General features: G+C 39.0%; 1 protein-coding gene and 1 pseudogene across 6 annotated transcripts; one reads left to right on the top strand and one right to left on the bottom strand.

The window, feature by feature from the left end:
• Positions 1-2,029: 2,029 nt before the first annotated feature.
• EGF (epidermal growth factor) lies at positions 2,030-89,064 on the bottom strand. Of its 6 annotated transcripts, none has more exons than XM_007191031.2 (24): positions 88,454-89,064; positions 67,394-67,593; positions 65,165-65,346; positions 64,536-64,763; positions 63,071-63,273; positions 49,576-49,701; positions 48,367-48,489; positions 45,934-46,056; positions 44,926-45,051; positions 43,690-43,826; positions 40,545-40,693; positions 36,038-36,142; positions 34,568-34,791; positions 31,131-31,298; positions 30,275-30,424; positions 27,387-27,509; positions 23,099-23,215; positions 21,911-22,036; positions 18,044-18,166; positions 16,265-16,409; positions 10,923-11,090; positions 7,744-7,861; positions 4,885-4,990; positions 2,030-2,991 (listed from the first exon to the last, which is right to left on the bottom strand). In XM_007191031.2, exons 1-24 carry the CDS (start codon positions 88,578-88,580, stop codon positions 2,741-2,743), a joined length of 3,648 nt encoding a protein of 1,215 aa, XP_007191093.2. In that variant the 5' UTR covers positions 88,581-89,064; the 3' UTR covers positions 2,030-2,740. The 6 variants fall into 6 exon arrangements, with proteins under 6 accessions (XP_007191093.2, XP_007191095.2, XP_007191098.2 ...); XM_007191033.2 differs by having other exon boundaries at positions 27,387-27,506; XM_007191036.2 differs by lacking the exon at positions 10,923-11,090.
• Positions 46,604-47,492, top strand: LOC103004090 (60S ribosomal protein L30-like; annotated as a pseudogene).
• Positions 89,065-103,746: the final 14,682 nt, after the last annotated feature.

Raw genomic sequence — 103,746 nt, 5'->3', positions numbered from 1 at the left:
TCCCTTTCTCCCAGCCTTTTTGTTGGTTTGTTTGTATGTTTTTAAATAACTTATTTAGTGTTTTTAACACATTTTCAATAATCACACGATAATCATTTATTCACATGCAGAGGATATCAGTTGGAAATCAAGGTTAATAGGTGGAACTGGAACCATACGGTTTCAAAAGAATAGAGTATGCTAAGCCTTCTATTAGGTGCTAGAAAAGAGGGCAGAATGCTCATGTTATGTAGCAGGTGACATTTAGTCAAATAGGATCACAATCAGGCATTGTGCACAATGAGACCATGAGATTTAGGAAATAAAAATATTTGAGGGACTTCCCTGGTGGCGCAGTGGTTAAGAATACGCCTGCCAAGGCAGGGGACACGGGTTCGAGCCCTGGTCCAGGAAGATCCCACATGCCTCGGAGCAACTAAGCCCATGTGCCACAACTACTGAAGCCCGTGTGCCTAGAGCCCGTGCTCTGCAACAAGAGAAGCCACGGCAATGAGAAACCTGCGCACCGCAACAAAGAGTAGGCCCAGCTCGCCACAAATAGAGAAAGCCCGCGTGCAGCAACAAAGACCCAACGCAGCCAAAAAATAAATAAATAAGTAAATAAATAAATTTATTAAAAAAAAATTTTTGATTTGCATTTTTTCCAGACTGAATATCTTAGATGAAAATGCTCTTTTAAAAAAATAGATTCTTAAAGGAGGATATTTCTGGTAGAGACATGGGAGCCTCAGCAAAGGAAAACTCTCTCAGGGTGACTTGCTAAGGACACAAAGTGTGTTTTCTCTCTACTTTGACCAGGGAGACAGTGATAGATCCTGATCAAGGACACAGGGTCCCAGTTTATGAGGTATCAGATTCACTGCACAGCTTGAAGATAATGGTTCAAAGATAATGCTATGTTATGGGCTATTGTGGTCTCATGTCATCGCTTTGGTTATTGCTGGAATCCTAAAAGAGGTGCTAAAATACAAAAATGTAATCTAAACACTTAAAGTTTCAAAAATGCTCACTTTTGGAAGAAGAAAAAATATTCACACTTACAAATATAATTTTCCCATCATTGGGAGAATTATGACTACATTTTTTTTGAGGTCAGTTCACTCATTAGAAATAAAAGACAGGGGATCCCCTGGTGGCGCAGTGGTTGAGAATCTGCCTGCCAATGCAGGGGACATGGGTTCGAGCCCTGGTCTGGGAAGATCCCACATGCCGTGGAGCAACTGGGCCCGTGAGCCACAACTACTGAGCCTGCGCTTCTGGAGCCTGTGCTCCGCAACAAGAGAGGCCGCGATAGTGAGAGGCCTGCACACCACGATGAAGAGTGGCCCCCGCTCGCCGCAACTGGAGAAAGCCCTCGCACAGAAACGAAGCCCCAACACAGCCAAGAATAAATAAATTAATTAATTAATTAAAAAAAAAAGAAATAAAAGACAGATCTTCTGATCCTCCAGGTTATCAACTATCAATTAAAGCAAAACTGAATACAGAAAAATCTGAATTAACTCCACCACGAAATCTTTACCAAAACTTCTAAGAAGTATCTACTTGAGATGTGCTTCAACTCCTTTTCATGCTGACTTCTGGTGTAACCAAAGTCCAAGGAGTTCAAGAGAAAGGAAAGAAAAGATAAGCAAAGGGACTAGTTAATGCGTAAACTGAATAATCCAAAGCCCCAAACAACCCACAGTTACAGTATTAGGTTGTGTAACTTGTAGTAACAGTGTCTTGGCTGCAAGAATGATATTTAATTGGAACACTATGTGAAATTTTACTTTTTAACGTTAGAGAGAAAGATTTCAAATATGATTTTTTTTGTAAAGTAACAATAGCAAGCTTAGAATATCACTTTGCTTCAACTCTAACATCTCCTTAAACTATAACCAGGTGTACAATAAAATGTTTATGTTTAATGCTGATTTTATTTAAATAATTAGAAGAAATTGATTGCTGTCCAAAATTAAAATAAATCAGGCAATTTGCTTACAATCTCATATTTTGAAAATAAGTAAAAATTCTGTGCAAACATACAAAGGGATAATTTACCATTTTCATTAGAGAAAAAATTATGTGGGGGAAAGAATAGTAATGTCAGAAACACAGAAGTCTCTTGGGTAATGTTTTAAAAATTACATGTTTTCATTCAAAGATTTTTAAAGAAAAAATAAGCCATCCAATTTGGAAGAAATCAGGTTCTAAGTTAGTACATTCTTCATTAATTTATCAAAATTCATTCTGCAAAATTACCAGCATGGACCACACCAATGATAAGTTAAATGCCTACTGATGTATTATATCAATAACAATAATTTTAATATTCTAACCATTTCATAAGATTGAGCTAAATGTTCTGTCCAGTTAAGAGAAATTACTTTATAACTGACCCAACCTGTATGATTGATTGTTTTAACCCCAAATTTCTTCTGGGGCTGCAGGAAAAAAAAAAATCTGTCTGTATTGAATATTGAAGACAACACAGTTTACAAAGCACTACTTTCCCCATTTTGGTTTCTAATGAGTTACCCAGTGATTCTCCAGGTTGCTTTTACTTGAAAATCTGCAGTGAGACTGCTTGAAGGAAGAAGCAAAAGCACAATACGTATTTGTCTCCGACGCTGAGTAGGTGATTAGTTGTAGAGATTGTAGAATGAAAATCTGTATTTTTTCCTCTACTTTTTGAAATGAAGTATGACTATCCATCAATACAGTTTGTTCCTCTTGATCTTACTTTTAATTCCAGCTTTCACTGAGTCAGCTCCATTTGGTGTGGTGGATCCGGAGCTCTTTGTTGCCATAATGGGTAAGCTGACGGGAGAGAATGGGACTTCTCAACTCCCCCAGCAATGGGCCATGGCCCATAGGAGGGGAGATGAAAGCTACACTTCATTCTCTGGTGACTAGAGCCTTTATCACTGGATGATGAAACACAGCATCCTTGTTCTGTGGCCATATACATCTGGGGCTCCTTTCTCCATGATGTTGGTTGCAATGACCCTATACAAGAGAAAAAAGACATTTCAGTATTCACATCACTCACAATGTCCAGCAAGACAGACCTTAATAGTAGTGGCTGGAGAGTAGGCCTGAAATATGAGACACAAATGAACCCATTTTCAAACCATTCTGGACCCAATTTTTAAAAAATTAAAATAGTTTTGGTTAGTAAGATGATTCAAAGGACTGTGCTACCTGACGTTGCTACTTAGCTTTCTCTGTGTACCTCCTCTGTCCCCATTTGGCCCATAAATGACTTGAGAACAGAGCTCAGGTTTTAAATGCACTTGCATTCCTATCCCCTAGCATGATACTCTGCACTTAACTTGCACCAGTTGATGTTGGCTGAGGTCAATGAATATGGTTCTGTGGAGGCACCACTAGCGTAGCCGGTGGCTTAATGGGTTTTCCAGGGTAGAGAAAGAATTGGCTCAGAGCCAATCTTGATCTTTTATCTTATTTCCCACTCTACCTCCCCACCTCCAATCTCCACATGCACTTTCACAACAGGCATTTATGAGATGGCTGGACATGACTGGGGATATGATCACTCATATTGGGAGACAGGTATTATGAGTGGCTCATGGAGAATGGGTCAAAGTGTTTGCAATAGAATGAGTAAAAAGAGAGAGATTCTAATTTATTCCTGAGTATTCAGCTGAGTCCTTAGTTCTTGTCTGAGTTTAACCATACTCTTTTAATTGTGCTACTGAATATCTTACAAAATTACATTATATATACCTCTAAAGGAGATTATCTTCATAACAAAGAATTATTTGCTTTTAGCTCCTCAAGAAAAAGTACTATGTAAAACAAGATATTCCATTACATTCAAAAATGCTACTAATAACAACAAAAACCCAAGCAACTTTTGAAAATGCTAAATGTTTTCATTATCCCGATTAACAACACTTGTAATGATATATATACATATATATAATATATATTGTATATATATATACATATATATAATAGTTATTGTAGTTTTAATATTCAATTCTGAAGTATACCTTAATATCCAGAGCCTTCCTCAAATTAGGAAAGAAAGTTATACTGAATTTGGGTTATGTGGCAACACATGTATGAGAGGGGGATTTGGAGTGAGTGTTTTCAAAACAAGAAGCCTATGTTCTTCTTGCAGAGGAAGTGGTTTTGTTGGCTCAAAGTTTCTCTGAACCTTTCTGAAGGTTTATGATACAAAAAGCATATTCAACGTTGTCCTCTGAGTTAGGAAATACAACTATGATATCTGAGACCCAAGCCCAAGAAATTTATCTTAATACAACTCTTGACAAAAGTATTATGTCGAATCATACGTAACTCCATTTCTACTGGAAGCAGATTGAGCTCCAGAACAGCCTGAAAATGTGGGTTGATTTTACAGCCCCTCTCACAGGGGTCTGGCTGGATTTCACAGATGGCCAGGCATCTGGTTGAGGGCTAGCTCCTGATAAGACTTAAATACTCCCAAATCCCTAGGAGAACCCCCAGATCAACTTAAATTCACAAGAATCCTTCCTTCTAAAACATGGAACACATTTTCTTGGAGCCACTTGCAATTTCACTGGAACCATACCTACAGCTGCCAATATCGATCCCGAACCCCAAGAATGACCTCAAAACCCAATCTAAATCAAAATAAGGAGTGACTTGTTGTGTGCTTGCTTAAGGGGACCTAGCAGACTGCTATGTGACCAGAGTTTTGGGTGAACATGGTAACCTCAGGTAAACAGGAATCTAGTCTAAACATATTTCTCTAAAGTTCTATGGCATTCCAATACAGCCAGCTGCTTACACAGCTTATACAATTTCACTATTCACTGTTTCTGTGTGTAAATGAGACTTTTCACATTCAGGGAAACATTCAAGATCCAGGTAAAGATAATCATTCACCAGGCTCCAGGGAAGAAAACTGGCCAACATCTGCCACCAGACCGTCCTTGAGGGCTACAGGTTGACTCCCATTGCTGAAGTTTTGATGTTCCTTTATAACCACAAACTGCAGCAAACAAAAGGGAGAGAGAGGACATTGTTAAAATCCATAAATTATCTCAACATACGTTAAATAAAATCTATGGCTTCATGCCCACCTTATAGAAGGTAAAAGCCAAAAGAAAGGCCCTGTCAAATTTGTCTCTCTGGCTAATGAAAGATTCAGTTTTCAGTTAGAAAGCTTCTGTTACTCTCTATTAAAGCAACTAGCAATACCCATACATGAATCCACAAGTGTTCTAAGCATTGCCCACAGGCCAGACAAATAATATCTCGCACATGTATGTGCTCCAACTTTTCAAATATGTGTGTGTGCTTAATTAGGAAAATTCACTTAAACATGCTATCAAGTTCTGAATAATTTGGGCTTATTAGTGAGTAATAAGAACTAATAATGCAGCTACTATTTTGCCGGGATCCATGAAATGTCTTTTCATGCTTGAACAGCTTGGGAACCAGAATTCTAAAAGGCAGGCTCAGAAAACAACATTATTTCTCTTTGGTCAACAAAATGATTATTTTTGTCATTGTTTGTACTGTCCACATTTGATTGGGCACTTGCAATGCAGGCTAACCAGAGTTCACTGGCTCACATTCACACTAGATAGATTAGAGATTAAAGCAGATCAAAGATAAAAGGAGAGAAAAGAAGTGACCCCATGCCCCAGGATGAAGGATGCAGTTTGGTGACGTCCTTCCTTGCCAATCAGTAACCCAGCAGAGAGACTGCCCCAAGGTTCTGAACCAATGCTCTACTGGTTCAGAAATGTACCCTCCACATAATGAGCCCATAGCTCAGAAATACAATGAGGAAGAGAGAATAGAAAAAAATCTCCTTGGTCATATTTCTCCTTGAGAAAAGTATAGGAATCAAGATGAGTAGAGTCGATTAGGGAGAGAAATGTTGGTGACAGAACGGTGGATCCTCTGAACACGTTTTCATTTTCTTATTTTCCACAACACTAATCACCCTTCGCCACCTCCTCCTCATCGATGGTCTCCCGCAGTAACTCATTGCAAAACTAATACATGACCCACTGTTTAAGGGCACATGTCCATTTTTCTGGCTCAAGTTAAAATCCAGCCCACTGCACTGACAGTTTTCCAACCACATGCCTCTCTGCCAGAAGAACATAGGTTCCGGGATTCTGGCCTGGGTTGGGGAAGGCAGCTGATGGAACCAAACTGTTTCTGCTGCTTCTCCTCCTAGTTTGGGTGTTCAGCTCTCACCCACTCCCACTGATATCTGCAGCAGCCGCTGGTGTCAACGACAGTTCTGACGGCTGGGAGACTGAGCCTCTCACCACAGCCCTGAGACAGAATGCTGCTCATGACAGCAGCAAGTGTTTCTGATTTTTTAAGAAATAAGATACAGATTGTATTTCTCCTTCTCTCCCATGATTTAAATAAGATGAACTAAACTTGCTACCCAAAACCTGAAGGAAGTACCATACAGACTGACAATGAGATCTGGAAAATTAAAGAGTCCACGAGCATGAAGCTTCAAAGAACTGAGGACATTCTATAACTAAGTCCACCCAGAACCACACACTTGGGGAATCTCCAGAGACAGGAGGGATCTTAGAGCTCATGTAATCCAAACGCCTTGGAGTCCTGATGAAGAAACCGGGGTTCAGTGACTTGTTGAAAATTAGCCAACTGGTTGGAAGAGTAAAGCCAGAATTCACATTTCTTATTGTATTTCTGTACTCAGGTTCCACCAAAAACTAAGTATACACTGAATGCCTACAACAGGCAGAGACAGATGGTCACTTGTTAGTCAAAAGCATAGCCACAGGAAAGCTGTTCTCTGAAATGCACATGAAGTAGAGGCTGGGGAGTGGGAGAAGTGATGTGGGAAGGACCCCAAATGATGCTTTTGCCCCTTGACAACCTCTCCCTAATAACCTTTTCCCTATGTGCCCACAGGTTTCAATTCCCCACGGACCTGCCATATAGTCCAGCCTATTCCACGACATATACCACAAATGATACCAACAACACACACTGAACCAGTCAAGCTATCTCTGACGGGATTCTGAAAAATGGAAATTCCAGCAATTTCAAGAGAGCCTGTCCCAAGTCTGCCCTCTAGTGTTCTAAGATCAATTACTGAAGTGGATGATCTATGAAGCATTTTGAACTTCGCAATTACTATGCTTTTTGGAAAATATACAGGGTTGCCAGATAAAATACAGGATGCCCAGTAAAATTTGAATTTAAAATTGAACTTTCAGTATTAGTATGAATTTAACTAGGTGTCCTGTATTTTTATTTGCTAAATCTGGCAACTGTTTTGCTGCTGAAATTTAAGGACTTAAAATGTGTGTGAGAAAAGAAATTTTAACAAAATTAGGAGCATAATCTTGGGTTTTTAAGACATCCATCTGAAAGGGATCGCCTAAAAATGGGGAAAGAGTTTTCACAAACACATAAAAAGCTAAGTTATAGCAAGAAAGTACATGCTAGAAAAAAGATCCCATAAATGTCTCGTGCATTCCATTATGGCACTAGTTTAGCTTATCTGATTACTTTAATTTAGGACACAGTTCCCCCACCCTCACTGCCCACCCAGGACCTCCCACTTGTTGTGGTGTTAGGTAACATTAACACCAGCTGGAAACTATAATAGATTCCAGTCTCTCCGAACTCAGTGAAGAATGAGAAAAAAATGAACTGGGATTAACGTAAAGCTTTATTGCTTTACATTTCTTGCTTCATGTATTTAATTTCTTGCTTCATGTACTGTGGTCACATTACCCAAGGTTGGGGGCAAGAGGACATCCCAGCCTCGTCATCTGCAGGCCTGACACTGCTCACATCTCTGCTCGACTCGTCATAAGGATTCTTTGGATTTTTCGATAGCAGCTTCTGAGTCCTGCCATAGAGCCAAAATATCAGACAATCTCAAAACAAAATAAAACAGTAGCCTACTCAGTGATGGTCAAGGACAACTACTTTTGCTACTGAAATGTAGGTACTTAAAATGCATGGGAGAGAAGAAGTATTAAGGAAACTAGGAGCCTAACTTTGGGTTTTAAGGCATCCTTCCCTGCATTATTTTCCAGATGATGCTTCACTCTTTCCAAGGTACCGTGACAAGGGGTAGGAGGGCATGGGGTGGGCGGGAAGCCATGCATTCATTCATTCATTTATTCATGGATGTATCGATTGACTACTAACTATATCCTAGGCCCTGTCCTAGTACTGGAGACATAACAATGGAAAAACAACACAACAAAATCTCTACCTAAATCGACTTAGAATTTGTGGGGAGGGGGTGCCTATGGAAATAGTACCACAGCAATTGTGCGACACACACTATATTAGCTTCATTTTACAAGTGAAGCCAGGGGGACTGGAAGATAGTAGTGATGAACCCAAGGCACACAGCTACCAAGGGCAGCCCAGGAGCCGGGTCACAATGCTGTGCCAACTACATATTGGCACCTGCCATCTACCTCTACAAGGATTATATCACGAGCTGCAGCAGCTGCTGACCTTCAACACCCCCTGAAAGGAGTTGAGTGCGGAGATCAGGAATGAGGCACTCTGTGCTCTGCGAAAAACTGGCAGAACAGGTCCTTAGATAATTAGATATTCTCAGGAAAAGATTTTATGAGCCCAATTCTTGCATCTCCTTGTATCTAGCAAAGTACTAAAATCCTTCATGGTGACGTCTCCTCCTCATGAGTAGCAGTAACCTTCACGAGACTAGCAGCAACCTTCTGCAAAAAATATGTGCTTGATTGCCTGTACTCCCCCTTCACCAAAGTCACATATATACTGACCTTGCCCCCTACCTCTTTGGAGCAGTTTCTCAGAGCCATCTGAAATGCTGTCTCCCGGGCTATAGTCCTCATTTTGCCCCCAATAAAACTTAACTCATAACTCTCACGTTGTGCTTTTTTTTTTTTTTTTTCAGTCGACAGATGCAAAGCCTAGGCTCCTTCCAGGTCTATGCAAGGCATGGTGTCATGCCCTGGGGGAGGGGGTGAAAGGGAGGGAGACCTAACATGAAAGTGGGACCCCTGTCCTCAAAGCATAGCCTTGAGAGGGAGAGAGACAGGTACATCACATACTGAGCAGCCATTTAAGGGAAGCCAATGAAGGAAAGGTGGTGGGGAAGACCACCAGCCAGCCTCAAGATTCCAAAATAGTGCTGCTATCTCGGGGCAGATGGCATCTTAATTCCCTCTAGAAGTGTAACCCTCAGTCAAACAGGCCTGTCTGACCATCGGAGGAAGGGCAATAAGGAAGGTAAGGGCTGCTGTGGAAGCCCCATCCCGGGAGCTGTGAATTCCATGAAACAGATGGAACCCCGTCAGGAAATAGTGTGGGTTAGTATTTTTAATCAGAAGCGTCAAGGAAAAAAATTGAAGTGGTTAATGTAAACAGTTCCAAATTTGCAAGTTACAGTTTGTGACATAATACTTCCTGTTGACTTTTTTACAAAGCGGTCCTTCCAAGAAATCATTTTATTTTTTTATTTTTATTTTTTAAAGTCTTTTTTACTGAATTTGTTACAATATTGCTTCTGTTTTATGTTTTGGTTTTTTGGCCGCAAGGCATGTGGGATCTTAGCTCCCTGACCAGGGATCAAACCCGCATCCCCTGCATTGGAAGGCAAAGTCTTAACCACTGGACCGCCAGGGAAGTCCCCAACAAGTTTTATGAAGTAATAATATTACAATACTTTTAAAATTATTTAGTTCCACAAACAATCTTTTCAGAGATACACAAGACAAATAGTTGCGGACAGTCAATCTAGACGAAACAGGTCAGACTGACACAAAGGGAGGAATAACTGATTTTAACTCTTTAAAGAAAATTGCTAAACACACCTAACTTACAAACCCAATGCTAGATCTGTATTTATTGGTGTACATTAGTGACGTGGCAATATTTAAACTGGCAGTTTTAATTTGAACTTAGCAGCATATTACTTACTATGTCATAGTCCATAGAATAAGAAAAAATACCTAATAATTACAGTACACTTGGACTTGTTTCTTCCTTCCATTTTTTTCTACATTATTTGCCAATCATCTACTTTCCTTTTGGCATTCTGTCCAATGGAATGAAACGCTGATTATTCAATATTCTTCCTACAAATATCCAAGATATTGATTGAACACCAGGCTAAAAAGTACAATGGTTACTGATGAACCACTGAATTAAAATTTCAAGTTTTTGCCTGAGAATCCTGTGTCTCAAGATAGAAAAGGATTTGGAACGTGTGACTCCTTGGGGAAGATTACAGTTCATGGAAAATCACAACAATAACAAAAAGCATTTATTAAGTCATATATGCCAGACAAACTACAACAGTGCATAAAATGCTTTTCAATATTGAGGATAGCGGAGGATGCTGTCTTACTTTTTAAGAAAGTGGAAAATGAGCAAACAATGTGATGCCCATTTCTTCACCCTAATGTAGTGGGGGTTTTTTGTTTTTTTTTTAAAATAAATGTGTAAATATTATCGTTCCACAGTTTTAAACTTTTAACTTGAAATGATTAAAAACATAAACTCCAAGGACCGGAAACTTCCTTCCAAGTTAGGGAAGATAACTGAGTTTCTTGAACAGAAGTTAATACTTTGTGGGAAATCAACTCAATGGATGGCACCCATGAAAAATTATAGTCATACAGGCTGGGGATGGCGTGAGAGGAAGCACATGATGCTAAAAGAAAAAAAGTGGAATATAAAAACGTGTGAGGTTAAATAACAACCCAGGAAACTACATAGGTTTATGAACAAAGACTGGAATGGAACAGTAAAAGCACTGATGCTTTAGAGCAATGAAATCCTGGACCATTTTTTGTTTCCTTTTACTGTTATTCCAGTTTTTAAATAAGTGTGTAGAAGCAGCTCATCTCAAGAAGCCCCAGGAGGGGCTAGAAGGAGGTTGAAGGTTCCAATGGAAGCAAAGTCACCTGTATCTCTGAGCCCCGCACAGCCCCAAGAGCAGTAGCAGGACCAGCACCACCACGCAGACGACCACCGCGGTGACGCTCCGCTGCCGCCCGCGGCCGGCATGACGCAGCTCCCACCACTTCAGGTCTCGGTGCTGACACCGCTCCCCGACGTAGCCAACGACACAGCTGTGACAACATACAGACAGAGGTCAGCAGTGAGCCAAGGCCGAAAACGCTTATATTTTTGCACTCAATATCCAGCCGTCTCTCAACCTCTGCATTTCAGCTTCAGCTCTTTGGACATACGGAAAATCCATCAGAGGTCAGTTGAAAGCACTCTAATTTACAAGTTAATGCAACACAGACTTCCGCCATTGGTCTGTTGGCCCTGGGATTAATGGGGGATTATTTGCATACCGCCTCTATAAGGCACTGCAGAACATTGATCAAAGATCAATTTCTGTTAGGCTAAAATCCTGTGAAGCTTCCTCTAAGACCAACATAAAGCAACCCTGCCCTAAGAGCCAAGGGAGTTTTCGAACAAATGTTCAGCCAGACTGCAATGAGTATAGGTCAAAGGAAGGAAGAATTCAAAGCAGAGTCTTTCACTTGAGACCAGGTTGTAAAAGAATGTTGAGTAGTCTCTGAACTGGAAGCATAGACTAGTCTGCAGAGGAAACCATTTTTCCTCCTTTTTTAAAATCACAGACTCAGAAGGACTCGGTGGTGACACACAAGCATTTGCCTACTTCTTCAAGGGAGAAAAACTAAGTGGAGGAAAAAGAGGCATTCACCAACATCCTGCTGTTTCATTAGTGAAATTGTTACTGGAATTACCAGCGGGCAACACAGGCTGCGAACCTTTAGATGACAGTAAATGAAACAATGCTGCCATCTACTGGGAACACATGCTTCCAGAAACTCTCAGGATCTTGAGTAGAACTATATTCTATTATTCTTTGCAAGATCATAAACTTTAAAAATATTCTATTAGAAATTTTGTATTGCTCACTTGTTAGGAATTTCTTCACCTTGGCCCTGGATCCACTCTCTGTATATCCACGTCCCCACTTTGTTCCAAAGGGAGGTAAAGGAATGAATACACAGAGAACTGATACCAGTCCCCATGGGGGGAAGAGGCAGCAAGGCAAAAGCATTAGACGAAGCATGCATCATGGATGAAGTCATGGATGAAGTCCCAGAAGGTCTCAAGTCTAGTCCTAGTTCTACCTGAGTTGGTTATAGGAGCTTTGGCGAGTCACTTTCAAAGACAGGAGGGAAAGTAACTAGTGTTTGTTATGCACCTTATGTTTCTGATATTGTACTAGGTACTTTTATTCATTTTATTTTTGATGGCATATTCCCATTTTATAGACGAGGAAAGTGAGACTCAAAGGAGTTAAGTAATTTTTCCCACAGCTAGTGAATGGCAGGTTTGATTCAAATGGTTCTCTGATTTCAAAGTCTGTGTTCTTTCTACTACATTGGGCCACTTCCAAAACGAGTTTTAAGTTCCATGCACCTCTGAAAAACTATTCTTCTAGAAGTGATCCTACCAGAGAATGCAGGATCTGAGTGTAGGAAGCATAAAGGACCATCAGGTTATTCCCGGCTTTCCTGTATGCTGTTTTAATTCTAGCTGTCCTTGGTTATAGACGTTTACTATCAACGCCTAGCAGCCACTTTTAAACTGTTGGATATTAATAGGCCACACCTCCAATCCTCTCATAGATCTTAGGGTCTCAAGGAATATGACAAGAGAACTGGGAGCCAAGGAGGCTGCAATATCAAAGCCTCGCAGCCTTATAAGGCCCAGAGCAATCAGCCAGCATTTCACAAGGGCAGGCCATGCTCCACTAGTTCTTTAGGTTTTTTTTTTTTTTTAAACATCTTTATTGGAGTATAATTGCTTTACAATGGTCTGTTAGTTTCTGCTTTATAACAAAGTGAATCAGTTATACATATACATATGTCCCCATATCTCTTCCCTCTTGCATCTCCCTCCCTCGCACCCTCCCTATCCCACCCCTCTAGGTGGTCACAAAGCACCGAGCTGATCTCCCTGTGCTATGCAGCTCCTTCCCACTAGCTATCTATTTTACATTTTGTAGTGTATATATGTCCATGCCACTCTCTCACTTCGTCCCAGCTTACCCTTCCCCCTCCCCGTGTCCTCAAGTCTATTCTCTACATCTGCGTCTTTATTCCTGTCCTGCCCCTAGGTTCTTCAAAACCTTTTTTTTTTTTTAGATTCCACACATATATGTTAGCATACGGTATTTGTTTTTCTCTTTCTGACTTACTTCACTCTGTTATGACAGACTCGAGGTCCATCCACTTCACTACAAATAACTCAATTGTTTCTTTTTATGGCTAATATTCCATTGTATGTATGTGCCACATGTTCTTTATCCATTCATCTGTCAATGGACACCTAGGTTGCTTCCATGTCCTGGCTATTGTAAATTGTGCTGCAATAAACATTGTGGTACGTGACTCTTTTTGAATTATGGTTTTCTCAGGGTATATGCCCAGTAGTGGGATTGCTGGGTCGTATGGTAGTTCTATTTTTAATTTTTTAAGGAACCTCCATACTCTTCTCCATAGTGGCTGTATCAATTTACATTCCCACCAACAGTGCAAGAGGGTTCCCTTTTCTCCACACCCTCTCTAGCATTTATTGTTTATAGATTTTTTGATGATGGCCATTCTGATCAGTGTGATGTGATACCTCATTGTAGTTTTGATTTGCATTTCTCTAATGATTAGTGATGTTGAGCATCCTTTCATGTGTTTGTTGGCAATCTGTATGTCTTCTTTGGAGAAATGTCTGTTTAGGTCTTCTGCCCATTCACAACCCTTTTTTCATGAAACATTTCACAGCACCGTTATTGGGAGAACTTGGGCTGAAGAAGACCTGCCCCATAGGGTGTGGGTTGGTTCAAAGCCAAACCAGAAAGAACGAGGACCTCTTCTGTGCTCAGGAGGTTTGGGGTCCTCTGAGAATCCCTAGAGCGGGGGATCTGTGAGGAGGACCTTGGGTGTGGAGACTTCCAGTTCTCACATTCTCTGCATCCCCGGGGCGGCCAGGGGGTCCTGCATCTGAGGGGAGCTTTCGTTGCCTCCAAACAAGGAAGGAAGCACATTCCTTTATTAACGTGCTCACAACGTTAAGAACACTCTGTGTGGAATGATGCCTGTGAAGTGTTTCTAATAAAAGCTGGACTGGGAAGCACTCCTTAGGGATGTGTTATTATGGAATTAAAAAACTACAAGGTGAGGTCATTGGGGGTGGGGAAGGAGGGAAGGGTTGGACATCTGATTAAACCACACTTTTATTAAATATAGAATTCAAAAACAAAGTTATGACCCTGATTAATGGGAACTCTGGTGATATTTTAAATGTTGCTTTTGATTAAAGGTTCTTAAATTTAAGTGTTAGATCCAGCTTAATTGTCATTTTGTAGCAATTCGTGTTTGAAACATTATTAGGGGAGTATGATATATTCATCAGGATTTAATGACAGAAAGGAAAGCAGTGTGCTAAAGAGTTCACAAATCGTTTAATGAATTGCTGCTATCAGGTCCAAATGAAATTAACGTGCTGACTGCAATAGGCAACCCTGCAGTACCCTTCTTCTTATTATAATGTCCTTTTTTTTTTAACATCTTTATTGGAGTATAATTGCTTTACAATGGTGTGTTAGTTTCTGCTTTATAACAAAGTGAATCAGCTATATATATACATATATCCCTATAACCCCTCCCTCTTGCGTCTCCCTCCCACCCTCCCTATCCCACCCCTCTAGGTGGTCACAAAGCACCGAGCTGATCTCCCTGTGCTATGCGGCTGCTTCCCACTAGCTATCTATTTTACATTTGGTAGTGTATATATGTCCATGCCACTCTCTCACTTCGTCCCAGCTTACCCTTCCCCTTCCCCAAGTCCTCAAGTCCATTCTCTACATCTGCGTGTTTATTCCTGTCCTGCCCCTAGGTTCTTCAGAACCATTTTTTTTTTTTAGATTCCATATATATTTGTTAGCATACGGTATTTGTTTTTCTCTTTCTGACTTACTTCACTTTGTATGACAGACTCTAGGTCTATAATGTCTTTAATAACCCAAAGTTAAAGTATCAGAGAGAAACACAGACCATTGCTAGGACACTTGTTTTCATAATTTCATTATCTGTAACAACAAGAAGCCATGAACAGGTAAAAACAATTTGATTCTTATTATCAAAATCAAGGATGATTAAGTACTAAATTTATCTTAGGTTAGAAAATCACAGCATGAAATATGAATATGAAAGCAGATTTCTATTAGAACTGAGTCATTTTTGCTAATATTCATGAGCATTTTTCACTGTTTGTGTCAGGCTGACGTGATTTATAATGCAAGGCCATATACTTTGTCACAGAATATAACTTATTCTTCTTATAATTTAGACTATGTTTCTGCTGATTATTAGTGATAAAATAATCAAAGTCTCTAAGCTTATAGCATCTATTTGTGAGGATCGAAGTATTTCATCATTCCTTCACTAGGCACAGAGAAAATTATCAATGAGTCAGGAGTCCAGCCATAGGAGACCTATTCACTTTTCAGTATCTATCAATTCTCTCAGATTGCCTTCAAATTATGAAAGTAATTAAAAGTAAGATTTGATACAAAACTAGATCTTCTGCATGTGGTTTTTACTAAAAACTGAGGGGCATGGTTTCTGAGTAAGTGCGGTAGGAACACTTCATAGTTCCAGGGCTTCCTTGAACCCTCTCTTCAGGTTGACACTTAGGCCACCGAAACCATCACGGGGACAAAAGCAGAGCAAAGGCAGCCGTGGCTGCATCCAGCAGTTGTTACCAAACAACAAAAATGTAAATGCCAACCATTAGGAAGTCAAGAGGGAAAAAATATGTTAGTTTTGAGCATTGAAGGCAAGAAGTCCAGTGTGAATATATATAACACTTTAAAATTCAGAAACATAGCATTGGTGCACTCCATCTATTTGGCAGAAAATAAATCAAAGTTTTAAGAAATTCTCTCAGTTTAATCCCCAGCCTGTACCAGTAGTAACGTCAAGTTATTTAAGTAAGAGGGAAAATAACCAGTTCCTTACATTTAATATTTATCACTAGCACCGGGTTAGGGGCGGGGGGTGGTGAAATATGCAGGAAAGGTGTAATACACACACACAATTTATATATGTAAATATAGGGTTACATATATAAATTATATATTTTTCGCTATGGAAAAGCCTAATTATAGAACAATCTCAATATAAGTTTTCTGAATCTGCTAAAAGTTATGGGCTGCAATATCATATCTCTGTGCCATCAGAAAAATAGCTTGACTTACTTGCAGGCATAGCTGTCGACTGCTTCAAGATACATACACACACCGCCGTGGAGGCAGTACCCATCATGGGACGGGGGACATTCGGGGTAAATATTTCTCACAGAAGAGCGGCCATCCTCCCTGGGATGAGATGGTGGAGTCGAGTCTAGAAGAAGCAAAGGCATTTCTTTTACTTTCTGAAGTGATTGGGGTCTTTCAGATATCAGGAAGTAGTTTCTGTGAACAATTTGTGAGATAGAACAATAGGTGTGATATAGAACAACAGTTTCACTTTCTTAAACAGACCTCGTGTCCTTCACCATGGAACCAGCCATTCTTTCCTTAGGTTCAGCATTATTTGACATAAAGCATGTTGGAAGCTGTAAGAGAATGGTCAATCCCAAGACCATATGAATTCCGAGTGCAGATCTCATTATAAAAGCACACCCATCATCCAAAAGCACACGTTGTGTGAAACAGCAGTTAGCTTAAGAGCGTCTCACTGAACAACTGTATCTCTTCATGCCTTATAAACCACCTACCACTACACAGTCCACTACCCCTAGTTTCCTGGGAGTCTCAAAAATTTCTCCCACACGCGACTTTCTTCTAAAAACTATTTAAATTGCAGGGGAGCCCTCAAAGACAAGACTAGCAACTTTGACAGAAAGGAAATGTTACCATAACAGAGGGGACGCCAAAGCGGGGAAGCCCGTTTTATTGAATGGTTTGCTGCTCTTTAAAAGGAAAACATTAGCGTGTGTAGCTGACTATGTAAATATTAGGAGTCTTTCAGTACCTTTAAGAAGAGCAAATTATTTGAGAAAATAACATGCTAAAAAAACAGAGACCCGAGCAAGTGCAGAACCTTCCTTTCTCAGGATGTTTTCTGCTTGCAGAGCTGAGACAGGTAAATAGCTGGCAGTGACTTAGCTGACCCTGGCTTCTAGGGTCTGTGAAGCCAGCTCCCCTTCTGGGTGCTGACGGTGAGAAGATACTGCTGTTATGGGGGAGGGTTCAGGAAGCAGGAAGCGACCATTATTAACATTTTTTAAAGTTCTAATTCAGATCAAGAAATACTGACTTTTTTATAAAATTAAATGCAATTTTATTAAGAATTTCAAATTACATATGTCAAATCTCTCGAATGGAATAGAAGCATTTTGAAACTGGAGAGATGGCATAGATGAACACTGATATCCCTTGAAACTCCAACTTTATTTAAAAAAACAATTCCTCTGCAAACCACATTCCCCCTTATATAACAAGACGAAATAGTATCTACCTCTTCACTTTGGCAACAGCTATTTCCTAAAGGAATGAAAAAAAAAAAAGTAGTGATTTTGCTACTTCTTTAAGTTCATTAAAAATGGGATTCTATCTTTAGATTAAAAATTTTAAGTTCAGAAAAAGCTTATTTTAAAATCCTTGAAAGTGATTCAAAATGCTAAGAGTCCGGACATCCTCCTCAACCTGTCTAGCCCTGCAGAGCTTTTCCAGCAGCCCCCAAAATCAACACTACAAATCAGGACATTAGCTGCATAGTTAAAGAGAACCACCTGTGTTCCCACCTTTATTGAATTGTGAATAATAAAAAAGGATTTATTCCAGATGCTATTAAATTAAGAAAACTTGGGCCATTTCACATTCTCAACCCCAGCATCAATCTAATCAGGAAAGTAAACTCACCAGCCTGATTGAACTGAATGATTTCTAGAAGCTCTAATGGAAATACACTTGGGTACTGATTTTTTCAGAATCAAGTCCCTCCCCTTGGATCTGGACCACCCACCAACCTACCAGGGCAAATCCGTCCAGGTTCAGACAAGTTGCCAGCACATGTGCAGGTGTAGTTTCCCTCTGTATTTGTACAGGCAGCATTTTCCCCACAGGTGTGCATGCCCAGTTGGCACTCATCAATATCTGTCAGGAAAAGGGAGTAGGAAAGAGAAAAGTAGGGTGCAGAGGAGAACAGAGGGTCGTATAATTGGAAAACCCAATATTCTGGAAAGGGAGCATCTTCAACTTCTGTCATGCCATATGTTCTCAGAGCTCTATACATTTTTAGATTCAAAAATTCTATTATAAATGTTGGAGAGAGAGATGGACTGGGCCCCTTGGCCGCATGCCCACGCAGGTAAACTCCTGACATGAGGCTGGAAGTTTTCCTACTGCTTGGAAGGAAAGGAAATTTCCCAGCACATGTAGCTCAGTGGGAAAGTTGGAGATGGTAAACTATATCTAGGTAAACATTTAGTAGTTCAGGTCATATCAAATTCAACATTTTTGCCTTTTTTACATAAATATGAACGAAGTCATCACTTTTTTTCCCAACTACCCATCTCTTCTTTTCTCAGTTACCACCACCCTAACCTTTAGGTCCTTCTTCTCTTCAAGTTTCCATTGCTGTAAGAGGAGCAGCCTTACAACATTCCCTGCATTCCATCTCTCTTCCATTTCTCTCCTAATCACCAGTGCCATGTTAATCTTCCCGAACCACATCTCCCGTCACTGCACCACTTGACTCAGATGCTGCCAGTAGCTGTCTGTTTCCTAGAGCTGTGCTGCCTAATATGGTAGCCATCGCCATATGTGGGTATTGAGCACCTGAACTGCAGCTAGTCTACACTGAAATGTACTGTAGGTGTAAAACACACGCCAGATTTTGTGACGTAGTACCAACTATGAAAGAACATAAAATATATCAATAATTTTTATATTATAGATAACTAATGAGAACCAACTGTATAGCACAGGGAACTCTACACAGTGCTCTATGGTGACCTAAATGGGAAGGAAATCCAAAAAAGAGGGGATATACGTATACGTATAGCTGATTCACTTGCTGTACAGCAGAAACTAACACAGCATTGTAAAGCAACTATACTCCAATTAAAAAACAATGATGAGGGACTTCCCTGGTGGTCCAGTGGTTAAGACTTCACCTTCCAATGCAGGGGGTGTGGGTTTGATCCCTGGTCCAGGAGCTAAGATCCCACATGCCTCGTGGCCACAAAACCAGACCATAAAACAGAAGCAATATTGTAACAAATTCAATAAAGACTTTAAAAATGGTCCACATCAAAAATAATAATAATAATAATAATAATGATGATACTAATAATTTTTATATTGATTACACATTAAGCTGTTAATATTTGGGATATATATTGAATTAAATAAAATATTATTAAAATTAATTTCACCTGTTTCTTTTTGCTTTTTGTAATGTAGCTACAAAAAATTTAAAATTACATATGTGACTGACATTATATTTCTACTGGATGGTGCTGGTCTAGAGAAGTAAAACCCCAATGCCTGACTTTCAGATTCTAGTTTTCCACAAATATAACTCAACTTACCTGTTATGGACTGAATTGCATCTCCCCAAAATTCTTATGTTGAAGCCCTAACCCCCAGAGTGACTATACTTGGAGACAGGACCTATGAGGAAGCAATCAAGCTTATATGAAGTCATAAGAGTGAGGCCCTCATCCAACAGGATTGATGTCCTTCTAAGAAGAGGAAGAGATACCAGAGGTATCTCTCTCTCCCTCTCTCACTCTCTCCACAAGCCACAGAGGAAAGGGCATGTGAGTGTGGAGCAAGAAGGGGGCCGTCTGCAAGCCAGGAAGAGTCCTCACCAGGAACCAAATCTGCCAGCACCTTAATCTGGGACTTATGGCCTTCAGAACTCTAAGAAAATAAATGTCTGTTGTTTAGGCCACCCAGTCTACACAGTACTTTTTATGGTAGCCAGAGCAGATGGAGACACCACCTCGCCAGACTCAGTTTTTGTTCTCCTTCACACAATATAGACACACAGTCTATACTTAAGGCTCTAGGCTTTTCTCTACCCCCCTTCTCCCAAATAAGACCTGTGATATGTTCATGCCTGAGATGCTCCCCACTCCTTCACATTTCTGCATAATAAAAATGTACTTATGCCCCCAGTTCCATCCAAAATGATACTTCCTCCATGAAGTCTTTCCCAATACCTCAAACAGATAGGTCTACCAGTTCTGAACTTCCACTTAGTTTTTACTTCTCTTATGATGCACACCTTTCTTCACCACTTATCACAGCTGCATTTCTTTTAGATCATATTCTCCATGTAAGCAAGGACTGCCAACTGCCTTCCTCATCTTGGTATTCCTCACAGATCCTAGCACTGTGTCTTTGCACTAATAGGGGTCAATTAAATATTTGCCACATTGAATCACTAACCTGAATAGCCCAAAGGGAGTCTTTTTTTTTTTTAAACTGACATCCTACTGTAATCTCTACGAACTATCACCTTGAGAATGAGAGAGAAGGAAAAACAATGATGTACTGTTGGCCAAGAAACACAACTACTCTTAAGAATAACAACAACAGTTTTATATAGCACTTATTGTGTGCCAGGCATGGTTCAAAGCACTATATCTACTACCTCTCTATATCTACTGTATATACATGGGGCTGGGGGGCAGTGCGGAGAACAAGAACAAGCTCAGTGCTTCCATGTGGCCCGAGACGCCATGCCAACCAGGCAGGCTGGGCCATGACACTCTGCTCCATGGAAGGAGATGGGTGAGTAACAGGGTGAGAATCCAGAGTATAACGAGTTTAAACATCCAAGAAAGTATACCTTCCTTTTTCTTCAAAGTAAATTAAATATAAAGCCTGTTTGTCTAGATTATCTATGAGCCTGCTTAGTTAGAGCAGTGACATTTTCCCAATTGACAGCCAAATATGTGCTTAAAAGAGCCTTTACAGATGTCTGTGGACTCCACAAAACTAATCTGATAAAGGTCTGATTTAAACCAACCAGATCCAGAAAATTGGTAGTTATGACTGATATTTCATCTTTAACTTCAACATGTGGGAGAAAGCAATGCCATTTTAGTTTGTTATCAAGGTATCTGCCCCTCACAGTGAAAAGATTTTTATGTTTTCAGAAGGAAAGGAAAACACTGAAAGAGACATGTTAAAGCCCCATAAAACTTGAGATAACTATTTTACTGGGCCAAGATGGCTTCAGGCAGGTCTTCACTTGTACGGTGACGTTGTGTTACACCTGGAATGGTACATGACATCCACTAAGTGAACTCCCAACCCAGCAAGCCACACCCAGACCTTGGCAGAGGACGGTGATTATGAAAGAGGTCTTAATCATTCCTTGCTTGATTCTAAATGTCAACGGCTTGAACTTATCAAGAGCCAGCCGGTGAGCCCTTTCACAGAACCACGCTTCCTTCCCATTACACACAGCCGTGACCTCCAACAAATCCACATCAGCTCTGCAGTTCACCACGGTTCAATTGCCAAATTCAGTGTCAAAGAAAATGCTGTCCTGTTCCCCCCATGATGGCTCGAGGTGTGGAGTTATCAACGAGGCACTGATGTCACTCAACCCCCGGAGAAAGAATTAGAAAGGCAGAGGGGAAAACAGCCTCTGCAGAGTGTAGAAGCTGACTAGTGTGGTCACGGCCAAAGGGCACACAATTGACTATTTACCAAAAACTGAAATATGTCAGTTTGAACAGATCACACAACTCCTCTTTTAGTCTTAACATGTGTGTCACCGCAATTCTCTCCTGTCTTTTCTCAGCCCGCCACACCCACTGTTTGGTGACTCTCCAAGGCCTGCCTTCACCGTTGGCCCTCCGCACACAGCTCTCTTACCAAGGCAGTGGATCCCATCTCCCTGGTAGCCTTCTGAGCATCGGCAGACGTGGCCACCTTCAGTATTGATGCACTTGGAGGAGGTGGGAGGGCAAACTGAGATACCCAGCTGACATTCATCTATATCTGTGGGCAAAATGATGAGCTAGTGAAATACACAGGCAACCCTGGTATAAAGGAAAAGAGTAGGAAAGGATAGTATAATCGTACATACAATCATCCAGCCATTGACAGGTACTGCTTGCAAATGTGATGCAAACCCTGCATCTTGGACTTAAAGCTCATTTCGAATCAATTTTTACAGATTTCTCAGTGTTTGACTAGCTAAGTATGTGTAAGTAAATCACTTTGTGCCAGAGTTTCAGACCATAAGAACATTTACAATAACGGCTGTCAATGTAAAATAGTAACCCATCCAGCAAAACCTATTTAATAAACTAAAACTTATGACCTAAGCCTTTGGGGGGGAAAAGCTGTGTTTTTATTGGAATCGGGGAGTTTATAAATTTGACTTGAACTCAGATTCATGCTTTTAAAGCTAATTATAAATTCTTCTCCTTGGGGCTTCCTTGGTGGCGCAGTGGTTAAGAATCCGCCTGCCAATGCAGGGGACACAGGTTTGAGCCCTGATCCGGGAAGATCCCACATGCCGTGGAGCAACTAAGCCCATGTGCCACAACTACTGAGCCTGTGCTCTATAGCCCATGAGTCACAGCTACTGGGCCCGCATACCACAACTACTGAAGCCCGCATGCCTAGAGCCCATGCTCTGCAACAAGAGAAGCCACTGTGATGAGAAGCCCATGCACTGCAACTAAGAGTAGCCCCCGTTCGCAATGACTAGAGAAAGCCTGTGTGCAGCAACGAAGACCCAACACAGCCAAAAATAAAGTAAATGAAATAAATAAATTTTTTAAAAAAATCAATTATATTAAAAAAAATTCTTCTCCTTAATGTCAATTGTCTATATTATGGAATTTTAATATAACTCAATGTAATATAACAATATGTTATATGTTTCTTATTTTCTATTCATACACCCATCATCTTTTTAGCTAATATCAAATAATGTATTCAATCCTGAGGGTAACATAAATCCTTCTGGAGATTTTGAATCAGTATGATCTGAGAGAATGTTTCTGATTCACTATTTTCCAGATATTATGTGTATTTGGATTTTGCTCTTACCAGAACACAGTTTTCCATCTCCGGCAAATCCTTTCAAACACCGACACGTGACATTCTCTCCCTCTGAAACACACCAAGCCTGTGTACTGCATCCCAAGGCACCACACTCATCATCATCTGCAAACAGCGAGAACCCCACAGGATTATTTCCAGACCTCAGAGGAGAAAATGGACTTCAATGTTTTGCATTCTACCGAAAATTCCAGTACTTCCTTTCTCAAGTTCTGGGGCAGGTTAACCTCCAAATAGAAACACTGTGCTGATCTGTAAGCTATATCTATATTAAAGGATCCACAAACCATATGTTTCTGTTTACATGCTCTCAACAAATCTTTAGTCTTAAAGAATTATGTGGTGTTCAAAGACCCCCATGTGAACTTATTTATAATTTTTTAAAGCATTTGCAAATTTGAACTATACAATTTCTAGGACTAAATGGACTCAAACTTCAAAAATTGTATTGCTTTATTTGAGAATTCCCAACCGTTGTGACATACAAAAGGGGTCAATATATTCTTATCTCTCAAAGATACGCAACTAATATGTAGCAAGTAGATCTGTGTACCAACATGGCAAAGAGATTTAATCATAAAAAGATTTATTGTCAATTTACTAAAATTATGTTTGATATATAATAGAATATGTATGTCAAAATGTATGTTTATTATCAAGATTTATGCTGTGACTTGCAAACCTCAAGGCACTTTTTTTTTTTTTTCAAATTTATTATTTTTGGCTGTGTTGGGTCTTTGTTACTGTGCGTGGGCTTTCTCTAGTTGCGGTGAGCGGGGGCTACTCTTCGTTGTGGAGTGCAGGCTTCTCATTGCGGTGGCTTCTCTTGCTGCGGAGCACAGGCTCTAGGCGTGCAGGCTTCAGTAGTTGTGGCTCGTGGCTTCTAGAGCACAGGCTCAGTAGTTGTGGCGCACAGGCTTAGCTGCTCTGCGGCATGTGAGATCTTCCCAGACCAGGGCTCGAACCCGTGTCCCCTGCATTGGCAGGTGGATTCTTAACCACTGCGCCACCAGGGAAGCCCCACCTCAAGGGACTTTTACAGAGTCATGAACCATACAAACTAAATGCTGTAAATGGATCATTTCATTTCATACTCCAATGAAATGCAAATGCCCCAGAAGACAGAGTTGCCTTTTGAGCCATAAACATGAGCAAGTTTTTTTTTCCTTTAGCTACTTATGTATATAATCATTCTCCAGATGCCTCCTCTCTGTTGGAGTTGGGGGTACCTGACATACCACAGTAGGATATAAACTATCTTCTGTCTTTTCACCGGTAAATTTGCTCATCTGAGTATAGAGGAGGTCAAGAAACCCTCCAAAGTTGCCCATAAATTAAAGAAAGTTAAATGATCTAAATAGGAGTCAGATGCCATGCGAATGCAGACATCGGGTAATTGCGTTTGATTTGCTTAGCTATTTGAGTGAGAAGATTTTTCTTGTGGGAACACGGGCCTTTCATGCTTGCTTGGTCACCTCCTGTCACTCATGACTCTTCGAGATGGATAAATTCAGACTAACTCAATTAACCATTGTATTCAGCATTTATTTGGAAGACTAGCTCCCAAATCACAAGGCTGTTCAGAGTGTATGGTGGACAGTATCAAATTACCCAAGACATTTTAAATCACTTGCGGAATTATCTTAAATTAACATATGATTCAGGATTTATTTGGTGACTTGCAAACCCCAAGGCAGCTTTGCATAATGAAAAGCAATGCATGTGCAGTTGCAGGAGGGATGAGCCATAGCCAAAGCTCCTCCTGCCACAAACTAGCTCCACAAGGAAGGCATGTTTATGCTTCACGTGCCTCTTCTCTAAAATGCAGGTGGCAGTTTCCGTCCAGTCTACTTCACGTGGTTGTTGTAAGAACTTGAAGAAAAAGTGATTTTTTAAAAGAATCTTTTGAGAACTATAAAATATTATATTTACATATCTAGATAAGAATGATAAAGAAGAAGAGTATTGTGACAGCCTGAATCAGAATTAGCCTTATCACACTAGAAAAGACTCTGGGGTCTGTTTGTAAAATTAACAAAATTAATTCATTTTGAAGTACCTACTATGTGCCAGATCCTAATGAGGGCCAAAAATACAGTGGTGGAGAATATAGACAAGGGCTCTGTTTTCTTACATGATTATTTATTGAAGTATAGGTGTAATAAGCACAATCAAGAAAAAATACTGGGTTCCAAGAGAGCTGAAACAGCTCTCGCCTCACTTGGTCAGGAGACTAGGAAAGGCTTTCTGAGAAAGAGCATATTAAGCTGAGATCTGAAGGATACACAGGACTTGGGGAAGTGGGGTTAGAAAGAGCCCTGTAGGCTGAGAAAACAACACCTGCATGTTACAGGCAAGGCCCATGTAATGGAAGCAGGCCATAGAAAGCTGGGGATAGAAGGGCACCAACTGAGGCTGGTGAGGTGGGTATAGGCTAGTTTCTCCAGGGCTCAACAGGCTAAGTTAAGAATTTTACATTTTATTCATGAATTTAGAAGAATTCGTTTTTTTAGTGAATTTGACAATGAAACTTCTTATGATTGAATCTCTTTGCCATGTTGTACACAGATCTACTTGCTCCATATCACTCTGTGTCTTTGGAGAATAAAAAGATATGGACCTAAAATCTAACATAAAGTTTTCAAATTTTTTTTAGTATAGATACTTGTTTGAAATGAAATTTCACAACAAAATATAAATAAGACCCCTTAGCCTAACACAGGTAGAACTAAAACTTTACAGGCTAAGACAAAATAGAACACAATCCAGGGAGGGAAAGATGAGGTAATCTTCATCAAGACAATCAATTTCATTTATTCCGCACGAGGCAGAGTGCAGTCTCCAGGCATGAAGCCAAACACAGCCTGTTATATATGTATTCCAAATCTTTAGCCATTTTGTCACTCCCCCATGCCACCCACGTGGCCTAATTTACTGTCTGTCATTCACCTTGGTCTTTGAGTCCCTCAAACATTAGCCTTTCAAAATATCCTCTATGAACCTCTAGGGATCCCTAGTGACTTTGAAAAGGTTCTCTATACTGCTAATATATATTATGTATATTGTTTTATTCTACCACATTGTCTCCACATCTGACTATGACCTTGGAGGCTGGGGCTATATTTAGCTAAGTATGGTATCACCAGCATTTAGCACGGTGTATGGTAAATAAGTAGTCACCAAATGAATAATATTCCTAACATGACAATGTTCCAGTAATTCTTTTCTTGATATGAATTAATTACTTGGTCATAATTTTCAAAATCTTTGGTCGAGTCACTAACTTCACATATCTTAGTTTTCAAATCTGTAAAATGATAGATTGTGATAAGGGTTAAATTAGAGGATATACTTAAAGGACCTGGTAAACTCTAAAGCTCTGTAAATATTATTATTACTAAAAATATTCACCTCTTTGTATTTTATCAAAAATCACACTGATAAAATCCTATAAGGAGGGGTAAGAGGTCCCAGGGCCTCGAAAATTGTAGTTTGCCGACCACAAAAGTTGTGCTTAAGTGTATATAATGTCCCAATGTGGAGTTCTCAAATTTATTTTTAGCCACATACAGTAATAAAATTAAGTCTCACTCAGAAATATAAATAAATAAAATGCTTCAAAGCAGAGCTGCACTGATTGAAAGGCAGAGACTTAGCATGAAGAAGAGGTGGGGTTTGCAGAAGCTTTAGGGCTGAGCTAAGCCCAGTTTGAAAACCACTAGCTTCATGAGTGAACACAGAGTATAAAAGAATTAGGTTCCCTAAAGTCGTTACACACTGACTAAATTATTTAGCATTTTGGTGATAAATGGGCAATATATTATAGAAGAAAAAAAAATCTAACATTTGCTGTTTGTGGACTTTCTGGAGCAGCTGAAGCAACCAGCCTATATGTGCTTATCAACTACCATCTGCTTTTCACACTGACGGAAGTAAAGCTAAATGGGCCAAACACCAAAAATACTAGGCATGGATGGGGATACACCCAAATCTGTCCTGGCCTATTTTTCACTTTTCTATCCAAGTGAGATTTCTTCAAAAAAGATTCAGTCCAACGACTCTCAATGCGTAAAGTTCATGTCCACTCTAACATGGAGCCATCTTCCTCAGATAAACCATTCAGAAGAGAAGGACCAAAGTTTGAGTCCAAAGTTTGTCTTCACTAGCTTTGTGTAGATTTAATCAACATGAAGTTAGAGAGTTCGTTCAGAATTTCTAATTAGTCGGATGGAAATTGTTGGAACCAAAGCTGTATTGGAGAACTCATTATTCATACCTGACACCATGATTTCAGCCACTAGCGTGTGTTGAGATTCTGTAATATTATCTTCAAGCTCTCTACTGCTGGGTAAGATGTCCAACGGTATTACTCCATTACTCAGATCTGCTCCACTACCTACTGAAGGCCAACAGATACAATTAATTTACCTTTTGTGATTCAAGAAATGTTTGAGTTAATTTGTATTTATGGCTGTTTGCTGGTTGTGAGTTCAGACTCTTTCTTACAGTCGGAGGATTCAGAAAAACTGCCAGGGTCTTGGTGGCTTAGAAAGCTTTCTCTGCTACACCACACCGTCTCAGCTTCACTCCATGAAATTATAATTGAGGGTGGGGAGAGCCAGTAGGGAGGAAAGACAGGACCCTTCTCGGTACTGGCAAAAACAATAAAAGTAGAATACCAAAATCCTTACGAACATAATCAGCTCATAATCACTACTCGCCATTACTGAGGACAAATTAGTGAGATGATCTCCCCAACCTGCTTTTCATATATACCCCTTCTCCTTTAGGCTGCTTATGACATTTATTTTAGCCTGATTTTGCCAGTATTTAGAAATGTGGAAGGGCACAAACAAGCTATAATTTAACATAGTCATGGAACCTATGCAACTCCCCAGAACATGGAAGAAATGGAACCCCTAAAACACTGTGTATTCTCTAAGTGTGGCCTATGGATCCCTGGGGTCTCACTGCATGGCATCTAGAAGGTCAAAACTATTTTCATAAAAGGCAAATAACTGTATTGTTATTTTCACTGTCAACATTGATACTGATGGGGCAAAAGCAGACATGGGTGAAAGTGTGGTGCTTTAGCGTGAATCAAGTCATGATACTAGTAGCATGTTCTCTACTGTGGTCATGTTCTTCACTGCCACATACACACACACACATGCGCACACACACACACTCCAGTTTCACCCTTAAAAGCCCATGATGGAGCAGTAAAATTACTAATTTTTGAAAATCTTGACCATGGACTACCTGGCTCTTTAATCTTCTGCGTAATGAAATGGGAAGCAACACATAAAACACTGTGCACACACTGAAGTTATGATGGCTGTCTGCAGGAAAGGCACCTGTGAACTCTCAGAGATATGAGCTAAAACTAGGCTCTTTTTTTTTTTTTTATTGAACATGATTTTTACCTGAAAGAATGTTTGATAAACTATGTCATTAACATTTGGGGATTTGATATTTTCTCAAAAATGAATGAAGTGATGCCGTCACTTCAAGGAAAATTAGCTCACAGTGCTTGTCGCCAGTAATAAAATTTAAGCTTTCAAGTGGAAAGTAGAATTCTGGAAAATTTTCCACAAAAAAATTTTAACAAAATCCAGACACTCAAAGACTTTTCTGATTATCAAACACTGAGTTTGATAATAATAATTAGTTAATGTTATTGTAGGTATATTAATGTGATATTTGGCAGACTTGCATAACTCAGTCAATCAATATTTTTAAATGACCAAAACATGATGCAACAAAATCATGCATGGTAAAAGATCCACTCAAAGTGCAAAACAGAACACTGGGTTTTAACATAGCAGAGGACAAGAAGTTCATTGATATGGCTTCAGATTCAACATTGCAACTAACTCTAAGAAACTACCACCTGTCTAGTTCTGATATATATAATATCAAAAGAAGATATACAAAAATGTCCTCTGAAAAGGCTATTAAGCAATCTTCTCTTTTCCAGCTCCATGTGTGTCTGATGCTAGATTTTCTTCATAGGCTTCAAACAAAACAACACAGCAACAGCTTTAACAGAGGGGCAGATGGGAGAATCTGGCTGCCCTCTATTAAGTCAGATATTAAAGATGTAAATGTAAAACAATGCCATTCTTCTTACTACATATTTTTGTTTTGAAAAATAGAGTTATTTCATTTATTTTCATAAAACATGTTCATATATAATGGAATACTACTGTAACTTTAATAGAGATATTAAAATTTTTAGTCTTAATTTCTAATATCATAAATCTTGATAAATATAACCCACACAAACAAAGACTCGAGTTTTTCAATCATTTTTAAGAGTGTAAAAAGGTTCTGAAACCAAAAAGATTGAGAACTGTTATCCTAAGGCAACAATTGATAGAAAGTTCAGAAAATCCAAAATATCCAATTCTGGTCCATGGATAAATTAATCCATTTATTTGCTGTCAATGTCACCTAACATATCATGCCTATTGGATAAATATGAATTTTTAAAAAACATCTAAAATAAAATTTAAGTTCTCTTTGGTATAAGATATCAAGAGATGAATCCAAATACACCTTACCTGTTTGGATGCACATTCAAGGGAAGTAAATCAGTACTACTGTTTACATGTCATATTAGATCTCTTCTTCCTCAAAGTCACGTTTAGTTTTTAAAAATGTGGATCACAAGCCTTGTCGGGCTGGATTCCCCACACCTGTCTGGTATCCTAAACTTATTTATTACAAAGGACTTTGCTTTTCATATAAAGACAGTCATGTGGCAGGGGGTTTATATATGACTACCTCTAAAATCGAGGCCATAAAACTTCTAAACAAAATGTCTTTGAACATTCCCTGAATTGGTAAAATACTGGCATTTATTTCCAAGGATGGGCTACTCCACCAAAAATGGGGGGCTGGAGCACTGGAACTTAAGACTTTGAATATTATCTTTTGTTCATTAATTTTACAGCTAGAGGAAGTCAATTGAATTTAGTTTGTAATGAGGAGGCCAAACTCATCAGAGGAAAAAAAAAAAAAGACAGCTTGGCATCACTAAAAGCAAGGGAGCTTTTAATAATACAAAATATTAAAAATTAGCACAAGCATAAAAATCAATGTAGAACAATATTCCTGAGCTAAAGTAAGATAATTTGGCCACATAGTTTATCATATTACCTGCCAATATCTGATGGCCATTCAGAGCCAGACACGTTTTTCCATCTGGAGCTTTCACAAAACCTTCACGACACAAACACTGAGCAGTTCCAAACCTCTCTTCGCAAATATGTTCACAGCCTCCGTTTTGAAGTAAGCAGGGATCTGCTCCTAGCAGAGAGGAGGTACATTCACAGATGGGCTTGGAGATGAAAAGGTGTAAAATCAGTGTACAGCTTTGGGGGAAAGAAACTATCTAAATGGAGCTGTTTATATCAAGAGCTATTTCAGAAGAGTACCTATAAAGAGCCACTGGTTCTAAGATAAGCTCAGAATGTTATTACCTTAGGAGTATTTATTGAGTTTAGCCAGTACCTTTGTTCAAGAAGCTATTTGGGAAGATAGGACTCCTATTTCCTGACTCATAATCTAGTCAAACTGACAAATGGTGATTCAGAAAGAAGAGTTACTATGGGAAACTAAGTGGCTTTTCCATTTGCTTACCTACTCCTGGCTGAAGCTCACTCACTTGCATTCTCAGGAGGTGGGGAAAAGCCCAGTGTAGGCAGAAGCTTCCACTGCGGGTTTCTAAATTGCTCCCCACAACCATCCCCGCCCTTGCCCTTAGTGCCTTTAACCCAAAAGTCTTTGAAAAGGAGCAAATAAGTAAAAGCTACTCAGGAGAAGAAAAGCTGAGGTTGGAGGGATAAAGCCCAAACTTATTACCAGACTATCTTAGTTTAAACGAAATCCAAATCTCAGGAGATCTTAACATCTACCCAAATTAGTGAGAAGTACAACACACACCCCCTTCCCTGCCGTGAAACGATTAAAAGAGTTGCAGATGCCAGTCAAAGAAAGACTGCGTCCAGTGTACCTGGTTTTGCCAATGGATGAACTACAACCAGTGATGAGGGCTTCAGCATGCTGCCTCGGAGACGTACCCTATTTTTGCCAGTCCTCTTGTTCACCCTTATTACCGATGGCATAGTCCAATCAGAGAACCACACATGATCCTCAAACACAGCCACAGCAAATGGGTGACCTGGAAGCAGTTCAGATCCATTATAAACATCTTGTCTTTGCCATGAATATTTTTAAAAGGACAAGGCCTGAAACATATACCCAATTCCTACACTAAATCAATTCTTTAATACAGCCGCTAAGCAATGTATGAGCCACTTCCTTGAGCCACCTACATCAAGGAGAAGCCACATGATGAGGGAACCTCTTCTTAGAATGGGAGTCTGGTGGTATGAAGTCCTAGCAAAGCCCATGGTCATCCAGCATTCAGAGAGTGGGAGAATGTGGGTGACTGACATAATACCACCAATAAGAAGGAGACCAGGGCAGGAATGTTTCCGTGTTAGTGATTCTGTCACTCTTTATAGACTAAACAACTTGACTGGGTAAGTTGGGTAAGTTATCTTACCCCTCTTTGTCTTAGGTTCCTTGTCTTTTGAATAGCAGTAATAAGTAGTAGGCTAAATTTACAGGTTGCTGTAAATTGAGATTTTTACATTTAAAAAAATCTAAGGTAATTGAATAATAGCCTCCTCAAATTCCCATCTCCACCAATACATTTCCTTTCCTATCTCTCCTCTTAACTAAAATTAGTCCATTGACTGTGCTCCTGCCTTCTCTAGCACCTTGTTCTGTCAATTACTCCTTTCATTTACATTAATTCTCTTCTATTCTCTTCATCTTACCAGCTTCTTTCCCTTAGCTGATTAATATGTTCAGGTCTCTCCTATCTTAATTCCCTCATCCCCTTGACCCCTCTAACTTCTTTTTGTCTCTTTCCTTCCCTTCTGAGACAAGGTTTTTGGAAGTTATTTATTATCTGCTGCTTCCATTTTCATGGCTCCAATCGACCCCTAAGTGGCCTCTTCTGATCCTACCTCAACTAAACCCACCTCTCCATGCCACTGAAACAGCTCTGATAAGATATTCCAGTATTTAGTAAGCTGGGAAATGTTTTAATATACTATCTCAAGTGGTTAGAGGCTAAAGCTAAGGACCCCTAGGTTTGGAAGCTTTTATCACCTCCAGTCACATTCCCCAGGCCAGTCTTTTTGCTAATGAGCAATGGATTTGGTGGATTAGGGTGAATGCCTCCCTCTACTGGCAGCAAACTCAAACGATTTTTCCAGGTGAAATGAATCTCCACCCATCATTATTGACCAGGGCCATTAAGATTCATTTTGGTCTCTAGCCTTTGTCCCAAATTAAAGCCATAAATGCAGGAAGGGAATTTTCTATATAGTTATTGTTTCGTTTTGTTTGCTGTGATAAAAAACGCATAATACAAAATTTACCATCTAAGCCTAAGACTTAACCCACAGTTTCAGTAATGTTAAATACATTCATATTGTTGTGCAACCAATTTCCAGAAATTTTTTCATCTTGCAAAACTGAAAATCTATACCCATTAAATAACTTCCTGTTTTTCCCTACCCCTAGTCCCTGGCAAATACTATACTACTTTCTGTTTCTATAAGTGTGCCTATTCTAGATACCCTAAGTAAGTAGAATCATACAATATTGGTCTTCTGTGACTGGCTTATTTCATTTAGCAAAATGTCCTCTGGGTTCATCTATGTTGTAGTATGTGTCAGAATTAGCTACTGTTTTTCAACACAAACCCCACACTAGATATAATCTTCCTTATTTTTTGTTTACAGGGGAGCTACAGTTGAACTACCAGTAGATGGCACTGTAATGGTGGGAACGGTTATTTAGATGTTTACATACCAGATTATTTGTATTTGTATTTAATAGGAAGTTGCATTAGTCACAGATTATAGCAATACAAATTATTTACAAAATATCTCCTATGCTTTTTTGGTTTAGAAAATGTTGTTTTTACATTCTAGTTAGGAATTTCCAAATCCCTTTATACCTCCATATAGCAAAGCTATAACTTTACATTTATTTGGGAGATGTATTTTTTAACAATGTACGTCTCCCCTACTAGACTCCATGACTTCACAGGAACCATAATTGTTTTACTCTCCACTGTATCTCCACTTCCTATAATGGCACATGGATGATTAAAGTCTACAATTATACACAAGCTTATAATTTATTATGAAGTATGTCAATTTTTAAAGAAGCTTGGAAGTATGTAAAATTTTTAATTACATTTATCTTGATCTATTTAATGTAAAATACAAATCTAGAAATTCATTACCAAAGAGAAAGGGCAAAATAAATACCTTACATGGATTATTAGTTTGTTACCTTCTTCCTAAAAGAGAAAGACCATGTTTTTTCATCTTCCCAACCAACCAGTTTCCAAATTCCCAAAGCATCTTTAACATCATCTTGGCTTTCTTTTGACATCCAATCTGTTACCAAATCCTCTCAGTTTTTCATTCACAGTGATTTTTGTAATATTCTAATCCTCCATTCTACTTTTTAAATGGCAATCTTCTAGCTCAGGCCTTTATTAACTGTTGACTGAACAATTATCATAACCTCCTAACTCATTTCCTTCTCTCCAAATTCCAATCCAACACTTATACTGTTACCTAAGTGGTTATCCTGATATACCAATATTATCAGATACATTTCCTGCTTAAGAATATGCAATGGCTCCCCAGTATGTTCAGAATTAATTTCAGTTAACATATTCTGGCAGTACTAACACAAAAAGACCAATTTTTGCAGCCTTATCTCAAATGATAATGTTTTATCACCATCTATTTACCACATGGTCCAGTTCAAATACTGTCTTTGCAGATTCCCTGAGTCAAAATGAATCTCCTACTGCTATATAATGTCATAACAGTTTGTACTTCTCTTTTAACAGTTAGCATAGGCTACAGTGTTTCAAAACTATTTATGAAAATACATGACACCCCATGCAAAATCTGAAAATATAACAGGAGGGAAAACTGTATTAACCTTTGCACATGAATGGCTAAAGGTGATACTATCACTTGTGAAAATGACATTTGAGAAAACATAAGAAATGCTAGTAGCTGAACAAGTTCTTATTCTTAAAGAAGCTTTAAAATGCTTAATATTTTCATTCTGATTTTAAGAAATCTTGGCAAAGAGAAATGATTATGCATCACTATTTTTTATCCAATATTCCAATGTTAAAGTAATCTTTGTAGCTCATAAATCTCTGGAGAAATCTGTTAGTCTGTTTGTCTGTATTCCTTTCTCACCATATGTTTAAGGGTGTGTGTGTTGGGGGGGTGGTGAGTGAGTGTGTGTGTGTGTGTGTGTGTATAAACACATTTTGTATTTAACACTCATCAACACTCAATCAAGTTGAAGAAATCACCCATTCCAAAGCCTCACCTACATCGTTCTGGACAAGTCTTTGGCGTTTTGAACCATCCAGATTGGACATTTCAATCACAGACTGCTTGGCATCGCACCAATACAACTTGTCAGTTAAGTAATCAATTGTTATTCCACTGGGCCAGACCAGATCCGAGCTAGCTATAACCAGTCGGCCAATGCCTTGAAGGGAAGAACTTTCAATTCGTGGATTAATCCCCATCTCAGTCCAGAATAATCTCCTTTAATCAAGAAAGCACACAACAAATAAAACTTGCAAGGAAAAAAAATTCTTTTATTCTTTCATTATTAAAAACATCAATGAAAATCACTTTAGGATAAACTAAAGTGGTACACCAAGGAATACAGAAAGAGAAAGTATAGCACTGAATATTGGACACAATTTTCAAAAGCAAAAGATTACCTTCTCTATGTACAACAACTTGGACAGAAAATGCTGAATTAAGGCTCAGATAATTGGATAAAAAAGGAGCTGTTAGTTTAAAAACTTGTAGTATATTACTATCCAAAAGTGTTTGAGTGCATATTCTTAAATTAGCGTTTCATGCTACAAAAGGCAATGGAATCTTGCTAGCCTGTCTCTCTGCTATGCATATGTAAACCTTGCTGTATATGTAAAATTACAACGTAAAGGGAAGAGCATATTTATCTATTATCCTGTTTTATACTATATACTCAGTTAACCTGGTCAATTTTAAGTTCTGTAAATCAGGTGCTGAGGCACAGTTTTTGAATTCAATATGGTTCAGTATCTTTTCACTAGCTTGTTTAGAGATGGTTACATTCTCATTGTTTGAATCATGTGGCTGGCTCCAAATTAATTATCTATTTCTACCAGTTTATTATTTCCCACAGACCATCGTAAAATTTCCATTATAAGTAAAATAGGATGAGCTTTTATCCTTGATTTTTAACTAGGAAGGAGTTAGTTATTCTCCTTAACTTAATTCTCTAAACTTAAACCAACATTTGTCACTAATTCACAATTAACAACATAGAGCCTCCTAATATTTCACGATTTCTCTTTCCTCTTCCCCAAATCTAGGAATGACCTATCACTGGAACTCATGATTTTTCTAAATAGAATTCATAAGCCATGCAATCCAAATACCATCCTCTCTCAAGAAACAATATAGTTTTTAAAGAAAGTACATAGTGTAAGGGGCTTATGCCTCATTGATTAATGAATTACAACCCACTTCTTTTCAAAAAGAAATTGAATTTGCTTAAAATGAAAGGGTATCAAAACAATGAAGTTTTCTATAGGAAAAACAAAAGACATTAAAAGGATGAGGAAGTTATGCTAGCCATACCATTTCTGAACATTTGAACAAATCTCATGGATTTTCTTGGTTTCTGATTCTACTGACCACCTGAGGTCTTAAGACAAATTTTGGACACTAGCACACCAAACATAAACTGTCCTATGACCTCCACAGAAAGGGCCTTATTTTCACAAATACTTACTTGGCCATTGGATGAACAGCAAGTCCTCGTGGCTGAGAGATGCCCTCCTTAATGATTATTTCACGATACTTCCCATTTAAATCACTCCCTTCAATGAGAGATTTCCTAAAATGCATGTAATATAAAGGGGCTTATTATATCAACTTTACTTTTTAGACAAAAATACTTGTTTTCCCTGTTGCTTACTGAAAAGCAAAATAGGCATTCTAAACTCCCCTATCACAGGTGTGCACATGAACACACACATGTCAGGAGTAACACATATGCAAAGTCTATTGTTTTTTTTAACACAGTGTTTAAATTAGTTTCCCAATATTTATCCCAAGCAATTAAAATACACCGTGAAAGGATAAGGTAAGAGGGTTCTGTGTCAGTGGCCTGGCAGGGATAAAGCCAGGAAGTGCAAATGCCACCATCACTTTCTCTTCACAACCTCCCAGCTCCTGGCGGAACCAATAAAAGCCTCAGCCTGGTGTTCACAGATCACAGGGAGGAAGGAGAGTAGACCTCGAAGGGCCACAGAGACAACCAACACAAGGACAGTAGGAGCAGACTTACACTAACTTTAATTTTCTTCCATCTGATTCTAAGACAAATGGGAGTACTGAAATACTCTTTGCTACTCTTAACATTAAAAAATAATAATAACTCCTTGGAATCTAGCAGGGGAGAAAATTCTTGCTTTCTAATTTTTCCATTTATTTGTCAAACAAACCTTTATTATCAAATAGACACTTCCTCAGCACCTAGTGTGTGTCAGGGATTGACCTAAGCACTGGAGATACAATAGTAAACAAAACCCGGCTCTGTCCTTAAAGAGTTAGAGATCAGCTGGAGAGCAAAGGGGAGGGAGACCGAAGCGGGGGGGGGGGGGGGGGGGGGGGATGGGGAGGGAGGAGGATGGGCAGGAGAGGAGGGAAGAGAGGGAGAGAGAACCGTAATACAGAGCCTGTACCGAACGCGACTGGCAGAGTCGGTGCGGGTGGCTGGCTGGAGTGCACGGTGAGCCCCAGCAGGTTCCCTGAGCAGGCAGGACCACAACAGAGGAGATGAAAAAGAACCTCCCTTCCCCACCCCGTGCCACTTGCTCACCCCATCTCCCTACTGCAAACTAGAAAGTACAACTATCTTTAATCCATTCGATAAACATTTGGAAAGGTCTACTCCTCGTTCTTGCAGGCAATGTGTGCAACAGGCCTGCCCAGAAACGCAGGGCAAGCCCAGTCCCTCCTCCCTGTGCTACAAAACACTCAGGAGACCTTCTGCAGGTGGCTTGTTCAAGTGCCCTTTCTAGACGGGGGACGGGGCTTGATCTATTCTTCCTCATGGGCCATATGCAGGAGGGAGATAAAGGTAAAATTGGCTCAGGGCCTGGGCTGGGTCAAATCCACTTTGCAAACTACCAACTCAGGGCAGTGGATAATTTGAACTCATTTATACTCCAGCGCCACTTTTAAAAGATAATTTTATTCCCAGATGAAGTGGAAGGTATTTTTGAACTCAATGTGTCAAATTCACTCCGTCACAAGTGTCACTGTGCCTGTTCCCTTGAGGGAAGGAATTCTGAAGCCACTTGCTTGTGACCAGGGGAAATAAAACTGTCAGTTCTGATTTCATTGTTACATCATCTCTAAATTCTTACTGTTCTGAGCAGGAGGAAGGTGACGAGAATCGAGACCGACATGAGCTCCTGACTCTGGAGCTGTCTCGGGCAGGATTGCTGGAATTTACTCTCAAAGCTCGCCAAGGGGGTCACCCAATAACACACTTCTATTTGGTTCGGCCACAAAGCATCTTGAACTCCAGTGTTGGTCATGAGACAGCAAAGACAAGGGCGGACATTTGGGTTCACGTGAGTTCAAGCATAACCCTTAATCTAGTGGAGTATCTTTCTCTTCATATTTGTTATCTGATGGGTCTCAGTGCCACCACTGGGATCCTCTAAACCCACCCTATTTCCAGGGCAAGAGTTGTCCATCCAGAACCCTAGAAGAGTGATTTTTTACCTCATGGTAGTTTTTGTTACCTCAAAAGGAAGAGCAAACAGATATATTGTTTCCCTCTTGATTCTTTTTACTAGGCATTTGACTTTGGGAATCAGGATTCCTTAATACTAAATAATAGCACTGCCAGTGGAATTATCAATCTGCTTCCTTCCTACATTTAGATGTTAATTTGAATCTGTCTTTTCCTAAGCCAATGTAAACTGTAAGCATCCATTCTGGTTCTTTTACTTGGTTAAGAGTTACTATATAATCTAATATCACAAGCTTGGAATCCCAGTAATTTAAATCCAATTTCTAGCTAATATTAAGGTTTTCAAACTATAAACCTCTCATTTCCAGACAAATTAAAGGTTTTCTCTTAGCAGCTGCCGAGGACATGAGAAGGGCTTGTTATTACTCAAGTCAATGAACTAGAGAATCTGAGGTCTGGTCCTCCAGGATACCGTGGTGCCTGTCTATCTCCTGAAGGCATTGCCTCAGCAGTAGGTACTATGGTGCTATTAATCAAACACGTAAAATTAGAGGTGCCGTGCAAATGTGGGAAGTATGAGGAGACCCAGCATCCTTAGAGGGGCCAAAAGTGGCAGACATCTGCTGTCCTAATCAACGTTTCCTAGAACAGCCGTGTACAAGCTCTGTTATTATGCGCAGCTAATATTTTAAATGTCCTTTTAGGTAGGTTCAAAACAGAGAAGGCCATTATTAAGATTTTTAGCATTGTTATAACTGAAGTTGACTTTCATTTGTTATGTGACTCTGGATCAAGGACATTTAACTGACCCTGGTTGTAGAGGGCAGTATGTACTATGATTATTAAAAATATAAGCTTTGGAAATGGTCATTGTTGAGTTCAAATTCCAGATCCAGTACTTGCTGGCTGCTTGACCTTAGGAAAGTTATTTTACCTCTTTGATTCTCAATTTTTTAATCTTTAAATTGGGGATAAGAAGACTTACCTTTTGGGGAGTCAATATGGATATAAAGCCCTTAGTGCAGTATCTGGTGCATTTCAGTTATTCAATAAATGAATAAATAACCAAAGGATAAAGGAATGGAATGAAGGTATGGTTAAATGAATGAACAAATGAATGAATGAATTATTTAAAATATACTCACTCTGGTTATAGAAATGCCATATTATTGGTAACTGGGCACCACATCATGCATCTGGCTCATTTTTAAAATCCTGTTTGTTTCCCATGGGTTATCCAGACCAAAAGAGATTTTCTGGGACATAGAAAGCCTACCCTCAAGCATATAAACCCCCTCCCTGGGACTTCTTCCTCTATGTTGGGACCACTGATTTCAGAGGTGAAACCCTAATTAATTCTCTCTTCTTTTACTTTAACAAGGTTGCAGAGGTGCCAGAGGTTTGGGTTGGCCACCAGGTCACTCCATAGCTTTAAGTTACTCTGAGAAAGTATCCCAGAGCATGGAATCTCTAACCTTCTTCTGGGAGGTACTCCGTGGCTGGCTCCTTCTTGCTCAGAAGCAGGAAGTGGGCTCTCATTAGCACACACAAGGGATGCAGCCGCTTCCTTCTTCCCCCTTCTCCTACCCCATTCCGGGGGCTCACAAGGCCACACACACACACACGAACACACACACACACACACATACATACCAAGTGCAGCAGTGCTTCCTGCAGCCCCAAGAGCAGTGTGCCCAGAGGACAGACACACCACAACTTCTCTCTGGTCCTGTTGTTGCCCATCAGAGGGAAACAGACCATCTCTCCCACCTCATGAGGACTTTGCTCACAACTTCAGTGTGAAGCTCTTCATGCTCACTTAACTGAGAGCCAACATGTGGGTTCTAGCAAGACTTGTCACTTAAATGTTGTGCAACCTTGAATGAATCACTTAGCCTTTCTGAGCCTTCGTTTCCCCACCTGTAAAATGAAGGGGAAGTTGATCCCTGAAGCCCCTTCCAGAGCCCCCTCTGGGAGCATCCATCCTTCATTTGGCAATTATTTATGCATGACCTTAGGATATTTCTTGTACTGAGATTTAGGCCAAGCATTGGTATTAGTTTTCCCTGTGTACTCGTGTCTTATCTCCCTGGCTAAACTGTAAGGTGACTGGAAACATGGAGTGCTCCTCATGCTCCTGTGTGTCTCACATGCTACCTGGGAGAGAGCCTGATCCATAGCAGACGCTCCGAGAATGCTTGTTGATTATATCCAGACAGGTTTTGTGTTTCCCTGATTACAACCAATAGCCTGAAATGCAAAAACACATGCTGCTTTCTTGGTCCTCAAAACTTGCCCATGGATACAGACCTTGATGAAAGATACAGTCTCGATTAAAAGGAGGAATGTCCTGTTTGGTGGTGGGGAGGGGGTGGAGGGACTGTGGACAGCACTGGGGGCATCTTTCCTCTGATCCCAGTCAGGTGCCCAGCAAAATTTTCCTGCGTTCAAAGTGGAGGGTGAGGCCAGCTGTATTACCTATCCAATCACTCCCCTCCCATGTGGCTTAAAACTGAAAGAGGAAACCTACCCTCTGTCTGTCCAATAGAACTTACGGCCAATCCAGTCGACAGCAAGACCTTCTGGCACTCCTACTTCTTCCTCAATAAGCCTCTCTCGCTGGGAACCATCCATATTTGCTCTCTCTATCCACTTTAGGGCTGTATGGGCAAAGTATATCTACAAAAGAGAACACAGGCATTTCAGTTTGATTTGTTTAAAAACTTAATGCGGAATATATACAAATGAGGTTAGTAAATCTTTATATTATACAGTACAATAGTTAAGAGCTGGGCTTTGGAGATAGACACACCTGGAACTGAACTCCACCTCAGTTGCTTCCCAGATATGTGTAAACTTAAGCAAGTTTATCAGTGTCTCAGAGGCTCAGTTTCCTCATTGGTAAAATGGGGATAATACTATGAAGCGCACTAGTTTTATATATATAAGTTCTTAGCCTTGTGCCTGGCACATATTTCTATTGCTATGGGTAATGTGCTTATCTTTGATCATTGGTCAATAACAAAGCCATCATACTTGAATTCTAATGGCTTCTACGGCCTGAAAGGGAACAAAGATGAGCAGTTTAATGGGGGCTGCAAGCTGAGCTTTAACTTCTACTGCTTGATCCACAGGATTCCACTTCGCTGAAAGTCAGGAGACACAGCTTCTTCTCCCAGATTTGACACTTATTTGTTTGACTGCCTTGGTTAAATCATTTTATTTATTTATTTATTTTAAAATTGAAGTGTAGTTGATGTACAATATTATATAAGTTATAGGTATATAATATACTGATTCACAATTTTTAAAGTTTATGTTCCATTTATAGTTATTATAAAATACTGGCTATATTCCCTGTGTTGTACAATATATCCTTGTAGCTTATTTTTTACATAATAGTTTGTACCTCTTAATCCCCTCTCCCTATATTGCCCCTCCCCACTTCCTTCTCCCTACTGGTAACTACTAGTTTGTTCTCTATATCTGTGAGTCTGCTTCTTTCTTTTTATATTCACTAATTTGTTGTATTTTTTGGATTACACATATAAGTGATAACATACAGTATTTGTCTTCCTCTGTCTGGCTTATTTCACTGAGTATAATACCCTCCAAGTCCATCCATGTTGCTTCAAATGGCAAAATTTCACTCTTTTTTATGGCTGAGTAGTATTCCAGTGTGTGTGTGTGTGTGTGTGTGTTTAGGTACCACATCTTCTTTATCCATTCATCTGTTGATGGATACTTAGGTTGCTTCCATATCTTGGAAATTGTAGATAATTCTGCTATGAACATTGGGGTGCATGTATCTTTTTGAATTAGTGTTTTTGTTTTTTTCTGATATATACCCAGGAGTGGAACTGCTGGGTTATATTGCTGGGTTTATTTTGAGTTTATTGAGAACCCTCCATACTGTTTTCCACAGTGGCTGTACCAATTTACATTCCCAATAACAGTGTACATGGTTAAGTCATTTAATCTCAATTTTCTCAGCTATAAAAATGACAAAGTCAGACTAGGTATTTGCTAAAGTTCCTTTCATCTCTAACTGTAGATAATTTCATTTTAATTAATAGATTTTGTCCAACAGAACATACCTTGAAGATGCAAAGTTCTTTTTCAGTCTAGTATGCAGACTATCAAACAGGTACAAGAATAAAAAATTGCTATGGGTTAGCTGACAATTTAATGATAGTATATGTGGAATATTAACTGTGAGTACATATATGTATATAAACCTATCATCAGTAATGAGAATATTCATAAAATGGTAATTAAATAAAAGTTTATCATCTTTCTGGATAAAATAGAAAAGGTTCTATTCCATAATACAAAAATGGGCACTTCTTATATTAAAAAATACTCTGCTAGTGCTCTGCCTCTCAAACTCAAATGTGTACATGAACCACCTGGGAATCTTGTTAAAATGCAGATTCTGATTCACTGGTCGCGGTGGAGCCTGAGAATCTGCAGTTCTAACAAGCTCCAGGTGATGTTGATGTCACTGGTCTAAGGACCACAGTTTGAGAAGCAAGAAAATGAGAACATTGACCAGAGAAATGAAAAACCATGAATAAGCCACATGACTTAAAGTTCATTTTAGGTTTCCTTATTCACCTAGTTGTAAAAACTACTGACTGTGTGGGAAAAAACTAATTTGGTAATAAATGAATCTTGAACTGATTCTATTAATTTTTTCCTGTTAATATAATTCTTCTAGGGAGTCAAATAGATTCAGTTCATAGGAAAAAAAAGAATTGTTTGCTAGTATTTAATTACAAAACTTCTATTTGCAAAAGTAGTTATATTTGGTTATCAATCCATACCAATTAAACACAGAATCAATTTGCTTCACTCTGCCTCTTTTGGCCATTTACCAGAATGCTTCAAATCAGGAAGAAACAAAAGCACAAGGTTTAAAATTCTAGGAATTAATGCACCATCTAGTAATAACTAAATCATTATGGAGGGAGATTAATAACTATGTAACTTCATAATTATTGGCTGATTAACCTCCAGAAGACACTGTAACATATCATTTCAAGCACATTCTAACCTAGCATAAAGATAACAAGAAATTAAAGACCAAACGGTCAGCTGATTGGGTTGATAATTTAGAAATTCTAATGTTTATACAAAAAAACTTCATGTAAAATTATTATATAAATAATGTTGTGTTAGACTGTCATTCACACATGAGCTGTAAAACTTATGTTTCTTGGTTTTCATGGTTAGGAGGTCACTGAATTTCCTCCCTTAAGGACATGTATTGAATGCAAATTAGTAATCCATACTTCCTATGCTGCACCTCAACCTCCTATTTCTCCCAAAACACAAATAAATAAAAACCTATTTATGGTGCTCTTCCTGTGTGTATGGCACTGTGCTAGCTTCCTATTCTCATTTCCAAAGAGGAAACTAAACTTCAGATTCTGTTCAAATTATCCCCAATAAAATGGCTGAATCACAGCAAGGAACAGGGTAGGGTTATGATAACAGAAACATCCTTAAAACTTTCTCAAGTGATGTTTTAATATCTACATTTAAATTTTTCTTTGCCTAATTGTTCTGAGCTTGGCAGAGGATTTTCAAGTAACCCAGGTCATCTGTTAGGATAAAATCCTCTACTCTGTCCTTAAAGCACAGCCACATCTGTTCAAGCAGCAAAACCATACCTTATTTTCCACAGGGTCATGATCTAGGGCAAAAACCATTCCTATTTGCTGGCTGAGCAGGGTTCCATAATCTGTTCCATCAAAACGCACGTGTCGAATATCCTGAGAATTGGCAAACAGCAAAAACGGTGGTGGTCCTAATAATCAAATTTAAATATGGTTGCATTTAAAATATGCCTTGGAACCCAAAAGCTACTTCTGACTCTTCCCGTTCATTGTACCCTATTCCTTAATTTCTGCAGTACTTGTTTCTTAATTTCCCACCAGTACGGTGTAGGTTAAGAGAGGCAAGAAGACTTCCTTTCCCATGAGGTGACATATGGCCAGAATTTCATCACTGGTTTCCTCCCTGTCTAGGTGCCTGCTTTTAAAATACAAATTACTTATAGAAAGAGAGAGTATTAAGTAACAAACATCTTAACTAAATGATGTAAGTCTTATGCTCTGTAATCTCCTTGATTCACACATATTGAAACATTAATATTAGCAGATTGTATTAATTCATGTCCAAAAAATACCCTTCCCTGGTCTGGACACTTTTAAAATGGAGGTATGATTATGTGAGTTAATAACTAGACCCCTGATAATTTTCAGAGCTCAGATTATGCTATATTAACTAAGGCCCTGAGAAGTTAAGAGTACTGGGGTCTAAGGCAAACTCTGTAGGCTCATCATTATGTTATCCCAGGTTACAGGCATAATGAACCCAAGGAGAGATTAAATCAATTTGGCATAAATCTAGGATTTCCAAGGCTGTTGAAGGACATGAGAAGTAATATTAGAAGATGAAAAAATAGTTGAAGCACACAACCTTATATTAAATTTTTCATGAAAAGGACAGAACTTGTCAAAGTATTATGATTATTACATTCACCAGAGAGATAAAAATCAAATCAATCAACAAATATTTATTAAATGCCCCTTAACTATAAATTGTTTTAAGACTATTCTGGTTATGACTTTCACATATACTGGAATGCCATACCTGATGTTATAGTAAATCTTTGCTTAACGCTAATTAACTTCAAAATGTTCCTCAAACACAGAATTATTATTTATATAATATTAATTTATGTTATTTATATTTATAATGTGATTTGTTTTCCATTTCCAAAAATGAAAAAATCAGACTTTCTATGCAGAAGCCAAAAGCAATTGAACACTTTCTAAATAAAATGTTGTTTTTCACATAATCTTTTTTGCAGAGACCCACTTTCAAATGTTCACAGCACTAACCTGAGGCTGTACAGCTCTTTTTGTCCAGTTGTAGGTCATACCCCGGAATGCAGCCACATTCCCAGGACACTGGGCTGAGAGGAATGCAGAGCTGGCTACATCCACCATTATCGGGAGATGAACAACCTACAAGAAACAATTCCTTGGTAATGATGCTATGTTATTAAAAAATATATCAATTTTTCATCAAAATATTAAGGTGAACCAAATATACATTGCTTTTTAAAACCATTTCCACAATCATTCATACTTTCACAATCAAGCTTATTTTTCAGAGATTAGGAGGAAAATGTCATCATACTCTACTTCCCTATAACCTGACATCTTTAGTGTTAATCCTTCACATCCCAATGACCCTTGTCTTCTTGTTCTGTCACTGAATTTGTGAACAAGCACACTGGCAGCTGGCTGGAATAAAAAATGCATTTTGATGAGTTTGGCAGCTGGTCTAATTCTTCCTAGTGATTAATATATTTTTTTCACTCTCATATTTTTGGTCCCTTGACTTCTTTTACTCTTTTTATTTAAAAAAATGTCACACATAACTCTTTGCTAATTTTGAGTTATAGCCTTCACTCTATATGCTTAAGTCTCTATGAAGATAAAAGTAGGGAGGTATTCATAGGTGCAAGGAACAGGCTAAGCACTCCACATCCACCATCTTGTTTAATGCTGGTCACAAATCCAGGAGGCAGGTATCATTAACCTCTACAGATGAGGAAACTGAGACCAAAAGAGGGCAAGTAACTAGTCCAAAACAACGCTGCTAGTAACTGGTAATGCTATCTCAGGGCTGTCTAGCTTCAAAGCTCTTGCTCATAACCACTACACTATGCTATCTAAAAACAAAAACCAAAAATCTTATTTATATCCATATGTTAATCCATTATGTAAATATCTTTCAATGTGTAATGTTGGAAAATCTATTCTCCTTTGTCAGTAGATGGATTTTTAGGTGTCAGTTAGAAAATGAATGTTTTCAAACAAACAATAGGTAAATAAACTTACCACTACAGGTTTTCCCATCTGTCTCAAGCACTGAGCCTTCAGGACAGAAACATATGGGACCGTCTGATGTCAGAACACAATCATGACTGCATTCAGACACATTACTTGGGCAGGAAATTAATTCTAATTAATGAAAAATAAGGTCAAGATTAGTGTTAAATCAGATTTATGGAAATTTGGTAAATTCAGTTGCTAACAAAAAAAAATGATATCCTGAAAAGAATAAGTTAAATAAAGATTGAACATTTATGAATTGCTGTGGTAATGGAGATATAAAAATAAAGAAAAAGTTTCAAATCTAAAACAAATTAAAGAAGGACTTCTAACTTTGGAAAATGACTCTAGTTTCCTCAAAGTTATCCTAAATATAAGTAAACAAAGAGAAAAAAATTCATCATTTATACTGCCTTAACTGTAAGAATTGTATCTTGAAGTCACCAAATAGTTAATGAGAGAACATTCTTTTTATAAAGGTATTACAATTAATGATTAAAAAGAAATATTAGAACTAGATATCATCATTCAAATCCCCTGATGAAATAATGAATCTAGGAAATGAGTGTTAATGGCCACTACAACCATTCCCTGAAAGAAGACTGGGCTCTTTCTTGCTCCCAACAGTCTTGGCAGCTGCTCTTGGTTGGGGGCAGTCCCACCCTAAGGCAGAAAAATGGTGGCCGAAAAGAAGACGAAAAAGTTGCTGGGCCTGATCAAATCTACGCTCCAACTCATTATAGAAAGTGGAAAGTAAGTGCTGCAGATACAAGCAGATTCTGGAAATGTTCAGACAAGGCAAAGAGAAACTGGTCATCCTCACCAACAAATGCCCAGCCTTGTGGAAATCTGAAATAGAGTACTACACCATGTTGGCCCAAACTGGTGGCCACCACTACAGTGGCAATAATATTGAATTGGGCACAGCATGTGGAAAATACTAGAGTATCTATGTCACTGGCAAAGCCAACTGGGGTCCTCGGGAAAAATAAGATGGAATCTAGGTGATAAGGTCTAACCTCTTCTTTGGGCTTAGTCTCGTTTCAGTTGCACGTAGGGGGCCGTGTGCAGAGGCCTTGCGCCTAACACATGGGATCAGAGTTCCCAGCGCAGAACTGCTGCACCTGATACTGCAGCTCGATGGGCCGTATGCAGAAGCACTGTGCTCGACACCTCGATTCAACATGGCAGCGACAGCCATGTGCAGAGACCCTGCGCCCAGCACTGCGACCTGGAGCCTGAACAGCACGCTTGTGTGTGCCCAGTGGGAACTCCGCCCCCTCCCAGCTGTGGAGAACCCTATAAAGCAGCCCTGCCCACGGCCTGTCAGGGGAGCGGGTACTATGGAGGGGAGCTCGCATCTCTCCAATCTCTGGTCCAGCAATAAAGCTTTCCTTTGCTTCTGAACCAAACTCGGTCTCGTCCTATTGGCACTAGCGATGCCGGGCAGGAGGACCCTTGTGAGGACTGACTGGAACGGGTCAGTAACATGCACACTGGCTATTATTGACCCAGGTGATTCTGACAGCATTAGAAGAATGCCAGAATGGACTGGTGAAAAGTAAATCATGCATATTTTTTCTTCAGTAAAACTGTCCAGAGTTTGTTTTTTAAAAAAAGAAGAAGAAAGACCATTGGGGAACTTTAGAACGGATGACAGAGGGAGAAACAACCAGATGTTATGTGTCTCCTGATGGAAGTATAAGCATACCAATGAAGTATTATTGTCAAAATTTCAAAGCCTAATCTGATCAAGCCTGCAGATCTAACTACAAGTTTGAGAAGGACAGGGACATCTTAGAAGTGTGTTCAGTAAAATCCAGAGTGTGAGAAACTCTGCAGGAAAAAAACAGTTTCTTCAGCAAATACTTGCAAGGGGAAAAAAAGAGGAGAGGGAATCTGTAGGATAAGAGAGAGAGGTATCAGCTAATATCAGTATAACACACAGAGCTTGTTTTGATACCTAGTCAAACAAATCAACTGTTGAAAACTTTTTAAGATAATTTGAAAACTGACTAGATACTTGATGTTATTAGGGAATTATTGTTAATTTTTTTAGTTGTGATAATGGTATTGTGGTTATACCTGAAAACTGACTGGGTATTAGATATTAGGGAATTCAAGCTAGTTTTTTAGATGTAATAGTGTATCATGATTATGTTTTTTACATGCTTACCTTTCAGAGATATATAATGAAATATAATAAAATATGGATAAATAAACAGTAAAATATATAAATACATGCTTGTTGGAGGTTTTGATTTAACAGGTCTGGGATAGAGTCTGGTCATTCACATTTTAAAAAACAAACCAAAATAAAACTCCAAGGTACTCCTGATGCACACTATTGATCGAGGACCACCAACCCAGATCATAGCCACCTTAGAAACATCAGTGAAAATGGAGGAAATAATGCAATAAATACTTGTTGTGACTTACGGTGACACCGTTTCCCATCAGGAAGCAGAACAAATCCTACAGGGCATGTGCAATAATAGGATCCAGGGATGTTTTCACACCCAAGAGTACAGCCATGATTCCAAAAGGCACACTCGTTGACATCTACACCATAACAACAGTAAAACAGTCAGATGGTTATTTTTGAAAATAAATTGTAGTTATCACTAATAAGTCAGCAAAAAGTAGGGTATCTCACACCTCTATCTGCTGTAACTGACCATGGCAAGACTGTTTTTGCTACTCTAACAAAGAGTGAAAGAAATTAGTTCAATTATCATGAAAGCCATGGTTTAAACTGTCACAGTTTATATTTTCAAATACAGATTTTCATATTAAAATTACTCATGGGATAAAGTAGTACTATTTCCCCAGAAAAGATATAGCCATTTAAGGCAAGGACCCTAGAAAGTTCTTGACAAGGGCAGGATATCCCCTGCTTTGCTCTTCAGCTTTCTCGATGCTGACAGGAACCCTTCACCTGAATGTGGGAACATCCCCTAGCAGCTTTACTCTGGCTGAAACCCAGCCTTCCACATCACTGTTCTATGCTATGGCTCTCGCCCACTAGTCCCACGTAAGCAGGGGACTGCAGTTAACAGGCAGATGCCAGGTTGACCTGAAGTCTCACCCCAACTAATTCCACTGAATGTACGTTGCAGCCATTGGATTCTTTTCATTGGTAACTCACTGGACGTCCCAGGAGAAAGGACATGGCATTTCTTCTTGGGTTAATTACATCGGGCCTGGAGTCTCACAATAGGACAAGCCCCAGATAACCAGCCAAGGTGCCGTTTCTCAGGATTCCTACCAAACAGTTATGTGATGAGATGTGGGAGTCACATACCCTTTGAGGATCTCATGAGAGCTACGGAACTACTCCCCTAAAAAACTTGACAATACTGACATTTTGCACACCGTCAAACCCACAGAGCTCCATAGAGTCCACTCAGAGAATCCCTGCCTTATATCAATCCCTGAGTAGCCTCTGAAAGTATCTGATCTGGGAACACAAGATATAAAGGAGACCTGAAAGTGTTACAAGGGCTTTAAAATTGGGGAAAAAATAAAATTGCTTTTCTGGGGGAAAAAAGGAGGAAACTTGAAATTGGTTTCACATGGAGGTTCTGGATTGCCCACTGAAGACCAGCCACTGGCCCAGGTGGGCTGTGCTTGCTCACCACACATTACCTTCACAGTTCTTTCCATCTTGGCTTAAAGCATATCCCTCTGCACACATGCACACATGGGACTTAGGCTCTTGCCCACACATGCTGCTTCTGCAGTTACCTTTCCTCAGTTTGCAGAGTTTCTGATCTAGAAGAGAAGGCAGTTAATTTGGAGTGGAGGTGTGTTTTGACAGGGGCAATGCATGATCCCCTCATGGCTCCTAAGAATGCTAATCTTCCTGTGACATCAGCAGGGGTGTTGTCTCACGGAGGCGGCACTGCTCTAGGGTCGAACATTAGCCCAGATTACTCAGCATTCCGAAGCCCATTTATTTCTCTAGTTGTATCTCTCCTACAGTAGCTCTCGGGACAGGACATACTAATTACATGGAGATGTCATTCCTTGGGTTACGAACACTAAGCACAACTTAATAGCTTTTTCTTTTGACCTGCTTTTATCAAAAGTATTTATTTATTTAAAAAATAAATAAGTCAATAAACAGAAATGCTGAAAATGAAATATCTGTTTAAGAAGCAAACATGGCTGCAAAACGAAGAACATCTCTTTTTAAGTATAATATTTATAGGTCAGATCTATATATTTATCTGTTTTTAGGATCATTATGTAAAGAACGACTTCCTTCAGACAGTATATACCACTGCCATATGTCTTATCCCCAAGTTTCCGAGTTTATTGCTGCCAGCATTCCATGTTTGACAAAATAGCCCAGGGCGAGTAGTAAAATCTGCTCAGTAAGGTAGGTGCTTGGATTAAATTAGCCAAATACATTGAACAACAAATGGCCAACTTGGTACCTTTGGTTTTCAAAGCCAGAGTCAAGGGCTAAACTAGTAACACATATATCCCTGTTCAAATTTTGTTCCTTCTCATTTTTTTGCCAATTTTAATAATGACTTTGTGAAATGCTCTGGGAAATACAGAGGTAAGCTTGAATTTGAGGGCAGCTCTCAAGGTGCATGTAGTTATGGAGGCCAGAGCTCTGGCAATAGGTGACGGCAGGGGAAGAGGACTGGGGTCAGGCACCAGGAGACCTGGCATAGCTGAGATCAGTGAGAGCCTGCGAGTAAGGGGAGGAGCCCACTAAAAACACGGCCTTGCTGTGAAAGACACAAGAAACAAGCCAGCGAGAGCCTGAGCACAGTACTGCAAGAGGCTGAGACGGTCCTCCATGTAGGTTTGTTTCTCTGGTCTCTGTCTACTTAGAAAGGCGGCTCCTCACGCTGACTCTACCCCTTTCCTTCTACTTCAAGTTACTAAACACTTTTCTTGACCAACAAAGCATCACACATTAGAAACATATTCTTGCCCCCTTGAAAATGTTTCTAATGTACCTTGAGACCACCTGGAGGGCATGTCACCCTCTAGAGATTCTGATTTGATACATCAAGGGAAAGGCTCACTTTTACCGGAATCTGGAATGATTCTGACGCTGGAGTCTTTACACCACACTTTGAGAAACACTGGCCTAAAGTACTAATGGAATATCCCACTTTCACCTCAATTATGTACGCTTCCTTTTAGCTAATCTATGTTATTTCTTTAGTTATTTTAAACTTGTTTATTCAGATCTCTTGATAGAATTACATGCACAATTATTTAATACTGTTGCAATATTGTCAACTAAGTCAGTTAAGATTTACACTGGATAGTTTTTTTAAAATTAAAAAACTGTTTTTTTAAATTTATTTATTTTTGGCTGCGTTGGGTCTTCGTTGCAGCGCTTGGGCTTTCTCTAGTTGCGGTGAGCGGGGGTTACTCTTCCTTGCGGTGCGCAGGCCCCTCACTGTGGCGGCCTCTCCCGTTGCGGAGCACGGGTTCTAGGGGCACAGGCTTCAGTAGTTGTGGCTCGTGGGCTCTAGAGCGCAGGCTCAGTAGTTGTGGCGCACTGGCCTAGCTGCTCTGTGGCATGTGGGATCTTCCCGGACCAGGGAACGAACCCGTATCCCCTGCATTGGCAGGAAGATTCCTATCCACCCTGCCACCAGGGAAGCCCTACACTGAATAGTTTTTGGATATTGATTCCAGAAATTTTGTTTCTTGTCCACGGTTTTTATGCCAATTACACATGTTTAGTAGCATTGTTTTTCATGTTCCTACACGCTTCACATATCAAAATTTTAATTAAGAAAATTAAAACCAAAATGACCCCAATTTTTAAAGTAAATGACTAAAGTCAGAAACTCACAAATTTCCTGGAGACAAAATGTACCTAATTCAAATTTCTAAAAAAGAGCATGTGATTGTTTTAACTGTATTTTTTATAATGTTTACAAACGAACAACAACAAAAATCCAGAAAGGCCTGATTAATAGCACCTTTTAATAGCCTTTTAATAGCACCAAAGTGCTACTACTTTCTTGAGGGAACCAAAAATTGAGAGATTATGCTTCCTGTAAATATCCCCTATAAAAATCTTTCCAAACCCAGTATGATAGACGACCACTGCATTAAGAATTGGGAAAACTGAGTTCTGTCTTCGTCCTGCCTTTTACATAAAATCACTTTATCCCTTTGACTTCAGTTTCCATGAAATAAAAGTGTCGAAGTAGATATTCTCTGAGATCCCTCACTTAAAAAAAAATTAGGGTTCTATACAGAATCAAATGTTTGTTGTAAATTCCTCTAAATTTATACCTCTAAAGATTCTCAAACCTTAATACCTGCTTATGATATGTTAATGGAGATTCAGATTGACTTATGGAGAAAACAATTAGTGTCTAGGGTACAGGAAATTGCTCTGTTCTTCATCTAGATCCAATGTTATTTATCTTTTTTTTTTTGTACTTTCTACTACCTCTTCCTGTTCTTCTGTGTGTTATTATAATCACCAATATCATCACAATTATATATATATATGTATATATCTTTTTCATTAATCAGTAAGCTTCTGAGGATAAAACATGTATCCCATTCACATTTATAGTCCCAATAGCACCTAACCTGGTGCCCTTCACAACACAGGGGTGCAACAAACATCTGGAACACATGCACAAAAACCTGTGATCATGAAACCTGCAACTTAACTCCTTTATTTGGTTTCTCCTTGAATTTCCAGTCAACCTCAGACTTAGAACTCAAATAGATGGTCAGTATTCTTTCCACTATACCATACTGATGATGGTTTTAATGATACTTATTAACAATATACATTACTATTCAATGATGAACATAGGCAGGAAAGCAATCACTATTCGTCTCTGAATGGCTGTGCTGATGATGTGACCCGAATTCAGACACTAAACACTTAAAAGGTCATTTCAGGAAGAGGCAAAACATAGAGGATTGAGGGCTGTATTTTGTTTAATCTCCTTAATCTTCTGCTGTTCTTTAGCTTCAAATTAGGCTGAAGCTAGCACTCAGAATGCTGCTGCTGACCTCAGGTAACACCCCTCCCAGAGCCCAGCAGTGGAGCCTAATTACCTTTGAGATCAAATTAAAGCTCCTTAATCATGGAGTTTAATGTCCACCACCAACTGCGCCTGCAATAACTGCCCGATTCACAAGCTCTCATGAGCTTTGCTACAGCCAAGCAAACTATAGATTTTACCTGGCGCAGTTCTGAAACAACACACGTGGGATTCCCGAGCCTGCTTCTTTCCACTGATCACACCTTTCTCTCTACCTCAAATTCAGTGTCAGACTCACCTCATCAACAAAGCCTTTCCAGTCTCTTCCATTTGAACCCATTCACTTGAATCATTCTTTCAAGTAAATATTTAGCACCTCCAATAGTTAAAAATTTGAATAACATTTTATAAAGCATTTACATTATCACATGTAATTTTTATAACAAGCCCTTGAGCTATGCAGAGCAATTATTGTCTTCCATTTTACAGATTAGGAAATAGTATCTTAAGGATCACATATAAGTAATAAGGGGTAGGAGTGGGACTCGAGCTCAAGTCTTCAATGACAGACCTCATCTCTTCAATGTATATAATATGTGTGTATGTGTATATGTATATACATATACTTACGTGTATATATATATATATATAATTATGGGTTTTTATAGAAATATATATATTAATATTATTAATATTATATATTAATATATACCATTATATACTGATACCTAATAAAGTTAATATATTAACATATTAATATGTTATGCTATATATTTTATGTATAATAAAATATATAAATTATATATTTTTTTCTATAAATGTCTATGATTTTTGTTTTATTTATTTATTGTCTTTTTCATTAGTGAGTTCCCTGAATAAATGACTCCCTCACCTTCCCCAAAAAACTTCCCAAACTGTATAATATAGAAGTTTATTCTTCTTTGTTAATAGAAAATAAGAAGGAAGAAACAAGAATGGTTATTCTGCGCTATTGGAATTCCTAATTATAGTAAAAAAAAAAAAAAAAATCACTTAGCCAGAACTTAGCTACTTGGTATCCTTATCCATCTAAACCTAAGAATCAGAAAGTAAAGAAATCGGGACTTCCCTGGTGGTCCAGTGGTTAAGACTTCTCCTTCCAATGCAGGGGGTGTGGGTTTGATCCTGGTCAGGGGGCTAAGATCCCACATGCATCAGTGGGCAAAAAACCAACACATAAAACAGAAGCAATATTGTAACAAATTCAATAAAGATTTTTAACAATGGACCACTTAAAAAAAATCTTAAAAACAAAAAGAAAGTAAAAAAATCGACAGCCTCTGAGCAGTTAAAAAATAAATGCCTTTTACTCTCAGACGCACCCCTCAGGCCCGCTCAGTCTTTCCTTATTTCAGACCTATTTCTGAGGAGCTTGGCCAGTCCACAGCATGAAGATGCAAACACAAGGTGTGGAGGCCTCCGCTCCCATTGCTACCACCCCCATCCGCGGTGCATTCCCCACTAGCAGGAGTGGCTACATGATTCCGATGTGTTTTCTTGCTGAGCCCAGACACAGCCTCAGCCCGGCATTCTAGACCACCAAGGGTTAGTTACTGGTCATCTTTCCCACAACTAGAAGCCTCATCTCAGGGCTCCTCCTGGAGAAAGACGGCATAATCTGAGTGTGAAAATGATAATAACTGCAATGAATAAAAACATTTCAAATATTTTTTACATCCTTGAATTTATAAAGATGCTTTTTTTGAAAAGAAGGTCACCTCTGGAGGATACACTAACCCTTTATTCTGAAAACAGATAAATTAAGGGAAAGATTAAATCAAGCATTTAATTTACCTTTCCTATAAAAGATGCTCCTCAGGGAAATCACAGAGGTGATGTGGAAAAGTGATTCAACTAATAAGCAGTGATAGGATTAGAATGTCATTACTTCAAAACTCTAATGAAAAAATGCCTCTAAGCAATGACAATTAATAGCTTGTAAAGCCATTACACAAAAGGCTGATAGGAAACGCTATAATGGACAGACCAGGCTGGCAACACCTGAACCACTGATGAATCTTGAACATCACAAAAAGAATGGAAACCCAGCCACTACATGCCCTCTGGCGTGGTCACTAGGAAGCATGAGGTACTACCTGCAGTACCACCTATAAAGTACTCTTGCACAAAATCTGAATCTGATAAGGCGTCTAGGCTAAAACTACCAGTGTATAGGAAAAACAGAAGCATGTTAAATGACACCACGGGGATAGGATCTGAAAAATCCAGAATGTGGGAAATTCTAAGGGACAAATGATCTGGGTTCCTCAACAAATGAATGGCAGGAAAAAAGTCTCAGAAAATAAAGAGGCCACAGCCAGGCATATGGAAACCAGCAAGAAGCAAGAGACAACAGCAAGAAAGATAGAAAATTGATAAAGAGCCATTCCAAGTATGTAAAAGGTACTTCACATGGCAGCCATTTGGTGTCAGGGCAAACCTGCATTAAAAACCCAGCTTTGCCTCAAATCAGTCCTATTCTTGCCCCAATGACATGTATCTTCGTAAATGTGACCCTCATCATTAAGAAAATGTCAATATCTATAAATATGTTAGGAAGTACAGAAATCCATAATTTGCTAAGATTTCTGTAATAAATAACAGAGCTTTGGGTGTTTGAACTGATAATTTAAACTATATGAAAACAGAATATAAGTGTAGATGAGGATATGGAGAAATTGGAACCCTTGTGCACTGTTGGTGTAAATGTAAAATAGTACAGCCGTTGTGGAAAACAGTATAATGGGCCTTCAAAAAATTAAAAGTAAAATTACCGTATGATCCAACAATTCACTTCTGAGTATACGTTCAAAAGAATTAAAAGCAGCATCTCAAAAAGATATTTGCAGACCCATGTTTGTAGCAGGACTATTCCCAATAGCTAAAACATGGAAGCAACCCAAGTGTTTATCAAAGGATAAACAGATAAGCAAAATGTGATATATACATGCAGTGGGATATTATTCAGCCTTAAAAAGAAAAGAAATTCTGACACATGCTACAAAGCAGATGTATCTTGAGGACATTTTGCTGAGTGAAATAAACCAGTCACAAAAAGAGGAATATTGTATGATTACACTTATATGAGGTCCTTAGAGTAGTAGTCAAAATCACAGAGACACAAAGGAGAACGGTGGTTGCCAGGGGCTGAGGAGAGGCAGAAATGGGGAGTTCTCATTTAATGGGTGTAGAGTTTCAGTTTTACAAGATGATAAGATTTATGGAGATTAATGGTGGTGATGGTTGCACAAAAACTGTGAATGTACTTAATGCCACCTAACTGTACACTTAAAAATGGCTAAGATGATATATTTTATGTTATGTGTACTTTACCACAATATTTACATTTTAAGAAAAAATTATGTGAAAAAAAGATTCATATATCTAGGATGATTCTTTTCTAGGGTTTTACAGTAGAAACCCCAGCAATGACATAATCAAAATGAATTAGAGTCCCACCTGGGCAGTTTTAGCTACACTAGTCACTTCCATAAGCAGGTACATTTCTAGGTGGAGACAGTTCTCCTTCAGGAACTCTCAGAATTAAAGAAATTCAGCAACATTTTTCTGCATGAAATGAATGCAAAGTATTTGAAACAGTGTTGATGACAGATGTGCTTCATTTTCCAAAGAAGACGCTTTTGAAATTCTCTTATGAGCTTAAAACTGGAATCTACATTTTAAAGAAGCACAGAAGAAAGCAAAATTGTTTGCACCTTTTACAAAAGAACATCTGTGAGCAGTAAAACTATAGTTGCAAATTCTCCAAATGTTGAGCTTGAAATAACGCCATTAACACTGTATACAAAGAAGTTCCCACACTGGTTCTGAGATTCATATACAGTCTGCCCTTTGTATCCATGAGTTCCACATCTGCATATTCAACCAACCGTGGATCAAAAATATTCTTTAAAAAAATTCCAGAAAGTTTCAAAAAACAAAATTTGAATTTGCCTTGTGCCAGAGACTGTTTACATAGTATTTACACCTATTTACATAGTATTTATATTGTGTTAGGTATGATAAGTAATCTAGAGATGATTTAAAGTATAAGGAAGGACGTTAGGTAATATGCAAATACTACACTATTTTATAAGGGACTAGTGCATCCTCGGATTTTGGTATTGGCCAGAGTCCGAACAAATCCCCGTGGATACTGAGGGACAACTCTAACAGTATAGGTTAGAGAACACTGCTGCCTAATAAGTTTAATCATGACAACAGAAATGTGAGATCAAGTCTGTGTCTCTTTTCAGAGCGCCAGAGGAAGAGTGTGTGTGTGTGTGTGTGTGTGTGTGTGTGTGTGCTTGTGTGTGTGTGTGAGTGAGACAGAGAGAGACAGAGAGAGAGACAGACTGATTTTCTGAGTTCCTGAAGTGGAAAAAAATTTTAAAAGAGAAAAAAAATAAGGTTTGGGCCCCATAATCTGTGCAAACTGAAGCTTTTAACCAGCAGCAGGCCATGGATAGAAAAGAATATGCCAAATGACAGGTTATCCCAAAACAATTAAGGCAAACCTAAGATAGGAAACTATAGACAATAGTGAGAGGATAGCTGGGGAGGCAGCATGGTGTCAGTCTGCCTGGGTTCAAATCTCAGGTCCACCTCAGTGTGACCTTGAACAAGCAATTGTGACATCTCTGAACCTCAGCTTTGTAATCTATAAAATGGTCCTAATAATCACACTTAATTTGTAGGGTTGTTGTGGAGATTAAATGAGAGAATGTAGGAGAAGCCCAGAGCAGATCATTCTGCACCCAGTCAACGGTCATGACTATTATTTCTAAGAGCAATACGACCTGTGCCATTTTTCTATTTCCTACACAGCAGCCCATGTGACTCCCAAATCTATTATTTCTAGCCCAGACCTTTTTCCTGAAACCTAGACCACTTAATGAAAAGAAAGAAGAAAAAGACTGAAGCATAAAAGAGTCTAAAAGACTCTGAAAAAGACTCTCACTAGAGTTAAGCTGCAAAGATCTGCTGCAGAAAAAACTGATTTAAAACACTGGGATTTATTCATAACTATACAAAAGGGAGCAGGCTTGCTGAAGACTGTCTGACCAAGGGCAAGGGGCTTACAACATGGAAGAAAGGCAACACGTATTCAGATATTAAATATCTTTAGAACTTGTTCCTCGTGGTATTATTTAGCAGGGAGAGGGTACCAAAGGGTGTTTTTCTCAGTCTTTTTTCTTTCCAACTGTGGTTTATTAAATGTCCTATAGGCACTGGGAGTACAATGGAGAGTTGTGTTCTGTGTCCTCATAGGACAAAGGAAGTTGAGGAAGACAGACGATTACGGCAAAACATGATAAGTGCCCTGTGACAGGGGAAATCTGCTATTTTCTGCAAATAGCTACTGAGGCTCTGAGTGAGGAGGTCAGGGAACATGTTCCTGAAATAAGTGATATTGGAGCTGTTTCTCAGAGGATGAAGAATAAGCCACTGCCGAGAATTAGAAAGAGTGCTCCCAGGGAGTTCCCTGGTGGCCTTGTGGTTAGGATTCAGGGCTTTCACTGTCATGGCCCAGGTTCAATCTCTGGTCGGGGAACTGAGAGCCACAAGCCGTGCGGCCAAAAAAAAAAACAAAAGAGTGTTCCAGAACATGCCGAAAGGCTGGAGGAGAGAGCAAGCGTGCCTCCCTGGAGGAAATCAAATCTTTGAGGATGGCTGCAGCCCAGACTTTAATGCAGAAAATGGTGAGAGTGGAAGCGGAGAAATGAAAGGGGTACCCCGTGAACCGGTTAGATAAAAAGACTGGGTTTTATTATTGGCAACTGAGAGTTGACAACTGATTTTAACCCAGGAACGACATGATTGGGTTCTTCGTTTTGAAGGGTTATACTCCCTGCAGCATGGAAAAGGGAGGTGGGGGACATGAATTAAGTGGAGGCCTGGGATGGAGGGCTCTGAGAGGGGCCCAAGTGGTTAGATGGTAGGTAGTGGAATTGTCAGGAGCTGGAGATTGATTTCATGGCGTTGGAGTGAGAAAGAGGGAGGAAAGGGCAACTCCTAGATTTCTGCCTGTCGAGGTGGAGGTAAAATGCTACTCACCAAAGTAGGGACACTGGAGGGAGAGGAGCTGGGGAGAAGGGAGGGGAAAGTGAGTGGGTCAGTTATTTCCTTTGTTCCTAAAGCACTTGCAAGAAATCCAAGTAGAAATGCTCAGAAGGCAGATAAACACGTGGGCCTTGAGAAGGAAACTTGTGCCGAGCCTGAATGTGCACATCCAATGTGGCCCCAGCAGGACCCTGATCCTGGAGGAAGCAGACAGCAAGAGGAGGCACCAGAGTGACTACTCTCAGGAAATAGGTCAGAATCATCAGAAAACCAGCCTGATGCTGAAACTGTGGCTCTACTACCTCGACTTGGGCGCATCAATCTGCTGCATCGAACTCCTCTATAACCAGCCAATCCTAATGGACAAGCCGTGGACCAACAAGGATTTGTTTAAACTGATACATTAGTCTTCCTTGTGGAGCTCTGTGGCTTTGCCTTTGTAAGCCCCACCCTTGCCCTTGGTCTTCATCAGGGCTGCTCCCTTTTGTATATTATGAATAAATCCCCAATGTTTGAAATCACTTTTTTCTGCAGCTTAGCTCTCACTATGCCTCAGGCTCCGCCCCACCCCTTCATTTGTCTATATCTCAAGAAAGAGGTCTAGACTAAAAATAATATATTCAGGAGTCAAACAGCCTACTGCACAGGAAATAAAATAGAAAAATGCCACAGGTTATACGGCCCTTAGAGATTAACAGTGCACATAACCGTCTGAGTGGTTCTGAGAAATCACTTGAGAAAAAAACAACCTGCTTAACTTTATTTAACACAGTCTGTCTAAATCATCTGACCCTAAAATGTTTCTTCCTTCCAAATAACCCTTACAGAACTAGTGTTTGGAGAACATTTTGATAAATGATAGTTTAGGCATTTTTCATGAGGTAGGTTTGTTGGTCCTCTTATTTGTATAAATACATATATTTTATAACAAAAATAATATCAACCAAGTTACATGATTTTTCTCAGCTATCTCCTCACTGAAGTAGTCTCACTACTAAATGCCTTGCAAACCAAGGTACTACTACTATTCACTCTGCCAGAAGAGCTACAATTGTAAGCCTATTCTTCAGCAGGAATTAACCAGCCTCCAGAGAAGTACATCTTTAAATGTGAAGGCTATCAGGTACTTTGAGAACCTGATGGAAGTTAGGTACCATCTCCCTGGAGGGACAATTGCATATCTTCCTCTAACATATACAATCAAGGACTTCACAACCCTAAATCTCAGGTGAAGAATTTCTGCTGTACATGGCACTAAAACAATTTAAACCTATTTGATGATAGCCAAAGTAACAGTACTCGTGAAATCAAAAGTCCTTTGCACTTGGACCTCATATGAAGCCCATCCTTTGATCAATAACTAAAGCCAGTATCTCCAGTGCCAACTCCTTCTAGATTCCAGGCTCGCCTGTAGCTCTGCAGCTGGCACCGTCTTTCCAATCAAATTCTCATATTTGCCACATTGTTCTATAGTGCATTATAGATTTTCTCCTGAAATTCATGCTTTCAATATCCTATTTGAACTCCCCATCAAAGAGGTCAAGTAATAGTGAAGGACTCTGAAGAGCTTACCTGTTTATGGTAGAAAGAACACTAAAGTGACAGACAGGAATTTTTTCCAGAATCCATCATTTACAAGGTGTGTAATCCTGGAAAAGTCACTCTATTTCTCTAGGCTTCATATTTTTCAATTATGAAATGAGTACAATAATTGAGGACCTTTCTGTCTCACAATGTTGCTGTGACAAACCAATATGATAATGCCCAAGAAAATACTTTGGAAATTATGAGGTTACATATAAATGTAAGAGATAGTGATGATGATGATATCTCTAACTACTATGAATGAGACCAATAATTATTTATTCATAGTATTACAGTTGTTGGTTCTAATTTTATTGTGAGTCATCACCACTTGGACAATAAGTTGTATCTGAGCTTGAGTCGAAATTTCCCATGTAAGGTAACTGGCAGTATATCAGATTCACTGCCTTTATGTGTGGAATATGGTCACCATCTATTTTATAGTCTTGCTACTTGGTTGTTGTTCTTTAATGTTGTGCTCAAGCCACAGGTGAATTGTTTACCACAACTCTTGCTTTTTAAATTCAAATAAGTGAATTAAAAAAAATAACTTGCCTGAACAAATGCTTCATCTCTAGGAATTTGTCCTTGCAGTTTCTCATTTCTTGCATTGAAAGTATAGTCATTACACAAGTTAAATTATAGTTTCTATCTAAGTTTTTTAAAGAAATAGATTAAAAGCATTTGGACTATTAGTTACCTGCCTGAGGATATAAGAAACAACAATGTCGATTCCCCCTAGATTCTAACCTCCCTTTGACAGTCTCACGCCTGTTCTCTGTTCAGTCCCTCCAGCTCTCTTCAGGAGCTATGTCGAGGGCAGGTACAGACCCATTTATACACTAATTGTGGGAGGGAATCTTAGTCCCTACCATGTCCCACATTATTACCAAATCCTAGTGGCATCCAACAGGTAGAAAGAAGAGAAAACAAACAATTCCATCTTTATTTTGAAAACTCACAAGGCTAGTTGCAGATGAAATTAAATATATTTTAAAGCCCTCTTGAAATAAAATTTTTACATAAAGGCAGATGTTAGTGTAACATAATTTATGTGGTATATAAGCCATATCAAGACAGCCTACCTAAAAAAAAGATTATATGTGAAGGAATTTGTATGACTGTTAGCATAACTGACGTCATCTTGGGCCCTTACAGTTTCTCCTGTCCTTCTGCTGACCCTACCCAGGACAGTGCTGTGCAGTGAATCACTTCTCTGTCATCAAGGGCGTTGTAGGTAATAATCATAAGAACCAGGTAGCCTCTATACTCTTTTAGTCCCCAAACAATGATGAAAACCTTCCCTGACATATTCCTGGCACCCATGAGTCTAGTGACCCATTCATAAACGCTGTTTCCAAGCACGTACCCCCATACCCCAGGTTCACTATAAAATTGTCTCAGTGGCCCCTCGGCAGTGCAGAGTACAGCTGTGAATGCTTCCAGATCATTGTCTGCCCCATTCCAATCCCACCCTGTACGTTACTCTATAATAAATCAATCCACTGATTATACGGAGCTGCCTGCCTCATTTTTCGGTCTTAAGATGCTTCCTCAGTTCAGTGGGCACTTTTCGTTCCCTTCATCCTTCAACAGAATTCAGAGAAGTCTGCATTTGAAAGTAGAAATTTGGGACTACGACTAGATTCAGTTAATCCATTCATTTTACTAATTCTTTATAAATAAACAAATAACCACTGAATATAGGGTGGTTTACGCCAATCTGTCCATCCATCATCTGTCAGATATGGTCCCTGCATGCATGGCATTTATAGTCAAGTGGGAGAGAAAATCAAAAAGAAAGCCAAGTGGTATGTAATTCCACATTTGATGAGTTCAGTGAATATCTATCGAGAGAAAGATAGGAGGTGAAGGGGCCTACTTTGCTCAGAGGACCAGAGAAGGCCTACCTGAGGACATGACAGTTAAGCTCAGAACTGAAGAGAAGTCTAGGCAGAGAGAAGAGTGACTGCAAAAACCCGAAGGTATGAAGGAGCTTGGCATGTCTGAAGAACTACAGGAAGACTTGTGTTAGAGTCCAGTGAGGGGAGGAGGAAAAGATGCTGGATCAGGTTGGTCAAATATTGATAGGCCTGGTTAAATGTTAAATTTCGATCTAAATGCAAAGGAAAGCTTTTGAAAGATTTTAAGCAGGGGGGGTTAACAGATCAGATTTACTATTTAAAGGCAAGAGGAGAAAACAGAAAGATTAATTAAGTAGCTGCTACAATAGGCCAGACAAGATATGCTGGCTGTTTGGACTATGGTGGTGGCAGCTGGGGGGGGCGGGGAGTGGACATTTGAGATGTATTTAGGAGGTAGAATGGAAAGGATTTGGCGGTACATTGGAAATTGAGGGTGAGGCAGTGGGAGAAATCAAGGATGACTCCTAAGTATCTGTCTTGAGAAAGTAGGCAGGTGGGGGCTATGCCAGACCCTGTTTGAGGTCAAAGATGACTCACCAGGTACCCAAGGATCACCCTCTGCCTTGGGCTGTACGAGTGGATGCACTACTTTAATTCCACCAGGTGGTACAAGTGATGGACTGAGGTTAATTTTAACCATATTCTTCCCAGTGTGCTTGTTAGCTATCCAAATTGTCTTCTTTTTCCATGTTGAATAGAAAATACGATCACCAAAAAGGGACATCGCAAAAAAATTGTGCCTAAAAACAACAGGAAAAACACATAAAAAATGGCAGAACATTTCTTCTGGGCTTATTAAAGTTTCACTTCATTTCAATTTATTGTCTGAATTTTAATCACCTAGGTTTTCAATTGTTTCTCATTTAGGGTTAGAAACAGATATTAAGTTTAAATTTTTCTTTATGTAGCCATAATCTGAATTAATAGGATACTACTTTTAGCTCCAGATCCATTCTCATTCTTTTGCCTCTCAGCACATAAGTGTGGTGAAAATAAAATAGGGAAGAAAACAGGAACAGGATAAGAGTGGACTTCAGGTTGTGTCAATTTTGCACACCTAATTGCTGCCTCTTGCCACAAGCTAGAGTCAGTTGCTGGCAAGATAGCAAATCAAATGAAAGACAGATGCTTCACAAAACATATGACATAGTAATTCCAAAAAGAATAACTATAACCAGCATGTGAAAATTTATTATAAGCCAAATACTGTTAATTATTTTTATTTGTGTTTCTTTACTTAATCTTCACAATAATCCCAAGAAATAGGTCCTATTATTATCCCCACTGTATGGCTCTCAGCATAACTGATGCCATCTTGGGCCCTTACAATTCCTCCTATCCTTCCGCTGACCCTACCCAGGACTGTACTGTGCAGTAAATAACTTCTCTGTTGTCAAGGGCTTTGTAAATAATAGATATTGTTTAATAATCATTAGGATCGGGTGGCCTCTATGCTCTCTTAGTCCCCATAAAATGATGAAGACCTTCACTGCCGTATTTCCAGCACCCACAAGACTTAGGAATAAATCTTGACTGAGGAATGCACTTTCTGTTTCCAAGCACATATCCCCATACCCTAGGTTAACTGTAAAACTGTCTCAGTGGCCCCTTGGGAGTGTGGAGTGCAGCTGCAAATGCTCTGGATCGCTGCCCACCCAATCCCACCCTCTGAGAAAGTTACCCTATAATATACTGATCCATTGCTTATATGGAGCTGCCTGCCTTGTTCTTCAGTCTCAAAATACCATTTCAGTTCAGTGGGCACTTTTTCTTCCCTCCCTACTCCAACACCCACATTAAAGGAAACAGGATGAGAGAAGTCGTGTAAACCTGCCCAAGTCACTCACCTAATAAATAGTAAATCTGGGACTTGAGCTCAAGTTTTTGGACTCCAAAATCTGTACTAAACCACTACACCAGTTTAGCTGACAAAAGTAAAATTCATTTATCACACAAACTTCAAATGGCAATTGTGTTATTTTATACCAAAAGCAAAACTTACTGTGTGCTATGTTTGCTAAAATGGGCGGAACCTCCATCGTAATCACAGGAACAAATACGAGAATTGCTTCTTTCTCTATGGTACTGAATCCAAAAGAGCCGTTTATCAAGCACATCCAATGACACAGCTGTTATTTTCTCTGAGGTCTCTAACAGAAGCTTCACTTCCACACCACCGAGATCTGCTCTGTGAAGGCTGCCCGCCACCTCTGAAGACCAAAACATAAACCTGAGGGCAGACACATAATTGAATGTAAGGTCACTGAAATGGCTGACTTCTCTCAGTTTTTCAGTAATCCCCGGATGTCTGCACAGGACGAGTTTGACTATTTTGAATGAAAATTCAATTCAACAAATGTTTATTGCCCTGTTATGGCAATTTCGTGTGATTTCAAGATAGAAGGAGAATTACGCTTCTCTAGCAGGAAACCATGGTAGTCAACAGTGCTACTGGTAGAGCGAGCCTGGCTTAGTTCAAACCCAGGCAAACGCCCTATTGAAAATGGTGTTTGTGCATTGTAAAAGAGAGTCTTGGTCTCAATCAGGAGGTCTCTTTAAGTCAAAATGTTATGATTCCATGAATTTCAGATTTTGAAATATATTTCAATGTCCAAAACCAGCAGAATTTACCTTTCTACTGGATCAACTGCTATATTTGCAGGATATTTTAAGGCGCTTAAGAGAACACGGGAATTGTTTCCTTTCATATCTGTTACTGTAATGATTCCTTCCTGTTGATTTGACCAAATAAGTTCTTCATTGATCCAATTTATTGCCATTCCTGAAACATTTTTCTCTATCTCGCATATTTTCTGTAAAATCAAATTTTAAAATTGTTATTAATATTTCCCCATTCACAACAAAATTGTTTTTATTGTTATGTATCAAAGTTTATTCTTTTAAGTTCTTGTCATTTTTGTGCATTCCCAAAATTTAAATGATAAACTAGTCATAGATACCATGCCATTATTCAGATGCAGCAATATTCATCCTCCCATGTGAATATTTCTGGGCATAGTATTTATATCACAGCTTTGAGATGAAAATTTATTCTATATTTATTGAAATTAGGCAATCAGCCATAAAGTATTAATAATTTCAACTATAGTAACAGTGGAATTTCCATGCTACTTTAAGGTTAGTTTATTCAATTCCATTTGCTAACGGAATTTTCCAGGTTCTCACCTGAACCCAATTCCAAGCTTTGCTAAATTCTGGCAAGATTCCCTTGGAGTTTGTGCATAGGGGCATTAAGCAGATTAATTTCTTCTGGCCCCTCTTCCTCCCTTTATAAAGGGACCTTCCAGGTCCCTCCCTTTCTAAAAGTCCTCAGTGCCTTCAGGCTCTGTCCCCAGGATCTGAATAGCAGGGCTTTTCTTTATGCTCTCTCGTGATAAAAACAACTTAACCAAACCTCAGTTATCTCCTAGTTCCAGCATGTGCAGGTAAACCGGTCCTCTAGGTGCGTGGAGGGTGAGAGATTGGAGGAAGCCCTGATTTGTACCATGGCAGATTTCTGTGGTGGAAATATTCCCACTATCACTGATTTTCAGCTACCAATGTGAAATCAGCAAACACAGAGTTGGGCAGAAATCAGTCTCAGAGTCTGTGCTATTCCTACATCCCATACAAAATAATCTAGCCAATCCATTTAACTAATTGCTAAGATATTAGTTCACCCTGGTAAATTGTTTGCCTTTTAATGGTTGTCCTTTATAAACAATGTTTTAACCCAAAGCAGGGACTAATACTAGTGGATTTTAGGCTTCAGGCCAATCCTTTCTTAATGACTTGCCACAAATTCCACAACTATTTAATGCTTTTTCCTGTTCTCTGACAGGAAACCCTCCAAATTCTTAAACTCAAGATTTTGAAACTAGTCCACAGATGGCTGGAGAGTAATGAGTAGCCATCTTTGTTAAAAGTGAGATTAGTAAGTATTAGAGATGTGATAAAACAGATTACTGCCTAATTGAAGGCTTTAAGAATAATTGGAGGGAGAAAGTTGTGTTTAAAAAAAAAAAAAAAACCCAAAAACAAACAGCAGGCACTTTGTGTTGGGAATAAATGCTTAAGGTTTCTCTGGCCACCTGCTCTCGGTAATCCATCTCCCAGGAGAGACCATTCCTGCTGGGACTCATTTAAGGGTTCTACTAATTAAGAAGAAAGATAAAAGATCTTTTGTATGTGATTGAAGCAAAATATTTTATATCTATCACCTGCTTTATTATTTTTTTTCCAGAGTGCGAACACCTTGAGGATAAAAAGAAAAAAGATTTTCTTCCTAAATATTAGGTGCACAAACCCATGACAGAGATTTTACACAGATGAGACAGGGTTTCTCAACCTCAGTGCGATTGACATGCGGGGCCTGGTATTCTTTGTTGTGGGGGACTGTCCTACATATTGTAGGATGACTAGCAGCATCCCTGGCCTCTAGCACATCTTCTCTTCTCCCCAGTTCAGTTGTGACAATCAAAAATATTTCTTGACATTGCCAAATGTCCCCTGAGGGGCAAAATTGCCACCAGCTGAGAACCACTGGAGTAGAAAATAATCATGTAAATAATCTGTTTTAACCATAAAATGGTGATCTGGCTTAATAAACTTACATCTTTTTAAAATTACATTGAAATCCTCACTTTCTCCTGTTGGGGACTTCTGAATATCAATGCCACATGCATGGGCTTGTTCAGTAACATGATACCACAGATGCAGATTAAATAAATACCTACATATGCCAGACGTGTATTTGCAATGTAATGTAATTTTCATTTATCTATATGTTATGAATTTGCTATATCATATTTGACAGCCTGTTCAAAAATCCCTCGAATGCCATGGGAAATGGTACTTTACCTCTTGGCTTGTCCCATTCAGAAAAACTCTTTGCAAAAGTTGTCTTTCTAGATCGACCCAATAGATTCTTTCTTCACTGTAATGAAAATCCATGATCATGGATATGCCAGCATCTGCCACCAATTGCTCATGATTAGTTCCTTCTAAGTCAATCCTAAAGATCCTGTTTCCATGGGAGAAAATTAAGAAGGGTGCAGGACCTGCATAGGAAGAAAGAAACCAAACAGTATGTTTTCAATGATATTTTATCTGATTAAGACAAAATACTTCCCCATGACAAATAGCACAAGCAGAATTAATTTTTTAATTTTTTTGGTTGCGCCACATGGTATGGCATGTAGGATCTTATTTCCCCAACCAGGTATCGAACCCGCGCCCGCTGTTTTGGAAGTTTGGAGTCTTAACCACTGGACTGCCAGAGAAGTCCTCACAATTAATTTTTTAAGTCCTGCTTTTATATTTTAAAAAAATACCATTGTTTAGATAATAAAGACTTCCTGTAGATGTTCACAATTAACTTTGTAAATCATTTTCTCCACAAATTGATTGTAAGAAATGAACATTGCCAAATTATGAAAAAAGAAATATTTGAAGAGAAAGACACTTTCTAGCTTAATAATGTTATTTTTATGTTCAAAAAGAAACTACCTACTGTATATTGTAAAGAGGGTCTGTATGAATGTCAAATTTCATTATGTAAATTGGAAATAAAATTTCAGATATTACCATTTTGGAAATGGATCTCCCTCCTCTAGTCTTACCTTATGAACAGAGCATCCAGGTTACTGACAAAGAAGAACATAGTGAAACCTAGAGGTCTTGAGCGGAATCAGGAAAAATTGAAATGCTATCCATGACAGCTCTGAAATATTTTGTCCCTGTTAACATTGCCACATAAAATTTACGACTCCCAGTTAAATTTGAATTGCATGTACATTGCATGGGACATCCTTTACCCTAAAAAATTATTCACTGTTTACCTGAAATTCAAAATTCAAGTAACTGAGTGCCCTAAACTTTTATTTGCCAAATCTGAGTGGTGGACCTCAGTGGATCTCTCGATTCCTACAAGGCCTTGCCCTGTATCCTAACCCTATGCCTGGGGTTCTGTCCTGTTCCAGGTGATGACATCTACCCACTCAGACTCCCAAGTACTCAACACCTGCTTGGGAACCTGATACCTCTCTTTGGAAATCTCAGCAAAAATTATTGGCCGACTCCACATAGAGCTTGCCTCCAATGCTCCAAGACGATGTCAGGGGACCGTGTCATACTCTGCAGCCACGGTTAGCAAGGGTTAGTTTCCTTGGTCTTTCCTGACTGAGGATGAGGAGGCTTCTGCCATTCTGCCTTTAGATAACTATACCAGTTAACCACTGGGATGAGTGGGGGATTGGAGAAGAATTCTAGCATATTCTCATTGCCCTGCTGGGCTGACTCCATTCTGTTTTAATATTAAACCTTAATAACTTAATGTGACATAATAAATGTGTTTACTGTTCTAAGGATTTCAAATGATGATGAATTAACATCCTCTTACTTGGGGATTATGTTCTAGAGTCAGAAACATTAGCTCCACTTTAGAGAATATATTGGAATAGAGATACAAGAGAAGGGAGAAGTGTAAGATCATGAGAGTTTTGAAATAGGTGCCTTTATAAATGTCTAAAAGAATTGGCTCAAATCACTCTTCCCATATCTTTTCCACAGCACAAGACCCCTGGCAGAGATGTGTAGGACAGCCCATTCTCCATTGCCATTGTAGCTGTAGAATCAAAGGTATCACAGGAGAAATGGAAAGGGCATTAAACTGAAAGCCAGGAGGCCTGGTTTCCAGCCCCGGCTCACTAGTTTCTCTGGACATCTCACAGGACCTCCCCAGTCCATATCAGAGGACTACCGGGGAAAGAAAATGAAATTATAGATATGAAACTATTTCATTATTTGTGAAGCACTACACAAATATGATTTGCCATTACTTATTCCCACAACCAAGGTCTCACTACGTAGGGTTGTACCACTGTTCATGTTTGAACCCGTGGACTAGAATGTCATTATAACTCATTTCTCTTATAGCAATGTATCACGGAGAAAAGGAAGGCATAAGAAAAGACACCCTAAATAGACAGCTACTAATCTGTGGGCCACAGATTGCTGCAGGCCTGTGGATTTGTTGCCAGGAGTCCTCCCTTTGAAATGTGTACCATGCATCCTGTGTAAACTGAATAGATGTGTCAATACATGTTATTAATTTTCTAATGCATTGATACATTGATGAGATTGATAAAACATTTGATTCATTCCAAAGTACTACTAAATAGGTTTCCAGGTAAAAAAAAGGAGAAAGGAAAAGCACTCTAAACATTTTAGACAGAACATAGCATAATGCTTTGTACATAGTAAGTACTCAAAATTTTTTCCTAAATCAATAAATTAATGAAGAAATAATTGTATTTTTTAATTTGTCTGGGCTTTTTACCAATATGAATGAAGACATAGACACTAGCAGATCTATCAAATTAATAAAAGCAGAATCTATCCTATGGTAGTTATTTTACTAACAACAACAATAATAATAATAACAAACTTTCACATCCTGGTCTCATTTATCCTTAATATAACACCACGGGCTAGATAGGCCAGACATTACAGTCAATGAATCAAAGAGAAAAAATAAATCTGAAAAACACTTAGATCCATAAAACACAGACCATAGCATTAACTTCGATAGCTTTTCAAAAAACAAATATTTATGAAAATACTAAGTATGAATAATGAATAAATTTTATCTTCAGATTTTTCTCATTCACAGGTGAATCCTAGTATCCAGTGTTTTACCATAGCTCTCAGAACTAGAAGACCCTAGACATTACCTAGTTCAGTGTTTCCCAAAACTGTTTGTTCAAAACAATCACACAGGGTGCTCTGTGCGTGCGCGCGCGCGCGCGTGTGTGTGTGTGTGTGTATCTTTTGCAGATCCCTTCCCTGGAAATTCCATTTCAGTAAGGCCGGGCTGAGGACTAGGAATCTGTTTTTTGAACAGACAATCCAGGTGATTCTTATATCTTGGTGAATTTGGAAATCGTAGATCTAGTTCAGATGAGGAAATTCAGCGACGCTTCCCAGAGTCCCACCTACAGTTGATGGTGGAGCTGGAATTACAACCCATGTACTATCCTCCCAATGCAGTACTCTTTCCTGCATTGCTCTGGGTTATGTGTCAAGACATTACAATCTTCATTTTACTTCTGTAACAGATTTTTATTCCACCTCCCTCAAAACACCATTCCTACATTGTCAGCATCATTTTGTGTAAACCAGGGCCTGGGATGAATATTTGTGAAAATGAATTGTAATATGATTTAAAAGAAAGTTAAAGACTTTGAGAATTAGGCCTGGTGAAATAGTCATTAGACTGTAGGACACTGGAAATGATAAATAAGTTAGTGTTTTTTCAAACCTGTCAAAGACTCTATAAACACTGGTGTGTGGTACAATCTGTGGATATGTCAGCAGGGTGTGTATGTTTGAACAGCTAAACTTTCCCATGTCAAAACCCGCAGCATTTACTTTGGGTGCAGTTCAGTGAGAAGGAAGTGCATAGAAAATCAAACATCATGTCTAAGGAATACAAACCCAAAGACAGCAAACAGGTCACAGCAAATCAGCTGGAACCTCTGACTTCTCAACCTGGGGATTAGTAGGGGATCTTCAGGAATTAGAAAGGAGTCCAGAATGTTTGGAGCACATTGAAGATCTGGGGCCTCCAGAGCACAGAGATCAATTATAAAAAGCAGTTTTTGATTGAAAGGGGTGGGGATGTGGGTGGCAGAAACAGAATATTTCACAACCATCACCCCTTCATCTGCTCTGAGTCTGGAGGAGCAGCCCCACCCAGGTAAATGAGAAGAGAAATTGACTGTCTTCTTTGGGCCTTGGGGGCAAAAGCTCGTGGGACCTGGTTAACACATCAAGGATACTGGCAAGCATGTTAGCAAGACATGCCAACACTTAGTCTTCTCAGGCCAACACTGCCACCTGCCCTCACCGCCACAGGTCTCCTGCTCTAAATCTGGAGGCAGACTGAAGAAGGCTCACAGGACAAAAGAGAAAATGGAACTCTGGACTTTCAGGATTCAATGACACTATGAGAAAAGAATGTAGATTTAAACTGACAGGCCTGATGTAAGAAAGCCTGACACCTCCTCACCTGCTCCTACCTAAGCCCCTGATAGGAGTCATTTATTCCTACCTCCCAAGGGGCTGACTTGAATAATATCTGGGTTTTATGAAGTGCAGGAAGTTTTATTTCACTCTAAAAGACTATCCTCATCTTCTTTTTTTCAGTTCCTTTTCCTTTTCCTAAAAGGGCACACATTTACTTTTTGAGCAATCACGGCTTTCTTCTCAGCTTACTCATTAGGGTCAAAATTCAGGACAGGTGAGATAGAAGCCAGGTGACTCAGAAATAATACATTGAATACAAACAGCTTATACAACTCAATAACAATAAAACAACCCAATCAAAAAATGGGCAGAAGATCTAAATAGACATTTCTCCAAGAAAGACATATAGATGACCAAAAAGCACATGAAAAATGCTCAACATCACTAATTATTAGAGAAATGCAAATAAAAACTGCAATGAGGTATCACCTCACACCGGTCAGAATGGCCATCGTCAAAAAATCTACAAACAATAAATGCTGGAGAAGGTGTGGAGGAAAGGGAACCTTCTTGCACTGTTGGTGGGAATGTAAATTGATACAGCCACTATGGAGAACAGTATGGAGGTTCCTTAAAAAACTAAAAACAGAACTACCATACGACCCAGCCATCCCACTACTGGGCATATACCCTGAGAAAACCATAATTCAAAGAGTCATGTACAACAATGTTCATTGCAGCACTATTTACAATAGCCAGGACATGGACGCAACCTAAGTGTCCACCAACAGATGAATGGATAAAGAAGATGTGGCACATATATATAATGGAATATTAGCCATAAAAAAAATGAAATCATGCCATTTGCAGCAACATGGATGAACCCAGAGATTATCATACTAAGCAAAGTAAGTCAGAAAGAGAAAGACAAATACCATATGATATCACTTATATGTGGAATCTAAAATATGACGCAAATGAACGTATCTATGAAACAGAAACAGACTCACAGAGATAGAGAACAGGCTTGTGGTTGCCAAGGGGCAGGGGGCCAGGGAGAACGGAACAATTGGGAGTTTGGGATTAACAGATGCAAACTATTATATATAGGATGGATAAACAACAGGGTCCTACTGTACAGCACAGGGAACTATATTCAATATCCTGTGGTAAACCATAATGGAAAAGAATATGAAAATATATATGTATAAGTGAATCACTTTGCTGTACAGCAGAAATTAACACAACATTGTAAATCGACTCTACGTCAATAAAATTTTTTTTTAAATAAGAAATCATACATCTAGAAAGGTGAGCCAGGAGACGTGAACTTAAATTGCTACCAAACCAAAATTGGGTCCTCTTGCCTGTGCACAGTAAAGCCAATCTACAGACACCAGGTTGTGGTTTGAAGGAAAGTGCAGCGTTTATTGTAGGGAGTCATACAAGGAGTCCAGGACAGCTAGTGCTCAGAACCCTTGCACTCCCCCATGGGTTACAGCAAAGCATTTTTAAAGGAAGGTGAGGGAATGGCATCCCAGGCTGTGTGATCAGCTCGCGCACAATTCTCTGATTGGTTGATGGCGAGGTAACAGGGCGGCGTCACAGGGGTTAACTATATTCATCCTTAGGCTCCAACCGGTGTGTGTTGGGGGGCAGTGCTGTGAGCTCACGGTCATCAAGTAGTTAATTTCTTCCATTTGGTGGGGGTTTTAGCATCTGTAAAACAACTCAGGAAACGTGCATCCAATACTGTTATCTAGGTCCTACAAAGAGGAGCTGAAGCAGAGGGGAGGGGGAAGGGGTCTGTCGTGGGATGGCCCCATAGCGTCCTGCTCGGTTACAGAATCTTAATTCTGTAAGGAAAGCTCTGAAAAATGTGAAGATTGCCACCCTAGTCCCTGAGTGGTGGTAGAAATGAGTCATCTGGAGCAAAAAATAGTCCCTTCCTCACCCACATTCTCATTATCAAGCTAAAGAGAATCCATTACCAGGTCCTCAGGATAGTAACTGAGGCTAGCAAATTCTAGAAAATTAAACTTGTTCTTTTCAACAGAGCTGCTCAGAGTCTTTAATGTGCTATTATACACTTTGATTCTCCAAGAAGGTCGGTGGTAAATACCATCAGAATAGTAACAGCCAACATCTTGAGTGTTATCTCTGGGGTAGCACATTAAATGCATCATTTGATTTAATTGGGTAACGTTAGGAGGTAGATGCTCCCGGCATCTTCATTTTACAGAAGAAGAAACTGAAGTTTAGAGCCGCTAACTTGCTACAAGTCACATGTCCAATAAATAACCAACTGGGGATTTAAAGCCATGTCTTTCTGATCACAGATTTAGCTTTTAAACATCATGCTTATCCCAGACTGAATTCATCAGGAACTCATTGTTTAGCGTCTTGTAGTTCAGCTCCGTCAAGGAACCCACTTCAGGAAGCTGACCAAAAGGCTGGATTCTCCGCATCCATCCATGTTCCAGGAACTAATTAGAAAGTGGGTCTCTTTCAGTGGATTCCTATAATTACATCACCTGGATACTTTTATATCTAATTCTATATGTTGCATCCCATATATAATGTATTTCCCTGGGTTCCTTGACTCATGGCCCCTTTCTCCATCTTCAAAGACAGCAGTGTATCATCTTCAAACGTCTCTCTGTTTCCATCGTCTTCTTTCTCCTTTCACATTCTGGCCTCCCTCTCTTAAGGATGCTGGTGAGTACATGTAGGATCCACCTAGATAATCCAGGATAATCACCCCATTTCAAGATCACATTTGTGAAGTCCCTTTTGCCATGTAAGGTCACATTCACAAGTTCCAGGAATTAAGACACAGATATATTTGGGGGCCATATTCAGCCTAAAACAGTTAACAATGGTGAACATCTTTTCATGGATTTATTTACTATCCTTATATCCTTTTGTTGAATATATCTGTTTAAATCCTTTGCCCATTTTAAACTAGGTTATTTATTTTCTTATTATTGCATTTGAAAGGTTTTTAAAAAATATATGTTGGATACAAGTCCTTTGTCAGATGCCTGCTTTGCAAATGTTTTCTTCCGGCACACAGCTTGTGTTTTCATCCTCTTGACGTTGTCTATGGCAGAGCAAAAGTTTCAATTTTGATGAGGTACAATTTATAATTTTTGTCCTTTGTATATCATGCTTTTGGAGTCATTTCTAAGAACTCAACTCCAGGACATAAAGATTTCTATGTTTTCTCCTAAAAGCTTTAAACTTTTACATCTTAAATTTAGATCTATAATCTATTTTGAGTTAATCTTTGTATAAGGTGTGTGGTTTAGGTTGAGATTATTTTGCTCGTGGATGTCTAATTGATCCAACATCATACGTTGAAAAGACTATCCTTTATTGAATTGCTTTTGCACCTTTGTCAAAGATCAAATGACCATATTTATGTAAGTCTATTTCTGGACTTTTTCTAGTCTGTTCCATTAATTTATGTGTCTATCACTCAGTTTATACCACAGCTCACTATCACTTTTTTTTTTTTTTTGGCCGTGCTGTACATGGGATCTTAGTTCCCCAACCAGGCATTGAACCCGTGCCCTCTGCAGTGAAAGTGCAGAGTCCACTGGACTGCCAGGGAATTCCTCACTATAACTTTTTAAAAACTCATAATAATGCAGTTTTGCAGAACAGTGAATGCTGTCAGAAGGTTCCTGTGCTGTAGGTAATCCTTCATCTTAAGTAAGCATGTTTATCCCTCAGTTTGTCAGCATAAATTATGCTCAATTTTATTTAAAGATTAATGTTACCATACTAAAATGCATTCCCCAACATTAAAATTTTTTTCCAGATGTTTCTTACAAACACACACACACACACACACACACACACGGAAATCACTATCTTGACCTGCCCTCTGAGTTTTGCCTCTGTATTTTCTACTTTCTGCTGGACTTTTCCAGTTGCAGATGTCACACAGCCCCAAAAGTCCCTCTGCATGTAAAAATTGAGTTTATGCAACATTCATTTGCATCTATTGAAAAGATTGAATCTAATATAGGAGTTCAAAAATTTGGTTTAGAGTTCAATATGTTTTGATATTTAGTCTTTGATAACTGTCATAGACAAAATAGATATTTCACAATTATATCTATATCAAATATAAGATGCTTCATTGGCTATATTTACAAAATCACAAAATATGCCTTTTAATTACATCTATCAATTATTCACAAATTTTATTGAATTAGACTAGCAAATTTCTGCCTTCCTGTACTTGAATCAGTAAATGCAAACTAACCAGGTGTTGCATTTTATATTCTTAGCAAGTGGAATTGAAAGGACAAAAATTCTTAATTTAGAAGTTTTTAAAAACAGTTTGGAAAACTCTGTTTACAGGAATTTTTTTTAAGAATGCAGACATGAGAGTTTTTTTGTTTTGTTTTTTTGTTTTTTCAGAGTAAATCAGTAAATTGCACTGTGTACCAGAGGTCAGATAGGTGTCACAGAAGAAAAAAAGAAAAAGAGGGGTGGGCAGTAACAGGATGGGTGGAGCAGGTTAGAACTGTGGTCAGAGAAGGCCTCATGGGGGAAGTGAAATTGAGAAAAGACAGAAGAGCAGGGTGGGCCAAGTAGATATGTGGGGTGAGAGCCTTCCAACCAGAAAGAAGAGCCAGTGCAAAGGCCCTGAGGTAGATAAGAGAGAGTTTTTAATAAGTGACATATTGACATTGATTCAACAACCAAATCACATGACAATAGAAACATTTCCAACATCATCAGTTTTCAAACCACTCTCTTCATCATAAATTTCCTACAATCAGCAAGTCACTTTCTCACTCGTTGTTAGAATGTCACCTTTAACTGGAAGGGATAAAGTTCTGTTGTTTTAGTTATTTTTTGAGTAGCATACCACTGACACCAATTTATCATCACAGAAAAGGTAATAAAATGTGAACTACTTGTCCCTTTTTAAAAAGAAAAATATGTAACATTTGATTATTGTCATAAGTGCTTTGCTTCCAGAGACTCTGCAGGAAGCATGTGGGACAAATATTTTCATGGTTACTCCCCATTCAATACAAAGTATTATAAAGAATCTAGTTTAGTCTTGTTTTTGTAGAAATAATGACATCAGAGATGCCCCGCTGCACTTTGTGCAATTCCAGTTTCAGTGATTTTGCTGCCCTGATTCCCTGTGAAACTGTGGAGACTGTTCTGTAGGGTCTGCTGTCATCTCACCCAAGAAGGCTTTTTGTTGATGTGGATCCATTGCCACTGAGTACATGCGTACTATTTTTTTTCACAATATATTTGTTAATATATAAAGAAGTCATTGACTACTGAGAAAATTTCTTCTCTGATGCATCTTTCTTTTATTGGCTTATAAAAAAGTATCTCAGTTCTCTGTGCATTTCATTGTTGAAACAGAGAGGCAAATACAAGAGTGGCTAAGATCACTGGCACTGGAGACAGAATACCCATGTTGACTCTTTACTGGCTCCACTATTACTTATAATAGCTGTGTGACTTTCAGCTCATTACTTAACCTCTCTGTGCATAGGTTCCTTCATCTTGGAAACGGAAATGATAATAGTACTTCATAGGATTATTATGAAGACTAAATAAATTCATGCCAAGACCTTAGCATTTTCCCTTACATATAGTGAGTTCTCAGTAAATGTTCACTCTTAGTCTCTAGAAAATACCATAAGCTGAGATATAGCAGAAACACCTTTACTTTCACTCAAACTGTATAATTTTTCTAATACTTACTTCTTCAAAGTTTCAGTAATGCCTTCTGTGAAGTTTTCAGTAGTATTTGCTGACAAAAGAACACATTTAATCTGTTGCCATGTGGTTTCCCATGTATTACTTTAGGCATGTTTTACCACAGCAGGGAGCAGGAAGACAAGTATTTCACTAATAGTGTGAGGCTTTACCTTTTTTTTTTTTTTTTTTTTTTTTGGCAGTTCAGACTTGTAAGGGGAGTTTATTTTTACATTGATGATTATAACTCCTGTTTCCAGAGACCACATTAGCCCTAATGACTGAAAAAGTTAGGCAACAGTCACAAAAATTTTGTTATTGCATATTTCAACTTATAGAGGCTTTACCATTTTTGCTGTAATGTCAGAAACCTCAAGGGAGCCTTCTAACTTTTTATCAGTAAGCTTACGGTATGTAGTCTTGCATATCATAACTTTGAACACAACTGTGAAAATCATAAAGAGTTCATCTTCACATTCTGGATACTTATTCTTAAACATCTTGCTTGTCCTGATGGCTTCATTAGCTAACATTTTGAGGCAAATTTTCACTTGTCTCGAGATTTATCACTAATAACGGTAGTAAGCATAAATCCATTTTTCAGGCTTCCTTCTTGTTAATTTCTCCTTTTTGTCAAATCTAAATGTTTTTATCCCTTATGCAGCCAACAAAGAGCTCATTCTGAGAATAAGGGGTCAGTGCTGTTCTTTCCTCATTATCTCCTTGGGCTTGCATTATTAGCATTGTCTGCCATCTTTACTTCCTTCGCAGGAGGGTTTTTAAGTCACTTGTTAGATTTTGTAAGAGTGAGCTTTGATAAAACCAACTAATATGGTCCACAAGGCATCAGGTAAACTGCAGCCCACCCACACCTCACCCCCTAAGCTGAGACTCTCACTGTCCCTCAGGATACCCTGGGCATCTGGATCAGTGATGTAATCACTGTCAGTCCAAACACATAACTGATGTTCAATAAATATTTGTTGAACTGATTTGAATTAATTCATTGGTATAATCGGTGTATTTATAAAAGGAAATCTCAGTCCTACTTTCAAAGCGCTTTCAACATAGAGAGCTAGTAAGGGACTTTCCCTACACTAACTTAACATTATTAATACTTTTCAATAGAAAGAAGTAATAAAATCATTACATGGGTGGGTTTTCAACATCAGTTGTGGGAGGTAACATGTGCTTGGTATATGTTGTAAAATGAGTTGAGGGTCCTGAATTCCAGTTCTCTTAGGAACCTGGTGAGTTACTTCATCCCTCTGGATTTCAGCCTCTCATCTGTAACATGAGGCAGTTGGGCTAGATGATTTTGAAGGTCCTTTCTAATCTAACAGTTATCAATTCCTAACCTGCCTGTCTTACAGAATTCAATAGTTTCCTTGTTTGCCGTATTTTTGAAAGAATCCTGAGCTTGTGGTAAATTCATAAATAGATGTTATTCATCTTAACCCCTATTTTCTGTGAAATGTTTCCATCTCTCTGCTTCTCTAAACTTCAAATACCAAATCAATAATGTGTCATTATGAGTTCTAATAAAGGAAATAAAACAATAACCTAAAGCAAACAACCTGCCCCAAGTGACACCAAAAGCTCAACTCTCTGAAAGAAGTCTACAAAATTAATCAATTGATTAAATCTGTAAAAATTTTATTAAATGTACAAAATTTGGTGTTGGTCTCATTTATAACTAACACAATTATCTTCTCCTTTTCCTACCTTTACAATCATGTTCCTCATATTGCAAGGCTAAACAAATATTTGCCTATAGATACTGAATTCTGAATGTTTCTAGATGAACAGACAGAAAGAAAAGAAAATGAAGAAGTGCTGGAACTTAGATGTTTCCTGAGTCCATTTCCATTGTTCTTATTATACCACCCTGACCAGTGCTAATTTCTGGGCCCTAGCTGTAGGCATTGCTATATAAATACAGAGAAAAATACTTCATATAAGTTTCTTGGAATGTTGAAGGCAAATGTGACAAACCCTAAGAATAATTACTTAGAAAAATTAATTAATTGGGGATTTTGTACCATACTTTATCATCAAGGAGAGTAACAAATCACAGAGAATACCCTAGATGATTGTTAGGACTTGGCTCATGCCAAGAAACCACCTTCAGATTTCTCTAAGAACTGTTGAACATCTGAAGAAACAGGCATTAGAAAAATTACACAAAGCAAAGGTGTTTCTAATATGTCTTAGCTATGGTATTTAGTAGAGTAATAGCTAATATTTACTGAGAACTCACTGTGTGTCGGGCAAGATCCTAAGCACCCTACACGAATTAATTTATTTAGTCTTCATCACAATCCTGTGAGGTAAGTATTAGCAGCTCATGTCAGCTACATAATTGGACCTTGTCCATTTCAACAGCTAAGGCCTATCAGAACCTGCCAGGCATAGTGCACTCACTAGGCGTGAGAGACTCCTTCATGCAAAGCAAGGCAACAAGCAAGTGCGACACTAGAACCACCACCTGTCCAAAACAGCTCTAGTTTTTCCTGGGACAAGATCAATCCACTCGTGTAAAGCACCAACCACAATTCACTCTGTCTAAAAATATATCCTCTGTTTGAAAAATGGCATTTTATTCTGTCTACTGGAAGGAATAAAACCTGGTCATTTTATACGCATCAACATAGTCTGCTTTAAAGAGGGATATCCATGCAGATGGTGCTTCTATTTAGCTTTCTATTCCAGAAGATACACATCAATGTTGAAAGACAGTCTCCAATCATCCTCTCATGAGCATTATTGGGTACTTTTCAAATGCATTAAGATTCGCGATGGAAAGTTTTCTTCACATACCTTATTTTTTTCCTCTTACATGAAATTTTTGCCATGATTCATTAGAATAGCCAAGAAATATAAAACTTTCAGAAACTTTTTCAAATGTTTCCCAAAACATAATAAGACTTTTGAACCACTTAGAGCTTTTAAAATTCTCAACAATATTGCCTGAATCTAAAAGATATACATTTCCACACACCAGGTAAATTGACATTAATGATAGTAACCTTTGCAATTTCCTTGCAAACCAAGGAAAGATTAAATTCCTGTAGTAAACAGAACAATTGCATGCTTCAGGGGGAAGGAAAAAAACACCAGAAGATCCCTGGTAGCTTCTGCCTCTAGGCATGTTTTGAAACCTCATAAGGGAAGGACCCAAAATGCAGAGGCTTCGTGTCAACAGCCATATATTACGACAGTGTTGAGTTTGACGGGGTCTTCCATCTTTGACCTGTTTATACAAGGATAGTTTATGGAAGAAGAAAGATCCTTCTTCAAGCTTCTGAAATTTTAACCAGAAAAGCATTGAAGTGAACAAAATAAAATACTATTTCTCAACTGACATACCATGTGCTAAAGAACAAGACAGCTGCCATGAAGTTGTTAGGACTGTCTGTGTATCCTAGCAACCAACTACCCACAAAAAGAACCACCCCATTAATGAAATCCACTTACTACACACAAAGTTAGTCCGTAGCACCCTGATAGGTGTCTCGGAATGGAGGAAGAAGGTAGTGCCTTTCTCTGAAAGGCTTCGTCTATCCTACACTGGAGGGCACTTTGCAAATAAATCAGTGCCCACCATGAATCACTGTCATTCTCACACAAACTCCAGTGTACTAAGTATCCTGGGAAATACTTGGGAAATCCAGGCACTGAGTGACATTAGCATGGCCAGGCTTGGGAGAATACGAAAATCAAGGTCATAAGTGAAAAGAGATGCACACACCAATTCAAACTTCAGACTTAGAAAGGTCAAGAGGTGATGAGAGCAGAAGTTCCTGCCTTGCATTTGGCTAAAATGACTGAAGTTTCTATACATTAACTAATTTCCAGCATCAAAGGAAAGTTTTGAATGATGACGTTAAGGAAAAGATCTCCTAAAGAAAGACATACATGTATTTACATGTATTATTCCACAACTGCCCTCAGAGGTTAGTTACATTGGCCATATAAAATACAATGTGTTTTCAGATATGGCTAGATCTTTCAAGAAGTATAAAGGTCTCCTCTGTTTAATGTAATTTTTTCTTCTTCTACACCTGACAAAAACATTACACATCCTTTCAGGCCTGGATCTCAGTCATCTTCTTGTTGTGGGTCCCAGCAAATGGGACAGCTGGGGACATGACTGGAGTGATGGTATGCAAAGCTAATATTTGTATTAACATTATTGTTAATAAAGAATCCCTACAAAATAAATCTGCATTCCTGGTTCACCTAATATCCAGGTAATACTCCCTTCATGATGAGTAGTATTAGCGTTCTGGATGAAAGTATTCACCTGTAGGCAAGAAGTAAATAGACAGTGGGGACAACTATATTTCAATGCTCAAGGTTTTCTTTGTTGCTGTTGTTGTTTTTGTTCCTGGTTCTTTCTTAAAGTTAATTCTAATTCTAACATTAGAAACTATAACACAGTGAAACTAACATTTTGTTCCCTAGCTCTAGGATTGCTCAAATTTGGAGTTATTACTAAAACTTAACTAAACACTAAACTGCTTTGTGGAATTTGAGAATTCCTTGAAAGAAAGTACATTGTTTAAAACTGACTTGGACATTCTGAAAAAGTTCTCCAGCTATTGCGGCTAGCTACTGAGTCTTTAATTTTTTTCCTCAGAACAGATTTGCAAAACTATTTCATTAAAGTAATTGCTGAAATATCTTAGATCAGGCAATTTACACATATTGGAAAGTTACAAGTTTCTTTTCCGATTTTTCTCCACTATAATCAAAGTGACTAAAAGGTTAAGAATGTTGAACAGATTTTAGAAGACGAGTTTCCCAGGTAAGGAATTTTTGTTTCCTTTCATCTGAGGTCCAATGTTTGATTTTTTAACCGTCTGGATTAAGAGACAATATATAAATTAATCTAAATAAATTAGTACAATAGAATCTATGGGTCAATGATAAAAATAAGAGAGGAGACATCGTAATTGCTTCATAATCCAAACAATTTGATTCTCCTAATAGCAGACCACTGACTGGGGAACATTCTGCCTCTCTCATCTTCACCCACTGGTGGCTCTTGTCCGTCCTCCTCCCATTCCGGCCACATCACTGTGGAGTCACAGTGTTTGTGGGAGACAGTCCCTCCTACCTACCATTCTACCATTTCACCTGAAACGTGGGACTGGCCTTTTGCTCATTTTCCTCAGCGCAAGTGAGATCAATCTTTAACTTTTAATCAGATCTTCTTTAATGACTAGTGATTAATAGAAAGGAAGAACAACCCACCTTACAATGGCTGGCCAAGACCATACTTATGAAGGTCTCTTTTCAAGGCAGCGCCCTACCTCACTTCTGAACTGTGTCCACCGGACCAGAGAAAGGGCTCCCCTACCCCTGGAACTCCGTAGCCCCTTCCTAGCCTGAGAGTTCAGGAAAAGTCTCCGCTTCACGTGGCATTCCCACCACCTGGTCTTCTCTTCTGTCTCAAACTTAACATTCCCCCATTGTGGAAAGACAAGCGAAAAGATTGGTTTAACCTGTGGCCAGAATTTCTCTTCTGAGAAACAACTGTTTTGTTTTTACTAAAACAGTCCAGTGTACTATTTAGAAATTGTTTAAGGTATTTAAATTATTATTTATAAAGAGAGGCCTAGGTTATGATCAAGCAAACAGAATTGGAGGAGGAATAAATCTACAATGGTTGCCTGAAACAGACGAAGGAGGCCGAGAAAAAGAGGAGTAGGTGTAGATCAAGGTCACTGAGGGAGAAACAGGGGTGGCTAAATGTGGAGAGAAGCTGGCGCTCAAGAGAGGATGGTGGGTAAGGCTTTTCCACACAAAACAATTATTTAAATTTTAAGTACAAGAATGAAAAACATTTTGTTCTAGTTGTTTGATGTGCTGGATCAGGATGTGACCATGACTTATTTTTGCCCCAAGCCTTCAGTTAAAGTTTGTACCCTCACAGCCCAAGGCACTGGCTCTTTTGAGAAGTGAAACAGGGTGGTGTGGGTGTGAGGTAATGGAGTGTGGGAAAGGGACAGCGCATGAGGGAAGCAAGGCACAATAAATTCAGTCAATAATTCAGTGGAAGGGGCTTCCCTGGTGGCGCAGTGGTTGAGAATCTGCCTGCCAATGCAGGGGACATGGGTTCGAGCCCTGGTCTGGGAAGATCGCACATGCCGCGGAGCAACTGGGCCCGTAAGCCACAACTACTGAGCCTGCGCGTCTGGAGCCTGTGCTCCGCAACAAGAGAGGCCGTGACAGTGAGAGGCCCGCGCACCGCGATGAAGAGTGGCCCCCGCTTGCCACAACTGGAGAAAGCCTTCGCACAGAAACGAAGACCCAACACAGCCAATAAATAAATAAATAAATAAGTCAGGAGCTCTAAATAATAATAATAATAATAATAATAATTCAGTGGAAGGACCAAGTGGACACAGAGTCTTTCCTTCCACATCACCGTCCCCGCCCAGCAATCCTCCAGGATAGAGGACGGGGACAATGAGTTTCTCCAGAACATGAGATAGAGACACAGACCATTTTTATTTAAAAATCCTAAGATACTATGACCTCAGCAGGCCATAGAGGAATTTATGAAACTCCAACCCATTCTTAGGGATGTGGTCTGTTCTTCTGGCCCTTATGGTAGAATTTCAGCGCAACCCTACTTCAGGAGGGATCCTGGGGCGCTAAGTTAACCAACTGTGGAGATCAATTTTTATTTCTACAATTACATATTCTGAAAAAAGTCATTCACTATGAATAATTCCCCTTTACTTTAAAAAAAAAACTTAGCAACCTTTTTGCTTTTCTCTTCATGCTTAAGTGAAAGGAGCTGCGCTAATAAGGAAGAAGGATGAAGCATTTATTCCATCATTTTACTAGTTCTCTGAAACAGTCTCTCCCAAGTAGGATGTGTACCACTTAGAGATTGTAAGATGGTTCATTATTGTGTGGAAGGAAAATGTTAGAAACATTATGTGTTGTATAATGTTCATAATATTAGTATATATATTATGTAAGTAACTGATAAATAAACAAATGTGTATTGGGAGCGTATGTCCACATTTTAACTTTTTTTTTTTTACAGATGGAAGGGAGTTTGGAGACTACTGATGTTTAAAAAAAAAAGCCCAACCATTTATTCTATACAAGGAATTATTTCAAATGGATTTTTTATGAAGGCAAATTTGTAGATGATAAAGTAAGATTCTGAATTTACTTAAGCAAAATTACTAGTCCATTTACTTTTGATGGGAAACAATTATTTGCTCTACTCTGAAATAAGCAAATAAGTCTCACCTTCCAACTTCTAAATTGAATGTCAAATAAAATGGACAACCCCCAACTAGCCCAAAAATGTAAATTCATTTGAAGAGATAATTTATCATTCCTTTATATGCCCTCAACAACTTTACAAATCTTAGGGAAATTGGTTCCAGACTTAAGGAAAAATACATAAGAAATTTAAATACTTTCAAGTGGCTTGTTTTTTGCTGTTGTTAAAATCACTACTGGTAAGAAATCTAACAAGCAGACTTACTTTGCACTCAGTGGAATTTTTTATCAGTTGATGTCACAGAAAGACAAATATTGGAGCTGCAGTTCCACAAGGGCACTCACTCAAACCAGTTTGATACAGTTCTGGGTTTTTAATAAACATTTCTTTTGAGCACAGAAATACAAGTTACGTATGTTGAAATTATTTTGACTACAAATTGTAATGTTATAAAACTGTCATTGGGTTTTTTCAATGTGGCATTTTTCCATGTGTAAAAGAAATTCAATTATTATAGAAGAAACTAAGCCATATTTAGAAGATACTACTACTATTCCCACCAATAAAATAATGTTAACAACAATAAAATTATTAATAGCAGCTAAGACTTACTGAGTGCTTATTACATGCAAGGCTCTGTTTTGTGCACTTTACATGTATTAACTGAGTGGCCCTAAACCCAGGCTGCCCATTGTGCCTGTTGAAATCACCAAGGGAGAGTAACAGAAAAAGATGCCCAGGTTCCACCTCCAGAAGGGACTCTCACTCACTCACACTGACCGGATGTTAACCCCATTGGTGGTTCTAATGTGCAGCCAGCATTGAAAACAAATACTTTAACACAACCCTGACAACAATCCTTGGAGGAGGGGGTAGTTATCTTTATTTGATACTGAGGAAAATGACACACAGTTCACAAGCAGCAGAACTGAGATTTGAACCCAGGCAGGCAGTTTCCAAAATTTAAGCTCTTTACCACTAAGCTCTACTCCCCCTCAAAGACCACAAACCACTGAGTATTTAGGTGATGCTTTTATTCACATGGTACGCATAAAAGATCATTCCTGTAATTTCTTTGCAGTTAGATTTTTTTGAAAAAGCTTTTGCGTAACCCTGGCTGAAAAAACAAACAAGGTTTTGATCATGGAGTTCCTCTGGTTTGCACTTGACTGGGAAGCTGACCAAGCCTTAACCGGTGCTGAAATCAGTGATTTCACTGTTTACTGCTAAAAGTGATCTCCCCAGTTGGCTAACTAGTGCCCCAGGATCCAGCCTGCAGCCAGCTCTCTGACGTTTGACCTGTACTTCTTCTTCACCCTATTTACCAGGAAAGTTCATATACATAATGCAGGTACAGACATAAAACAGGAACAGTTCCTTTTCAACTGCTATTTCTCCTCCAGGGCAAATAGGCTTGAAAGTTCAGAAGCCACTGGCCAGCAGTTTTCCTTACTGCACTCCTTATGTACTGTAGTTCAAACAGAAGCTAACAGAATACACAGTTGATTTAAAAAAAAAAAAAAAAAAAAAAAGTAGGAGGTGTAGGGGAGGGAAGAAACGAAGAAAACCCAGTTCTGTGTTGTTATCACTTGTTTTCTCTGGCTCACAGTCACATGCAAGACAACATTGCATAAAGTCACCTGAATCAAACCACAAAGCATTCTTCCCGCTGGGTCAGGCTGGCTGCAGGTGGTCTGTCTCAATGCCAAGGGCAAGGAATAAGGCAAGTCGAACTTAATTAGAGAAAAAAATAGATGATGGCACCATATCTATTTAGGGAGGAGAAATACTATCCTCTGAAATGCATGGGGCATAGGGTGTGACCCAGGCAGTCATCAGCTAACAGGAGACGTGGAGTATAAAGCAGGGGTTTTAAACCCGTGACTCGCGAGGAACAAGGGAGCAAAGAGACAGAGTCACAAAGTGGCATCCAGACGTTCCACCCTCCGTGGGGTCTGTGCCATGTCACTGCAGTGTTCAAGTAAGGCATTTTGTGATAGGATTTGATCCAAGAGATTCAGCCAAGATATGGAGCCCAGAGGACGTTTATTGAGCACAATCCGCTAGCCTCCGTGGCAGGTGTGCTTCCCGTGTTATCTCATGGAATCCACACAACAATTCTGAAAGGGGGGGCATTACTATTTTTCAGCAATATTCCACTGTAGCTCAAGTATTAAGTAGGTAGCATGGATTTGAAATCAGGTATGTTTGCTTCTAAAACCTCTGTTCCTTCCATTCCGTGACACAGTCCCCCTAACTCATTGTCTCTATCCTGGGCTTCAAGTTTATTTCTTCAACCAGCCTCAGTGAAGGCACTTCTGAGCCACTGGCGGGGGGGCGGCAAGAAGCATGAGGTGCAGACTCACTTGCTAGCAGGGATCGGGTTGTTCCCTGAGACTCTAAAGCCATGAGTAAAAGTTCATTTTCGTATTATTTTTGCTCTCTCAGGTTCTGCTTCTTGAATGGCTCCCAATATCTCCCCTCATCCCATGCAGATGGCAGTGCCTGACTCTGGTCACTTGCCAACTACTTCCACCCCAAAGCGGTCCAGTCCACTCGACATGACTATGTTCAAAGCTATGTCTCCAACAGCTGTGTAACAGACTCATGAGGTCATTTTTGTCTTTTGTCATTCCCTTTTCATTGCTATTCTTCAGGGCTTTGATTAGCAGACCAGGGAAACACACTCTATTCATTCAGCAAGAATTTATTGAGCATATACTACGAGAGCAGAAATGTTCTAGGTGCTGGGGACATGGAGATAACTAGAACGCAGTCCTTCCTTCCAGTACCCTAGGGCTCTGCTCACCTGTTCCAGTAATTGCTGCCTGGTGACAGGGCCCTGACTTCCTCACTGGTAACTTCCTTTACGGGACGGCCAGGACAGGAGCCCAACGACAGCTGTTTGCCTCAGAAGTGTTCCCTTTATTTCCACTGTTTCGTGCTATATTCCAGAGGCTTCTCTTCTGGAAAATTTACTGTATTTCCTTCAATCTACCTCTTTTTGGGAGCTAGCCCTCTTCCCAGAAGGGCAAAATGCCAAGAAAGGAATATCAGGGCAGTTCATGGTCTGTAATGGATGGAAATGTCTAACTTGTTGGAGCAGCAGGTTGGAGACCCACCCAAGGATTAAATTAAATGAATCGAGGAGAGGGCAGAGGGAAGAGACATTTTTTCAGGCAAAGTCCTTACTCAGGATTGCTATTTTACATTCAGTAGAATTCCCACTCACTCTTGATTAAAAACCCATTTAATATGGGAGGGGTTGTGGCATATTAGCGTTTCTTAGCAGTTCCCAAAATTACAATGCACCTGTTACTAAAAACTGGAGCTGCGTCAGAGCTTCAGAAACAGCAGTGAGGGAGAATGGGAGGAGGTTTAACTTGAAACTTAGCTTAACTTTCACAATGATAGAATCACATTTGTTCCCAATTCCCTTCCCATTTTTCACTGGTTGTTAGCAGCCTCTGAGTTCTTAAACAAATTTATCCAAAGGAGGATATTTTTTTCTTCAGGGCTTAGAGACAGTCTCAAAAAAAAAAAAAAAAAAAAGCCATCTGTTTCCCCAGTTTCCCGTATAAAGCTAATCAACTAAGTATTTAATCACTCCTCATGTCAGAATCAAGACGGAGGTTTATGTGAAACGTTCAGCTAGTTAAAAATGAGACCTATTCACTCACACACACAAGAACGATTTGAGAGCCGTGAATTTTTATAGTTAGTAGCAGATTAGCTCTAACAGCCAGCCTTAGAAAACAAAAAGGAAACAAATATACACACCCAAAGACAAACCAAAAAAAAAAAAAAAATGCCCACGTATACAAGACGGAATGAACAGGTATCAGAGGGCAGTTCCCGGGAAGACGCGAACTCCTTTTGATGGGGTTACTTACCCACACAAGTAGAATTCCCGTTTCCCGAGGGAGCAGCTTCAGGACAGCTCCAGCGCTGCAGTGCTGAGAGGCTAACAAAACTAAATTTAAAAACTACCGGCAACAGAATGATAAGGAACAGCAGCATAATCTTGACGGGCTTGAACTCTCAATAGAAAATAAGTTGACTTTGCTTGAGCATAGCCCGAGCAAGGTGGGTATGTCTGATCCCCAGTGTGTCCACCCGGGTTGGCCTGCAGCCCTGGGGCATCTTTTCCTCTGCTGCCCTGTTGCCCTCGAGCTCCTTCTCCTTCAACTCAAGACAGCGTCAAAATGCAGCCTGAAGGGGACACTCCAGGGAAAGATTTCTTTATCTAAGTTTTTGGGAAGCCGGTAAGAAATACCTGACACCCTTATGACAAATTTCGCGGAGTTTAACTGCCATGCACTGGAGGCCTGCCGCGGACTTCACTGTGACAGGCAAAGCGGCAGGGCCAAGGCTAGAGAGAGGAAAAAAAAAAGGAAAGAATTGGTGGAAAGTTCCAACCACGACCCTTGATGAGGCTGAAAGAAGAAATACGGACATACGATTCCTCCCCAAACGCGGTTTCTCTTTTTGAAAAGTAGAGTGACTCCCCTTTCCTTTTTAAAGCTTTTTGGCTCCACCCCTCTCCTTTAGCAACACTTGAGTGAGCCTCTGTTTGCAAATGCGAATGTGGGCAATTCCAGCTACAGGAAAGCATGGACGGTTGCCAAGGAGGAGATAGCTGGCTATTCACCATAAACATTCCGGGCAGAACCAGGGGGAGAGCAAGGAGGGGGCTGGGGAGCTGCTCGTGATGTCTTGGAGGTACCTGCTGAATACTGGCTACGTTTGAATATCTGGAAGGATGGAGACGAAGCTAAACCATGTTGTATAAATCAGTGGTGAACAGCATTGCTGATAATGCAGACTTTAGAGCAATTGATCACTCACCTGAGCAATATTAAAGAAAAATGACCTTCAGCTCATTATTTGAACGAATGTCAACACCGGTGCACATTCCTGGAGCTTAATCTTTCTCCCTCCTGTATATTTTATAGCGGAATTTGAAAGATTATTCTTTCCAAATCAAAGGGAAATCCCTGACGCCAGATGAAGAGCTACAGTATGCACAGACACCTTTTCTTTCAGCAGGACCATAATAAAACATCGTGAGGGGCCAGGAGTGCAGGGAAAGGAGGGGATTGTTATCATAGAGCCGTGTTGGAAAAAATAAGCTAATAGCACAAAATCTGGGAAGCATTGGAAATCCAGCATAGCTGAATGCTGTTCCTTCTCAGATAGTTTAGGCTATCTTTTCACATCTCAGTGATAGAAAATAAAAGCTGCAAGTGTGGAATAGCTGTCTGCTCGACCACTTTCTACTTGGAACAGCAGCAGTTGTTTCTTCAGGAGTGCACCCAGGACCCAGAAATATCCAGCTCAGGCAAACCATTTACACCAGATTTGATGAACAATGGAAATTTCTGCCAATTTATTTCATCCTGGAAAACAAGCTTTCATTTAAGTTGCCCAGAGGTAGTGTTCCCAGTGTTAGTCAAAATGTAGATAAAGCGATAGTCACAAAAATAACAGTCACGCTGGTGAACACCCCTTATGGAGAACGGGAATGACTCCAAGCCTTTTACTCATGTTTAATTATGTTCTCGTCATTTTCAAACACTGGGTCACTTTTCTGAAACAGCTAAAGTCAGGATTCCTCTGATTTCAGCCAGCCTCTGCCAGGCAGCTCTGACCCCTTACAGGAGAAACAGACCCTAGGGGGCAGCAGAAGTCATGTGGGGGGATACATGGAATATTCCATTGCTTTCTGGACTCAGACTCAAGACTCAGAACGAATGTCCTACAAATACCCTGCACTGAGTTACTAACCTTGTTAATGAGCTTCCCCTCCAGCAAATGCGTTGCCGGTGTCACAGGTGACAGCAGTAGAAGGAGCTTGCTTAGAGGACAGTCTATGTTAGTGGAGAAGAGAGAGGAGAATAACATGAACACAAATATGAAATAACCCACAAATATATTCTATTTGGATTTTGAATCTCTCATATTATTTTTGTTGTAAAAAATCTTGCTTTCCGAATTACATGTCACTTGGGCTAATGTGGTCATTAATGTTGAGCATAAGCCCCTTAGGAAATGATGGAGTCAACATGGGTATGGTAGGTGCTGAGACTGGTGACTCATGTTAAAGGTCAACCCCAGCTCATCCAGAGACAACCTAAGGTTGCCCAGATGGCAAATACATAGGACAGGGGCTACCACCTAGAAAGGACATCCAGAGATATTTAATAAGTCCATATTCTTATTTCTAAATAAAACTGGACCTCTCCTGGACAAATGAACATCCTCCTTATTTTAAGGTTGCCTAGAAATCTATTGTAGCTTTATGGGTTTGAGCTGCCTAATACCTTTTAGTTTCTGGGATTGAGTCAAATTAACTAATTCATTGATTAATTAAAGAGCTCTAAGTGATAGGACACTGTAGGGAATACAAGAAATAGAAGTCATGGTCCCTAAGTTCAAGACCTTGCTGAGGTTGATTAACCACCACAACAAAGAAGAGTCTATGAGTATGAACTAATGAATGACCAGTCACCAAGTATTCTGAGGGTGTCAGGAAAGAAGGGGAACTGCACAAACTATGTGGACCAGAGCATGCAGCAAAGCTTTCTGGATTAATTAGGAAGCCTCAGACGGGCATGGAGAAGGAGGAAGGCCATGCTGACAACAGGATTTGTGACAGGACAAAGAAAAAATTGCTTATTTATTAGATCTGTAGATCCTGAGGTGATGCAGTTGGATGGGAGGACCTGCTGGTAGGTCCATGAGAGAGTTAGATGTTAATGGCAAGGGGACAGCTCTGAATGCTTTTAAACATGAGTGGACATCAGTAGGAGAAGGGAGGCTATTGGGAGATATGTTTATGTGTGCTGGTCATCATTCTAACTCTTCAGATAAAATTTCCCTGTTGAAGCACAAAGCACTTAATTCTCCTGGCTGTACACACAGCTGTTATTAATCATCACCACCACCACCCCATCAACAGATTGCTTCCAATATGTCAGGCATATAGGAAATACAGATGCTCTATTCACATTGCTTCCATTCCTCAACACCATCTTTCAAGGTGGGTATTATTGCCCCATTTCACAAGAGAGGACGTTGAAGATCAGAAAGGCTGAGAATTTTTTCCAATATTACACACACTTATGGAGAATATGAATTCTGAAGTCATGATTCTCTCCTCATTAGATGGTGTTTTAGATCAGAATAAACAGGCTGGGATATCATCAAAAGAAAGATGTATATGATCACAGGAACCAGAAGTGACAAGGCAGTGTGTTTTGGTAGGAGTGACTATTAAATATCCATCCACAGAAAGAGTACACAGAATATTTCACGGTCCACTTCTATCAATAAGTGTCAATTGTATCGGGACAGTTCCTACAAGATTTGAAAACATTTTCTTGTTCTTCAAAAACAAAGTTGTTGACATCTGTCTGGCATTCTTAGCGATTCATACATGGCAGAAATTGAAATAGTATTAAGGACAAGAAATTAGGATCCCAGGCACAGGAGTTAGATATCAAGGGCAAATTACAATTTATCAAGATATGAATACCAGATATAAAAATTGTATTGAAGAAGAAGGGCAACTGTGCTCCTTGGTTTTTACCAAAATGAGCTGAAAACTTATATCCACAAAAAACCCTACACATGAATATTTACTGCAGCCTTATTCATAATTTCCAAATTTTGGAAGATGTCCTTCAATAGGTGAATGGATAAACAAAATGTGGTACATCCATACAATGGAATATCATTCAGGAGTAAAACAAAATGAACCATCAAGCCACTAAAGACATGAGGGAATCATAAACGCATATCGCTAAGCGAAAGAAGTCAATTTGAGAGGCTACATACTGTAGGAATTCAACTATATGACATTCTGGAAAAGGCAAAACTATGGAGGCAATAAAAATATCAGTGATTGCCAGGGTTTGGGATGGAGGAGAGATGACTGGGGGAGCACAAAGGATTTTTAGGGCAGTGAAACTATTCTGTATGATCTGATAATGGTGGATACAGGCCATTATACATTTATCACAACCCACAGAATGTACAACAACAGGAGTGAACCCTAATGTAAACTGCGGACTTTCGTTGATAATAATGCATCAATATTGGCTCATCAATTGTAGCAAATGGACCACATTAATGCAAGGTATTAACAGTAAGGGAAACTGGAGGGAGTGGGAGGGAAGGCAATATATGGGAATTCTCTGTTCTCTGCACAATTTTTTTGTAAACCTAAACCTGCTTTTAAGAAAAACAGTTTTTTATTTTTTTTAAAAAAAAGAAGTAATACTATGCTTAATGCACAGATTAAGTAATACCATGCTTCTAATGAAAGAAATCAGATTTTTAAAAGTACTTGGTAAATAAGAAGGAAAAGAGAAGTCCTACCCATGCTCCATCTTTCAGCTAAGTCCACTCCAATCACCTAGAAAGGTTCCTCTGACCAAGAGGAAGAAACAAGCCTTCAGAAACTGGGTATTTATTTTTAAAAGAACATAGTAATCCATAATATATAATTCCTAATTCTGTGAAGCAGCAACAAAATTTAAATTAAAAAAAAAAAAAAGCTCATTTTAGACTGCAATCCCAGCATGCCTATTGGTTTGCAACCTCAGGAGTTCCCTGGGTGAAAATCGAAAATGGCCTCTGAACACAGAGGGCAGAAGAGAACAAAGAAAGAGGCAGACCACTCCTCATTGGTACGTGGCAGGTTTAATAAGTAAGGGAACTTATCTACAAGGCTTGTCTTGGGCACCCACAAAATGAGTAAATCTTCACGCTAACCCCCTAAAATCTTAAAATTTTATGTAGAGACCTTAACTGAGTTCAGTCATGTATTCCATCCAGATGATCTCAACAACACATTGCTCTCTCAAGGCCGAGTCCTTGAAACGGCTCCGGCTATGAGAACGGTGGGCAGAACATACATTCCAAGGGCAGGGGAGGGGAGGGGGTGACTGGTGGTCACGTCCTCTTGATGACCTCCTCCAACAATCCCTCCTTCATTGTTCTGTCAGGTATTTTAACTTCTAAAAGTATCAAAAGTTAATGGAAAGAACTCTGACTTTTCTATCATCCACAATTCTGTTGTCCCTTTGTATCTGCAAGGGACTGGTTCCAGGACCCCCTCAGATACCAAAATCCAAGGATGCTCCAGCCCCTTACATAAAATGGTGTCATATTTGCATGTGACCTACACACATCCTCTCCTATACTTTAAATCATATCTAGATTACTTATAATACCTAATACAATGTAAATGCTACGTAGCTGCCATCACGTGGCAAGTTCAAGTTTGGCTTTTTGGAACTTTCTGGAATTTTTTTCCAAAAATTTTCCACGAACGGTTGGTTGAATACGCAGATGTGGAAGCCAGAGATATGCAGGGTCGACTGTACAATCTTTCCCCTGACCTTCAATTCTGCTGAATCTATAGAAAGCATAGTTCCATTAAGTATAGAACATTTGAAGGCTTGACAAGAGTACTACAGATGCTATAAATTATATATAATTTCATATAATTAAAACTACTTGCTGGAAACTAATGAAAATGCAAACCATATTTTCAGCTCTTCCTTTGCTTTTATTATATTTATTAAACTGTGAAGTAGTATCTTCTCTCCATTCCTCTACCTTCAGACAGAAATTGTGTGAAAATAATCATGGTTTACAACTTAAAATTGGAAAATGTATAAAATAGATGGTGGAGAGAAAATATTTGAGTAAATGATATATTTTTAAAGTTTCAAATACCAGAGAAACAAAATTAAGTTGCTTTCATTTGGTTTCCCAGCCTGACTTCCAGTTGAGATGCATTCACATTTTATTTTATTAAAGTAAAATTTATACAAAGTGAACAGATTTTAAGTATAAAATCTGATGAATTTTGGTAAACGTATATACACATTAAACCAACACCTCAACCAAGACAAAATGTTTCCATTACTGCTGAAATTTCCCTGTGCTCTCTCCAGTCAACCCCACCCATGTCCACAGGCAACCATTGTTCTGATTTCTATCGTCATAGGTTAGTTTTGTCTGTTCTTGAACTTTATAGAAATGCAGTCATACAGTAGGTTTGCTTTTGTGTCTGACTTCTTTTGTTCACCATAATGCTTTTGCTATTTATCCACGTTGTTGTTTGTATCGGTACTTCATTCTTTTTTTATCTCTGGGAAGTATTCTTTTGTATGAATAGATCAAAATTTGTTTATCCATTCTCCTGTTGATGGACATTTGGATTGTTTCCAGGTTTGGCTCAATGAATGTTTTCATTTCTTTTCAGTTAATACCTAATTACTGGTTCATAGGGTAGGTATATGTTTAACTTCATAAGAAGCGGCCAAACATTTTTCCAAAGTGGCTGCTCCAGTTTATATTCTCACAAGCAATGCGTGTGAGTTCCAGTTGTTCCACACCCTCACCTACATTTGGTATTGGCAGCCTTTTTAATTTTAAACATTTTCGTAGGTGTAACATAATATCACTTTGCAATTTTAATTTGCCTTTCTCTGATGAATATTGGTGTTGACCATCTTTTCAGATGTTAATTGATCATTCATGTATCTTCTTTTGTGAGATGTCTATTCACATCTTTTGCCCATTTCTTTATTGTGTTTTAAATATTTTTATTGATTTGTAGAAGTTCTTTACCTATATTCTGGATACAAATCTGATCTATGTATTACAAATATGTAAATATGTACATCAGATCTATGTATTACAAATATTTTCTCCCAGTCCATGCCTTATCTATTCATTTTCTTAACAATATCTTCTGATGAGCAAAAAATTTTAGTTCTGATGAAGTCCAATTTATCATTTTTTTCCTTTACAGTTATATTTTTGTCTGTGTTATCTCTAATAAATTATTGTCTACTCCAAGATCTCAATATATTGTCCTATTTTTTTCTAGGCACTTTTAGAGTTTAAGCTTTTATGTTGGGGGTTGTGATTCATCTTTATTAACGTTTGTATATTATACGAGGTTGGAGTTGAAGTTTATTTTTCTCCACATATATATTCACTGAATATATAGTTCAACTGAGGAAGAACTGACATTTTAACAATACTAAGCCTCCCAATCTCAAATATTCTATATTTCTCCATTTATTTAGGTCTTCTTTAATTTCTCTCATCAATGTTTTTGACTTCTCAGTGTAGAGCTTTACACACCTTTTGTTAAATTTATTTGTATTTTACATTTTTTGAATGCTCTTACAAATGAATAGTCCTCTGATTTTATTTTCTAGTTGTTTGTCGCTCCTTTATAGAGATAAAATTGAGTTTTATATATGGACTTTGTATCCTGCAACCTTGCTAAACATTTCCTATATGAGTATTTTTTTCATTGAGCCCAAAGCCTAATGTTTTGCTCACAATATCAGAAGTAAAATTAAAAATATGATACAAAATCATGGTTTTTTTTCCTCAAACATCAGCTATCTTTACTTGCCATCAGTCAGGAGCCATCATCAGGAATAAGGTGAAGAAGAAAAGCTTCCATTTGGTCCTTACGAAAAGTAAACATTAACTCCATTTTATGGAAGGTAAATATGAGGTTAGAGAAGTTAAGGATCTTGCCCAATGTGTCAGAGCTATTAAGTGATGGAGATGGACACAAACACCATGTCTGTCTGACTCTAGATTATGTGCCTAAACCACTGCCCTCTAGGGCCTCTTTTATTTCACTAATAATGTGAAGATGTGTGCCCATCCCCCATGCCAGCTCCTGAGACCAGGGCATCAACAGGAAAATAGGGGTTACCACAGCCACCTTCTGTCCTCTTTTGTCAACTTCTTTGGTGTCTCCCTATGTTTAAAATTCTACCCGATAAGGTCTCTCTGGCTGCTGGTGAATGCCATAATTTGTGTTGTTTGGAAAATGAAGTAGTCTTTTTCAGTGATCCATAAAGTTGTGCCTGGAGATAATAAGAAAAAGAGGCAGCCATCAAATTAAATAAATAGATGTCCGGATCTTCACGGAAGTTTGAAGCAGTGCTCAAGACAGGGAAGTCAAATGTGATTATAAGAAAACAACCCCAAGAATGAATGCAAGTGAGTATCTTGTTTGTGGAATAACCAATAAGGTGGTGTTATTCCAAATTCTACACAAAGACTTTAAGTACATTGGAGAAAGAAGAGAGGAAGGAATTTAGCCACTTTGGCTGAGACCAAGACATGCTGGGGCAATTAAAACACTGAATCTCGGATCCTGTGACAGCTCACCTGAATTAAATCTATGTCAAGGAAAGGATCCATTCTCTCATAGGTCACCTGTGGTTCCAGTTTCCCTGGCATTCATGTGTTCATTTTAACCCTTTCATGAAATGTATCTGCTAAACCAAGAATAACAAAATTATGCAACTCTGGCATTGTGCAGATGAAACCTCTTATGTGCAGTATTTTAAAACTATACATCAGAATCTGGCTGCCTTTTTTATTCAAAGGAAATTTACATTGTTTCCACAGAGTTTGAGAACCAGCTATAATCTTCATTCTTCATTCCCTCAAATGAAGGTGATTACCGTGTGTATATACAAGTAAACGTTACAGCCTCAGTCCTCTCATGTGTGCTGAGGCAAAAAGAAGAATTGAGATTATCATACCTGGGTCCTAGGCCACAGCTTGTCCAAAATGTAACTTCCAGCAGGGGGTCTACTCTACAATTATTACCAAAATGAACAGAACTGAAGTTTTTGATAACCTAGCCCATTCACAATATGACAGACTTTGACATGATTCCTAGATTATACTCTTGTTCTATATGTTGAGAAATGATATGCTTAGTTTCCCCCCAGTTGGTAAACGGTCAGTTTAATATTACACATATGTTGATCTGGTATTAAAATAAGTCTGACCTTTAGGAGCCGCCTCGCATTTGGTGCAACCTTGTTAGCAAGCCATTTGGCAACACACTTCAGAGCCATAAAAATATTCATAGGCGTTGACCATGTAATCTCACTCCTGGCAATTTCTCCCTAAAGGAATAATCTCTCCACTAAAAATAAAGAAGTTATAATAATACAAATAGGTATTGTTAGTCATGATAGCAAAAATTAGCAACAGTTTTCATTTACAACAGAAATAGTTAAGAAACTATTACGAGAATGTGATATAGTCATTAAAAGGGAAGTGTTTACCACAAAATTAATAGAAAAAATACAAACTCTTATCTATCCTACAATTACAGTGTTTATTATTTTGTATAACAGATAAGAAACAGAAAAATTGAAAATAGTTTATTTGAATAGGTAGTGACATTATGGGGGGGGAACCCCCATAATCTTAAAGTTAAGATTGTGTTGTTTAAAGCTGTAATTTTAAAGGCGACTTAAGTAAAATATCCACTGACTTCAGATGAAGAGCATTATGTTCAGTTCTTTTATAACCTAGAAATCCTGCCCTCAGGTCTGCTGCCTCTGATAGTGCTCTCCTTCTGACCGCCTTGTTTATTAAAAGGAAAACCACATTTAGAATGCAATTCCCTTAGAATGTTTCCCTACCTCCAGCGGGGCCACACTTAAACTACTCCAAATTCCATCTGGAATTCAACACTTCATAGGTAAGGATCATATATCTAGTCTTGGTAGTTCATGTCAAGAATGTTTGGGAGTCCAAAACGTACCCTCTGTTTAAAAATTGAGATTAAATTAAGATACAGTAATTCTCCAAAGGATGCTTAGTGTAAAATTTCAAATCTCCATATTGCCCATTGTTAGAAAATTAATTTCAATCTATCATATTATATATTTCCAGCTTTGGAAGAGAAACACAAAGCTTCAACGCTACAGTTTTTCTCTGACAATTTTTAATAAACTAGATGTTTACTTGACAAAATTATTGAAATGCATATGTGGGTAGAAACATGAGCCTAATCAGTACTGTTTTATATGATGTTTATATTTCTACCTTACTAACCTAGTTTTCCTTCAGTCTATTTTTTGATGTAGATGTACAGATTTACTAAAGCATTTCCTTCAAGATTCCTTCTAAGGATATTAGGAGTTTGCCCTCCACTGTGTTTCTTCAAGATGAGACATTTCATTACTTCCTGTCAAGCTTGTCTGTTTAGTAGTGTTAAATGCTTCTCTTTTCTTCAAATAAATGTTAAAGTAATAATGTAATGTGGTTATGAATTTTTAAAACAAGTTTCCATGTGGAATGTTTCATGTGTAGCAAGTATTAGATATACAGTAATCTTTACCCACATCTGAGTCTTCAATGAGAACAGTTGGTCTCATGATTCACCCTTCTTTGAGAAAAACATAAATACTTAGAATAAGAAGCATAGCCCACAGGAGGGTAGTCAAATATGGATTATTTTGGCCTAGGGATTAAAAGACAAAGGCAGGGCTTTGGGCTGAAAATTGAAGATTTTTTTCATTTGTGGGGAAGAGCATAGTTTTTTATTTCCCACATTTACTGAGAGGAGTACCAAAAGCATAGAATGAAATCAAAAGTTAGGAATCATTCTTAATGGATCAATGATAATTCATGTATGAAAGTTTATAGGGTCTTCTGGATTTGCAATATATTTATAATGGGCTTGGCATTTATCTGAAGGGATTGGTGTAGTTTGAGTTGTTCTTGCAGTAATACAGGAATCAGGTTCTACTTCCTAAGCCAACGGACGCCTTTACTCTGAAGAAAACATCAATGACATTAATTAACTCATGATCACATAACTAAGAAAGCTTGAACTAGGAATAGTATCTGGATATTATAAGTTTCCCATTTCCTTTTATGATTCTAAAATTATTACTGCTTGGTGACTGGCTTATTTTTATTTAAAGTTATCTCAGAGGGAGCTACTCCAAGTCTCCTACCAGATTCCTAAGTCATATGACCAGCCATACATCTTGTCAATACAGAGATAGTGCCTGGCACAGAGCAGGCACTCGGTATATTTTTGTCAAGTGAAGAAATAGATGACTAGCAGGTTAAAAGTAAAAAGAATAGGAAAACATCTTGCTCTGTGTGTGTCTTTTTTTGAGACCCTCAAAAATCTACACATAGGCAACTAGTTTCCAAAAACCCAATAATAGCAAAATCCTCCATGGGCCTGATAGTTTTGGCTTTCTCTCATGGAAGTCATTCCCAAAATATAGCATCAATCTAAGGTAAAAACCTGCCTGATCATTTGGAAAATTCTGAGGAACCCTTAAGGGGAGCAGAGATGTATCACTTCTACCCTAGAAGGAAATGAGGCCAATGGGAAGGGGGAGCAATGCACCCATGTGAGAAGCCCTGTGACCCCACACAACCTCCCAGCTGCCCAGGGAGAAAAGCCAGCGTGTGGATCTCAACCTTAAATGCCACGATGAGAGAGAGAATCTAGTGTGTGGCATCTGAGTCCCATAGCCAGAGACACACCCTGTGTTCTATCACAGCTGTCCGTGCTGTTCTTGGATGGGGACAAGGAGGAGGCTGGCGGAGAGCAAAGTCGGAGGGCATAGGGGTGACTTTAGTGCCTGGATTCACTTAATATTTGAACAAGTTGATCTTTGGTAGAATTAATCCATTTAAAAGCGGAACTTCATTTGATGGCTCTGTTCCTATTTTTTCCAGCATGCTACACGGCTTGGAGCAATTCACACTTATTGACTCTGTACCTAACATTCACCTGGAAGTTACTGATAAAAACAATAAACAAATCAAGAGTCTGAGAGCACCGAGCTCACCAAAAGTCAATAATAGGCCTTTTCCTTAGTCTCCTGTAAACATGCCATTTATTCTAAAATGAATAAAGGAAAACATTCAGCACCTAGCAATCTATTTCATGCTTTTTTAATGTTACTGAACACCCAGTTAATCACATTCCAGAGAAGGGTGACATTTCTGGGGCACAGAAAGAATGGTATTCACAGCTATTTCCCCAATCACATTTACTACCTTGAGTCAAGAACATCCAGTTGATTGCTTAAGGGAATGTATCTCACCTGAAATCCCCTTGGGTTGCATGCATTTGTTTTATGCTGATTATGTTGAGTCAAATTCTATCGGACATTTAGTCCAGCAACTCTTAACCAAATTCTGTTCTCCTAGTTTAATATCTGGCTTCAGGTAATTCACCTGCATGAAAGTGAGGAAACCTGGGTACCAATAGTGGCTCTGACCTTGGATAAAATGCTTATCCTTCTGGGTACTAGTTTCCTTCTCTGTAAATTAAGAGGGTTGTACCAGATGACTTCTAAGGTGTCTTTTGGCTCAAAGGTAGTATGTGCTGTGATTGGCAGTGTAAGGGACTACCAGTTACTACCATCGTTCATCCACTGAAAGGAAGAAATCACAGCATTTTATAAGGGATCATGGAGAGCCAACTCCAACATCCTCTGTTACAAAAATAAGGAAAATGAGGCCAATAGGGAAAAAAAGGTGTCCCAGGTAGATAGTGGTAGAACAGGCTGAGACCCAAATCTCTTGAGATGTCATCGGGTACTTCTTCTATAAGACGCTGCCAAGCACAGTTCTTAAATCTCGTACTGAAAGTGGAAGTCTGACATCAGCTAAGGAGTGGAGTCAAATTCCTCTTCTCTCTGTTCTCATTGATCTTTGCTAATATCTCTTCCAGCATTTACCACATTGCACTGTAATTAGTTGGGCGTAGGTGTGAACAACAGACACATACATACGCTCACCCCCAAAGGCACTTATGCACACTTTAAACTGTGAGTTCTTTGAGGACTTTGTCAACTCTAAAGAGTTTTACACATAGTGGGCACCCCATAAATGTTTGCTGGATATCACTGCATGAAATGCTTTTAGAAGAATGTATGAGAGGCTGGGAGTACCAATATTTACCCCTCCTCTGCTCCATCTTCTTCTCCCCGTCCAGATTTTGCTCCAGTAGCTCATAAACACAAACCCCTGACACCTACATGGAGATCACAGTGACAGCCTTATTATTGGAGGCTCAGTAAATCTCAGCATACATGATGTCCTGGTGAAGGTAGATTAGCAAACACCAGTTGCACTCAAGCCAAAAAGAGGCTTTATGCTTCCTCCCTTCTAGCCTTGGGAGCCACCCAGACAAAGAACCGGATCCACAAAGAAACTGAGCTTGCAGAAAACCACAAGCTGCCTCAGCAGCCACCCAGGCACCCCCAGGGCAGACAAGGAGACCTGCCTTCTGTCCCAGCCTGGGTATGAGCATCACATGAGACCAGACACCACGTAAGACATCTGGTCCGGACCAGTCCACGAGGTGTGCTGGGCTGGGGGTTGGAGGTGCTCAGGTGTATGAGGCTGCTGCCTGGGCCCAGGACCAACTGATGCCTGACTTTCACCAGTCATGTTAGCAGCTCCTCTTCCTTTGAAGAAAAGGCTTGAAGAAGGGGGGAGAGAAAAAGTACAAAGAAAACAACAACAACAACAAAAGAGCTCACCAAAATACCTCCTTGCGCAAAAATATCAAGATGGGAAAGTAGATTCTCCCCCCTTGAGAAACCATTATTAAGAAGAAAAAGAATTTAAATCAAATAAAATGTTTGTTTAAAATAAAATCCTTTTTAAAAGAATGCTACTTAAATGGCTGTATTGGTTTTACAAAATGAAAGTTATTAAGAATATTTGGCTGATTTATATGAGCCCATTATGAATTTTTAATTAGTTTAAATATATATTAGTTTTCCTTTATAGAAGTAATACATGATTATTCTAGAAAGCTTGGAAAATAGAAAAAAACAGCAAGAGGGAAAAAATTAATTTTTTTTAAAGTCCCAACCATCTAGAGACAACAACTTATATAACAAATGCATTCTTTCTGAATATTTTTTTACAGTTGTAATCATATGATATAAATGTAAATTTTATTTAAAAAAATAACATGTATGTTTTCTGATGATAAAAGTAGTATGTATTCATTGTAAAAAAATTCTTTACAAATACAGAAAATAAAAATCACTCTAAAATCCACAGGTAGCATATTACTTTATAAAAGGGAAAATGAAAAATGACCACATCTGGGACTTCCCTGGTGGCACAGTGGATAAGATTCCAAGCTCCCAATGCAGGGGGCCGGGGTTCGATCCCTGGTCAGGGAACTAGATCCCACATGCATGCCGCAACTAAAGGCCCACCTGCCGCAACTACGGAGCCCACCTGCCATAACTAATGCCCAGCGCAACCAAATAAATAAATAAATAATTTTTCAAAATGACCACATTTGTGCCAAAGTTTTGCTTTACAAAGCTCTCACAAACATCTCTGATTTTGAATCTGCAACAAAACCGTAGTAGAAAGTTATACTTCTAAGGTAAGCTTCTATAGTTACCCTTCTAAGGTAAATTGATAATTTCTAAAGTAAATTCCCTCTCTTGTGGGAAATTATTCTGAAAACTTTTTAGCACATCACTTTTTCAGATTTCTAAAATCCATTGTCTACATGATGCACCTAGAAGGAAATGAAGATTATATCCAACCCAATGCCAAGTCCTAGTGATTCCTCTGGGCTGTAATCTAAACTGATTATATAATCTGAACTGATTATAGCCCAGAGACGTGAAGCCTTTAGAACTAAAATTTAGAGACACAACTTTACTTGAATCATGGCTAACCTTTTAGCAAATAATATCAGTTAAGCATCATTAAGAAGCTCTAACCTCAGCTGTGCATTGTGTAATCACCTGGGGAGCTTTTAAAATCCCAAATATGTAGGCCCAGACCAGGGAAATCAAAATATCTGGGGTCTGGTATCAGTGCATTTAAAAGCAGGTGATTCCAATGTGCATTCAAGGTTGGGAACTCTGCTCTAGGGGAAAAGCGTCACACGCCCCCCACCCCCAATAGTGCTTAGAATGTATAGAATGTCTTTCACCTCAATGGCAAAACATCTCTGGTACACTGGTCCCCCAGTGTAGATTAGAGATAACCAGAAACAAAGTGTATTTTTTGTTTTCCAATTATATTCTTTTTTCCTAATGTTTATTATAAATATATCATATTTCAAATATATATAGTCTGATTCTCTTGTAAAGTTTCAAGAAATGTTTTTTAAATTTTCAAAACTAAGTTAATTTTAACTCATTGATAGTTTGTATCATATCTGCTCTCCACGTCACATCATACATACATTAAAATTGCATATAAATTAAAAACTTCAAAGTAAAATACAACTATAATAAGTGCAGGAGAACATTTGGAGAATATATATGCAATTTGGGGATGGGAGGGCCTTTTTAAGCAATATGTA

Source organism: Balaenoptera acutorostrata, chromosome 5, assembly GCF_949987535.1.
Source record: "Balaenoptera acutorostrata chromosome 5, mBalAcu1.1, whole genome shotgun sequence".
Taxonomy (NCBI): domain Eukaryota; kingdom Metazoa; phylum Chordata; class Mammalia; order Artiodactyla; family Balaenopteridae; genus Balaenoptera; species Balaenoptera acutorostrata.
The sequence above is the reverse complement of the archived record's forward strand: the minus strand, read 5'-3'. Positions and strand labels throughout refer to the sequence as shown.

What these genes read in the sequence shown, in the direction of transcription:
- EGF (XM_007191031.2), bottom strand. Translation starts at nt 88,580, where the DNA reads ATGCTGCTGTTCCTTATCATTCTGTTGCCGGTAGTTTTTAAATTTAGT. An exon ending in TGATGGGAAACGGTGTCACC is followed by an intron (nt 46,057 to 48,366) that starts GTAAGTCACAAC and finishes TTCATTAATTAG; the next exon opens with AATTAATTTCCTGCCCAAGT. An exon ending in CCTCTTGCCCCCAACCTTGG is followed by an intron (nt 4,991 to 7,743) that starts GTAATGTGACCA and finishes TGTTTGCTGCAG; the next exon opens with TTTGTGGTTATAAAGGAACA.